At 47.1% G+C, this 122,647-nt stretch overlaps 1 protein-coding gene and 2 long non-coding RNA genes across 5 annotated transcripts; 1 reads left to right on the plus strand and 2 right to left on the minus strand.

Annotated features, from left to right (window-relative positions):
- The first annotated feature begins 11,806 nt into the window (after nucleotides 1-11,806).
- On the plus strand, nucleotides 11,807-83,620 carry PLXNA3 (plexin A3). Of its 3 annotated transcripts, none has more exons than XM_083592491.1 (32): nucleotides 11,807-12,076; nucleotides 19,579-20,817; nucleotides 21,336-21,518; nucleotides 29,320-29,448; nucleotides 30,649-30,749; nucleotides 32,367-32,490; nucleotides 34,595-34,745; nucleotides 36,151-36,250; nucleotides 38,987-39,101; nucleotides 42,334-42,534; nucleotides 54,856-54,952; nucleotides 55,996-56,186; nucleotides 56,695-56,840; nucleotides 58,817-58,937; nucleotides 59,188-59,324; nucleotides 60,257-60,430; nucleotides 62,474-62,567; nucleotides 63,491-63,730; nucleotides 64,560-64,703; nucleotides 65,380-65,614; nucleotides 66,936-67,078; nucleotides 67,901-68,157; nucleotides 68,753-68,819; nucleotides 69,492-69,638; nucleotides 70,796-70,985; nucleotides 71,404-71,507; nucleotides 72,250-72,346; nucleotides 73,608-73,801; nucleotides 77,178-77,347; nucleotides 79,076-79,288; nucleotides 81,057-81,207; nucleotides 82,643-83,620. In XM_083592491.1, the coding sequence occupies exons 2-32, from the start codon at nucleotides 19,636-19,638 to the stop codon at nucleotides 82,736-82,738; spliced, it is 5,694 nt and encodes a 1,897-aa protein (XP_083448617.1). In that variant the 5' UTR covers nucleotides 11,807-12,076; nucleotides 19,579-19,635; the 3' UTR covers nucleotides 82,739-83,620. The 3 variants fall into 3 exon arrangements, with proteins under 3 accessions (XP_083448617.1, XP_083448616.1, XP_083448618.1); XM_083592490.1 differs by lacking the exon at nucleotides 11,807-12,076 and adding an exon at nucleotides 13,407-13,510; XM_083592492.1 differs by lacking the exon at nucleotides 11,807-12,076 and adding an exon at nucleotides 13,407-13,510 and having other exon boundaries at nucleotides 70,796-70,955.
- A 21,791-nt stretch (nucleotides 83,621-105,411) lies between these two features.
- LOC310753184 lies at nucleotides 105,412-107,126 on the minus strand. The gene is made up of 2 exons (XR_014543265.1): nucleotides 107,081-107,126; nucleotides 105,412-105,578 (listed from the first exon to the last, which is right to left on the minus strand). It is a non-coding gene; the product is annotated as an uncharacterized lncRNA (long non-coding RNA).
- A 1,505-nt stretch (nucleotides 107,127-108,631) lies between these two features.
- LOC310752412 lies at nucleotides 108,632-110,658 on the minus strand. Its single transcript, XR_014542944.1, has 2 exons — nucleotides 109,862-110,658; nucleotides 108,632-109,480 (listed from the first exon to the last, which is right to left on the minus strand). It is a non-coding gene; the product is annotated as an uncharacterized lncRNA (long non-coding RNA).
- Nucleotides 110,659-122,647: the final 11,989 nt, after the last annotated feature.

Below are 122,647 nucleotides of genomic sequence, written 5' to 3' on the forward strand. Positions count from 1 at the left end.
TTGACCAACTATCCAAGTCTCTCTTAATCTCTGACCAACATTTTTCATAATTATCTTTAAATAAACTCAGATTTTTTGCTGTTATGTTTACCCCTAGGTATTTAACTTTTTTAACCACATTTAGTTCTGTCTCTTTCTGAAGCTGTTCCAACTCAATATCTGTCATGTTTTTCCCCAGAACTTTAGTTTTTTGCTTATTTAACTTAAATCCTGCCACTCGACCAAAGTTTTGAATCAGTTGTAGTACTCTTTTCAAACTAGACTCCGGCTCCTGTAATGTCAGAACTAGGTCATCTGCAAAAGCTTTAAGTTTATATTGTTTCGCTCCGACCTGAATCCCTTCCACCAACCGGTCCCCCCTAATCATATTCAGGAGCACTTCCAGAACCGAAATAAACAGTAATGGGGAAATCGGGCAGCCTTGTCGTGTACCTTTTTCAATTTTAAACTCTTCTGTAACCACATTGTTAACTATCAGTTTAGCCTTTTGTTCTGAATATATTGCCTCAATCCCGTTCTCAAACCCCCGTCCCACTCCCATTTCTTTTAAGTTCCCCTTCATAAATTTCCAAGAAATGTTGTCAAAGGCTTTCTCCGCGTCTATAAAAATTAAAGCTGCTTTGGTGTTTATGTTTGTTTGTAAAAGTTCCAATATGTCTATAATGTTCCTTGTGTTAGTAAACATATGTCTGCCCGGGAGAAAGCCTGCCTGGTCTTTATGGATTATCTCACTTAAAACTTTCTTAAATCTTCGTGCCAAAACATCTGCAAATATTTTGTAATCCACATTTAAAAGGGAGATGGGACGGTAATTCTTAAGTTGTGTCTTTTCAGTTTCTGACTTTGGAATCAATGTGATAAATGCTTCTTTCCACGATTCAGGCGCCTTCTTCCCCTCCATTATTTCATTACTGACCTCCAACAAAGGTTGTATCAAATAATCCTTCAATGTCTTATAGTAGTTAGAGGTCAGTCCATCTGGCCCTGGTGATTTGCCCTGTTTCAGACTCAGGATGGCCTGTTCAATCTCTTGTTGTGTTATTTTGCCATTTAAAATTGTTCTGTTTTCTTCTGACAGCTTTGCTAATCCATTTCTCTCCAAAAATTGTGTAATCTCTATTTCATCTTGTGGCCCTTGAGTATATAACTTTTTAAAATACCTCTGGAAGCACTTTCTAATCTCTCCCGGGTTCTGAATGTTCCTTCCTTCAACCTCTAAGTTTGTTACTGTATTTAATCTTTGTCTCCTTTTCAACTGCCAAGCTAGCAGTTTCCCACATTTATTTGCCGATTCAAAAGTTTTTTGTTTCATTGTTTTAATCTTCCATTCTATTTCCTGATTTATCAGCTTGGAATATTGCGCCTGATAAAGTTTAATTTCTCTCAGAATCGGTTGGGACTTCGGGTTAGATCTTAACTTCTTCTCCAACTCTTTGATACTTTCCAGAATTTTATCTTTCTTTTCATTTTGCAGTCTTTTCTTTAAGGAATTCTGTTGGATCAAGAACCCTCTCATCACAGCTTTACTTGCATCCCAGATAGTTCTTTTTTCCACCGTAGTGTTCAAATTAATCTCAAAATAGTCCTTTAAGGTTTTTTGGGCCTTCTTTACAATTCTTTGATCTCTAAACAGGCCATCATTCATCTTCCATCTAAAGGAGCCGATTGGGATCAATGTCATATCCATTCTCAAGGCGTTATGGTCGGAGCATGTTTTGGGGCAGATTTCCACCTTCCTCACCTTAGGTGCCAGACTTCTAGTTATCCATATTTGGTCGATTCGTGTCCAAGTCAGTTGAGCTTCAGAAAAGAATGTTCCTTCTCTTCCCAAGGGGTTTCTAACTCTCCAGATGTCAACCCAGTCCATATTGTCAGTCATTTCAAAAAAGGTCTTAGGTAGTCTTCCCTCTTTAGTAATGTTCTGGTTCTGTGACTTATCCATATTTGTTGATACGACCCCATTCATGTCCCCCATCATGATGACGTTGTTGTAATCCAGATAGTCCAGCATGATCTCGTGCAACTTCTTATAAAAATCCGATTTTCCTTCATTTGGAGCATAAATTCCTAATATCAAAATTTTTTCTCCTTGATACTGTATTTCTATTGCGAGGATTCTTCCACTTTCGTCTTTAAAGAGAAATTTTGGTGAAAGGCTCTCTTTTGCATAGATCACTACACCTCTCTTTTTAACTGTATCCGATGATATAAATTCTTGACCAAGCCTTTTATTTATTAACACCTTTCTATGGAGCCTAATCACATGCGTTTCTTGTAAGCATATAATGTCCAATTGTTCCTTTTTTAAAATATGAAAAATTTTAGACCTTTTTTCGGGACTGTTACAGCCATTTATGTTCCAACTCAAAAGCTGCAGAGACATCCTGGATAGATCTGGTTATTCTTTCTGGGGTGGTACCTTGTTCTCCGGTCCTTGAGGATCCGAGGGGGCGGGCTCCCCTGGAGGTTCTGGCGCTGGCAATCCAAGTTGCACAGAATGCCCAATCCATTGGAGAATTAAAGGAGGCTGTAGGTGAAAATCGTAAACTGGCTGAAGATACTAGTCAAAGATTGGAAGAACTTGAGAAAGAAGTAAGACCACTCAGCAAACAAGTTGGAGAACATCAGATTTACTTTTTGATGACAGAACTGCGAAACAGGGAGACCAACTTGAGGATACGGTCAATACCAGAGGTGGAAGAAGATAATCTTATTGAATTTCTAACTAAGGAATTTGCCAAGTTTTGGGAGTTAGAGGAAAAAGACTTTAAAATTGCATCTGCTTTCAGGCTTGGCAGAGTCAGAAGGACAGAGAAGCCCAGAGATTGTTTGATAACATTGAGATCAAAGGAGGAAAGGGATAAGATTTTGGGCCTGCACTACGAAAAGTCACTAGACATCTTGGGCAAGAGAATTGAAATCTACAAGGACATTCCTAAGCAGTTGCTGGACCTTAGATCTAATTACACGGAATTGGCAAGACTGTTGAGAAGCAACGCAATTATCTTTAGGTGGGAGTTTCCACAAGGATTATCCTTTACCTACAGAGGGAGAAAGATCAAAATCAAAACAGTGGAAGATAGAGACAAGTTTTTGGGAGCACACGGAGAAGACCTCCACAAAGGACTTGGATTGACAAGGGAAATTATTTTGTTAATTTTGGAATTAGTGTAACATTAATCAAATATTAGGGAACATGCTGGAAAGGAACTAAACTGGCTTTAGCAGAAAAGATTTAAGGAAATATGAATGAATATGATGTAAATTTTGAAATTTTAAGATTTTTAAGATAAGATAAGGGTAAAAAGATTAAGGTAAATTGAATAACAGATTATATTAAAAGATGGAAGGGCAATGTTGAATTAATTGATAAGATAGATTGGGAAGATTAATAATTTAAATTAAAATTGAGAAACATGGGAATAATTTGCTGAAATAACGAATTAAACTAGAATACAAAAAGGGAGGTGTGAGGAGGTTCAAGAAATAAGCAAATGGAAAGTTGTAAATTTGAGATTTGTATTTTTCTTTTTCCTTTTTTGGTTTTTTCTTTTTATTTTGTGTTGTATTTTTTCTGATTTTTTCTGTTTTGTTTTTGTTTTTGTATTGATGAAATTCTGAATAAATATCATTTAAAAAAAAAAAGAAGAAATGAAACATCATAGCACCATCCTACTATGCATGTCCACTCAGTAGTAAGCAGTATTGTATTCAGGGATCGGGATCTGGTGACCCTCTGGTGTTGCTGGTCTATGGTTCCCATCATCTTTGTCTATGGGCTATGCTGGTTGGGGCTGATGGGAGCTGAAGTCCAGCAACCTCCGGAGGGCCACAGGTTGCCCATCCTTGTACTAACATGCGTAGGATCACACCCTTAAAGGGGATCGGCCAGTTTACTGAGCTGCCTGAGGTTTCTCGGCACCAGAGGTCTTCCTACGATATCAACGCCACATTGGGAGTGTGGGATAGATTGGAGGGAAACCTTGGCTTCCAGGGCCTGACATTTCACGGTTCTCTCTATTTTGAATTTATTCGCCTTTCCAATTGAGGGCTCAGGGGCAAATTGCTTTGGAAATGGGTTGTGAGAGATAAGGCAAAACAATGAAAAAATGACCGGAGAGGAGCAATCTCAGAAAATAGGCAGTAGGCAAATAGATAGAAATGTCACAGATTGATGTTTCTTATGAAGTGGACTCCAGGCCATAAGTGGTTTTCTCGGGTGGGGGTGGGGAGGGGATCTTAATCCTTAAAACACTACAAGAATCTTGGCTGCTTTTGTTGCAATGGATTAACAGGACTACCTTTCTGGAAGCTGCTAGCCTTGTTGCAGTCTATCCGGTTCACCATTTCTCTAAGCTCAAGTTACTAAGCAGGAAAAGGAGATGGGGAACCCATGGCCCTCCAGACATTGCTAGACTGCATCTCCCATCAGCTGCAGTCAGCATGGCCATTGGCCAGGAATGATGGGAGCTGGAGCACAACATCATCTGGGCTAGAGAATCATAGTTTCCTCATTTTTGTCTCACTCCATTTGAGGTAGTTATATTACAGTGGTTCACATACGTTAAAGGTATGGCTCATTACCACAATAACCTTTTGGATTATAAAGATTAGAATAAAAATGTAGCCATGGGAGCAAGATCTGCCCTAGTCACTTGTGCCTTATTTCAGGGAATGGTTCCTTATTTCCTATTAACATTTAGCAACTGTTTCTTGAAATAAGGAACTGGTGGCAAGCCTAGAACAAGCAACAACATCTGGAATACTGCCACAAGTGTTAACGCCTAAATGTAGCACTATAAAGAAAGGATGTAGAAAGTTTTGAACAGCTGTCACCTGTTAAAAAAAAAGATTTATATTGGTGGAAAAGTGACAATATAATATAGAGACAACAACAACAATCACTAACTCTCTATAGAGCTAAACTGCTGATTTTGAAAAACCAGAACAGTCTCTCTCTCTCTCCCTCTGAGAGATGGCGAAACATGTGTTCACATGACTGAATGCTCCTAATAATCATTATTATCATCCTTGTACATGAAAAAGAAACAATAGCTGATGTGGCACTGCTTCTGAGGGATTTGAAATAAAACCACCACAATCCGAGCAGGACTTTAGAGGTTTGGTGCGGCCATGTAGTTGTGGAGCACTTTCCTTACCAGGAAAGACTATGTTTTGTTTTGTTCTTGTTTTTATACAGTGGTACCTCGGGTTACATACGCTTCAGGTTACAGACTCCACTAATCCAGAAATAGTACCTCGAGTTAAGAACTTTGCTTCAGGATGAGAACAGAAATCGTGCTCCGGCGACACGGCAGCAGCAGGAGGCCCGATTAGCTAAAGTGGTGCTTCAGGTTAAGGACAGTTTCATTTTTTTATATATAAATATTTATTAGATTTTCCAATTTTATATAAACACAAAAAGAAAAAGAAAAATATTAAAAACAGATCAATTTCAATAACAATCTTTCAATAACATATTTCTTTGACTTCCTCATACCTCCCCTTCTTGTTTTCTAGTTCAACCTGATAATTCAGCAAATCCTAATCTCTTAACATTCCTTTTAAAATAAACCTTATTTTCATTCCACTTTTTTTTTAAAATAACCACTTAAACAATCTTAATCCCCATTATCTTTATCATAACAGCTAGAGACCACCAAAACTCAAACCAACATCTTTTCAAAGTTCATTAATTTTATAGTATTTCTGTAAATAGTCCTTAAATTTCTTCCAATCTTCTTCTGCTGACTTTTCTCCCTGGTCGCGGATTCTGCCGGTCATTTCTGCCAGTCCCATACAGTCGATCAACTTCATCTGCCATTCTTCCAGAGTGGGTAGATCTTGAGTCTTCCAGTGCTTTGCTATAAGTATTCTTGCTGCCGTTGTAGCATACATAAAAAAAGTTCTGTCCTTCTTTGGCACCAAATGGCCGACTATGCCCAAGAGAAAAGCCTCTGGTTTTTTCAAGAAGGTATACTTAAATACCTTTTTCATTTCATTATAAATCATTTCCCAGAAAGCCTTAATCTTTGGGCACTTCCACCAAAGGTGAAAGAATGTACCTTCAACCTCCTTACATTTCCAGCATTTATTATCAGGCAAGTGATATATTTTTGCAAGCTTGACTGGTGTCATGTACCACCTGTATATCATTTTCATAACATTCTCTCTTAAGGCATTACATGCCGTAAATTTCATACCTGTGGTCCATAACTGTTCCCAGTCAGCAAACATAATGTTGTGTCCAAGATCTTGTGCCCATTTAATCATGGCTGACTTAACCGTTTCATCCTGTGTATTCCATTTCAGCAGCAAGTTGTACATTTTTGACATAATTTTAGTTTTAGGTTCTAGCACTTCTGTTTCTAACTTAGATTTTTCCACCTGGAAGCCAATTTTCCTGTCCAAATTGTAAGCCTCCATTATCTGAAAATAATGAAGCCAGTCTCGGACTTTGTTTTTTAATTTGTCAAAGCTCTGCAGTTTCAATCTATCTCCTTCTTGCTCCAAAATTTCCCAATATTTTGGCCAACTGGCCTCCATATTGAGCTTTTTCTGAGCTTTCGCTTCCATTGGTGACAACCACCTTGGGGTCTTATTTTCCAGTAAATCCTTGTATCTGATCCAGACATTAAACAAAGATCTCCTAACAATATGATTTTTAAATGCTTTGTGAGCTTTAACCTTATCATACCACAAATATGCATGCCATCCAAAAACATTGTTAAAACCTTCTAAATCCAAAATGTCCGTGTTTTCAAGAAGCAGCCAGTCTTTCAACCAGCAGAATGCTGCTGATTCATAGTACAGTCTGAAGTCTGGCAGGGCAAAGCCACCCCTTTCTTTTGCATCAGTTAAAATCTTATATTTTATCCTGGGCTTCTTGCCCTGCCAGACAAATTTAGAGATATCTTTCTGCCACTTCTTCTTTTTTTTCATAAAATATTTATTGAAGTTTTCAAAAGAATTTAAAAAAAAAAAAAACAAAACAAAACACACACACACACACACAAAAAACCAAAACCAAACATATATCTTTCATTAACATTTTTCCTTGACTTCCCCACATCTCCTCTTCTTGTATTCCAATTCAATTTTTAGTTCAACAAGTTCCTATCCCCAAATTTTACCTTATTATATTTAAATCCTTTTGTTTAACCAATTTTGACATAAATCTCAATCTTGATACATCAAATCTTATTCTTAATACCTTTTTCTAAAGTCGACCCCAATTCCATTTCACGATTTCCCCATTTTAATCTAAAATAGCAAAACAGATTATTTACAAAAAAGAATATATTTATACCGCCTTTGGATACCCAAAACCCCACTCCCCACTTTTCCCGGTTTCAATCCCCAACCAATGTCCATCAATCCATCTGGTATCAGCCTGGTGATCTCACATCCGAGGCCCTTAAATCTCTCTCCTTTCCTCTCTGCCGGTTTTTTTGATAGTCCTTTATGTTAAACGCCAGATCTCGGAGAAGCTCTGTCCCCATAAGGTCCATACTTCTTCCTGCCAGGCCACCATATTTAAAATTGTAATCCAAATCTTGTTTTTTACTTCTTTTAAGACCAAATGTCCCAAAAACTCCTGCTTCCACTTTGGTCAAATTTATCTTTCCCTTTAAGTCCATCTTTACAGGCCTCTGGCCTGCCAGGTCTCCATATTTATGATTGTAATCCAAATCTTGTTTTTTGCTTCTTTCTTTAATCCTCTGCTGCATTATAGCTCCTCCTTCCTTTCCCTCTAAGTTGTCATATGTAGCTTCTTCAAATTTCTCAAGTTCCTTTTCTTGTTCAGCTGCAAGAGTTTTTAGTTCAAGGGCACAGTCTTTTTGTTCTGGTACAGAGACTTGAGTCAAGTCCCTTCCAATTTCCACAGGTCTGTTTGCTTTTTCATTCAATATTATGACATTTTTAGCCAAAACAATGCTTTGTTCATGAAGTTTTCCCAGGCTTCGAAATATCTTCTCGAGTGCCGTCTGTATTTTTCCACTTACAGCCATTCTGTAATGTCCCAGAGCCCCCTCTAGGGGAGTGCTGGTTACTTAGTATTCCTTCCAGTTGTAAATCCAAAAGTCCTTTATTTTCCTTGGTTTTCGACAATTTGTTACCTATATGTAACAAATATAACCAGCCGAGGCAATAGAAACAAAGTTCTCTCTCTTTTTTTCCCTCTCAGCTTTGACAGCTAATTTGACAGCTGTCAAAGTCTTTTAAATCTCTCCAACAGGCTCCCTCGCGGATCGCTCCCAGGTCCTGGGGGAGGGGTATCAATCCACTTTCAAAATTAATTCTTATCCTCCAGCACATTCACTTGTACTGCCAAAACGTGAAATTAGTTACTTTTGACTTCCCACGAAGAAAATGTTCTTTTCAACCTTAGTTATCTAGTCCTTGCTTTAAAATGTTTACAAAAGGGGGAGACGGACTTCCTCTTTACGCCTTCCCCGCTCGTGCCGAATCAAAAAAGGGTGATTTTTAATGTCCAATTTCCGTAATACTCACGGGTTGTTACTTTTAGTCCAAATTTCAAAGGAAGAAGTCAGCGCTCTCCAACCATGGCATGCGGCTTCGCTTCGCGGAGACGGGTAGACAGCTCTCAGCTCCGCGCCGCTCACCCCCGGTATGTTCCGGAGCCTTTAAAAAGGCTCCTTTGCAGCGGGGGGGGACGCAAATGGAGCCCGCCGAGCCTTCAGTTCACAGGCTTCCCCGCCTGTGATTTTTTTCGGGTCCCCGCTTCGCCGTAGCGGTAGAACCCTAGCTCCACGAAGCAGATTTCCTCCGGAGATCGGAGGAAATCCGCCATTACAGTTGCTGGCGCTGACCGGAAGTCCTTTCTGCCACTTCTTAAAACAGTCCATCTTGTCCACAATTTGCAATGATTGAAACAAAAATAACATTTTAGGCAATACATTCATTTTTATAGCAGCTATTCGACCCATCAAGGAAAGCTTCAAATCTGACCATATTTCGAGATCTTTTTTCACTTCTGACCAGCATTTCTCATAATTATTTTTAAATAAGTTCCCATTTTTAGATGTCATGTTAATCCCCAGATATTTCACCTTCTTCACCACAGACAGACCTGTTTCATTCTGAAATTTCTCTTTTTCAAACAATGTCATATTTTTCTCTAAAACCTTAGTTTTGGTCTTGTTGGAGGATGGATGGCGGCTAACAGATTGAGGTTGAATCCTGACAAGACAGAAGTACTGTTTTTGGGGGACAGGAGGCGGGCAGGTGTGGAGGATTCCCTGGTCCTGAATGGGGTAACTGTGCCCCTGAAGGACCAGGTGCGCAGCCTGGGAGTCATTTTGGACTCGCAGCTGTCCATGGAGGCACAGGTTAAATCTGTGTCCAGGGCAGCTGTTTACCAGCTCCATCTGGTACGCAGGCTGAGACCCTATCTGCCTGCAGACTGTCTCGCCAGAGTGGTGCATGCTCTGGTTATCTCCCGCTTGGACTACTGCAATGCACTCTACGTGGGGCTACCTTTGAAGGTGACTCGGAAACTACAACTAATCCAGAATGCGGCAGCTAGACTGGTGACTGGGGGCGGCCGCCGAGACCATATAACACCGGTCTTGAAAGACCTACATTGGCTCCCAGTACGTTTCCGAGCACAATTCAAAGTGTTGGTGCTGACCTTTAAAGCCCTAAACGGCCTCGGTCCAGTATACCTGAAGGAGCGTCTCCACCCCCATCATTCTGCCCGGACGCTGAGGTCCAGCGCCGAGGGCCTTCTGGCGGTTCCCTCCTTGCGAGAAGCAAAGCTATAGGGAACCAGGCAGAGGGCCTTCTCGGTAGTGGCGCCCGCCCTGTGGAACGCCCTTCCAGCAGATGTCAAAGCGATAAACAACTACCTGACATTCAGAAGACATCTTAAGGCAGCCCTGTTCAGGGAAGTTTTTAACGTGTGATATTTTATTGTATTTTTGGTTTTTATGGAAGCCGCCCAGAGTGGCTGGGGAGGCCCAGCCAGATGGGCGGGGTATAAATAATAAATTATTATTATTATTATTATTATTATTGTTCAATTTAAATCCTGCCACCTGACCAAATTCCAGGTTAAGGACAGTTTCAGGTTAAGAACGGACCTCCGGAACGAATTAAGTACTTAACCTGAGGTACCACTGTATTGTACTTTTGTGCTTCAAGTAAAGGGCAATATACAAATTTAATAAATGAACAAAATATTGTGAGGTGTGTTTTAGAAGAAATCTGTGAAGCGGGTGAGGATGGAGCAAGGGGTGTGCGCAGAAATAATTCAGGGTGAAAGGTTCCTGCATGGCAGGGGGTTGGAATAGATGACCCTCATGGTCCTTTCCAACTCAGCAATTCTCTGTTTCTTTGATTCTGTGAACCTTTAATATCAGAAGGGCGAAGCCTAGGCTAGAGCCCCCTATGTGCCTTCCATCAATGGAGCCCAGCTGAAGTCTCAAAAGGTACAGCCCAGATCCACGTCTACCATCTCGGAGAGCATTAGGGCTCTGAGAAAGGACCTTCTACCTCAGCTATTAATTGCAGTGAAATTTCAGCTGGGAGCAATATGTACGAGGGGAAAAACAGGCCTCCGCCTATTGATAGTTGGTTTGGAATGAGCTGAAACCTTTTGATCTTGGACAGAATTGCTTCCTAAACCAGGAACATAGCAAGCAACCCTAGATATTAAAACACTGTTTTGAGAGAGAGTTCCCATTTTTGTGGTATATGGAGGATAAAACAAACTTTCAGGGAGGAGAAACAACCCAATTTATGGAGCAATTCATTCTAAGTGTAGGTGGGTGGGAATTACTACTCTGCTATTGTGTGCTTATTTACAGAAGAGCCAGAAGGATTTTTCTTTCTACACATACATTTGCGAATCCCAAGAAACTTGCCATGCAAAAAAAAAACCCCTTTCTCCAGCTGCTCAGGGCTCCATTCTGATTTTTCTCTATTCTTTTGTTTCATCTAAACTTATTTTAGATCAACTAACTTATATAACCAAATCTTGCATAAGGCAATATTTTTTTTAATGTTATACAGTACTTACTCTTTTTCCACCTACCCTGAGTGCTTAACGCCTAAAATATCTGCCTTGCTCCGGATCTGTGTGGGTGGACTGTAGCCATCAAACAAACAAAAAGAGGATGAGGGGCGCACTCTGAATATGGTCAGAGGCACTCTCCCGTCACCACAGGTGCCAACTTCAATGTATTGGGGGGCAAGTAAGCTCCGCCCCATATAATCGATCACATGACACAGTGTTATGTACTGAGTTGAATAGGATCCAAAATGCAGCAGTCTGATTGGTCTGCAGGAGCCACCCAATCCAGGTGGAAGTGAATCCGCAACGTGATTGGCCTACAGGAGAATCCCAGAATTGGCCAATCACGTGGGGACCATTGTGTAAATAATGTATATAAAGCAGACCCTTTGGGGGAACTTCCATTTCTAGCTACCATGAGCTGAATAAAGAGCATGAAATCCACACTCGACTCACAGTATATTTCACACGGTACGCATTATTTGAATGGCAATGTCCATCAACTTTGGGTGGGGGGTCTCAAATATTTTGTTGGGGGGGCCAAAGGGATATCGGCCCCTGGGAGTTGGCCCTCTGCGTTCTAAGGCTGAGCCACACAGACACCTCGGGTTGAAATCCGGTTCTGCTTCGAATGAAGTCTGGCTCCTCCACTCCCGCCCCGTCCGTCTCCCTGATGCGAGACTTCCCCCCCGAGCCCTCCGCTTGCCCGGCCGCCTTGCCCGCCCAGCCCACGTGGACGCGGCCCTTGCCCGGCTCGGTAGCTGCGACGGCGGTGGCATCTGGTTCTCATCACAGGCCTCGGGCGGGTCGAGTTTCCGCGGTTTCTAGGCGCTGGCGGTGCCAGGCAGCGGCAGCATCGCAGGCCGGCCGGCCGCGGCCCCGCTTCGCCTCCCCTCCCTTGGATCCCGGCCCGGGACGAGCCCTTCCCCGCTTCTTCTGAGCCGGGACACTAACTCAGCCCCCGCCCTCGAGCCTGCGCGCTCTGCAGCTCATCCGGAGCGAGCGAATCCTAGACGGAAGGACCCGGCAGAGGAGGAGGTACAAGACCGGACCGAGCCCGGGATATAGTTCGAGAGAGAAGTGGGGGTGCAATGGTTCTAGAGAGCCCGTGCTTCCATCCTGCCCGGCCCCAGGACCCACCCACGCCCCTGTCTCCCCTCTCCCTCCTTGACCCATCCCACCGCCCAGGTCTCTCCATCATCCTCCCGCCACCCAAGGGGGCGTCCATCATCTCTCATCTCCTGGCTCCCGTTGCCATGACAACGTGCCTTGGCTGGTACAGTGGCGGCGGCGGCAACGGCGGCAGCCAAAACAAGGGTGCGGGGAGAGATCGGGGGTCTGGAGCGGGGAAAGGGCACGGGGAGCTGGAGAGGGGGTCTGGGGGCGAGAAGATGGCTAGGACTGGCAGAGCTGTTCTTCGGGGTGTCATTGGGGGGCGAGCTCATTTCCAGGCGTGCAACTGGTGTTTCCCCCGCCCTCCGCTTTTTTTAGGCAAGGGTGGGGGGAGGACAGGAGCCTTAGTCCGGTTTCTCCACTAGGAGGCGCCGTACACACGGCAACGTTGCCTAAGGCCGGGAAGGGGTGTAATTGGGAATTTATAAACGGGGGGGGGGGGGTCAGCCCCTTTGCCCTCCACCCAGCAGGTTTTCGCTTCTTTTCACGAGGTTCTACCCCCCAAAATAAATATGAAAGGAGGCTCGAGGATTCTAGCAGCAGAGAGATGGGGGATTTATTATCCTAGAATCTTCCTTTGCTCGCAAAAGAGCCGTCCTCTTAACTCTTGGCATCTTCTCCGGGGTGGGGGCGGCGGGGGGGGGGGCGCGCGCGTGAAACTATCCCTTGCAAGGAGGAGAGCGAAAGCAGAGGAGGGCGAGAGGGAGCTGCGCACGTGCGCTCCATGCACCGATTGCCTGGCGAGTGTTCACTTTTGCAGCCACTTTCTGCCTCGCGGGCTTCGCAAGCGTTTGCTTCCTTCTCCAGGTTGGGCACTTATTTACAAAAAAACAAACCAAGCCAAGCGGCAGCTCCGCGCGTGCAAGAGCGGGAGCCAGGCGCTTGCCGAACGCCCCTGCTTCTCGCACTGGCCGCCGCCGCCGCCGCCGCTCCCGGGTCTGGATGAATGAGTGCCCGGGCGGTACCATTCCAGGGGCCGGGGGTGCGCGTGCATGGCGACTCCTTGGCGAGGAGGAGAGAGACGGTTCTCCCGCTGCCCTTAGAGGGACGGGGGCTCGCGCAAAGGAAAACCGGGGCGGAGAGGTTTCAGGGACCGGGCAAGGAAGGGTTTGGGGAGGGGGCTCGGGGAGCGCCGCTTTCCCCAAGCCCCATCCCTTCTCTCCCCCCCCCCATGCCTTTAATGGTTCTGGCCGCGTTTAAAGGGCTCCGACCGGCTGGGGCGGGAGCAGACGCTGAGCCAGAGCGGCGGCTGGAGACGGAGGCGAGGGAGGCGGCAGGCGGGGAGCGAACGGCGGGCAGGTACAGCCGGGATCCGCGCAAAGTGCCGAGGGGTTGGGGGGACCCGGAGGTGAGGAAGGGAGGGAGGCATCCCCCCCCACATGGCCGCCCCACTCCCCCTCCATCGCAGCGCCGGGCTGCATCGCTGTCGAGCAACAAGGAACGCAAAGAAAAGGGTGGTTTGGTCCTGCGGGGGGGATGGCGCGGGATCCCCCTCCCTTCAGCGGGGTCTTTGCTAGACGGGGCGGGGGAGCCCCTGCCTGGTTCTGTGCCAGCAGCAGACGCCCCATCTGTTGCCCCCACCCCTCTTTTGTGGTGGCGCTTCTTGCACTGCTGGCCCCCCTCCGCCGGCTCTTCGAAGCCTGCCGTTCAGGGAGGTTCCTCGCTGGTTTTTCTCTCCGGTTTGCGAAAGGGGCTTCCTAGCAAGTAGGCGGCCGTCACAGGAAGGAAGCGGGGCCGGGAGAAGGGGGGAGGCGAAACGAACAGGTAAGGGAATAGGGGCGAGAATGCCAAGTCAGAGAAGACTGGCCGTTTCGAGATGGCACCAGCTGGGTGTGTGTCTGGGTGGAAGAGATCAACTCTTTCCTTCTTCCGCGCCACACAATGATTTGGTTCCTTACCCTGGAAGAGCCCGATCCGGAGTGGAGGAGCCTGGCTAACGCCCATCACACTCCAGCTGGGCTTGACTTGCCTGTGTGTGTGTGTGTATTGGGGGGGGGGGCGTCGCTTAGTAGGTAACAGAGACATCACCTCGCTGGCCCCTGATCTGGCGATTCTATGCGATTTGCCGGATGGACTTGTTTGCATCTGGTTCTTTGCTTTTGTTAAAGCGAAAAACAAAACCCCCCTCCCTTCTCATCATTCCTGGAACCCCCAAAAAATTAGTCATTTGTACTGGAGGAATTTCCAAGCATGTTATCTTAGTGGGGCTGGTGAGGATGCGGATTCTGCTGGAGGGGCCAGAATTCCTCCTGCTATACCTTTATGATGGCTGTTTGGAGTTCAAGGGAGTGGGTTTTGCGAGGAGGGGTCTCCAAGCTCTGGGAATTGGGTCAACTTGATTGATGGTGGTGTGTTCTGGAATGGAAGAGAGGAAGGAGCTCTAGGCTCTCATGTACCTTTAATTGAATGCATTGCTTTTTTAGAAAAAGGAGAAGGGGAAAAAGAGCATTTCCTTATTTTGTTAATCCCCACAAAAGATCTGTGAGTGAAATCCAATTGTTCCCATTTTGCAGAGTGGGAAAACTGAGATTAGGTTTACCCCTAGAGGACCTATGGCTGTGATGTTGTTTTGAACCCTGGTTTCCGAGGCCCAGTGTTGTATTTGATGGACAACTCTGAAATGTGTGTGTAACAGGTTGGTCTCTCTCTCTCTATTGGCAGGAAGATTGGTTGATCCCAGACTGTTCCTCCTACTTGTTCTTCCCTCCCTGGTTGCGGGCGTAATAATGTATTGAGTCTTAGAATGGCTATGGTTGCTGTTCCACCCAGTGCTTCTTCCAGGCCTCTTTCTGGGAGGGGTCTGCTTATAATTCATGCCTGTTAAGGAGGGAAAAGTAGACAAAAAGGCATTGGGGAGGGGGAGAAGCTTGGTATGTGGGATGGGAGATTTCTCTCTCCTTCCTGTGAGGTGGAAGATTGAGAGGCTGAGCATTTGGGTTGGGGGGAGAGGAGGAGGAATGAAATAGCTTGTTGGAGGAGCTATATCAATGAAGAGCGAACCCAGCGGTCTGTGGTTTGCTTGGGTTGCAGAAGGTTGCATTGAATGAAAAGGGGGGGGGTGTATGCACATTGGTTAGGATATTTGGAGCGACAGGCTGAGAGGCTGGTGGGTACTGATGTTATGAGGTGGTCTGCTGTGGGGCCACCATCGTGGGTGGGGCTGATTCAGTCCCTTAGTGTGGTGGGAAGGGACAAGGTGGCAGCGGGAAACCACTGGAAAGTGTGTATCGGCAGCAAGAGAGAGTGTGTAAAGATGTGATTGTATATTATACTTATTTATTGCAGTATAGGGTTTGCATGTTTGTTCCCGTTCAGCTGAAGAATGGGGGGCCAAGGTTGCTGGATGACCCTTGATTTTGGGGGGGGGAATCCCTTCCCACCACACTCAATAAAAACCACAGAAACATAGTTTCTCCATGCCCACATACATCCCTATTTTTAAGTATGCTCTGTGGTCTAAGTAGATGACACTGGGCTTGGCGGACTGGTGATCTAATTGGCCTCCCTCACTCTGTAAGCTAAGGTGGGGGGGCTTGCAGGCTTTGTGTGTGTGTGTGTGTGTGTGTGTGAGCGTGTACTACGGTTCTGTGATCTGCGGACAAGAAGTCCAAAATAGCATGGGAAGTTGGGTAGGGATATTGGGAGGTGTTACTGTGCAATAGGTGTAGATTCGAAGCTGTGTGTCTGCATTATCTCGAGCTACTCTGTTCTCTAGATTAGACTCTATGATAAATTCTGCAAGTCTCTATCAACAAAGAGTCTTGTAGTTCCTTTAAGACTAACAAATTTGTCTTAAAAGCATTGGTCTTTCAGGTGCCACAAGATAATGGTTTTGGCTGCAGAAGACTAGTACTGCTATCCCTGTGGGGAAGTACCATCAAAACAAGGCTATAACATTAAAGTGTAGAGTAGCTCTTTATTTTGCTCCATTTTTTAAACATTATTTTCTTAGGAGAAACTGTGTTTATACCACACCTTAGAATAGTGCTTGGTAGGGCCTCTGGGAAGCAGGTAAAATTGCTTCATCAGCCAGCCTTTGCCCACGGCTACCAGTTTGCCCATTCCTGCTTTAATGAATACTTTAGCCACCAGTTTGTACTTGCAGCCAGTGGTAAAAGGATAGATTTGCATTGCTTGCTAATGGCTGGAGCCATTGAATTTGTAAGCTTGGGGACAGCATGTGTTCATCTGAAGTGTGAAAACTGTGATCTTGCATATGAAGGGCAGGAAGTGACCACAAATGTTTTCAGAGAGCTGTCTTGGGGGTGGCATATTGACAAGTTGGGGAGATGAATAAAAAAAGACCCAGCGAAGCATGGGAGCTTTCTGAAACCTGGATGGTGTGTAACATGCAGCTGAAGGCCTGTAGGCACAAGGGATCTTGTTACTTCGCCTCTTTAAGCTGAATGTGCGAAGCCAGTCTAGTGAAAATCATTGTGTTTGAAGTGATGGGGAAATGTGGTTTATGGCCTACAGTTGGGGGTGGAAGGAAGACTGCTTGGCATACAGAAAGTCCCATGTTCAGTCCTTAGCATCTCCAGGCGGGACTGGGAAAGACTGCCAAACCCTGAAGAGTCTCTGCCAGTCAGTGAAAACAAGGCAGGGCTGGTTGAAGGTTGATCTCTAAAAGGCAGCTCTCTATTTTCCTAGCTCATTCAGACATGCAGAGTATTGCCTTGATTATAGAATCATAGAAGAGTTGGAAGGGACCCAAGGGTCATCTAGTCCAACTGCCTGCAATGCAGGAATATCAGCCAAAGCATCCATGACAGATGGACATCCAACCTCTGCTTAAAAACCTCCAAGGAAGGGGAGCTCACAGCCTCCTGAGGGAGATTGTTCCACTGTCAAACAGCTCTTACTGTCAGAAAGTTTTTCCGTATGTCTAGTCAGAATCTCCTTTCCTGCAACTTGAAGCCATGGTTTCAAGTCCTCCCTTCCAGAGCAGGAGAAAACAAGCTTGTTCCACCCTCCATGTGACAGCCCTTCAGATATTTGAAGATGGCTGTCATATCTCCTCTCTGTCTCCTCTTTTCCAGGCAAAACATATCCAGCTCCTTCAACCGTTCCTCATAAGGCTTGGCTTCTAGACCCTTGATCATCCTAGTTGCCCTTCTCTGCACATGTTCCAGAGTGTGCAGATGGCTCCTTGATGATGGAGCCATCATCTATGAACCAGCCCATAAGGCCCCATTTGAATATGAGGTGAACTGGCAAGAACTTCCCATTGAAGCATTGCACATGCCCAGTAGTCAATTTAATTGGGGCCCTGAGCCATTGCACATCTTCTGTGAACATTCTAGGGATCTGTAGTTGAGGCAGGTTTTGCAGTGGCATGCAGTGGCTGAGGGCCCTATGTAAATGAGACTCCCATGAACATGCAGTGCAGCATGGGCAAGTTCTTTTTGCCTGCCCACATCATTTTTCAGTGGGGCCTCACAGTATTTGTTTGGAGGTGGCACTGTGATGATGTACATAGCAAGGATCAGGGGCTGCAGGCGCCATTGAGAGCCAGTGTCCCAGTCCAAGGAGGTATAAGACACCTATGCAAAACACTCACCAAGGGGAGCTGGGATGATGGTGCGGCCGTGCCCAAAGCAAGCTAAGCTCTCAAGCCCTAAGAATCAGTCCAGGTTCAAAGTATCATTGAAAGGCAAGGTCAAGGTATAGTCCACGGTCAATAGCAAAGGGAATACAAGTCAAGCAAGGCTGGGCACCTAGGTGCAGATTCATGGAGTTAGAGCTGTTTTCTTTCCAGTAACTGGAAGGTTCAAATGGGAGACCTGATATATTCTGGCCTCCTAGACCACACCCTAACCACAGCTGCTGGTGATGAACATAAGATGATAGTGCAGGATCAGGCCAATGGCCCATCTAGTCCAGCACTCTATTCTCAGAATGGCCACTCAGATGTTGGTCAGAAGGTGGCAAGCAGGACCCGTGCAAGAGTGTTCTCTCTTCCTGTGGTTTCCAGCAACTGGGATTCAGAAGCTTCACCTCTTCTCACCTGAAAACCTTTTGAGCAACACAGTCTGTGGACACGTGCTGTGCTATCAGTCTTCAGCCTGAACCTTTTGGTGCTGGCGTTCTGGAGCCCTGAGGAGCATTTTATTCAATGGTCCTCCCCTTGGAGGATCCCTCAGGGCTAGATCCAGATCTGCGGCATGTTGGGTTTGTCCTCTGAGGACTGTGTGTCTGGTACCAGGCCATGGCTAGGCATAATGGAATCCTTTTCAGCCTGAGGGCCAAATTCCCTCATGTGCAGCTTTCCTGGGGCCACATGCCAATGGTGGGCCAAGACAGAAGTGAAAGTGAAGGGGTAAGGCGTGACCTTCATACAGCCGCCATGCAAAAGCCAGAGGTTTCCACACACACACAAACTCCATGTCTCCCTCCACCCTGGCAAGTGAGAGGCATTGCCTCAGTTCAAAGACACATTCTTGTTAGGCAAAGCGCTTGACAATGGTGTAGAGCAGGCCAGGGGTTGTGTGGCCCAGGGGAGGCTTAGAGGGCCACATTTGGCCCCTGGGCCTGAGTCTGCAGCTCCTGCTGTAGATATTGGGATATTTGTGTGGAGAGAATCCTTGGGAATGAGAAGGGAGCCACCTCAGGTTAGTGCCATCTTTGTTCGTTTTGTGTGACAGGTGGCATTGCTGCCTTCAGCTTTTCTTCATTGTTGCAGAGGTGTGTGTGTGTGTGTGTGTGTGTGTGTGTGTGTGTGTGTGCCTGTGCATGTGATGCAAGATGCTGTGTTTGCTTCTCAATTCTGTGGGTGCTGTTTCATGCTGTGCATGGCGGGTGCTAATGAGAAGCTGCAAGGGTGTTGGAAGGAAGAAAACGAGTTCCTTGGCGGCTGTGACTCTTTACTTGGGGTGGCGGCGGGTGGGAAGTGTGGATCTCTAGCCAAGAGGTGCTGTTACGCATTTGCAGCCCCTTTTGGGAGGGGCTCCAGGGAGATTTTCAGATTGGCATTAGTAATTGTAAACCTAATTCCAGAAGACTCCCTTTATTAGCAACCCTCCAAATAAGTGCTGCGTGACCTGGATGCCCAGTCCTTCCTGCATGCCTCCTGGGAGGAGAATTCCATTCAGTGATGGGGGGGATCTTTGCCCCTCCAGATGTTGCTAGACTGCAGCTCCCATCCACCAGCAGGGCCAGGGAGGATGGGAGTGGCATTGTACAGCGAGATCTGGAGGACCACACATGTTCCTCATTCCTGATGTGTAGGATGGCAGCTGATTATACACACAAAAACACACAAACATGTCATTTCTGCTCTGCTGCTGGAGGCTTTGCCTTTTCACTGCACAATGTTGGACTGGTGCTTAACCACCGTTTCCTCTTCTCTTCCCTCCCCCCACTTGCAGGCTGAATGAGCTGCCTGTGTCTGGCCCTGCCTGACCCCAGGCAACTCCCTGGTGATCATGTGGCGGCTGCTGCTTATGGCCACCACTACAGCTGTGGTCCTCCTTTCCTCGCCGCCACCTGTCCTGGGCGTTCTGTCCCCACGCGCCGCCTTCACAGTCTCGGACCTGTCCCTCTCACACCTGGCTGTCCACCATGACACGGGCGAGGTCTACCTTGGGGCCATCAACCGCATCCTCAAGCTCTCAGCCAACCTGACCCAGCTGCGGGCTCACACCACGGGCCCGGTGCCTGACGACCCCCGCTGCTACCCTCCGCCCGGCGTGCGACTCTGCGCTCATCGCCTGGCCCCCGCTGACAACGTCAACAAGCTACTGCTGATCGACTACGCTGGCAGCCGCTTGGTGGCCTGTGGCAGCGTCTGGCAAGGGGTGTGTCAGCTCTTGCGGTTGGATGATTTGGCCAAGCTGGGGGAGCCGCACCAGCGCAAGGAGCATTATCTTTCCGGCGGGCGCGAGCCAGACGCCATGGTTGGTGTGATTGTGGAGCAGCCAAGGGAGCCCAGCCAGTTTTTTGTGGGCACATCCATTGGGGGGCGCTCAGAGTATTTCCCCACTCTCTCCAGCCGCCGCCTGACCCCCGATGCCAGCAGTCCTGAGATGTTCAGCCTGGTCTATCAGGATGAGTTTGTCTCCTCCCAGATCAAAGTACCTTCGGACACACTCTCGCTCTACCCGGCCTTCGATATCTACTACGTTTCTGCATTTGTCTCCGGTGGCTTTGTGTATTTCCTCACCCTGCAGCTGGACACAGCTCAGACCCCGCTGGAGCCAGCGGGAGGCCCAGGTGGTCCGGGCGTGACTGGCGGGGAGCGGTTCTTCTCCTCCAAGATCGTGCGCTTGTGTGCCAATGACACAGAGTTCTACTCTTACGTGGAGTTCCCGCTGGGCTGCTCCAAGGATGGCGTTGAGTACCGCCTTGTGCAGGCTGCGCAGCTGGCCAAGGCAGGCCGCGAGCTGGCCCGGTCGCTAGGCATCGCGGAAGGGCAGGATGTGCTCTACGCCGCCTTTTCGCAAGGCCAGAAGAACCGTGCTGCCCCGCCCCGCGAGAGCCTCCTCTGCCTCTTCACGCTGGATGAGGTCAACCAGCGCATCCGGGAGCGCATCCAGTCTTGCTACCGGGGGGAAGGCCGGCTCTCCCTCCCTTGGCTTCTCAACAAAGAGCTGCCCTGCATCAACACGGTACGATGCTGCGCGATTTGGACTCTCCCGCTACCCTAGTTCCTACTTGCTAGTTTCTGTGTCTCTCCCCCCCCCAAGAATAGGACACCCCCTCCCCAAAATTTTGGTACTTGAGAGATGTTTGGGCCCTTTCTGTCATTCTCTCAACCTCCTTGGTCCCATTTTGCCCCAGAACTCACACGTAACAGCCCAGGAATTCTTGTTTTGGGTCTTGTTAACAAAACCTGTTACATTTCCTCTGAAAATTGAGGCACAAACACACTGTAGGATAGGGGTGAGGAGCCTGTGGCCGCCTGATGTCGCTGAACTACAGTTTGCATCATCTCTGACCGCTGGCTGGGGCTGATGGAGCCCAACATCCTCTGGATGGCCACAGATTCCCCATCTCTGCTCTAGAATATAGGAGTTGCTGGGGAATAGAGTGCCATTGTGTACCCAACTCTAGCTCTGTCGTGCAGGGAAAGGGCACCCAATCCCATTTGATGTTGACTCTCGCCTCCTTGTCTCCCTGTCTCCAGCCCATGCAGATCAATGGGAACTTCTGTGGGCTGGTGCTGAACCAGCCCCTAGGGGGGCTGCAGGTCATTGAAGGGCTCCCGCTGCTGGAGGAGAAGGCTGAGGGGATGGCCAGCGTTGCTGCCTACACCTACCGTGGCCACTCGGTTGTCTTCATTGGAACGCGTGCGGGCAACCTCAAGAAGGTGAGATGTTCTCCTTCGGTGTATGGAAAAGGGGTGAGGAGGGAGAATGTGGGAGGGCAGAAGTGGTTGTCTCCACACGAGTGTGGCTGGATTCCCTGGTTCAGTCCCCGGCATTTCCAGGCAGGGCTGGCAAGGAGCCTATCTGCAATCCTGAAGAGATTCCTCTCAGTGTAGACAACTCTGATTCAGGCAGCTTCCTATGAGACATCATGGTCTTAATCTGAGCTGGGTCTGTGTAAATGAATTAAAATTCCTCAGAAGCCTCCCCTAATCGGGACCATCCTCTCTGGCACAGCTACTGTATTTTTTAGAAGAGTTTTCTGTTACTAGTGGGGGTATGCTATCATTTTACCTTCACCAGGAAAAATAAAAAATGCATTCTCCAACACGGTTTATGTGGCCAGGTCTTCTCCTTTTTTCCAGAACAGAAGGGCACATCTTGTGTAATCTCATTCAGAACTCCTAAGTGTCACTGTTAGAATTTTAAACAAAAGTCAGTGGCAGGCTGTAGAATGTGAGTGATGCATTGGCTGAGACGATATTTTTCTGCGCATTGTGACCACATATTTTGAGTACCTCTGACTATGTGCTGAGTGCCCTGTTCTCATTACTGCAGTCTCCCTCGCTGGGCTCCACACACCTGGGCTGGCAAGGGTGGAGGCAGCTTCCAGGAAATCTTAGGCACCCGCGTGCATTTCTTATTTTTAATTAATTTCACACTTCTGGTATCACATCTTCCACTTGCTGTGCTGAGAGTTGGGCAAGAAAGTGCCAAGAGAATAAAATTAGTTTATGCTAGGAGCGGCATGCTCAGGAATTGGGCCGTGCCCCATGGGATGCCAGGCAACTGTCCCACACCTCTCGCAATTACACTTTGAGGTGGGGAGGGGGTTGCAATGTGGAAACATGTCTGGCAACAGTGGTGGTCACTGGACAGACTTCTATTTCATTGGATTTCTTACTCCTCCTCCTCTCCGTGTCTCATGGCAGGATACAACAATATAAAAATACAATATTAAAACCAGTTAAAACAATTTCCAATCCAAAGAACCTGGTGGGTCCTTCTATTTCAAGTGTCAAAGGTCCAGGTAAATTGCTGGATACTCTCTCCCCCCCCCCAAAAAAAACCAACAACCCATAAGCCTTGACATTCTAGATCTAGCAAAATATTTCAGAGGGGCATCTGAGGAGGCGTGCAATGCCCTTTCTCTTTTATGGAAAACCTCTTCTCTCAACCCAACCCCCCAAGCATTGCCTGCTGTGCAGGGGGGGTGGGAGAGAAGCCGTTGTTACTGGCAGCCCCCACCCTCTGCCATTAGTTGCCACTTTGCAGAGGCTTGTGCCCAACAGACCTGGCGCATTAAATATTAACCGGGCGGCGCATGAGCTGGTGCACCCCTCCTCCGTCTAGCTGGGCGGGGGGGGGGCGGTTTCAAAGTCTGAGAGAGCAGCAGAGCCAGATGGAGATTGTAATTGTGCGCTGTAAAAGAGCTGGAGGGGTCAGGGGAGTGTCCAGGCATTGGGGTCGCAGAGGCTGAAGCTCAGGTAATGTTGCCTGGTGGGGCAGATGCGCCAGGGTTAATCCTCCCCACTTTTTCTGCATGTTCCAACCTGATTTGGTTGCCTTTTGCAGCAAGTGTGTGCGTGGTTGGTGGGAAGGAGATGTTGCTGGCAGATGGGAGGCATGCGATCTAAAGCCATAAATTATCCTCAGTTAGGTTCAGGGTTCCCTTTGTCACCAGGATGTGGCCCCATAATTTACTTAACATCTTCCATCTCTGGAGCATGTGAAGTCATAATGTGTTTCCTAGCTTGTACAGAATGCTTTCCCCTCATCATCTGTCTGCATCCTCTGCATCTGTCCGTCTCTCTCTCTATTTTATGTTATTATTTTCTCCCTTCCTCCCTAAACAGTGCCTTGGTTGTATGTCGGCTTTGGTTTCAGTCTCGCTTTCTTGCTGTGTCTCAGTCCGCACTGGACAATTGGGCTCCTATCTTTCTCGCTCTTTGGGTTACCTACCATTTTAAATTGGCCCAGGGTGGGCCTTTTCGAGGTGCAATGTGGGTGCTTTAGCCTCCTGACTACTCTGATTATGGAGAAAACCCAACCCCAGCTGCCCATTCCAGCTTTCTCTCTGTCCTGTGCTGCCTCCCACCCCCCACCAGCTGTGGGGTCAGTTTTGAAGTGGAAGGGTCCTTGGGAGCGTACTGGGCGTCTGGTCTTTGGGGCTGGTGGCCTGGAATTGAGTTACAGCTTGTTGTGGTGGGGAAGACGGAGAAGAGAAATGCTGTTTAAACTCTTGAACCCCTGGCAGGGGGCATGAAGGGAGGTCACGACCCCCTTCTGTCCCTCATGCAAACGGTGGCGATTCAATTAGGATGGCAGGAGGCAGGGAGGTAGCCCCTCCGTCTGCCTCTCCATTCCCAGATCCCCCTCTGCCGCCTTCAGTACACTAATTGCCTTGTTGCTGTGCAGCCTGGAGCCTCACCCAGGGGTGACCTGCCTGTTCCCCCAGTCAAGTCTGAAAAGGACCATTATCCCGTTCCTTGGGGAAGGGAGGAGGACTCCTATCTGAGTCTCCAGCTCCACAACTGCACTGACCCCCAGGGGCCTGGTTGGTTTGTGGGGGAGGCTCAATGGGGCTTTGTTGGCCAGGATGAAAGCTCCTTTGAGCAATCTCCTGGGGGCAAGTGTGTGTGTGTGTGAGAGAGAGAGAGAGGGGGGGGAATCTTCCCCATTGTAGGTATTTTCTTCAGATGTGGAAAAGAAAGCATCCTTCCGTTCTGCCCCTGGGCTCCACCTTAAGCCCATGAGGCTACCACGTCACTCCAGGGCAGGGGATAGCCAGTGTGGTGCCCGTTTGGTTCTCCCATCAGCCCCTGCCAGCATAGCCACTAGTGAGAGATGATGGGAGTCAAGCAACATCTGGAGGCTTCCTCCACTCTAGAAGATAGTTCCACTCAGTCTCCCACCACTTGTCCTAGGGGCAACTTGTCTCTTTCCCAGACCACACGCAATGGGCGCTTCTAATGGAGTTGTGGATGTGTAGTGTGGTGGCAAATCTTGAGCATTATGAACCTGTGAGGGGGGATTTACTTCCATCTGTTGCCTCTCCACTGCCCACTCTTCTCTCCCCTCCCAAACTTGCCAGATGCCTATGAGGTGATTTTGTAGAGTTTGCATAGGTTCCTAGGACTGTATTCAGTGCCGGATTTACATATAAGCTAAACAAGCTATAGCTTAGGGCCCCACTCTCTTGGGGCCCCCAAAAAATTGAAAGAAGAAAAAAACCCTGGATGTACATTTCCAAAATATAAGATAAAAACAAATAAAATAAAGCCTACATACAGCAACAGTGTTTTGTGTTGCGTAGGCTCCTGTAATGTAAGTCATGGGCCGCGCCTGCTATGCAAAAGGCCCCACTACCTTCAGTAGCTTAAGGCCTCATCAAACCTAAATCCGGCCCTGACTACAGTCTTCCCTTTTTTATTTCATAAATTTTAGGAGAGCTTCGAATAAAGACAATCTATGTTCCCTTCCCTTCTGTTTCTGTGTCTGTTTTGGAAACATAGATGCTTGTGACCCAGTTGTCCTTATTTATTGGGAATCTGGTATTTTATACCAGTTCCTGGCAATTCATTGGTGTGTGTTTTTTTAACATTGTAAATAAGCAGCGGAGTCTCTCAAGTTTCAACCCCCCAGCCCCAGGTCTCTAGGAGCTGTGTTTACACTTCTCTGTGTTTATACATGTGTGCTTCTGCACAGAGGGACACACACAGAGCTGCCGAACCTCTTCCATTCCTCTCTCTCCAGATTATAAATGTTGCTGAATGCGATTAAGGCTGCAATCCTTTGGGGATAGCGTGGGTCTGACTTCTGAGTAAACTTCATTAGGGTTGCTCTGTACATTCTCCTCATTATAGAATAGCAGCAAACAGATCTATTTCATGATTGAACTTTTATTGGGTTTTAGAAGGAGGAAATGGTTCTGCTCAGTTTATTCACACACCGCTTTGGAAGCCAGTGCAGGCCAGGCTATTCATCGAGGTTATTTTTAGACTGCTTTTCAGTCCTGTCAGATTCCCGAAGTACGGATACAATAAAATATGTTAACAATTCAAAATAACATTACAAGGAGGGAGGGAGAGAGTGGTAAGAAGCAGCCCTGCGTGGGATTTACTGGTCAGGGGAAGGGCCACTATCCAAGCCTGGAACATCTTTCAAGACCCAGATAGGTAGGAGAACAATCATGGTGGCTGGGGTAGGGGAAAAGCACCTGGAGTCAACTTCTACCCCCAGAGTTCTTCAGCCATGGATCCCCAGGTGTTGTTGGGCTACAACTCACAACATCCCTGGCCAGTTTAGCCAACAGTCGGGGTGATGGGAGTTGTAGCCCATCAACATCTGGGGACCCAAGGCTGAAGAGCAGTGCTCTGCCCTGTTCCTCCGACCTCTTCTCTTTCCGCTGGGCCTTCTTGATGCTGTCTTTGAATTCTAACAACACTTCACGGGAAATCCAGGTCATAGGTGAATCAGTTATATCTAATGTTTTGCACAGTGTTTCAAAGTTATCGTCGTTTTAAGATCAGTTTGGAAACCATTAATATTGGGCTGGCTTGACCATGGAGCTGCTGGGCAGTTGAGTGGCTCAAGCCATAAAAGGCCACATCCCATTATCAATTTCAGAAGTGTTCTGAAACTCTGAAGGAAGAAGCAGGCATCCTGATGGCTGTGGAACCAATTCTGGCTGTTGCAGAATAACTGAATGTTTTTTCTTTAAAAGAGAGGGGTGTTTTGCCTGTACATCATTCAGTGCAGGTGTGGAGAACCTGTGGCCTGCCAGATATTGTTGGACTCCCGACTCCCCAGTGGTCCAGGATGGTGGGAGATGTCATCTGACAAAATATGGAGGGTCACAGGTTCGCCAACCTGTCCCAAAAGTTCAGAATGCTATTTTAAAAAGTCATACCATTAAATACTGTATGTACTGCAAAGTAACATGTCTTTCCTTTTACCCATTCAAAAATGCAATTGTCAAATAGTTGAGTAACTGTCAAAATTACTGACTTTTGGTGTTTTTTTTAGTAAAGTGGATTTTAAGAAAACATAGTGGAAGCTTTTTGGGACCACTGCAGGGTTGAAGAGAGGGACAACATGCTCTGTCTGCAAAGTGACATTAGGCTCTAGGCCACATTCAAGCTCTGGGGCCATTTTGAAAAGTGCCTTGCAAGTTCCATCTGGGCTCTGTGAGAGAGTATTTCCTGGGTAATTTGCCAAATGCATACTGTACAACTTCCCCTGTGATATGCAGCTAGTAGCTGGAAGTGAAATATTTTTGCACAAAGTAGTCCAAACCAGTGCTAATGGGGGGTTCTGTGCACAGTGGTTAATACAGAAGATTAAATGGATCTGTGCCTTGATCAGAGGAAGCTTGTAAGGAAGGGGTTATTAGATTTATGAAAATTCTCAGGTGTTATGACTCACTTCCAGAAATTGTACTAAGTTCTGCTGTATGACTTTTGAATTTACCAGTAACCATATTAGTAATTCAGATTTTTTTTATTGACTTTATTATTTGAAATATCAAAATAAAACCAATATAGTAGTCACTATTTTAGCTTGCAAAAGCAACAATGTCCCTTGGAAAAACAGCCTAAGACAAAGAAACGGGAACATTAATCACAAACTCCCTTTTGCATGGAAGAAATTTTGATTAACTTCTGCAATTCTCCTCTTGTGTCCAAATCTTATGCCTATTTTTAATTTGCAAAGCCAAGCAGAATGACAAAATTGCAAAGAGCAAGCTTTCATAGAGCAAAATTACTAGTTCGGTAGCAGCACAGCGGTGGCTGATCCTCTGCCCCATCGGAAGCCCTAACTGCTAGCTCTGGTCGGGGCAGCAGGTGGGGGCTGCTTTTAAAAAAGAATGTATTTCCTTTTTCTTTTGCTGCATCAGTTCCAAGCTCACACAGCTGAATGGCTGTGTGAGATCTGGCCCATCAGAGGATGCATGGGGGTTTGGATCCCGCAGATCCAAAACCACTGGTGCCTTGCTCCATTTTGTGGTTCTCTGCTACTGTAGATGGAGAACTGCTGTTGATGGGTGGGCCTCCATAGCAGCAGAGGCCTACAGATTCCAGTGGATGGTTGCTTTCACTTCATCAGGATTAGGATTGCACTATCAATTTTGCTAACAAATAGAAAATGTGTAAAAAAAATAAAATAGTTGAATTGCTTCTCCTTCCCCAGTTCCAAGTCCTATTGCCATTGCTGCTACCACCACCCACCCACATTGTTTCTGTGGGCAAACAGTAGTCACTAGTCCGTCTCAGGGGGTTAGATTTGGCCTTGCATCCTTTGCACTGACCCTCTTCAGCATGACTGACATGCCTATAGAAGATTGAAATACACGTGCTTAAATATATATGCTGCAATATCGTCTTGAAGGTATCCAGCAGTGGATGCACCTTTGGATCTCTTTGCTTTGTCCCTCCCAAATTGCAAACTTAAAAGTACACCACCTCCCTTTAAATAGGTAGAGCTGTTAATCTTTGTATACTCCCAAATGTATAATTCGGTGTGGGGTCTTGTGCATAGCACAGACTGTTAGATTACTGAGAATTTCAGCAGCTATGTAATCCAGACCCTTCAAAAAACATTCTTGTGGTGCCTGATTGCTTTTTCAGTACAAAATTTCTCATAAACTTTATACTTCAGGGCATGTAGCCAACTAGGCGCATTTATTTATTTATTTATTTATTCATCCATCTGTCCATCCGTCCATCCATTCCCTCATTCATTCCCTCCAGTTTTTGCCATTCCAAGCAGCCTGCAAGATAGGTGCTTTACTGAGTCCAAGGTTGCCTGCCACATGTTGCTAGTGGATTTCCTTTGGCGTTAGTGAGGCACACTTTGTGCAGGTATACTACACTGGGAGGGGTGTTTACAAAGATGAAAGCAAATACCATTTTCATTAGACAAATGGGGAACTGTGGATTAGGATAACAATTAGCTCTGGGTTTTTTTTGTTTTTTGTTTTGTTTTTAAACCACTCTTCAAGTGATGAAGGGTGTGCGCCCTTCAGGTGTGTGTGCGTGTGTATACAGACTGAACCTTTGCTGTGATTTTTAATGCATGCAGCCTTCATAACTTTCACAGGAAAATGAATGTCTGTGGTATATGTGCACCAGCACCAGTATACAGCACCTGAAATATGCAGCCGTCTTGGAGATAGTGGTTTATCCAGCCAGTGTATGACTGAAATTTTAACCCAGATGCAGTGCTCTTTTCAGCAGGCTCCATGGAATAAACATTTGACCACCAGGTTTAGGAGATAAACCTGCAAAAGGCTTTTGTCTTCCGGGGGGCGGGGGGCTTCTGAATGTCCTGTACCATAATATTATGCTGCTAATTCCTTCAATCTCATGGTTCACAGTTCCTCCAAGGAAACAATATCCCACTTCTGACACCACATACAAAACGTTTCCTTATCAGCTCTGTAACTCCCCGTGGCACAAAATACTCCACTATATTTGTCTGTTGCCCTTATAACAGATAAAAACGCGAGGTTGAGAGCAAGACTTGTTACAGTGCCACCCAGCGAATCAGAAGAGTGCCAAGCTGCAATCTGAACCCAGCTTCAGGCTTTACCCTACCACACCTTTTCGTTTGCCAACAAAGCCCAGTTTTTCCAAACCCCCTCAAATACTGGATTGTGACCCGAGGAAGCTTGTGGTGGTGAGAAGAGAAGAATACCCTTTAGACTTGGCATAAAGCTGCTCATGCGCTTGCACTCCTCAGGTCCGTGTGGACAACCCCAAGGAGGCCCATCTCTACGAGTCTGTTCCTGTGATGCCTGGGGAGCCGCTGCTGCGCGACATGGTCCTGAGTCCGGACCAGCGCCATCTCTACTTGCTCAGCCAGAGACAGGTCAGCCTCAGGGAGAGGGATGGAGTGGCTTCTGTCGCACTGCAGTTGAGAGGACAGGCCCCTAAGGGGGCCACATTCTCTTGTGGGCAAACTTCCAGGGGCCACGTGACAGTGGTGGGCGGGGCCAGAGGCAAAAGTGGGTGCGGTCAAGGGGGAAAGTGGGGTGGGGCAACAGGCCTGACTTTTACTTTCCTACTACATTTCAAATCACAGGCAAGGAAGAGTGTTCAAAAACAGGGCAGAGGCCCTCAAGGAAGGCATGGAGGGGTGGTGGATGGGTGGGTGGGGAGAGAGAGCGAGAGCTGTAGAGCTGCATAGCTGCATTTGGGCCCTGGTCCTGAGGTTCTCCACCCCTGATCTAACTGGTACTGTTTTTTAAAAAAAATGAGCCGGACCTTATGCTGGAACATGAGGCGATGAGTGCAAGAAGGCTTGTGAATAATTATTTTCCATCAGAGTCATTTCTGAGCAATTACAGCCACCAGCATCCAACACTTCTGGGGTTAGAGAAATGGGTCTTCCCACTTATAAAAGGCACACATCCCAGACACATTTTTTTGCACTCAGTGCTAAGAGCAGGGCAATTTGACTCTGCATATATTTCACTGTGTTTAAAACATGCCTATTAAGAGGAACTAGTTGGTATTTTATCCTTCTAAGAGGGGAGGATTAGTGCATTATTAGGGACAACAGGTGGAAAAGGGGTTTTGAGGGTTTGTGTGGTTCTTGGCAAAACTTTTCTCCGGAGAGACAAGATCCCTAAAGTTGCAAAGAGCCAAAACCTGTTGTTTTGTGGAGGAGGGAGCTGTGAAATTTGACATTTTGAATGGAATCACAATGCTGTTTGTGAGACAGGATCAGATTCTGAGGTTAAGAGTATGATTTCTGCGGAAGAAGCTTGTAGGAGTTGGGGCACATTGTGGGGTTAGGGCTACTGGGAGGATGGGTGCTGTGCAGAGCTGCCAGCTTTCCCCACTCTTTATCAGAGTATTGTGCAGTTTAACAGCAGGCAGAAATTCAACAGGTGCCTTCCCCAGTACCAGAAACCTGCACCTGCTGGATTTTGACTTTGTTGTGGATCTGCTCAAGGCACAGACGCTTTGCTGGAGGCAGCGGTGGAGAGGAATAGCAACCCTGATACCTCGTGATTCTGATGAGGAGAAGGAAGGCCTTGTCTAATTATTTAGCCCTTCCCCTCAGGTGGTCCGGCTCCCCGTGGAAAACTGTGAACAGTACTCGTCTTGTGCTGAGTGCCTGGGCTCCAGAGACCCACACTGTGGCTGGTGCGTCCTGCACAACAGGTGAGAGAATTTCCTGACACGCACTGCCCGCCCCCCGGAAGAAGCCTTGTACAGGCTGGCAGGCGAAGAATCCATGATCCGACACCAGACCCCCTTCCCTCAAAAATGCTGCTTTATTTTCCCACCCGATGTTGGGGGATCAAGTAGGGAGGTGGCAGCCCAGTGTGAGACCCCCTCTCTCCTCCCTCCTGCTGTGGCCTCCCTCCCTCCTCCTCCCCCTTATCTAGGCTCTGCAGGAGCCTTAATCCTATTAAATCTGCCAGCACTGAGCTGACTAGGAGGAAGAGTTAGAGGGGGTTTTGGGGAGGGGGAGAGGGGGAAGCAGAAGAAGATAGCAGCGGTTGTCCCTCCAAGAGAGTGGGAGGTGGTGGGTTTTATTTCCTGCTCTCCTCCACTCCCACAACCCACCACTCAATGTCATATTGAGCAAGGCAGCAGGGGGGAGATCATGGGGTGTCTTCTGAGCCCCCGCCCCCATTGAAAGCAAGCTTGAGTTTCATCCACCCTGCAGCAACAATGCCTCCTGTCTCCCCTGCGTTTTATATCCCCCCACCCTGCAGGAGGAGCTAGAGCGGGGTGTGGGGAGGAGATGGGGCAGAGGGAACCCCACCCTTCCAGCCACGGTTGTGTCTCTGCTAGCAGATGTTTCCCTCCTCTCTTTACCCTCCCTCTTCCCTCCCAATTCCCTATCACTGCCTCAGCACCTGGCGCAGCAACTTGCACCTCCTAGCTTAATATAGAATTATGTGATAATACTTGGAGGGGGGTGAAGAAAGAGTGAGAACGGAGGTGACACCCCCCCACACACACAGTAGTATTGGGTTTGGGGAGTGGAGAGGGAGAGAGAGAAAGAGAAATAAGAAGTAGTGGGAGCTGCTGATTCTCTTAGGACTGCTCCTCCACTCCTGAGCCAATTCTTTCCCCCCACTTGCAATCCTCTGCTCTCTGAATCAGCCATGGAGGGAGTTAGGAGAGGGCAGAAAATTCCTCTTTCCACACTACCCAGCGTGGTCTCTCTCTTCCTTGACTGGCAGTGTGAGGTTTGCTTGCTTGCTCGCTTCACTCTCCCTCCTGCCAACCCTGGTTGGGGAATGGGCAGCATTTCATTCTAGCCTCCCTGAGCCCCTTTGAGAGGAAGGGCGGGATATAAATCTAATAAACAAACAAACAAGCCCTTCCTCAAGGCAGGCATCTCCATCCCCAGCTCCCCAAGCTCCTTTGGTTCCTTCCAGCACTGACAAGCCTAACAAGTCTCCAGGGCCTGGAGCGGAAGCCGTAGCTTCCTCGCCACCCCCCCCCACGCGTGTGCACACCTAACACACCTGAACTGCTGAGCCTTCTCCGGCTTCTGTTTCCACCCCCATCTCCCTTGCCAACTTTTCCCCTGCCAAAAGCTCCTTCCATGTGTGCTGCTTTCTGTTGCCAGATCAGTAGACAGTCTGCTCCGCTGAGTACTTTGATAAGAAGTTCTGTTCCTTTAGTAGCGGGTCCCTGTGAGCTTTCCCCCCCCCACCCACCCCAGTCCCATTGGTGGCAGCAGTGGCCGAAGGCTATGGAGAGGGGCAGAATGCAAGGCAGTGAAAGCATCCTTTGCTTTTCCCTCCTGTTGCTGCTCAGGTGTTGCAGAGAGAGCGAGTGTCCCCGCGCCGCAGAGCCTCACCGTTTCACAGCATCTCTGACTCAGTGTGTGCGGCTGCTTGTTGAGCCCAACAACATCTCGGTGACAGAGCCCAGCATTGTGGTGAGTCTTGTGTACACCCCTTGCGCCCGCCTGGATTTTTGGCTTTCCGTTCTCCTGTGTTTCTTTGGCAAGGAACCTCTTCTGTGTTTGCAAGTGGTGAAGCAGGAAGGTATTGATCCTGCCCCTCTTTCTGAGGAGGGGTCCTTTCCTTAGGCTCTGAATAATATATGCCGCAGTGACACATACCTGAGCTACATCCCGTTTTGATTGCCGTAACCTGCTGTATGTGAGACTCTCTTTGAAAAGTGCTAAGAAACTCCCAGCTGGCCCAAAAAGCTCCAGCTAGATTGTTGACCAGAGCTGGTTAGAGGGAGCAGACCCTTCCTTTGTTCTACAACAGCTCCAGTGCCTACCAGTCTGTTTCCGGACACAATTCAAAGTGCTGGCTAGGACCTGTAAAGCACTTCACAGTTTACGCCCAAGATATCCGAAAGGCCTCATTGCCTCATGAACCTGCCCAGGATTTGAGATCTTTGGGGGAGGCCCTCCTCCTGGTCTTGCCACCCTCACGGGCACGCTTGGTGGGGATGTGGGACGGGACCTTCTGGGTGGTGGCTGCACCCAGACAATTTTGGAACTCCCTCCTTAGAGAAGCTAGACTGGCTCCCTCCTTGTTGTCTTTCATGGGCAGGTGAAGACCTTGTTTCAACAGGCTTTAGAGAACTGATTGCTTTTAATGAGGGGGCTGGTGCTGTACTATTTTTGTTGTGCTTATCTGTATGTTATATAATAGTAATAATAATAATAATAATAATAATAATAATAATAATAATAATAAATTTTCATTTATACCCTGCCCTTCCTGGTTCAGGAAACCAGGCACAGGACGGCTAACAACAAATTTAAAACACTTGATTGATGCAACAAAAAACAGCATAAAATACAGTATAAAATGTGAATAACAATAATTTCAGAATTCAAAAATCAATTTAGGGGGAAAATCCATCCAATAAACATTAGATGATCACCAGGTTTAACACACAGCGCCATCCACGTCCCCTAAGTCTAATTAGAATATAGAAAATTATGTTTCCTGCCTTTTTCTTTTGTGTAGGCAACAGGTTAGGATGTTAATTCTTATGGAACAATGTAAATACTAGGCTCAATTTCCTAGCCTGGAGTTGTACTCGCGACGCCCTTTGAAGACAGTCATCAGACAGTCTGCTGGCAATTGTTTTCTTTTATGACTCACCAACTACGTTGACTATAGAATTATTTGCAAACTGCACCAGTAAACTAGCTTAATTGGTTGAGCCCCACAACTGGTGTGTGGCAAAATTACCACTTTCCTTCATCACCATTCCAAGCTCTGGTACCAGCTGTTCAGGTTTGTACCCAAGACACTCTGTGCTTTATGCCAATTGGGGCCAAGGCCGTGAGGCTGCTGGGACTGCAGAACATGGTATTGGCCATGCAATCCACATTCGTAAGGATCTTAGCTTTATTTTAATTTGTTTAAGAAAGCATGTTTCTAACCCTCATGGTTGTCAAGATATGCTTGAAAGGGCATGACGTGACACCTAGTGGCATCTCAGAAGCCAGGTGAGTCACTGAATAAGGTTTCCAGCAGTCGGAGGGCAGACCTTCAGTGCCCTGCATAGCTTCTTGCTTTGTGCCACCCAACCCAGCTCATAGAAGCAAAACTAATTGTTGCAAAATAGTAACGTTTGCAGAAAGTGTTTTGCAAACTAAGATAATTAGACATGGAAATTTCTTCTTCACCTCTATAATTTATGCATGCTGCAGAGTTATCTTGTGGCATAAAATGTGTCAGGGGGCCTGTAGAGCACGGGTCACCAATGCAACGCAGGCACCCACAGAAGGTTTTCTTGGCACCCAGAAGATCTCTTTCCCCTCCCCTCTCCTGCTGAAATTCAGCTTGAACGAAGCATTCTGTTGTAGCCAATAGAACAGGGGGCAGAATTGATTGCAGTGTGTGCGTGGTGCCCATGCCAGTTTATCCAGTTTGCAAATGTGCTCATGGGCTGAAAAGTGACCCCTAGTGTAGAGAATACACACACGGTGCCCTCCTCCTTCCCTTGGATATAATTCCCAAACATTTTAATCTGTCTAGTGACTGTCCTCTCTTGGGCTGTGTTTCCAGCTTCAGCTTACTGTCCACAATGCCCCAGACCTGACGGCCGGTGTGATCTGCTCCTTTGAGAGCCTTGGAGAGAGCGAGGGGCAACTGCAGGTGGACGGAGGGATCCGATGTCTTTCTCCTACATTGAGGGATGAGCCCCCTGGGGAATATGGTGAGCGCTTGGAGGTGGGGAGGGAAAGTTGAAGCACAGTGATTCTAAGAAACTGAACTGTGAGCTGGGAGGAAGTTTCTAATCTGGATGAACATGCTACCTCGGTTTGTTTTTGTTTTCTAACACATTTTTTTGTTCTCATTTTGTATTTTAATGTTGTGAACTGTCCCATGATCTTTGGATGAAAGGTAGTACAAAAAACTAAATAATAATAATAACAGGTGACTATGGAGTAGCCACTGTCTATCCTAGCCCCCGACTCCCCACCTTTCTCACTGTGATACGCAGTAACACTGACCTGCTTTAAAAGGCACATCCATGCAAGACATTTAAAGCATTCTTTAAAAGGTAAAGGACCCCTGACAGTTAAGTCCAGTCGCAGGCGACTCTGGGGTTGTGGCGCTCCTCTCGCTTTACAGGCTGAGGGAGCAGACAGTTTTTCTGGGTCATGTGGCCAGCATGACTAAGCCGCTTCTGGCGCAACGGAACACCGAAAGCAGAGCAGTGCACGAAAATACCGTTTACCTTCCCACCGGAGCGGTACCTATTTATCTACTTGCACTTTTTGGCGTGCTTTCGAACTGCTAGGTTGGCAGGAGCTGGTACCGAGCAACGGGAGCATACCTCATCGCGGGGATTTGAACCGGTGACCTTCTGATTGGCAAGCCCAAGAGGCTCAGGGTTTAGACCACAGCGCCACCCGCGTTCTTATACCACCTTAATCAGTCATGGCTTCCCCCAAGTTTGCAAAAAAGTGGTGGGAGTTGTTAGGGGACCGTATTCCCTGCAGAGCTACAGCTTCCAGAGTTCCTTGGGAAGAGTGACTGATTGTTAAATCACTCTACAAATTGTAGCTGTGTGAGGGAAATCGGGGTCTCATAAAAGCTCTCAACATCGTTAACGAATCACTGGATTCTTTGGGGGAAGCTATGGCTATTCAGAGTAGTATAAGAGTGCTTTAAATGTATGGTGTGCTTGTGACCACAGTGTCATAATGATTACAATGCTATTTTGAATGTGAAGCACTACAGAATGTGCTGCTGCTGCTAAAATGGAGGAAAGGTTGGGACCCAAACAGCACCTCAGCAAGGGACCCTCTTTAAATCATGAGCTTGCACTCTTGGGCTGAGCTGTCAAGATCACTCAGTACAGACTGGCTACCACTCTGGTGCTTCCTTTCCCATTTGCAGCTGGAGGTGTTCAGAAAATGGTAAATGAACAGAAGTATTCCCTCTCCACCCACATCCAGACACAAACTTTGTAAATCGGATGCTTATGTGTGGAGAGAGCAGCTTCATCTGCTTTCCTAATTTTGAGTGTGTAACTTCAAGTTAATGTAGAATGTGATCTTGCAAACAGATGCTTACTGATCTCTCTCCTTTCCAACCCCCCCCCACCAACTCAGGTGATGTTCGCACTGTTAGACTCCGACTTCTCTCCAAAGAGACTGGGGTTGAATTCGCCAGCACTAATTTTGTCTTCTATGACTGCAGCCTTCTGCGCACGTGAGTTTTGACCCTGGGGCAATAATCTCCCTTCTTCAGACTCCAGACCTGGTCCCAGCTTTGAGCAACTGTCCCCTCGCCCCAAGAAAATGCTCCTTAGTCTTGATTTCTTCCCTTTAGGAAGAGCTCTGATCTGGCAAACTAAAGGCCTATCCAGCCAACATCCTGTTGCCCAAAATGGCCACGCAAACGCTCCCGGGAGCTTAAGTCTTATCTTACCCATAAAGCACCCATGTTGCATTCCTTTTACTAAGGACGTCTATATGACATTACATTTGTGTTGTAAATTGCCCTGTGGTCTTCTGACGAAGTATATAAATTTACTAAATAGTAATAATAATAGTATTCTGCTGGGAGCTGCCCAGACTGGCTGGGGAAACCCAGCCAGATGGGCAGGGTATAAATAAAATACTACTACTACTACTATTACTACTACTAATAATAATCTGTGAACTCCAGCTGGGGAGCCAGGTCCCACGACTTGCATCATGGGCTAATCTAAAATGGGTGACCCAGCCAGATGGGCGGGGTATAAATAATAAATTATTATTATTAAATTATTAACATAATAAGTTTTGATATATTCTGAAAGCCACCCAGAGTGACTGGGGTATTAATAATGATGATGATGATGATGATGATGATGATGATGATGATGATAATTTAAATATATTGTGAATAAATTATCAGTGGATCCCCAAATGCATGTTTGGGTTAAAGGTGGGTCCCGGGTCTGAAAACAAGGAAGAGAACTAATGTAAAGGCTGAGTTGTTACCTTTTCCCTCTTCAGCAAGTGCTCCCCCCCCCCCAGGCTTCCTTCCACCATCTTTTACAGCAGTGTTTCCTAAAGTGGGTGATACCACCCCCTGGGGGGCACTGGAATGTTCTGGGGGGGCGGTAGTAGCCTTGGGTGCATTTGGGGGGCATTGAATAAAAATAAGGGGGTAGAAGCATAAAGAAAGAAGAGAATTTTGGAAAATGATTTGTACATGATGCTTACCGCCAAGTTGGGCACCGTTGCAGAATGGCGACCACGCCTCCCCTGGATCCAGCAGGGTTTTCCCGGGCTTGTCTGAACACTTTTTGGCTTCACCCAGACCCGGGAAGTGGATTGCAGCTATAGTACAAAGGTTTTTAATTGCATTTCCATCATAATATTTAGTGGAACATGGCTTCAGTGTGGTCACAAATCTGTTAACTAAAAAAAGAAACTGACTGCAAATAGCTAATCATGGTAATTTGAGAATGCTGCTGACAAAAATAGAGTCCAACATTAATAAATTGATAGCAGTGCACCAGGTTCAGCCTTCTCATTACTATTATTTTTAATATTATTCGTAATTTTCATATTATCCTTCGTTATCTAATTTTTGTGTGTGTAATGCAAATGTTACTATGGTTGATTTTAATAAATTTATAATTACAGACTTCAAGGTGTCTTACTTACAACATCTTTTTTACTATGTTGTAGGACGCAGGTAGAAATATAGATACATAAAAGAACGCACATTTGTTACTGCATCTTTCTGTTTCTTCTGTTAAAGAAGATAGATTTCCAGGGGAACTCCGAGCAATTTTTTCAATGAAAAGGATGGCGGTAGGCCAGATAAGTTTGGGAATCTCTGATTTACAGAGCGTCACCAGAGTACAGTGGACGCTCAGGTTGGGAACGCGATACATGGGGGATGCACATTTGCAACCCTCAGTGTCCGCAACCCGCAGCACTGTGTCTGCGCACGCGCAGGTTGCGATTCGGCACTTCTGCACATGCGCAAAGCGCGATTTAGTGCTTCTGCGCAAGCGCCAAAACCCAGAAGTAACCCGTTCCGGTACTTCCGGGTTTCGGCAGTCTGTAACCTGAAAAAATGCAATCTGAAGCTTCTGTAACCCGAGGTATGACTGTACATGATGCTGAACACAATAACATCAGTATGTACGCACACACTCTCACACACAGCCCCAAAGAGAGCCAATTCAGAATATTTCTGCAGGTGAGAGGCAGGAACACTTTCTAGGCTTTAGTCTCAGAACTCCTCTTGAATTGGGGCATCTGAACCAATGCAAAGGATGTCTGAGCATGTGCAGAGTGCTTTCCCTTTTACCAGGACCCATAAGCAGCTCTATTTGCAGCAGGGGTTTGGTGGTGGTGGGTGGGCTCTTTTCAGGCCAGAGGGTGAGAGCAGCTGGGCGAGTCGGGGCCTTGTTCGCCTCTTGTATTTAGAAACAAAGCGCTGAAGGTGCCTGTGCAGCCGCACTCGATCTGCCGCCTTGCTTGTCCGTTCTCATGGCTTGGCACACGCTTCCTTCCTTCCTTGTTTCCTCACCCCCACCCCCCATTTTAAAATAGGAAGTCACATACAATCTCTTGTTTAATTTTGAAGAAGCGCTTTCCCCTCTCGGTTCTGGGGCACCCAGCCTTATTCACCGCCAAGTCCATTTGTGGCAATGGCTTCAGTCAACATTTGCCCCCCGGGCTTGTCTCTGCAGCAAGCAGATGGCTTTGGCAGGACTTTGGGAGCTGATTCAATCAGGGTCCCTCCCTCCTCCCCTCCTTTCCCATGAACTCCATATCCTCAAGCCGAACAATGGCAACAGGGAATAAAAGGTCCAGGAAAGAAGGGGGTGGGTGGCTTTTGTGGGACAGGGTACGTGTGGGTGTACACCTGTTGTTGTTCTTGCTTCTTCTTCTGCTGCTGTTTCCCTTTATTGACTTTTTATTTCCATTCTTCCTGCAGATGCTTGTCGTGTGTGAGCAGCCACTACCCTTGCCACTGGTGTAAATATAGACACACTTGCACCCACAATGTGGCCAAGTGCTTCTTCCTAGAAGGGCGAGTCAACACCACAGAGGTGAGAGCAGTCCTGGCAGTGTAAGGTGTTCTTTACTCCCTCTTGCCCCGCTGCACCTTGTGGGAATGCCTGCCAGGCCCTGGAGAGAACCTCCAGGCTTCATTCAGGGATACCAATACGCCACCCACCCCAAACTATGCCCCCTCTTACCCTCCCCACTCAATGTAGTCCCCTGAAACCTCCCCTTTGCTTGCTGGAGAAATCCATAGGAGTTTGTATGGTGGGTCTGAAGCTTCCTCAATAATAATAATAATAATAATAATAATAATAATAATAATAATATAAAATACCGTAATACATCAAACATTAAAAGCTTCCCTAAACAGGGCTGCCTTCAGATGTCTTCTAAAAGTCTGGTAGTTGTTGTTCTCTTTGACATCTGGTGGGAGGGTGTTCCATAGGGAGGGTGCCACTACCGAGAAGGCCCTCTGCTTGGTTCCCTGTAACTTGGCTTCTCGCAGTGAGGGAACTGCCAGAAGGCCCTCGGAGCTGGACCTCAGTGTCCAGGTAGAATGATGGGGGTGGAGACACTCCTTCAGACATACTCAAGACTCAATTTGATAGGCAGGGACTTCTCCCTTCCCATACCTGCTGCCTGAGGGATTAGGAGGGGAGGGGAGGTCTCCTCACATGTGGCTTCAACCCGGAATATCACCTGCTTTCCTTGTCCTCTTGAGGGTTCTGTGTTTCTGCACAATAGCAGAAATGGCTGCAAGACAATTGATGCTTTGCTTTAAACGTATGGTCATGTATGGAATGCAGGCAGAGTTTTGCATACATTACATAACCACCCAGCTCACCCAACAACGTTGTAATATTTTGGAGTTTTGCAGAATTCAGAGTGTATTGCTTGGGGTGGTGCAGGTGGAAAAAAGGAGGAATAAGAGTTGTGACGCGGGTGGTGCTGTGGGTTAAACCACAGAGCCTAGTACTTGCCGATCAGAAGGTTGGCGGTTCGAATCCCCACGACGGGGTAAGCTCCCGTTGCTCGGTCCCTGCTTCTGCCAACCTAGCAGTTTGAAAGCATGTCAAAGTGCAAGTAGATAAATAGGTACCGCTCCGGTGGGAAGGTAAACAGCGTTTCCGTGCGCTGCTCTGGTTCACCAGAAGTGACTTAGTCATGCTGGCCACATGACCCGGAAGCTGTACTCCGGCTCCCTTGGCCAATAAAGCGAGATGAGCGTCGCAACCCCAGAGTCAGCCATGACTGGACTTAATGGTCAGGGGTACCTTTACCTTTACCTTTGAGGTGGGACAGAAAGGTAAAGGTATCCTTTTACCTGACCGCTGAATGCTCCCCCAGCAAGACAACATATCTTCAGATGACATGAGCTCTAGAAATTTTATTTGAAATGTGAACCGAGAAAAAAAAAAAAAAAAAAAGAAATGTGAACCGAGAACTGAGATTTGTGGAAGTCTAGATTGTCTTTAGGCTGTTTCCTGTGTTGTAGCATGCAAGCGAAGAGCTGTTCTTCCTTGGACGTTTTAAAGCAGACATTGGATGGCTACCTGTCACGGATGCTTTAGCTGGGGTTGGACTAGATGACCATTGGGTCCCTTCTAATTCTATGATTCTGCCGTGGGATCTTTGGTACAAATGTACATTTCCACAGACCAGGGAATCCCAAGCAGTCAGAGGAAAGTCAGCAGGTGGCAGATCGACGGCATTGGCAGCTGATAATAGCACTAAAGTGCCTGTGCTGGGGCGGGGGTCTGGATCAATGCTGGTGGGGGGCAGGAAGGACCAGGGTATTTGCTGGGAGTGGGGCCAGTCGCTCATAATCAATCGTCTGGCCCAGGCGGCGGGATCGATAGACCTAGAGACGCCCGGGGCTCTTTGTGGGTAGGTAATTGATAGCAGCTCCCTTTGAGGGGCCAGCGTTCGGGTTGCGGTCGGATGTGGTGGCTGGAGCTGGGAGTGGCCTGGACAGCAATCTCAGAGGCTCTGGGAAGCAGAGCATTCAGTGTAACAGTTGGGGTTGAATTAGCACTGGCAAAACGGGTGTGCGCTCGGGAGGACCTGTGTGTGTGTGCGTGTGCTGCACACTAGAATCGAGCGAGAGAGCGGGGAGGGAACTTAGTGCTTTGCTCTTCTCTGCTGGCCCTGCCTTTTGTCTTGACCCCATTGTCTTGGGTCTGGACAGGAAGTTGCACCCAGGGCTTGATTGTTCTCCAGGTCAGGACCACATTTCCTCTATTGCTTCCTGGCGTCACTGCCCCCCCCCAACCTCCCTGCTAGCCATGTAAACAGAGCAGCACGCCTCCCCCCACCTTTCCTTTGGTACCAAGGAGCAATTAACTAGACTCTGGTTTCCATGGCAACTCAGAGCGCCCAGCAGGCTCTTTCATCTCCATCTTTCTCCCGAGGCTGCCCCAGGCAAGAGGAGGAGGTGGAAGCCAGACTCCTGGGTTTTATCCTGTGCTCAGGACAGGGGTCTCTGGGGGTGGGAAAGGTCATGTTTTTGGGGTGGGGGGAGAAAGAGCCTCAGTTCTTGTGGTGGAAAGGGTTGTGTGTGGAGCCAAGGTTGCGCCCCCTAGTAATACTTGGGAATCAGTGGAATGGTAAGCCAGTGGGCTTACTTGTAAGTAAGCCTGCCGGGAGCAGGCGGGGGGGGGGAGCTACTTCTCTCCCTCCCACACGCCCCAGTCTCTCATGTCTGCTGTTTCAAATGTACACTGGTTATAATTTAGACCAGGGGTCAACAAGGCTTACTGGTCATGGGCTGGATCACTCCAGTGGAGATACTCTGTGGGCTGGGCCGGCACAGCGTGGCACCGGAAATCACATCTGCGCATGTCTGCGATGCCAGAAATTTTGCACCTGCACAGAAGCGATTTTTGGCGTCTGGGCATGCACAGAAGCAATTTTCGGCACCGCGGACATGCGCAGACGCGATTTCCAGCATTTGGGCATGTGTAGAAGTGATTTCTGATGCTGCGGAAGAGTCCCCGCGCTGTGATGTGCTGGTTTAGCGCAGCACTGGGGGACTCACTGAGCGGGCGGCTCAGTTTGGAGGCAGCGCATGAGCCGGTTAAGCGACCCTCATGGGCCGCTTCCAGCCCATGGGCCTTAGGTTGCCGACCTCTGATTTAGACCCATATATCTCCTTTGCTTTCAGTCCTGCACTGGGAATGTTCAAAAGTGCATGGAAACAGTACAAGAAGTTGTGTGTGTGTCAGTCAATGTGTCATTTTTAATACCCCATGCAAATGCCTTGCCTCTCTCCTGTAGGGCTGCCCTGAGCTGCTTCCTGGTGGTGAGATACTGATCCCAGTGGGAGTGTTGCAACCCATTACCCTGCGTGCCAAGAACCTTCCTCAGCCTCAGTCAGGACAGAAGAACTACGAGTGCGTCCTGGGCATCCAAGGCCGGCAGCAGAGAGTCCCAGCCGTGCGCTTCAATTCAAGCAGTGTGCAGTGCCAGAACACCTCGGTGAGGCAGCCGCACATTTTACGCCTGTATTTTGAATACCTCTTTCCCATGTTCCGCAGCATTCTGCAGCCGCGAAGGCTGGAAACATTGGAATGGAAAAAGGGGATTCAGTGTCTTGCTGTTCTGGGGCTGCCACCGGTTTTTCTTCCCCGTGCTTCACTTCCCCTGCTTCTTAACAGTTGTAAAATGCCTCCTTCTGCATCTGTGGCACAATCTGCACACATGTTTTAAGGGCAAGGACCAGAACCCATCCCAACTGATGATGTTCCAGTGGTTGGAGTGTTGGGTTCAAGCCTTTGCTGTTGACTTGTTTTGACACACCATCAAATGGCTAACTTTCTTGGCCTCAGTTGTCTGTTCGTATAATGGTAATAAAGGTAAAGGGACCCCTGACCATTAGATCCAGTCGCGGATGACACTGGGGTTGCGGCGTTCATCTCGCTTTATTGGCCGAGGGAGCCGGCATACTGGGTCATGTGGCCAGCATGACTAAGCTGCTTCTGGCAAACCAGAGCAACGCACAGAAACACCGTTTACCTTCCCGCAGGAGCAGTACCTATTTATCTACTTGCACATCGTGCTTTTCAAACTGCTAGGTTGGTAATAGTAGCCTAATTAACAGTATTGCACTCCTGTAATGATGAATAAGGTGCAAAACACAAAGCGTTCTGTACACTGAGCGTTAGATTGCTTACATTTTTGCATATGAGCTTTAGCACGCTCCCAAAGTATAAAAAGCATCCCTCTTTTTTTAAAAGCTTTTTTTAAAAAAAGACAGTAACTCTCTCTTTTGTGAACCCCCATACCATCCCTGACCATTGGCTATGTTGGCAGGAGATGAAGAGAGTTGGAGTCCAACAACATCTGGAGAGCCACAGGCTCACCATCCTGCTCTTGCCCCGTGAGTAGAGTTGCCCAAACCCATGTATGTTCAGTGAGGTAGGAAGGTTTGCCAGTGAAACCAAATCAGGGTGAACTCCCAACAAAATTTAGCAAAATGGGCTGCAAGCAGAACTGCAGTTTAGGGTGAGTAGCTAGAGAGATGCATGTTGGGTCAAAATAAATAAATAAAATATAACCACATAAATGATGATGGACTAAAGTGACTGTGAGTATCTAGGAAAGAGATTTAAAATCACAGTGGGAAAATGTACTTAATACTTCAATGTAGCGTACAGAAATAGTGGAAAGGGGGAAGGCTAATTCCATGTTAAGAACTGGCAAAGGGACTGAAAATAAGTCTGCAACTACTGTAGTATACTGTGTGGAGTTATCACTCCATCTGAAAAAGGACATCACACATCTGGAAAAGGTTGAGAAAGGACAACTAAAACATTAACTTGACTGAAGCACAAAGCTAAAGGGGATTTACAGAAGAGCTTTATAAAGCTAACTATAAAGCATATGGATAGTGAGATTTCCCTTTTCGCTCTCAAATAATTTTAGAACCCAGTGAAATTCAGGGCATTGTCAGCATTTGAGCAGTATTAGTTGTTGGTCCATTTTCCCTTCTTTGAATTAAACTGTAGTAGTTCATACCTGCACTTACTTGAGTTTGTATATTGAGAAGCAACTTTAGTCTTTCCTATTCATACCTGTAGGTGTTCTCATTTTTGGTGTTTGTCTCTGCCTTCTAATTTCTTGATTCTATTAGGCCAATTAACTACCATCAGGGCATGTACATAGATAGCTGCAGGTATGCTGCTGCTGCTGCTGCTGTTGTTGTTTAAATCCCCAGCAAGAATTCTCAGTGAACACTTCTGTTGTACTCTGGGCTTTATTTTGAAAATCTGAGGGATCAAAAGAAATAGCCTTAGCCCCGTGTGTGTGTGTGTGTGTGTGTGTGTGTGTGGCTGCTTTGTCCTCTGTTCAAGAGTGCACTGAAAGTAGTTACAAGCACAGCTGGAAAACACGCAAAAACATTGAGGCAGCAGTAGGCATGGAAAGGGGAACAGAAAATGATTATTGATCCACCCACCCAAAACATCAGAAGGAATAATCTGCAACCCAAGTGAAGCAGTTTGGAGCCCAGTTTCCCCCAACTTGCCAGATTTTCCCTTATTGAGTAAGCCCAAATTTTACAGGTGGAAGGCATTGAGAATGACACTATCTGAGGGTAATGTCAACTGGACTACACAGATTAAATGGCAGCCCAAACAGCTGCAAGAGCATATTATGCCCTTAGAGTGTAGAAAGTGGGGGTGGGGGTGAGTGAGGGAGACTGTTTCCTCCTCCTCTGTAATACTGGAATTCAGGGTAATCCAATGAAATAGATGGACAGTAAATTCAGGACAAACAGAAGGAATTGCTTCTTTGTGTAATGCATAATTAACTTGTGGAATTTGCTGCCATACGATGTGGTGATAGCAGTTACGTTAAGATGGCTTTGAAAGGGGATTAGGGAGATTTATCCTCCATGAATTTATCAATGGCCACTGAATGACAGTTGCTGGGAGCAACTGCGCAGGAGGGCTATTACTTCCACGCTCTGCTTGTAAGCTTCCCATAAGTTGTACCACTGTGGGGATGACGGTGCTGGGCTAAATCAAGATGCTGGACCTTTAGTCTAATCCAGCAGGGCTTTTGCCTCTTGAGTGCCGGGTGCTTGACGCAAGCGAAAGGGGAGAACCCTTGCTTTCAATGCCTAATGAGCTGCTGCCCTCATGGAGTGCCTTTGAACTCCCAGAGGCATCTGGCGGATTGGCTGGCTGGCTGGCCACTGTTGAGTAGTTCCTGTGTTGTGAGATTTGGAAGTGTAAATCTAAATGAATAATGATTTGAACTAGCTATACTAAAAGAGTGAAGAGAAGCATGCAGATTTATCCTCCAACAATCCTTAGCTTTGTAGGACCCACTTCCAGAGCTGGCCAGAGTCAGGCCCACCACCCTCACCTTTGCTTCCTAATCAAAACTGGCTGTGTTTATGTGGGGCATCCACTGGAAGCTCCATCGAGGTTTCCCTCTGCTGTTTATAACATAATACTGCACTCTGTAATCCTTTCCCCGTGGCTATTATTAACAAAGGTTGGTTCTCCCCCCCACACACACATTGGACCATTTGTCTTCCACAAAAATTAGGAGTGGAATATTGGCAAATTTGGGTGAGTGGGCAAATTGGAAGAACTTTCCCAATGGGTGTGGGCTTACCCTATAGATGATGAGTCCCATATTACAAAAGAGACATTGCCGGGCTGGGCTTCTGAGGGCAGGACAGCTATTGGTTGAAGCAGCAGCAAAGCTTAAACAAAAAAACAAATTCTTGGCCACTTCATGCTTATGATAAACCCATCCAGCTGAAAGTTCTGGATTTTTACCTGTCCCAAAGATTAATGCCATCTTTGGGGTAATGTGTGTGTCTGTGTTTTGCCCCAACACCCTGAAAGTATCAAAACCATCTGGGCTATTAATGATTTCGGTCTGCAAACAGGGTCAAGAGAATTCTGGCTGCTGTGCAATGGAAACAGGGCGAGCATCCTCCTTTTTTCAGTGCTTCTCCTTGGGGTCCAGCTACTCCTCTTTTTCCCCCTAGCTGCTGCCCCTTGCCTATCCAAGACCACCCAGGTTCCCATATCAACATGCCCTTGAGTCTGAGATTGCTGAAATTAAATGCTTAAAGCTGACCCACGGAGAAGGAGCTGTCATCTAAGACTTGATCTAAGACTATACTCCGTCTGCCCTCTTTGCCTGCCTTTTTATTTGGCATTCTTTCAGGGGGTGGCTCTGCTAGTCAGTTTCCTCCTCCTCAGACTCAGTTTTGCCCTTGTAGAACTCGGCAGGGAAGATGATGGTGCCAAACTAGAATGAGCTGGCTCTGTCTGTCATTGGCGCTATCTCCACCCACTGTTGGTATCCCTGGCTTCTACCCTACTAGTCTCGGTGGGCACAGACCACCACAGGTTCTACCTGTTGGAAGTAGTATGCTTCTGAATACCAGTTCCTGGGAGAGAACTGTTGCACTCAGGTTCTGCAATCAGGCTTTCCATAGGCATCTGGTTGGCCCTTGTGAGAATGGGATGTTGGACTAGATGGGCTATTGGCTGTCAAGGCTCTTACATTCTTACAAAGGACCAGCCTGGCTTGCATTTCCAATCCAGATGAGGCAAGCCAGGTTAGCTCATCTCAATTATGTCCTCCTAGAATCTCGTTTCAGTATCAAAAGGAGGTCAGATAGGAGGATTTATTGTAGTCTATAAGAGTTCCATCTTCCTCTCCAGGTTCATGTATTGCAGAGCCTTCATTCTGTTTGTTGGGTAGTTGGGACACAACAAAGGTTCTATTAGTGTACTTGACCACTCAGCTTGCTGCCTGATATTTGCCTTGCCTGATTTGAAGGAGGTAGTCTTGGACTTTTAGTGATGAGGCTCAGGACCTTATGGCAACCATGAGAACCACCAGGCTATTCCCAGAATGTTTTGTACCCAATTCATTTGATATTCTTCATGTGATGTTCTTTGTTGAGGGTGAATTGATAGCGGTCCTCGGGTTGAGGGATTTCTTGGCTGTTTCCCAGCCTTGGGCAGATCACTACCTGGTGGTGACTCCAGTCCTCTGCAAGAGTGGAGTGAGAATGGGGGCAAGGAGGTTGGGCCAACTCCAAAAGCTGATGAATCCAAGCAGTTTCATGACAGCCCTTCTCCTGGAATACAGAGGAGGTTGGGGTGATGAAGCAATAGGGATGCTCGCTGGAATGTGAGTGGAGAGGAACTTGGAATGAGACTGAGCAAATCCAGGCTACAGCTCATTTTAGAGGCTCCCTCGTGGCAGCGATGGCAGCAAACAAAAACTAATTTTCTGCTACTGTTGTATCTCTGCTGAGCCATTCAGCAGAGCCAGTGTTGAGTGGACAGAAATCTTCTGCATTTAGGTCCCCAGGGTGATTGTAATGAACCCTTGGTAGCCTGTTGAGATTTATCTGCCAAGCACTTCACCAGTAAAAATTGCTCTCATCTTCTCCAACTTAGATGACACTTTAGATCCAGTGTAAGTGCTAGAAGTTGGGCTTTTAGATTGGAATTTCTAGCGACAGACAGACAGACAGACAAAAAACAATCATCTTATAATCAGGGATTTTTTGGTATGTGTTTGTGGGAAAGATCTCCCCCTTCCTCTGCTCTCCTATTGGGTTGCTTCTGTGGGGTTTGGCATTTTCTCCTGCTGGTGACTTCTGTTTCTATTAATATTGGCATTTGGCAGGAAACTACCTCACTTCTGCACATTTCATTGTCGTGAGATTAGGCTGTCATGTATTTTTTTGGTGAGGTTTTACAGTCTTCTTCGCGGTGACTCATACATTTCTGCTGTAGCTGCTGAGGTAGCATTTTCAGCCTGAGGAACGGTGATCAAACTGAGAGGGCTTATATGTGTTTTGCATTTGGGGTTAGGTTCTGATCCCTGTGGTGCTTTGCAGTAAAGGGAACATGGGCTGGTTTGGTGCCAGGCGTTGAGTACTGTTGGGAAACTGACTTTTATCTGATCCGCAGACACTTTTGGGTCGCGGCCGCGGCGGGATGGTGGTGGTAGTATATGTGCACAGAGAATTACAGGAGGATAGCTTTGATTTGAAGGTTCATCAGAGTCTGATACCAGCATCTGCACAAGGATTCCTCTTGCACTAGAAGACTTGCCCTCTGTCCCCCTATGCAGACCCAGTACCCTGCCCAAATCTGTTCCAGAGGGTTGGAAGAGATTTAGGGGCTGCTTGTGGGGGGAGGATCGGGAGAATGTTTGGTTGTGAAAGGAGCTGACAGAACAAAAATTTAGTGCTCTGTTGGGTTTCAACCCGGTCTCCAATTTGGATAAAAAATCACAGATAATAATTATAGGTGGTCTTCAAACCATTTGGAATTCATGATTGCCTGGTTCAGACATTGGGTCCTACAATGCACACCTTTGCATGGAGCTATGCCCAAACCCGAGGGCATGTGCATGATGTATGAATGATATTTTTGCCTTATGCATACATTTAAAGAGCATGTATGGGCAAAAAGGTGTATGGAGGTGGCATGAAACTGTGAGCAGCCCCCCACATGGCTCTGTGGCCACTGGGGTCTGCCTCCATGTCCACCACCAGCCTTCCCATGTGGCGCAGGAAAGACCGGTGGATGATTCTTTGAATGTTTGGTTGAACATGTGGGGAGGATTACAGTGGTACCTCAGGTTACAGACGCTTCAGGTTACAGACTCCGCTAACCCAGAAATAGTACCTCAGGTTAAGAACTTTGCTTCAGGATGAGAACAGAAATCGTGCGACAGCAGCACAGCAGCAGCGGGAGGCCCCATTAGCTAAAGTGGTCTTCAGGTTAAGAACAGTTTCAGGTTAAGAATGGACCTCCGGAATGAATTAAGTACGTAACCCAGGGTACCGCTATATTGTTGTTTGTATATTCAGGTGAATGTGTGACTAGTCCCCAATGCTGAGAAGTTTGGGGTAGACTCAGTGGGGATGCTGAGGGTTAGGCTAGCAGGTGCAGTCGTGCACCCCTGTTTATGCCGGCAAAATGGAGCTCTTGTCTCCAAATTGTGGCCTTGGTTTTTGAAGGTCCCCCCACCTCGGGACATGGTGAACTGAGATACGAATCTGTCAGAGCTTTCCCAAAGCCAGGTCCACAAGCCAAAATTACTTCTGTAGGAATGGTGAGAATCTACCTATAATGGTTGTAAGTTGGGAACCACCTTCCTTTCCCTCCCCACCCCTTTACAACTCTCCCCCAAAACTGTAGCATGCTAACTGTATCAGTACGTGGCTTGGCTTGCTTGTCTGAGCTAACTTAAGCTATTTGCTCTGCAGGCACCTCACAGAGCTTCACCTGCTCTCAGTATTGGGGTACCATGGAAGTCTGAGGCAGGTAGTGAATGGATGTCCTTCCTTTTGGCTCATTTCAGGGCAGCAAGTCTAGGAGTGATTAATGGTGTTTTTGGGTGCTGCTTGGCAGCAAAGGCTTTATCTTCCTTCCCACCTTCCCCTCCACTTAATTAACACTGTTGCATTTCTATAAGTTAAGTGGTATGGAAACACTGACGGAATGGAATGAAGGATTCCACGTTGCTTTTTTTTTTTAATAAGGATTAAAGAGTCTCTTCTTTTGGCTGGGGCAGAAATAAACAGCAGGACTTACTGAAGATCTGTGTTGGCACTTGTTCTGTTTACTTTTAACATGCATTAATGATGTGAGAGAGGATGGACCGACTCTAAAGAGGCTCAAATGTTCTGCAGGCGATGCAGAATAATTCCAGCTGGCAAAGAAGGCTGCAGAGATGTGTCAAAAATAAAAATAAAAGTAAACCAGGTGGCTGAGGAACAAGATGTCTGAGAACACAGAGGGCTGATATAGCAGCAAAGTTATATATGTGATGCAGGGAATATTTTATTTTTCTACATCTGTGGCCCTAGTCAACAAGTTACTTCAACTACAGTGGTACCTTGGGTTACATACGCTTCAGGTTACAGACGCTTCAGGTTACAGACTCCGCTAACACAGAAATATTACCTCAGGTTAAGAACTTTGCTTCAGGATGAGAAATGCAGAAGTGCAGCGGCAGCAGGAGGCCCCATTAGCTAAAGTGATGCTTCAGGTTAAGAACAGTTTCAGGTTAAGAACAGACCTCCAGAACAAATTAAGTTCTTAACCCGAGGTACCACTGTACTTGGAGAAAAGACTGGGGAGCGACACTTGTTGCCATTGCCTCCATGCCTCCCTCTTACCTCAGGACAGGCAGTTGTGGGGGCTGCATATGGTGCAAGGGATGCCCCCACCTTCGGACTCCTAATGTTCATTTATTTTATTAAACAAGATTTATATACCACTTATATCATCAGCAACAACAAAAAACCATGAGTGGTGCACATAAAGCAATATGGAATTTACATAAGAAAATACCAATAAAATCAACCCTCCGACAAACAAATAGGCATACGATTGATCAAAATATAAATAAAATTTTAAAGTTATAAAACAAGTGCCTGGGTATTGTTGTTTTATTTAGGTGTGTGCTTGTTAGTTTAAAACTAATGTTTTCCCACTGGGGAAAGGAGATTGTTCTCAGGAAAATTATCAACATGCTGTAGGTGCCAAAAACTGCCGGAGAATCCTGAGGAAGGGATAAAAAGTATTATGAACACAGTGAAGCAGCCAGAACTTGAATACTGTGCATTTTGCATCCTGGGCAATGTCTGTCAAGCTATTCCCTTGCCGAACTGCATACCGTATTTTTTTGTGTATAAGACACCCCCATGTATAAGACAACTCCTGTTTTGTTTTTTTTTAACCCCAAATTAAGAAATCAATATTTTAAACTAGGGTTGCCAAAACCATGCTTGGCTAGCTGTTGAGACCGGCTGCAGCAGCAGCAGCAGTGCTTTGGTTGATGGTGGGTTTTGCTGCAAATTGTTGTTTCCTCCTCCGCCTCCTCTTCCTCCTCCTCCTGCTGCCGCCCGTGGTTTAAATGGTGGAGCTGAGCGCCTTGCTGCTGCCGAATAAACAGTGACAGCTACTGGACAAGCCCCGCCTTAAGCTCGCAGGGCCCTGCCGCCAGGGGAGCTTGGCCTGAGCCAGCTGGGCTCCTCTCACTCGCCATGTCCGGGGATGGTCAGTGGCGGCGGAAAGTTCTTGAGCTTTTTTGGGTGACCGCCCTGAAAGTTGTTAAGCTTTCTTTGTCCAAGCTGGCAAACTGCAACCCCAATCGCCCCACCGAATGCGCACTCCAGCCAGCCCAAGCCAAAACCCCCATTCGTGTATAAGACGACCTCCAATGCTTTTCTAAATTTTTAAGCAACAAAATATAATCTTATACATGGAAAAATACGGTAGTTTTACAGCACCCAGTCGGGCAAAGCAGTTGCTTTAGCTTTGTTTTACTTTCAGTTCAGATTGTTAGCAGCGCGTCCAGACAGGACCTGGGAAAACCACTGCTTTGATTCTTAAAAGTTTTCATCCCTTCGTTGCTGGGTCTTTGTAGGATTACAATACAGCCTGTGGAGTTCTGGCCAGCACATCTTAGAAAGGACTTTTTGGCTTTCTGATGTGATCAAAGCAAGCCCCATCTTCCCCTTCCCAAGTCAGGAAAAGAACCATTTGCCCTCCCCAGTCCTCATCACTCCTCTGCTAGGCAGGGAGATGGTTTGGCTGATGGAGCTCAACACCTCGACAAGAAACTGTTAAAACTGTAAAAAAATAACATTTATGGAAATTCTGAAGCTATGGGGGTAAATATGGAGGGGGGCTGGAAAAAATTGGGGGAAATGTGTTATGTATAACATAGTTTACTATAGAATTATCATGCCTGGAATATGAGAAGCTTAGTTGATTCAGACAATGAATTTTGGGTTTTTGCAAGACCCCATGAATCCCGAGTTTGAGGGTCTATTACAGTGGTACCTTGGGTTAAGTACTTAATTCATTCCGGAGGTCTGTTCTTAACCTGAAACTGTTCTTAACCTGAAGCACCTCTTTAGCTAATGGGGCCTCCTGCTGCTGCCGCACCGCCGGAGCCCGATTTCTGTTCTTATCCTGAAGCAAAGTTCTTAACTTGAAGCACTATTTCTGGCTTAGTGGAGTGTGTAACCTGAAGCGTATGTAACCTGAAGCATATGTAACCTGATGTACCACTGTACTCCGTTTATGGAGTGCTGCAAAACACAGGGTTTTTGCTGCAAAACTTTTGCCAAACAGTGGCACCAGTTTGGAGTAAATCTGACAACAATGGGTTTTGGTGTGACCCCTGGGTTTGAGGGTCTTTTGCTCCATTTGTGGGGCGCTGCAAAACATTGCCAAACTGATTTGGAGTGAATCGGGTGACGTTGGCTTTTTGGGTGACCCTTTGACCCCTGGGTTTGATGTATCAGTTTCTCAATTTGTGGGGCACTTCAAAAAGCGGGGGGGGGGGGTTGTTGCAAAACGACTGCAAAAACTATGGCACCAGTTTCAAGGGGGTCCCATATTTTGGGATTTTTAGTTAACGAAGCTTGGCAGCAAACCTTTGTTGCTCTATACCAGGCATAGGCAACCTCAGCCCTCCAGATGTTTAGGGACTACAATTCCCATCATCCCTGACCACTGGTCCTGTTAGCTAGAGATGATGAGAATTGTAGTCGCAAAACATCTGGAGGGCCGAGTTTGCCTATGCCTGCTCTATACTTTCTCCCACTCCAATCCTTTGGGAGGATAGAAACAGAGCCACCAAGTACGCCAACAAGAGGAGGGCCACAAGAAAAGAAGGAATTAAATCCTCCTCCTCTCTCTTGTGATAATGGCAGTGGCCTCCAAGAAACAGAAATGTGTCTGGCTCTTGCATTTCAGGGTCGTACTCTCAGTGTACAGCTCAGCAATTGCTTATCCTCAGTGTACAGAAATTGTAATGATCTGATACTGTACATAGTCTTATGTAAAAGCATTTCTGTTATACACTTCTAGAAATCATTTGGGGATATTAAATGCATGAACACCTTTGCTTAAACATTGTTTTTATCATTTTAAAAGAAAACAAAGGCTTTGGGGGGGGAATTGAGGACCTGCCCCTCCCAAATTCCCCGTTCCTCCCACTAGGGCTTTCATACCTCTAGACCAGGGCTCAGCAACCTAAGGCCCATGGGCAACAGGCATCCCACGGGGGTCATTTAACTGGCCCACAAGCTGCCCCCGAACCGAGCTGCCCGCTCGACGAGTCCCCGTGCGCTGTGCTAAGCTGGCACGGCGCGGGGACTCACTTCCGCAGCACCAGAAATCGCGTCTGCGCATGCTCAGATGCCAGAAATTGTGTCTGCGCAGACACCAGAAATTGCGGCTGTGCGCGTTCATGCACGCATGCGCAATCCGGCCCACAGGGGGATTTCTGCTGGAGTGAACCAGCTCAGGTGAGGTAAACCTTGCCGACCCCTGCTCTAGGCTTTACAGATGTTTTTGGACTCCCAACTAACATCATCCCCAGCCAGCGTGACAACATCTGGAGGGACCTACAGGTCCTGCTCTAAACAAGGTTTCCTGGTTTGTGCCTGTAGGTTCTGTGTATGCGTGCAATATAAATATATAATATGGGGATTATAGAAAAGCTTCTGCTTCTTTTGGGAGCTGTCGATAAATCCCTACAGAGGCCAACTCACATGCTGAGAACCCAGGAAGTGCTAACAGTGCAAGAAGTGGGGTTATGATCCAGATTCGGTAGATTAGCAAGTACCGTATTTTTCGCTCTATAACACGCACCTGACCATAACACACATGTAGTTTTTAGAGGAGGAAAATCCGTAGGCATGCCACCCGTAGGCATTCCCTCCATAACACGCACAGACATTTCCCCTTACTTTTTAGGAGGAAAAAAGTGAGTGTTATGGTGCAAAAAATACGGTAGGTCCTTTCCACCTAGGGTGACTGTTTACTCAACGCCAACAAAGAGGGTAAAGAAGGACACAGACCTAAATAAAATGTGCAAATATTAAAATGATCACTACAGTTTAAATAGAACTACAATGCATGTCTCCATACTGGGGAAGATGATTGCTGGGTTGACCTGTGTGCTTGCTCAGTGTGCTGTCCAGATGCTCGCTGTTGATGGGCAACTTCAAGGCCATTCCTCTCTAAGTCCAGTTTAAAGATGCATATGAAGGGAGATTTCATCTAGGTCTTTGTCCTTAAACAGAACTCAGAGCAGGCAGCCCTTCAGACAGAGGACTACCCTCTGTAAGGCAGGGTGTGTTGCTGCTGCCCTAGTCTGAAAGTTGAGCCTTAAGGGGGATTGCCAAGCTCTTAAGTACAGCTCATGCTTCCTAGGTGACAAGGCAGTTGGGTGTCCTGTCTGATTCTGGGGAGGTTCCCTCTTTTAGGTTTTCCCAATGTGTATTTCTGAATAGGGATTCCCATCACTACAGTCATACTTTGTAGGAATGGGAGAGAGATTTGATACTGTTTGCATTTCAATGAGAAACTCCCTGATTTGCACTTCTCAAACCAATGTACAGACCAACACACAAATATCCTTTGAACTTTACCCTTCTCCAAAGTTTGTGCTGCCATTCCCTAGCAACCAGTGTGTGTGAAAATGCATATATTAGGAAAAGTTTGCATTAAAGAACAACATATAAAAATGGGGGAATTGCTTTTTTAAAATGGGTCTATTTGTCAAAACTGCATACAAAAATGTATATTTTAGGAGAATTTCACCCTAACATGTTGACAAATTTTCATGATGGTTCATTTTTAAATGCAAATTATTGTTGCAGAAATGTGGAAAACCCAATTTAAGATTGGGAAAATGAGAAACGGAAATTGACAGGTGAATCAATTCCTGGTATTTTGCCCTCTCATACATTTGTGACCCATCTCTTTCCCACAGTACTGGTATGACAGTGATGACCTGGGGGAACTGCCGCTGGATTTTGATGTCATTTGGGATGGAGACTTCGCCATTGACAAGCCACCAGGGTTCAAAGGTATGAGCCCTAGATGCAGAGTGCACATTTATGCTAATGGGGGTGCCTTAGGTCTGATTTCTCATGAATCACTTTCCAGTTTTCTAAAATGAACATTTTGTTACGGAGAGACCTTACAAAGTGATAGTAGGAATGCAGTACACCAAGGCACATTAGTGCCGTTCCAAAACTTTTTGCAGCCTGAAGAACAGAAATGCCCCTTCTCAACCAGTGGCGGAGGAAGCCTCTTGGGCACCTGTGGCGATGCGCCCAGGGGTGGGGCAAACCGCCCATAGGGGCAGGGTGAACTGCGCCACATGGCACCCATGGGGGCTAAGGACGGGGTGCACTGCGCAGCACCCATAGGGATGGACAGAGGCAGAGCTAGTGGCAGTGTGCGTCCCAGGGATGACACCCAGGGCGGACCGCCCCCACCTTGCTCCGCCTCTGTTCTCAACACCCACCTACCAGCACTGCTAAGGCCAACACTTTTTTTTTTTTACTACACTCTTCAATCACCAATTTCCTGCCTTCATCTGTCACTCCTTCCCTACTTCCAGTGCTGCCTAAAAGAAGTGACTTAACCCTGATGTATGTATGGTAGAGCCATCTCTGGAAGATAGAGAAGCTGCCTTAAACTGTACCCAACTGTTGGTCCATCTACCTTAGTTTTGGCCACACTTCCTGCTAGAATCTTCCCAGGGTCTTAGACTGGACATATTTGCTGGCCTATCTGGACCTGCTGGGGATTTAAACCTGGGACTTTACTCATACAGAGCAGATGCTGTACCCCTGAGCTTCAGCCCTGCATCTTGGTTGACCCTGGTGTGATAATTTCTAGCCCGGGTGCATTCAAAGACGCAGTTGCATCAAGAAGCTAACCTACTAAAATGTTTATGGTGATTCTGCCATGTTAAGCAAGGCCGCTGAATCTTGGCCCACACGGCATGGTTTAGATTGCCAGCATAGGTGGAGGGATCTTTGAGGGAGGTGGCAATCTGGTGCATTGAGAAGAGAGGAAGTTCCTTTCATTTCATCTCCATGTTGTTCTTCCCTCTCCCCAGCTCTGTTGTACAAGTGTTCAGCCCAGCGCTCCAGCTGCGGGCTCTGCCTCAAGTCAGACCCGCGCTATGAGTGTGGTTGGTGTGTTCCAGAACGCCGTTGTCTCTTGCGCCCTCACTGCCCTGCTTCCCGGCAGAATTGGGTGCCACCTGGACGGCGGGGGGCCCGCTGCACCCACCCCCGCATCACCCAGGTAAGAAAAACTGCTTAGCGGTTCTTTTAAAGGTAAAGGGACCCCTGACCATTAGGTCCAGTCGTGGCCAACTCTGGGGTTGCAGCACTCATGTTGCAGCACTCATCTCGCTTTATTGGCTGAGGGAGACGGAGTACAGCTTCTGGGTCATGTGGCCAGCATGACTAAGCCGCTTCTGGCGAACCAGAGCAGCACACGGAAACGCCGTTTACCTTCCCGCCGGAGTGGTACCTATTTATCTACTTGCACTTTGACGTGCTTTGAAACTGCTAGGTTGGCAGGAGCAGGGACTGAGCAACGGGAGCTCACCCCGTCACGGGGATTCGAACCGCTGACCTTCTGATTGGCAAGTCCTAGGCTCTGTGGTTTAACCCACAGCGCCACCCACGTTCTCTTACTGTGGTGCTTTTTCCTTCTTTTTTGGAACCCCTGCAAACCTCGCTGGGTTCCCTCCCCCCAATGAGCAGCCTTCCTTTCTCTTCCCCTCCCACCCCCAATCTCTCTGCAGGTGTTGCCATTGACTGGCCCCAAGGAAGGTGGGACACGAGTGACAGTTTGGGGAGAGAACCTGGGGCTTCATTTCTTCGAGGTGGGGGTCCGTGTGGCAGGCGTGCGCTGCACTTCTCTCTCTGCTGAATACATCAGCGCTGAGAGGTTGGTGAGGGTTTTCTGAAAACACTGGGTGCTGGTGGAGGAGGAGCCTGCGGGGTGCTGTCAAGGGAAGGTATAGAACAGGGAATTTGGGTAGGAGCAAAACTGCAAAAACAACTGTGTGGTTCATGTTCTCTCACTTAACACCACCTCTTGGACCTGGTGGTGCATTTAATGGCAGAACTCTGTGAATGCAGCTCCTTCACTCCTCCCTTTGTACTTACACCAGGAAGTCCACAGTTAACCAGAGTATCCCTTTTTCCCAGAATGGAAGAAACTCTGATCAGCAGCTTTGGAACAAGCCCAGGATCATAAAGTACAATTTATGGCAGAGTGCCTTTTAGTTATAGCACTTGGTTCTCGTGCATTTGTGAGCCAGGGCTTCCAGGCAGGTTTGTCATATTAACTAAAAACAAAATAATATCTAAGAAGGGAGGCTGCAGGGTTGCAAAATCGGAAGAATGAAAAGGAGCCAATACAGTGAGCTAAAGAGCACACAGTTGTACTTGATGAAGCTATCATTTTAATCTTCACACTTTCTGATCAGACCAGAAAGATTTATGTTGCAAGAAAGGACAATAAATTAGTCTTTTCCTCCCCCCACGTCCCCCAGTGTCATCCCGGCATGTTCCACTCATTTGAATTTAGACATGTTTGTCTAAATGTTTCCCTCTTAAACTCCAGAAACAAGGTTCCCATGCCCAGATTCTCTCACTTTGGTAAAACTGGTCTAAACTACCAATAATGGGTTTTCTTGGGGGTTAGCCACGCTTAACTTTTGCTCTGCTTTTTCCAGGCACCGGGAAAGAGCTCTGTGTTTAAGCTTTATTTCCCACTTTCCCTACGAAAATCCGCGCTTTAGCATTCAGTTTGGCTTTTTCATGGATTGCCGTTTGCTCCAGGGTTTTCATGGGGAAAGATCCAGAGCAAAAAAAAAGGAGGGGGACTTGGACACAAAACTTTAAAGTGTGGACCATGCCTGGAAAGAGGGGGGCAAAGGGGAAAGTGTACATAAGCACTTAGGTAGGCCAAAGTGGACTTTGATATTTCAATAGCACATGGATGGGTAACTTTTTCAGTCTTAACAGGTGGGAGACTCAGATCCGCCATGATCATGAATTTATTGCTTCCTCTGTGCGTCTTGTTTGGGCGGGGCGGTGGGTGGAAGGTGCCTTCGCAATGCAAAACAAAATGGCGTCCCTAGTCCCTTATTGCAGAAACTTCTGAGTTTTCCTTATACAGTGGAACCTCGGGTTACGGTGGGGAGCCCCGCCACAACCCGAAAACGACGCAACCCAAAGTGTCGTGTCGTGTCTGCACACGTACGCAGCACAGTTTAGTGCTTCTGCGCATGCACAGACGCGATTTATCGCAACTGCGCGTGCGCGAATGGCGCGAACCCGGAAGTAATCCGTTCCAGTACTTCCGGGTTTGCGCCAGTTGCAAGCTGAAGGTGACGTAAGCCAGAGGCAACGTCACCCGAGGCTCCACTGTATTTTGTGCTGAGAAGGATGTTGGTGCTGCCTTGATTGAGGTGAAAAGATAGGCCAGGCCAAAAGTATTCATTGGGCAGCTAGGAGCGATGCCAGGAAAATTTAGAGGATTTCATTGAAGGCCTCTCTGACCAAGGCTAATGCTGCTGACCTAACAGGCACTCCTGAGGAAATGAGGAGTCATCCCCTCCCCAGGGAAGAGCACTGACTAGACTGAAAGGTTTACCAGGCAAACGTCATTCTGTTCAAGGAGTGTTTCTTGCAAGGCCTTAACAAACCTGCAGTCCGGGGCAAGACAAAGAGAGCTGAGCTGTGCAAAAATAAATTATGACAAGGGGCATTGTGGAATGAAGAATTAGAAGCAAGTGATGGCCTTGTGAAGGAAAGGGATGTGGTGGACTTAATGGGGCGGCAGGGATTGGTGTGGTGGCGATGGGATGGGGAGGAAGCCATATTCTTCTGACAAATCATCCTTTCTCCCCTCAGGCTGGTATGCGAACTGGAGCCATCGCTTTTGCCTGACCCTCCCCCCGGGCCTGTGGAGCTGTGCGTAGGCGATTGCAGTGCTGACTACCGGACCCAGTCTGATACTCCCTTCACTTTTGTGGTAATCAGGGTGGGGGTTAGGGCTCAATAGGCATATTTAGCTTATATGATAAGCAATGAAGTTCATGGTAGAAGTCTTGCTTGTAAACTGTGGGCGGGTTTATCTGTGGGAAGGGGTGTTTTCTGAGCCCCAGACCCAAAAAGTAGTCTGGTTCTGGAAGGGGTGTCCACGTTAATCAGCTTGAGGGAAGGGGGAGACTGTTTGTGAAGTGTAACTTCATTATTGATTTCTACCTGTTTTCCTCATGTAGACCCCCAGTTTTCATGGGGTATACCCAGAACGAGGTCCTGCCTCAGGCGGGACGAAAATCAGCCTCCTGGGAACGCATCTGGATGCTGGGAGCAATGTCAGTGTTGTGATCCGGGGAGCCCCATGTCAGCTGATAAGGTATTGTTTGGGGTGCCATTCATGTTTCAGTGGAGTTGGCTGGGAACTCTTGGACAGGCTCGCTATTAAATTGGGTTTGGGTGGGGGAAGGAATTGGGTGGAATTCAGCATCGCGCTGAGGTGAATGTCCATTCAAGACAAGCATTGCAGCAGGCGGAATCCCCCCATCTCCTCCCCCAAGCTCTGTTCTGGGAGTTGACCTGAAATCCCCTCCACGACTTTTTTTTTGGGGGGGGAGAGGGTGGGCGCAAGTGGAGGAGATGAGGGGAAAGCTCCGCTGGGCAAGCAGAAGCCCTTGAGCTGAAAGGACTCTTTAGGTCAGTGGTTACCAATTGGTAGTCTGCAGACCCCAGAGGTCTGTTTCACCCATGCAGGGGGTCCCTGGCACCATGGGCAAGGGCGCAAAACTGCCTAGAAAGCACTGGACAAGTGGAAATCTGCTTGGCCCCATGCTTTCTAGGCACAGGACAAGCACAAGTCTGGATGATCCCTAGGCCTGTTTATTTTTTGCATAGCTGCTCCTTGTTATGTAGAAGCTATGAACCGAGAGTCAGCATGGTGCAGCAGGCAGAGTATCCAGCCAGAATTGAGGAGGGCCAGGTTCAAATCCCCACTCAGCCATGAAGCTCCTCGACCCTGTTAACTGCCTTTCAGTGTAATCTACCTCAGAATAGAATAGGGTGGGGGGGGGGAGAATCAGGTGTGCTGCCCTAGAACAGGATAAAAACGAAATAAGTCCATGGCCTGAGACGTAAGGTGGCACAGAGGAGGGAAGCTCTGTGTTTATGTTGGACTGTGCAACGTGGGTGGAGGGAAAGTGGAAGGTGTTGAATGATGGGGTGCAGAGGAAGCATAATTTTTGAGGTCAGATTATTTGTGAGGAGGCTGTGTTTGTTTCTTTAGGGGCAATAACTCAGTTTCCCTCTCCCAAGGCGTAGCGCAGGGGAGATTGTCTGCCTGTCTCCCCCCTCAGCCCTAGGCCCAGGCCTCGCTGAGCTCAGCCTTCGCATTGACCGTGCTAACATCAGCACCAACGGCACAGTCTCCTTCCGCTACAGCCCTGACCCGGTTGTCACAGGGATAGAGCCTGCCTGGAGCATTGCCAAGTAAGTGATGAGCCTGTGACAGCTCTAAGCTTCTTTACTAAGCATCTCTCATTCCCACAGGACGGTGCCCAGGCCCCAAATCGGTAGATGGGAGTAACTGAGGAAATAAGGCTCTCTCCCCTGCTTCCTCGTGACTGCTGCTTAGTGGGGAGGGCCAGGATGCTTCCCCACCCTCTCATGACTCAGAGAGGAAAATTGGGGGCTGCCCTCCATCCATCACATTTAAAAAGTTTTACTTTAGACAATTCTGCTTTGTCTCGTTTATTCAATCTGTCTCCCATCTCAGTGTTTCTCAAACTATGGTCCCCAGCTGTTGTTGAACTACAACTCCCATCATCCCTAGCTAGCAGGACCAGTGGTCAGGGATGATGGGAGTTGTAGTCCAACTACAGCTGGGAACCTATGTTTGACAACAGCAGTCTCATCTTCTAGGCCAGCAATTTGTTTAGATTCCAATAGATAGATAGATATTTAGAGACACACCTTATCCTATTCCAAGGACAATATTGCATATACAGGCATCCCTCCACTAGGGCTGGGTGATACCTGGTTTTCAGCATTGTGATATATCACCAGCTAAACACCACAATTTAGTGATATATCATGATTTTCGAAACTTGGAACTATGTAGGGGGGTGAAGATTGGGTGAAGAAGCAGTCTGTGGAGATCATGCAGGTTGGGGGGTGCAGATCGGGTGTGTGGCTGGGCAAAGGAACATGGAGATTCGTTGGCCAGTGAGCAAAGAAGCATGGAGATCAGGCTTGCAGGAAGCAAGTCACACCTGCAGAAGGGAGTAAGGAAGGAATGAGGCTTGAAGAACACAGTGTAATGTGGTGGGGTGTTTTGTTTTTTTACTTCGTGGTGTCTGCGAGGGAAGTCAGCGACTCAGCCTCAGTGGCTTCATGAAACCATTCTTTCTCCCAGCTGTTTCCAGGCAAATCCACATCAGACACTCACACAAACTGTGATTCATGATGCATTGCCATGTCAATTGTTTTTAGACAGTTATCGTGATGTGATCTAGAAACCAATATTGGACGATATATCAATATATCGCCCTGCCCTACCCCCTACATACACATGATTGAGTCACACACAACCATGTATATGTGTGGTGCTGGGAATTAAATAGATAGATTCAAACCAGGAAATGGCAGGAGAGAGCTGGAGAGTTATCATGAGAAGACCCTCCTAGTAGCCCAAAGAAGACGTCAGTGAGGGCGGAGGAAGCCCCAAAGAGACCAGAGGCACAGTGGGGCTTTGTTTAAGCTACTCAGCCTCCCTGCCTAATAGCTGACGCATGGGGTAGCACAGCAGCCGCTGCAGCTGCCACTTACCCAGGCATCTTCCCAGCTGGTCCCAGGGCTTCAATTCTAGCTGGAGAAAGTTGTGGGGAGAGAGAGCTGGAGAGCAGGAACAAACAGGTGTTTCAAGGCTTTTTAGAGGGTGCTCCTCACTCACGCAATATTCACTTACATGGGGGGGGCAGAACTTAACCACCACATAAGTGGGGGGACGCCTGTACTAAAAAATTATATTCCTGTACTATAGACATATCTTCCAAATTAAAAAGCATGGAGAGGGCAGTGGGGTTAAGCTGAAGAGAGATACTGATTTATTAGTATATATGTATGCATGTTTTTAATTTTACAAACTGTATATTTTTTGGGGGGGGGTCAAAGGGACCTCAGCCCCTAGGAGTTGACTTCTATGCTCAAGGCTAATGGTAAACACTGGGGAAATCGAATTTTGGAAAGGGAGGGGGAGCACGCATAGGGAGTGCACAAGCTTTGATCCTGTGTGAACTTCCCGTGGCTTATTTGCATAGGACAGCATCCTAGTCTTCTCCATGCAACTGTATCCCTGGTCTCCTTGCCATTGCCGCATGCCTGGTGGGTGCCATTATGAGAATGGGGTCTTACCAAAGTCATTAATTTCCCTATCTTTGGCAAGGTCTTCTCTTTATCATCTGCTCCACCACAGTGTTTGTGGGCTGAATCCATTTACCTCCCCCTCTGTCTTTTCTTACCCTCACCCTACAGTGGTAGTACCAGTCTCACAGTGAGTGGGACCCACCTGCTGACAATCCAGGAACCCCGTGTTCGAGCTGCCTATGGGGGAATAGAAACCATCAATGTGAGTCTTCTGTGGAGTGGGCTAAACTGATGCAGATTGAGTGTGCTGCAAAAAAGAGGCAATTGACAGACATAGAGGAGATAGGGAGGGAGAGAGATGGGATTTGCACCATCAGGTTTGCTCTAAGAAACAATATACCGCTAACCCATACTGTGTATCAACCAGTACTATCACTTGGCTTAAAACATGTTTGTTGATCTACAGATCAGTCCTCCATACCCAGGAGTTCAAGAGCAGAATGTCCATTGCACCTGTAGTTCTTAACTTCAAACTTTTGCCAGGTTTTCACTTCCGCTTTTAAACTGTCCATCTTTTGTGCATTAAATTTGTGTGATTGTAGCTGGCTAGCCGCCAAGTGTGTAAAGCTGTGATTGCATAAGTTGAATGCACACAAGTTGCGAGTTGACTGTATATAAACTCACTGCACATTCTCCCTCCACCGTCTGAGAGAAGGTCTGTAGCTTAAGGAACTATTCAGACATATGATCTCCCACTTTCATTCTGGATGGTGAAGTTCAGAAGGAAACTCCATCATGTGATATATATTTTCTTAATCATGTATTTCCACTCCCAAGACTCTGTAAGTAAAAACCATAAAATGTAAACCATAAAATTGTAAGTAAAACCATGAAATGGTTCTTAAACATATCTGTCTCTGTCTTGAATCCAAGATAAAGATTAGGAGGCCCAAAGCATTCTGGGAGGGAGGGAATAGTCCTCCCTTCCAAGCCCTTAAAAGGCAACATACTTTTTGAGAGCTAATTGTGAAAGCCAAGACTCTGCATGTCAGAAGTAAGGACTGCTGGTCTTTGAGACAGCAGAGTAGGTATGCGCGGTTGGGTGTTGAAGGTCAGAAGCCAAGTGTAGCGGATTATTCTTTGTTCCCCCTCAGTTGTGGGGTGTCTGTTTTTCCTTCCTTGCAGAGTTGCCAGGTGCTGAATGACTCGGTGATGTTGTGCAAAGCCCCTGGCATCATACCTGGGGAGGAGGCCCTGCCCCTTGCAGGCGCTCACCCTGACGAGTTTGGCTTCCTCTTGGATGATGTGGCAGCCGCACGTACCTTGAACCGCTCCGCCTTTACCTACTACCCTGACCCCAGCTTTGAGCCGTTTGGTCCCAGCGGCATCCTGGAGATTAAGCCTGGATCCCATGTAGTCCTCAAGGTACTGAAGCAGTTTGTGTCAGGGCTTTTCAAACGTTAATGGTTGAAACCCTCAAGCCAATCAAATGATAGCCTGCTCAAAGCCTGCTGAAAGAGAAAACCATGACAGAATTATTTTCTCCAACATGATGTGGCTTTTTACCTTTTGGTTAGAGATAAGCATTCCAAAAAAGAAAGGAGTGCCTATTTTATGGTTGTGGCATTCAAATACAGTGGTACCTCGGGTTAAGTACTTAATTTGTTCTGGAGGTCCGTTATTAACCTGAAACTGTTCTTAACCTGAAGCACCACTTTAGCTAATGGGGCCTCCCGCTGCTGCTGCGCCGCCAGAGCACAATTTCTGTTCTCATCCTGAAGCTCTTAACCCGAGGTACTATTTCTGGGTTAGCGGAGTCTGTAACCTGAAGCGTATGTAACCCGAGGTACCACTGTACAGAATTCGATCAGAAATTGAGAATTTAGTTTTCTTTCATATATATTTTAAAAACTTTTTTCTAGACCTTATGACAGCAAAGTAGGTGTGAGTAAATATAGGCCTTGTTTGGTGAAATCTGGTTGAGGTGGTCTGAGGAGGATTCCCAATGATTAAGGAATTTAGTTTTAGATCCTTGCCTTTCTCCATGGATAAGAGAAATATACAATTCTGTACTGGCTGCAGAGAATGAATGTGCTTTTTGGTGCTATGTTGAATGGACTTTGTGCAGAGTGGGTACCCAATTTGCACTTTGAGAGTCCTGGGCTTGGACTCAAGAGACTCTTCTCCAAGCCTAGATTCAGGATCCTGTGACAGAATGCTCCCATATCTTCACTCATATTCCTGTGTCTTTCAGGGCAGGAACCTGATCCCAGCAGTATCGGGCAGCGCACGACTCAACTATACAGTACTAATTGGCGGAGAGCCCTGCATCCTGACTGTCTCAGAGACCCAACTGCTGTGTGACTCACCAAGCCAAACCGGGGAACAGCCAGTTACGGTACACCTATCATTGGAAGTCAGGGAGGGAAGGGGGGATGTGGAGCAGATGGGACCAGTCTGCCCATTCCAGGGAGAACTGCCAATGCTATGGACATGTAAGGGGTTGTCCAGTGAGTGATTTGTCCTGGTGATGTGACATAGTAGTATGCATGTGTTAGCCTGAGGAATGTCATCCCCGCCCCTCCCCGGCAAGTGTAGGTACACAGCTGGTGGGTAGACCTGCCCATCCTGCCCAACCATGCGGACCAACTAAAAGAAAAAAAATGCAGAACAGAGCACGCCATACATCTGGGCTGAAGAGTGTGGGATATGCTAGGGTTCTCTCACCAAACAGTACTTACCCCAAACCTGGATTTTGGCATCTAGGAATTCTCCTTTATTTCCCCTTGCCACCAACAAAGAGGTCAACAGTGTTCCAAGAACAAGTCCTGATGTCCAAAAAGATATGCCCTATGTGCATTTGAGGGCTGTTCCCCTGAGCTAAGCTGCTGGACCTCGTTGTTTTCAGAGACGGCACATATCCTGAACAGCAGATGCCAGTTAGTTAAATGTACAAAGGGATGGGAGAGCTGTTGTCTTAATGATGGTGGACTGTATTAATAGGCCCTTGGCGTGATCCAGCGGGGTGCTTCTCCTGTGTGACCTGGCTTAATCTCTTACTCTTCTTTTTGTAGATCCTGGTGGGGGGTCTCTCGTTCTCCCCTGGGACCTTACACATTTACCCTGAGACAGCCCTGCCTTTGCCGGCTCTTGTTGGGTTAGGTGCAGGAGGAAGTCTGCTTCTGGGCGCTATCATCGGGGTGCTGGTGGCCTACAAGCGGAAGACTCGGGATGCTGACCGTACTCTGAAGCGGTTGCAGCTGCAGATGGACAACTTGGAGTCTCGCGTGGCCCTGGAGTGCAAGGAAGGTATTTAGGGGGCTGGGAAATAAAGGGACGTGAATGTAGGGGCAGCAACATTGCCTTTTGGGCCCAAGGTTGGTAGTTGTTGCTGGAACATGTTAATGTAATCTTCAGCATCTCCTCTCTTAGGAAGCGACTGATGCCAATGTAGGTCTTTGGGCGCAAAGGTGCCTTCTCTAGTTGTTATCTGTAGCCTCCAACATGGAGTGCGGAAGTCCAGCTCCCTCTGGGCACTATGTATGCATCAGGGCTGGTTCCCAGGGTATGGAATAGTTCCTTTTGTAGATTGGAAAGATGTGCAGCCATTATGGGCTCCATATTCTTTTCACAGCAAATAGTTTGTGGCAGTCACCAGCTCCTGTAATACTGCGACAAGGCCGGCCCTACCATTCAGCAGAGTGGGATGGCTGCATCAGACAGCTAATTCTGGGTGTCATGAAGGGACAGGAAACCAGGAGTTATTGAAGGTATTTCTGATAGTATCTCCACTCGCAAGGAGAGATGCTTGTGGGATTTTCTGTCTCATTTGCCAGAATAACTTGGCCAGCTTTAAGCTGGCCATGATTGGGGGTGGGATTTGCCGTTCTGCTTCATGTAGCAAAATGTATTTGGTTTATAGGTAGCAAAAGTCTTTGGTTGTCAGTTTATCCCACAACCATCCCTATTTTGTTCCCATTTTGTGAAATAGTTGAGTGTTGGGAGTTTTCTGTTAACGTATTAATTCACAGAAGATTTGTTTAGGTTTCAGCCCCTCCTTGGGTGTCTCGAAATTAAATCTCTGGTGTTTCTCTGGGGGTGGCTGGGCAAGAAGGGCAGAGAAGGTCCACCTAAACTCTAGATGGCAAAGACATGGGCATAGGCACAAAATGCCAAGGTACCACTCCCGCCCCCCCATTTTCCCACTACTGCACACCATGACTATCTGTCCCAATAGACACACATTCCCTGCCTTAGAAAACAGTTTAGAACAAAGAGCAGAAAGAGAAGAACCTTCAGCAATAAGAGTGCAGTCATCTTAGGCAGTAATTTCTGGTGTAAATATGTGTCAAAAATCCACAAAAGCATTCCTTTGTGTGAAATGTTGAGAAGGTTGTGCTTGATACAGCTTGGTGGGCTCAGAGAAAAGGCACTTGCCATGAATGGTCCTTAATGAGAAATGTGGCAGCTTCTGGAGAACCCTAGGAACCCAGGTGTCTTTAAATTCTTTGGCTCCCTTAGGTTTCAAAAACCTAGGGGTGGTTTTTTTTGGGGGGGGGGAATTATAGTGGAGAAGGTTGCCCGTTATGCATGGTCTCCAACACTTTTGACCATCTTCCACCTTCTTCAGCTTTTGCTGAGCTGCAGACAGACATTAACGAGCTGACAAACAACATGGATGGTGTGAAGATCCCTTTCCTGGACTATCGGACGTATGCAAGGCGTGTGCTTTTTCCAGGGGTGGATGAGCACCCAGCGCTGCAGGAGACCAGTGTAAGTTGCAATGCAGGGGGAGAGACAGGGACCTGGCAAAGGTTTTTGCCTTACAGGTGGCAGAAAAGGGAGATCAGAAGCTGGTGTTTCATGATCTCCATATGACACAAACCAAGTCATGGAGGAACCACCAAGTCCATGGTGGTGGGGTTCTTGCATGTTGAAGTCTTGGCCTTCTAGCTTTTGGGTGCAGGTCAGTCCCCTGCCCCACTTTGGTATTTCCTCCATTGAGGTACATGTTCTTGAACTACTTGTTTGGCCTCGCTTAGACAAATTAATGGAGGATAGGCTATCAATGGCTACTAACCATAATGTCTATGTCCTGCCTTATCAATCGGAAGCAGGTGTGCCTCTGTAGATGGGTTCCTGGGAATCAGTCACAAGTGGGCAGAGTGCAGTTGCACTCGGGTCATGCCTCTGGCCTTCCTTATAGGCACATGGTTGGCCATTGTGAGACCAGGACGCTGTACTATAATGAGGCCTTTGGCCTCATCCAGCAAGGGTCTTCTGCCTGTCAGCCCCCAAAGACACCTATCTCATTGCTGTTGGAAACAAGAAACTGGTCTAGGTGGGTCCTTGCTCTGATCTAGCAGCAAAGGATGTTCCTATTCTTTTAATGCTCTTATGCAGAAGAGACAAGAGTCAATAGTGCAGATGACAACATTCCTCTCTCAGTGGCCATCTTGTGAGCAGCAGCATCTCAAAGACCTGTGCGAAGTTTCAGGACCCTCCATGGGAATGTTTTTAATGTGCATGACCATTTTCCAGGTGTCCTGGCTAGCTCAAGCGGTGTGTTTCTCTCGCTTCTCTTGCCCTCCACAGACGCCACCGAGCACAGAGAAAGGCCTCCGCCTCTTCGGGCAGCTGCTGCACACGCGGCCCTTCCTGTTGACCTTCATCCACACCCTGGAGGGACAGCGTGGCTTCTCCATGCGGGACCGGGGGGCTGTTGCTTCCCTGACTATGGTGGCTCTGCAGGGCAGGCTGGACTATGCTACTGGTGTGCTGAAGCAGCTGCTGGCAGACCTCATTGAAAAGAACCTGCAGAACCGTGCGCACCCCAAGCTCTTGCTCCGCCGGTGAGAGGCTTTCTTTGCTCCTCCCCACCACTTAATGCCATAAGCCTTTAACCCTCACATTGCCACCAAACAAGTGCCATAACACCCTCAATTGCTCCCCATCTTCTAAACAAGAGATTGCCAGACCCCGTTAAGGCTGGGAACCACATATCAGCATCGTGCTGGTACAGTCAGCTACATTTGCCCCTCTGCAGCACTTCCACACAGAGCTGCTATGGGTCCTCAGCCCCTGCTAGCTCTGCCATGTTCCACCTCTTAACATGCAAACTTCTGTGCTGCTCCCTGCTGTATTTCTCCCCATCTTTCCAGTCTGGTGGACTGAACTGATGCTGTGTGTCTCTTCCTTCCCTCCAAATGTCCCTGTATTTCCAGGGGCTGGGGGCAGCAGCATCCCATTTGTTGGAGTGAACAATGTTGGGGCAGAGGAAGTAGGGAGGTCAAGTTTCTAGTCCCTGTGACATGGCAAAAGGGTTCCCAGATTTATGCGTATTTCTCTTCACAGCTGTGTGTGTGTGTGTGGGCACTGAGGATTCCCTCCACCTCCCACATGTGGGGAACTCAGCTGTCTGTGCTCTCTCTTTTTCTGTTTTTCCAGGACGGAGTCTGTAGCTGAGAAGATGTTGACAAATTGGTTTACTTTCCTGTTGCACAGGTTCCTCAAGGTGAGTGCATGCAAGCGAAAGAGAGGGGGCGGGCAGGGGGAGAGAGAGAGAAGTGAGAGAGATGGAACGGGGCCTCTGACATCTGGGTCCTGGCCCTTATTCTGGCAGAGAGCAGGAATCTAAAGGGGGCTGAGGGAAACTAGAGGCCAAAGATCCAGAATTTTCTACCCATGGTTTTTGTCCTGGGGATAGGGAGTTGGGAATGAGAGTTATGTGGTTAGGGAAGGAAATGTTTTGCATGCATCAGCTTCCATGTCCAATCTCTAGGATCTGTAGTTTGAAAAATGACCAGGTAGCAGGGGATGGCAGCAGTGGCTAGTCCATTAGGCCAAGCAATTCGCATCCCTACCACCTTGGTTGGCCCTGCTGCCTGCCCTCCTTACATACAACCGGTCGAGGAGTGTGTGGCCCTGCCTGCCGCCTCCTTATTCAGCAGGGAGGAGGAATGGGAGTGAGGAGGAACTCAAATGTGTTGGCTCTGCCTCTCACTGGCTGTGGTTGCGTCTGCCACTGCCTATGCCTACTGCTGGGCTCCATGCCTTCTGGGTGATGGAGAGCACCTTTCTCTGCCAGAGGCCCTGATGCCAAAGTAGATGGATAATAATCTGACCTGGGATACGGGATCTTCCTATGTTCCTTGCCTATGAACCTCTCTCTTCTTCCCCACCCCAGGAATGTGCTGGGGAGCCGCTGTTTATGCTATTCTGTGCCATCAAGCAGCAGATGGAAAAAGGACCCATAGATTCCATCACAGGCGAGGCTCGCTACTCGCTGAGCGAGGACAAGCTCATTCGCCAGCAAATAGATTACAAGACCTTGGTGAGGATGCTGGTGGCTGTGCTACGCCTCTTCGTAGTCTGGGGAGAGAACAGTTTAGTTTGCTCTGTGAAGGGGGGGCGGGTTGCTGTTGCGTAGGCCAGTCTGGCTTGCAGTCTTGGTGGTTTAGATGACTCCAGGCCACCAGATTTGAAGATAAGCAGTGGCCTAACATTTTAATAGGGATGTGGGTGGCGCTGTGGGTTAAACCACAGAGCCTAGGGCTTGCCGATCAGAAGGTCAGTGGTTCGAATCCCCACGACGGGGTGAGCTCCCATTGCTCAGTCCCTGCTCCTGCCAACCTAGCAGTTCGAAAGCACGTCAAAGTGCAAGTAGATAAATAGGTAGCACTCCAGCGGGAAGGTAAACGGCATTTCCATGCGCTGCTCTGATTCGCCAGAAGTGGCTTAGTCATGCTGGCCACATGACCCGGAAGCTGTACACTGGCTCCCTCAGCCAATAAAGCAAGATGAGCGCCGCAACCCTAGAGTCAGTCACAACTGGACCTAATGGTCAGGGGTCCCCTTTACCTAACATTTTAATGGTAGGAGACATAACTTTATGGGGCTGACCTACTTAAGCCTCAAATGGGGCTGCCTTAAAGGAAAAAGGGAATGGAATGGAAGTACCAGAAAGTTCCATAGAACTGGGGAGAGGAACAGGGAAGGGTGAGATTAGCCCAGCTATGCCAAACGCTGCTGTCTGCCTGTGTGGTGCATGCTGGACTTTGGCTAAGGTGAGGCACTAGGTTCTGCTTACAGGCAGCTGGGGGTGGGGGCAAAACAGGGGTCCATTCCAACGTTACAGTTCTATGTAGGAATAAAAGTTTGGTTTGTTTGTTTTTTACTTTCGGCTGACCACGAAAAGAATTGGCCTTCCCCTGTTTCCATCCTGGCGTAGATTAGGCAACCTGTTCTTGGACCTCCATGTTAGTTTGGCAATAAAAAGGTTTTCAAAATGTCTCCAAGTTCATACATTGGACTGACCCTAAATACAGCAATGCTGGAACTGCAGTTGCTCACAAATGGTAGTTGGGGATGTGAGGAATGACCAGAGCTGAAAAATGTTCTAGGTATGACCCTGGGTGCATGTAACTAGGGATGCATGAGCCTTGAAACTCTGACGACTGCAACGTTAACAGGTTTTTTCTCTGCTTCTAGACTCTGTTATGTACCCCCCCTGAGCCCCCTGGGGGTCCTGCCGTGCCTGTCAAGGTATTAAACTGTGACTCAGTGACGCAAGTGAAGGAGAAGCTGCTGGACGCTGTGTACCGTGGGGTGCCCTATTCCCAACGCCCACGTGCCGAAGACATGGAGCTGGGTATGAAGGCAGGAACGTGGGAGAAAGCAGGTGGGGCTGGGAGCCTGGACTGGACACCTTGGTTATTAGCCACTGGGCTTAGGCTAGGGGTGGAGAACCTTGGTTCCAGCATATGCTCTTCGACTGTAGGTCCCGTTATCCCTAACCACAGGCCATGCTGACTGGCTCTGATGGGAATTTCAGTAACAACAACATCTGGAGGGCCACAGGCTCCCCACCCCTGGCTTGTTGTTGTTGTTTAGTCGTTTAGTCGTGTTCGACTCTTCGTGACCCCATGGACCAGAGCACGCCAGGCACTCCTGTCTTCCACTGCCTCCCGCAGTTTGGTCAAACTCATGCTGATAGCTTCAAGAACACCTCTGGCTTAAGTTGTATTAAAATAGGGGGGAGCCTGGGAGGGATAATACCAAGCCAGCTCTCTCCTCATTGACCTTCTTTTTCACCCCAGAATGGTGTCAAGGCAGTGGGGGGCGAACCATTCTGCAGGATGAGGATGCCACAAGCAAGATTGAAGGAGACTGGAAACGGCTCAATACACTTGGGCATTATCAGGTAACCGGTTTCCCTTCCACCCAGCTCAGGGCCAGATGAACTACCCTGGATTGCTAATATGCTTACCATAGCCTGGGGGAAATGGGAAAACGTGGTAGAGTTTGGGAGCAAGCAGCTTCTGAGCAGTACAAGGTGTGAGGGCTGTTCTGTATTCCTTAGGAATATTTCCGGCAGGAATCAGGAAATAAATAATGCTTTGCACACCATAGAAGATTTGAGGAGTGGAATAGAGCAGGTTGCGAGGGGGGTGGCAGAGGGGGCTGTGCATGTGAGTGTCTTGACCAAGCAAAGAACACTGGATTACCTCAAGAATACAACTCAAGGAGTCATACTCCGTACTGTTTGGAAGCTTCAGTGACAAACTATTCTGGGGGATTATCCTAGCTCTCTTCTTGTGTGCTGAGGTAGAAAGAAGCTGATTGTAGCATAATGGCTTAAGACTTCAAGGCAGGAAGATCCCTGTTCAAATCTCGTCTCCATCATGAATTCACTATGTTGGCCACTTAAGCCAAGCCACTGTTCTCTCAGGTTCACAAACACATATGCTTGCACACACTCCCATATAATAATAATATTGGCCTACTTTCCAAGGCTGTTACTAAGATAATGCAGGCAAAATGCATTGAAAATTGTAGATGTGGTATTATTATTATTATTATGTCAATTTTTGTTCTCTCCCGCCCCCCTTTTAACCCCACCTTTACCTGTCCCACCCCTGCCATCCCTGCCGTTCAATGTGCAGGTAGCAGATGGCTCTGCAGTGGCGCTGGTTCCTAGGCAGGCATCGGGCTACAATATCGCCAGCTCTTTCACTTTCACCCACTCGCTGAGCCGCTATGGTAAGGAATGACACGTCCTCCTCAACACTCCCCATTCCCTCTAATGCTTGGCTGCACTAAGTGACCAATGGCTCCTGCCTTCTCTCTTTGACAAGGTAACACAATGTTGTGCAAAGTTATGCTGCCTTTTTTGGGTGGTGGTGGAGTCAAATTCAGCTCCCCCCCCCCCCATTGCCACTAAAGTTTGAGAGGATGAAAATGCATCTTCCATCCTTCTGTACACTCTACACAAGAATCTTCAACCTCCTGCCCCGCCCCACCCTCCCCAAATTAATTCTGTTCTCAGACAATCCATATTTTGGATTCAGTCTATATACGCTAATTTATGCAAATTTACATGCTTCTTCCATTTTTCATAATTTCTCATTGTTAGCCATGGGTTTAGTCACTGCCCTCAACCACTGGAACTCTTATTCAGCTGCACTTGCTCAATATAATTATTATTAAAAGCTGATGCTGAATTCTGCACATTGTGCTGCCTGTGTTGTGCTTCCTCTTCATTCCTGCTGAATCACAGCACGTGCACAGGTCCACGAAGCTGGAATTAATGCACACAGGGGTGCTGTGTCCTTGGCCTTGTTCTCAGAGTCCATAGAGCTGGTCACAGCTCTTTCCTGACCTGTTGGCTCTTTTGCAATGCCATCTGTCAGTGTTTCACCTGAGCCCTCCTGAGCCGAGAATGCAACCTTGTGCGGGCAGGATTTTTCTGTTGTCCATCTATGTGACCTGGTTCCCTGCTGTATACAGTGTGAACTGGAGCGTAAGAAGATTTGTCCTTCACAAGTGAAGTGTCCTTTCTTGCTGTGTGACACAGCAAGCCCCTGGCCTTTTGTGGCTTGCCCTATTATCACCTAAGCCAGGTGGCCTTTCAAGGAGGGCTATTGCCACGTCCAAACTTCTTATCCCTAAGCTTTCTTCCAGCACCACCCTGGCCTGGCTGTAATTATGTTTGCTATTCCAAGCCTGGAATGCATGTAATTTACTGCCACTCCCACTCTGTGGCTTTGTGGTTGGAGGGGAACGGGGAGTGGTTCACTTGGCCTATGGAGGCTGGTGGTTTTGGTATTACCAGTGCCTGCTTGGGTGCAGGCACTCTTCAAGGCTGAATAAATACAAACCTGTCCTTCAGGTGAGCTTCTGGTGTAGAGCAAAGATTGAAAAGAGGTGCATGGAACCCAGGCTCTTGAGGGTTGGTCTTGAGGGCTGACATGGGCAAAGCTCATAAGAGGTTCTTGCTCTCCCCCCCCCCCATCTTCCACAGAGAGTTTGCTCCGCACCTCTAGCAGTCCAGAGAGCTTGCGCTCACGAGCCCCCATCCTCACTCCGGATCAAGATTCAGGTACCCGTCTCTGGCATTTAGTCAAGAACCACGAGCATCTTGGAGACCCTAAGGAAGGGGAACGAGGGAGCAAGATGGTGTCTGAGATCTACCTCACGAGGCTCCTTGCCACCAAGGTATGTCAGGAAAGGAACTGGATCACTGAAATGGGGGATTGGCTAGTTTTAAAAGCTCCTTGCCCCAAATCAGGCAGGCAGAAGATTCTGCACCAATCTGTAAATCAATCCATGGCAGACATTTTCCCTTGAAAACTGCCAGGGAAATTTTTTTTTTTTTGTGTTTAACCTAAAAGTGACTTCCTGTTCCTGTTTTTGTTTTAAAAGAACCTCATTGCTGCTTGCCCTCATTGCAGCTCTCCCTGATATCCTTTTTAACAATTGAAGAATTACCACTCTATTTTCCTCTGCCTTGTTGGTATTTTCTCTTTGGTAGATGAAATGCATTGAGCTTCTTCTTCCAACCTTTCATTATATAATCTACAGATCTCTGTAGTTCTAGTCTTCAACAAAGCCCTATTGGAGCGGGCCCAGGTTAAGAGTGAGGCAAGAGGGGGCACGTGCTCCAGGCAGCAGGTACAGGGGGCCCATGAAACAGGATCCAAAACAGCCATCCGGGCACTTGCTTGGCGAGTCCTTGCATTCCAACCATCCATCTTTTCCAATAAGTAAAGCATAGCCAGGAATGCAAGGAGTCACTGAATGTGTGCTTGAGGGGCAGCTGTTCTATGGCCAGTTGTAGCTTACCCACCACTTCTAGGAGGAGGAGGCTGGCTGTGAAAGGGCTGCCTCCTTGCTCACCCCAGGAAGAGAAAGGTGAAGAGCCCAGCGGCAGTGGGATGACACAAGGAGAGTTGTGTCCCGTTGTCCCTCCCTGGTTGCTCCTTGCTTTCCTCTTCCTGGGGCAGACAAGGAGGGCAGACCTTTCTACAGCAGCCTGCAGAAAACGGCAGTGCAGACTTTTGCCTCCTAGGGCAAATTCTGTAGATCCCACACGGTCTTGGGAGAGACATTTCCCCACAGTCCTCTTCACGTTTCTGTCCTTGTTTAGTTTGGAAAAGGACTGTAGCTTAGTGGCACCGCCTCTGCTTTGCATACAAAAGGTCCCAGGTCCAGTCCCCACTGGCATCTCCACGTCTGCCTGGGAGACCCCTGCCTGAAACCCTGGAGAGCTGCTGCCAGTTAGTGTAAACAATACTGAGCTAGATGGATCCGTAGTCTGACTCTGCACAAGGCAGCTTCCTGTGTTCCAACAGTGGTCAACCCTTCACAGAGGTGGCCTGAACTCGTCTCCTGGGGCAGGGCATGCTTTGAACCGCAGCCTGTCTGGATTGCAGGGGTGTGATCATTGGTGCCTCTGGCCTGGGCCTCGTGGCAAACTCGCTGCAGCTTCCAGTGTCTCCCAACTGACATCTAAGTACAGCGCAGATACTTTATGGACATGGCATGTGATGCCACTGTCACCAAAACAGTGACAGTGAGGAAGGAATGCAGAGAATGTGTCATTTGGGGTCTGAATTGTGCGAGATTGTTTGTGTAATGTGATGTGCGTAGGCATGTGATTTTTGTTTGTATTCTACCATTCTGCTCATTCTATTTAATCATGTTACTTTAATCCAGTATTTGACTGTAATACATTTAGTAGCATTTTGTGGTGCTGCTCTGGTGTAGTGGCTAAGAGTGTGATATTGTTGTGATTAAATTTCATTGCTCTGGTTTCCTTTGAAAAGGGAGTGGGGTGTTGATCTTTTCATGGTAATAAGAAACACTAAACCAGGAGATCCTCAGTTCAAATCTTGTCTCCACCATGAATTTATTTAATGGTGTAAGGTAAGTCACTATCCTCACATCTGCAAAATGGGGATATGTTGTTACAACTTTGGAGTTATTACAGGGATTATTGAGATAAAGTACAAATACAAATACAAATGCCAGTTGTAATTTAATGAACACGATTTATAGACCAAATATAAATATTTGCAGTTCAAAGCATATAATTATCAAAATTTCTAAGTGGTAATAATATTACCATTGTGTACAGGTTCCTTTTTAAACTGGCGATCAGTACCCTCTTATTTATCATAAAAACAAACAGTGCCTAAGATTTCCATAAGTTGTACCTATGTTAAAAGATAAGAGAGTCGCTGGCTGCAGGCTCACAATTGAATAGATACAAAAGGAAAAGGAATGAGGAGGGAAGAGAAAAGCGCTGGAGCAGCTGCTTCTTCATTGGCCAATGGATGGGGCCAAGTTATCTCCCCTTCGTCATGATGTTTTTCCTGGGAGCCAGAAGGTGCAACCTCCAAGTGCCCCTTGTGTTCCCCTGGCTTGTGTTAGAGGGCAGAGGGGGCCTCCCTTCAGCTCTGCAGGTCTGCTTGCTTAATTCTTATTTTTAAAAATATTTTCATTCAGGTTTTGTTACAGATTACAACAAAAAATATTACTCAGAATGAAGAACAGAAAGAGGCAAATAATAATCTCCCCCTAGCAATGACTGCCTCTCAGCAGTACATCATCTGCTTACATTATAATAATAGTTGCATTGCACAGTCTTTCAAATACAGGCAGCGACCATTTTAGGCGCATCTACACAGGGCCGGATTTAGTTTGATGAGGCCCTAAACTACTGAAGGCAGTGGGGCCCTTTATATGTCCAGCTGTCCTTTGTCAACAACAAATTGTCATTTTTTTTGTGTTGAATATATGCTATATGGTAATTTATGGACCTAATAGGTAGCTAAAGCCATTTGCCACTGTTGCTGTATTTAGGTTTTATTTTATTTGTTTTTTTATCTTCTATTTTGGAAATGTACATCCAGGAGTTTTTTTCTTCTAATTTTTTTGGGGGGCCCCAAGAGAGTGGGGCCTTAAGCTACAGCTTGTTTAGCTTATACGCAAATCCAGCACTGCATCTACATGGCACGCGATTGATGAGGTGTGGGCCTTTTTGGACCCGGAAGAGGGAAGAACGGGGGTGGAGGGGGGGGACAGAATGGGGCAGGGCGGATGGGGCTCGGCACATGGGAGCTGGGAACAGAACCCTGGCGCAAAATGGTCATCGCCTGTATCTCTTAAGGCTTATCCATTCTGCAAATGAGATTGGTGTCAATTGAATGGTCCCCTCAGGAGAAGCGGCAACCCTTTAAACTTGTGTAAAACTGGCCTACAGTGAAGTGTAGATGTGCCCTTATTTGAGACTGTGTCCCAAATCAAGAATACTATGGCAGAGATGATTTGGAAGGCTACTGCAATAGGAGAGTTCAAGAAAATCAGGGACAGTGTCTGGAGCAGAATAGTGAGGGAAACAAAAGGGATTGGACGTGCTTGTGAATATTATGCATACAAATGCAAGATGGAAGGGTGATGCTGTTTTCCGTGGAAGTGCTGCCGCTGGAAGATCTCCAAATGTTGGCAGATGTTCTCTCCATCCATCCATCCATCCATCCATCCATCCCAAAATATGTTTTCCAGAAATTTTTCTCTTCTGCTTCTTCAGGGCACATTGCAGAAGTTTGTAGACGACCTGTTTGAGACTGTGTTCAGCACAGCACACCGGGCCAGTGCACTCCCCCTGCCCATCAAATACATGTTTGACTTCCTGGACGAGCAGGCAGAGCGAAGGCAGATTGGGGACCCTGACGTGCGACATACCTGGAAAAGTAACTGGTGAGACCTTTGGCTTTGGCCCTTTGGCCACCGGCCAGTACCCTAAAGTAATAAATCTTCTTCTTTGGTGATCACTTGTAGCCGAGTAAGATTGTCTTCCATGAATATGGTCTCAACAGTGAGTCCGTAAGTGACTGTGGAGGCCCATTCTGGATCTGCATGTCCTTCCATAGTGGGGACATAGGTTTCTGAGCAGGCGTCGATCATGTTGAGGATTTGCCAAGTGTGCCTTCCTCTTAGATCATTTTTCTTTTTCTTCCTGAGTTCGTGCTTCTTCAAAGTCCATGACACCTTTGGCAGAGGCTATTCTCCAGTTGGAGCCCTCGCTGGCCAGTGTTTCCCACTTGTTGGTAATGGTAGGGAGCCGGGAGCCAATGTGCCTATCCTGGCTGTGGGTAACTGACAGATGGGGAAAGATTTTTTAGCCCTAAGGAATCTTTGCAGAGCTACTACCAGGTTGGCTTTGTGTATTTTTCTTCTCCTCACCCTGGTTTTTCCCCTCCAGATGCTGTGCTTGGGACTTGGGGCTCCTTGCCTTTGGGCTCTGCTCTCGGCCAGCCTTCAGCCATTCATTTTTCCAGGCTCTGTCCTACCCTACCTTGATTGAACAAATCTTTAGGAAGAAATTTTCGCCCCAAGGAACCCAGTGCTCATGACCCCTAAGTGTTTGATGCCAGCCAACTCTTCCCCACCTCCCATGACCCCAAGGACTTTGCTAATCCTCCATTCCTCTACTTCAGGGATTGTCAGGGACTGGCAGGACACTGATGAGTGTGCACCAAGGGAACGGGGGCTGGAGTGGGGCTCAGTGGTTTGTGGAGACCTGTACCAGCCAGGAGGCAAGAATCAGAGGTAGGGGAAGCTTCAGAGCTGGAGGAAGAGGCAGGCCAGGCAAGTGAAGGGCCGAGTGCTTTCCCACCCTCTCCTGCACCACCATCTCCTAGAACCAGAAGATAATTTAAGCAGCAAAGGAAGTTTCCATGCAGACGTAGTCTCCAGCCACGTTTGTGCAGCCTGTCAGGGGAAGGTACATAAATGGGTGGAGGGGGAATGGTCCCCCATTGCTGCAACTGCTCCCTGGAGCACGGACCTGGGAAAAGCTGCCTAGATGCTAAATTGGTGTGCATATTTATTCTACAGAGCTGTAGAAATGACTCTGTTACCATTGACAACAAAGAGTTAACTCTCTGGCATGTGCATTCCTTTGGCTGGGGAGCACCCTTGACCGGGATGGAGGGAGGCCATGATGACTCTCAGCTATGGGATGTCACCTTTGTGGAGTACAGTCTGGCAAACAAGGAAGTGCTGTCTACAGGAAACGGGCTGTAGGAGTCCTTTAAAGGGGCAGTATCCAGTTCGCTTGCTCCATTTGCACAAGAATAACAGAGGAGCGCCCCTGCCCCCTACACTCTCCCAAATCTGCTCCAGAGGTTTGAGGAAACCCCTAGACCAATTTGGATCTAGTGGTGAATGTTCTGTTGTGCAAGCAGAAATCCTTTCACTGACATGAGCTTTCACGTAGCACTACTCAGGATACAGCCCATTGGCTTTGATCTCTGTGTTTTCCCAGCGTATCAAAACAAACAAATGAAAAACCCTCAACAAAACATGAGTATTGAGCTTCAACCTCTGTAATTTCCTCACCACCACTGCCCTATCCCTATCTAACCCTTTGCCTCTCATGTGTGTCTTTTGAAGCGTCATCTTTCTTCCTTTCTTCCACTGCAGCCTGCCCTTGAGGTTTTGGGTGAACGTCATCAAGAACCCACAATTTGTTTTTGATATCCACAAAAGCAGCATTACAGATGCTTGCCTCTCTGTGGTGGCCCAGACCTTCATGGACTCGTGCTCCACCTCTGAGCACCGCCTGGGCAAGGATTCTCCCTCAACAAAGCTGCTCTATGCCAAGGACATCCCTGTCTACAAAGGCTGGGTGGAAAGGTGAGCTGCAGAGAGGGGTCATGTCAAGTTGTGTTGCCTCTACAACTGGCAGAGGTGGGATTGACCTCAGCACATCATCCCACGACATTATAATGTTGGTAGCTCTTTACTGTACGAGGATAACAAGATCCTGCCTGAAACTTGGTTCCTTGAATGAGGGCCATCCTCAAACAGGTTGGGAAAAGGAATGCTGTGGCTTTCCACGAGTTCAGGACAGTCAAGAAGGGCAGGAGTCTTTGAGGGTGGGGAGACTCTGTTACTTTGGCCTCTCTTAGCATCTTTGGAAAGGAGGAGTCACCACTGCTGCTGTTCCACACACAGAAGCGGCATGGTGGATGGGGCAGAGCTGCTGCGCTGGCTTCCTGAAGGTGGGTTGCTGTTGCTTACCAGTGAGGGAGAGAGGTGGGGGCAGAGGGCAGTGTGGCGCAAAAGCACTGGCAGAATCAATTCAGCCCTCCTACCAGTGAGTTTGCACCAGACTGATTTCCACACTGCCTCCCTCGGTAAACAACAGTAGTCTGCAGTGAAGCTAGCGTAGTGAGTCTGCCGCTTCTGTCTCTAAACTGATCTCCCTAATCTATTGCGTGTCTCCTTAAAGCACCAGCTGATTCATCTTGACTGGCAAAGGAGGGTGCTCCTGGAGGAAGCAAGGACCTGTTCATCTAAGGCAGGTGCAGGCAACCTCTAGATCAGGGGTAGGCAACCTAAAGCCCGGAGGCCGGATGCGGCCCAATCGCCATCTAAATCTGGCCCACAGACGGTCTGGGAATCAGTGTGTTTTTACATGAGTAGAATGTGTGCTTTTATTTAAAATGCATCTCTGGGTTATTTGTGGGGCATAGGAATTCATTCATATTTCCCCCCAAAATATAGTCTGGCCCACCACATGGTCTGAGGGTCGGTGGACCGGCCCACGGCTGAAAAAGGTTGCTGACCCCTGCTCTAGACTGAGTCTTGGCCCGCAAGCACATTTCCCCCAAATCATTTCACCAGGATGTGTTTCTAATCACCTGCTAGCAAATCCTTTTAGCTGGAGGTGCCTGGAATTAAACCTGTGCCCTTCTGTGTGAAAAGCACATACGCTCTGCTGCAGAGCTACGGCTTCTCCCAAGCCAGAGTTTGACCTCCACACATGGGTTCCTTCAGTGTTGAAGTGAACACAGCTCACGCTTTGAAGGTTATCTGTTGCACCATATAAGCCATGATAAAACGGGGGTTATGTAGTTGTCAATGCCTCCACGCAGTCAGTATTCAGCCTAAGAGGTTCAAATACGTACCAAAACTTTTAAGTTTGCACAGTTAAAGTGGATCAAAGGGCTCAGTCATCCTGGTGCAACAAATACAATTCTAACAAAAAACCCAAACATTTTTTGCCATTTGGAAAGTGCCAGGGAAACGCAAATATTCAAGAAAGAACCAATTCTCAATAATCACTAGATGTAGCCTCGTCACCATGTAAGCTTTGTGCAAGCAAATCAGGATGAATGCTCAGTAAATACCTCCCTTGGCTCCTACAGAAGGATATAAAACTAAAAGTGGGATATAAAACTAATTAATTAATTAGGTCATCTGGATGAGCCATATGGCTCTGTATTCAACGTGGCAAAATCTGGAGCCTTCATTTATAGCTTCCATTCATAGAAGGGACTGCAGTGCAATAAACATGCACATTTATTCACTTTGGTTTGTGTGGAAACCCTCTGCTGACGTGGGAGTGTTGATCAATCTTCTCTCCAAGGAATCCAAAAGCTATGCATATGTTTACCAGGTACTATCGGGATATCACCAAGATGGCTTCCATCAGTGACCAAGACATGGATGCCTATCTAGTGGAGCAATCACGGCAGCACGCAGGCGAATTTAACACGCTGGGTGCACTGGGGGAGCTCTACAGCTACGTGGGGAGGTACCGTGATGAGGTGAGGCTCCACCCCAACTCTTTCCTTCCTATTTGGTTTTTTCCCCTCTCTCTCTCACGCACACCACAAGTTTCTCACATTGTTTTCAACCTGTTATTCAGCTATGCTATAAATTGATGAGGATAGAGCCTAATTTGGACCCTACTGCAGATCCTCTGTAATTAAATGGCTCATGGGGAGGAATTTAAGGTACCATAATAAGTTAAGGCACCACCGTCTACTGCCTCATTGGTTATCCTGTACCCTTCTGTTTAGCCCTTGACACTCTCCTAAGAACACCCTACATCTCAATAGCCAGGGGGTAGTGTGTGAGAGAGGTAGGGAACCTGTACATCCTCCAGATGTAGCTGGACTCCACCTCCCATCAGACCCGGTCAGCATGGCCAACGGTTCCAGAAGACTGGAGTTGGAATCCAACAACATCTGGAGAGGCCACGGGTTTCCCACACCTGGCTTAGGACTCCAGAGAAGGTAGAATGACAAATGGAGACCTCTGCTCCATGCTTATCCCTCTCACCTACACATTTCCCCCATTTGGAGCTTTCACGCCATAAATCTGTCCCTTACCTAGCATACTGGAGAAAACAGGGATCCCCTGCTGCCACCACCAAGAACTGAAGGCATTTTGAAGGCTGCTTGTGTGTCTTCCGGCTTTTTATTTCAGAAACCAGAAGTGGCAGTGGGCTGGGCAAAAGAACCGTGTCTCTCTGAAAGTGCATTATGACACTCTTTAAAACATGGGTCGCCAACCTTTTTGAGCCACTAAGCACATTTGGAATTCCGAGCTGCTGTTGGGGGTGGCACAACAAAACATGGCAGCCGCATAGGAAAAAGAAAGAACCACAAAATATCATGGGCATGCCCTCCCATCAGTGGGGAAAAGTTGGTCACCACTGCACTCACTCATAGAGACAAGCTCTTCACCCCTCTCCTCTGTTTGGAGTGGATGGATGGCTGTTCAATCCTGGCATCCCACAAAATGTGTCCATGTTAAAGGGGACACATTCCAAGGTGAGAGACTGAGCACATGCTCACAGGAACTGAGCAGGAAGAGCAAACACTCTGGTGCAGTGCAGTGTTTAGATTTACCAGCCCTACCTAGAGATGCCAAGAACTGAACCTCAGACCTTCTGCATGCAGGCCAGATGCTCTAGCCGTAGCTCTTCCCATGGGATCGCCGTCAGCAAGCTCCGATTTAAAACTATTGCCTGACTCCACGTGACAGGACAGACCCCATAAGCCTTTCTCTTTGTCTCCTGCCCCTTTCCCAGTTTTACCAGGTACTTCTCCATCCTAGGGCCCATCTCTTATTCCCGTTTTGCTCCTGGAAGTTTGGGGCTTAGTCCCTCCTGACCTTTTTTTTTCACCTTTCTCTTTCCTTTCCTTTATTCCGGACCCTCATGTTTTCCCAACCCATGGCCTGTCCACCCATCAGATCCTGACAGCGCTGGAACGTGATGCCGCCTGCCGAAAACACAAATTGAGGCTGAAGCTTGAACAAGTCATCACTCTCGTTTCTGGAAATAGCTGAGAGTGATGGGGGGGAGGGAGAGTGGGCAGGGGGGGCACGCATCCAGGATAGACGTATCAGAAAAAAGGACTCTACCTCCAGCCTTGACTTGTGGCCCCCCAAGGGTGACAGACTTGACATTTTTAACCTCCCTGTCGACAAGAGACGTGTGACCTCTTGCCCTGTAAGGCTGAAATCCTGGGGTTTCAGAAAGAGGCCGTGTTGCCCACCCCCTCCCTACCTTCAGCCCGGAAGCAATAACCAGCACCCTTTCCTCAGCATCTGAATTGGGAGGAGCAACTCAGAGTGAACAATAAGGTTGGGGTGCAGCCAGATAATGCCCCCCTCAAGCTGGCAGCTAAATGGAGACCCCTCACCCCAAATGTTTGTGGACCCTCCCCTTAATCATCCAGACCATTCCCTAGTCCCCCACTCCTTGTTGGTAGCTGGTGGAATTTGCCCTTGTTCTGTTTTTTTTTTGGTAACCATGGCAATCAGATATTTTTAATCCTTACCTGACAAACCCCCCACCCTCTCACCCCCACCCCACCTGTTGTGCCCTCTCCGGGTGCAGTGCCTTACTCATTAATTTATTATTGCATCTCGTTAAGATTATTGGCTGTAAATGATTCCATTCCCTGGGTGTAGAGATTTCAGTGTAAAAAGTCCTCCATTCCTCCCTGCCCCATCCGCATCCTTCGAGTCTGTGTAAATATTTGCACTGCAGCCTGGAGGGAATCTGTCCCCCACTCCTCCCCAAAAATAAAAGAAAACTACACTTTTAAATCCCCCACTGGGGTTAAGGAGCTGGGGTGGGGGAAATGTCCCTGCAGGTGCATGGGCTTTTTATTGGTTCATTTTATAATTAATTTTTCTTTTGCTAAATAAAAGCGTGGAAAAATGTTCCTCTTGTTGTCATGTGGGGATCGGCAAGGTGTGTGTGTGGGGTGTCCCAAGAGAAGAATCCTGGGTAAGTGGGCAAACACTTGCATTTCACTTTGATACAAGGATAGTTTGGTCTTTGCAGCACCCATATGGCAGTCCTCTGTCCATCTGTCTACAGAACCAATCCCTCTGATCAATATTTGTTTCTCTTTTGAATTGCACCCCAAGCTCAGGCTAATGCTGGCTCTTTTTTCACGTGAAATAAATTGTGTGTGTTGGTGTTGTATTTTAACAGTCAGGTTGTTGGTATTCCAGCAGATATATCAGCCCACTTCATATTTTTTAGTTTCTTTCAGGAGCCACACCTTTTACCCAGCAGTCTTGTTTGCTGTTGAAAAACACTTCAGTACATGCCACAAACGTATGCGCACATCCTTAAATACCTGTGTGCGTGATTTTGTTGTACAATTGGGATTCTTGGGCATGTGTACACGGTTCTTAGGAAGGCAAATGTGATATTCACACATACGTTTGCTACAAGAAAAGTACCTTGACAAATTAAGACAAATGTAGAATCATAGATAGCGGAAGGCCATTTTTTTCCACAGTCAATCAAAAGTTTAAAAACTCTATTACTCCTCCATAGAACTGTAGAGTTGGAAGGGATACCAAGGGTCATCTAGTCCAGCCCCCTGTCCCTGTTCTCCCCCAATCCCAGCTGACTGTAAGCAGCAACTAGTGCCCTACCTTAGTCAAAGTTCAGCATTCACCACACAAGTAGACAGCAGTCCTCGCCATAGCTAGGCTAATCTCACTTGTTCCTCTCCCCAGTTCTATGGAACTTGGTGCAACTTCTATTCCATTGCCTGCTTCCATTAAAGGTCAGCCCCATAAGATTAGGTTTCCAGTTGTAAAATTGTTAGGCTGCTGCTTCTCTCTTCAAATCTGGTGGCCCTGAGTCTTCTAAACCTGCTGATTCACCAGCAGTCCTGAAAATATCAAGTATGAAAGCAGCCCAGGACTTTCTAGCATCAGTATATTGCAGTCTTGGTTGCACACATTGGTGTTCCTGCCTTGTAGTCCTTTTCCACTCTGAGCAGATGCTCAGAACTCTTCCCACGCCCATTCAGTTTCCACTGAATTAAACATTGTGGAAACACTTTAGTTGTACTGGGGCCACTTCTGGACTAATTTGTAGTAAACTAATAACCCTTTGTTTTCAATTGTCTGGGCATAAACATCTCATTGAGCCAACGTGTTGTACATAGCCTCCATGCCATTTGACCAAATGCGGCTCATCCTGCGTGCACCTGCTCCTTGTACTGTGGCCGGGTCTCCTTCAATTCATCTAGGAGGAGGATTGGGTGCCCAAACCAAAGAGCATTCTTATATGAACCTGATGGCTAGTGAGGAGAGAATGCAGTGGCAACAGAGCAAGGTTTGGCAAAAACAGCTGCTACTAGCTATAGTTCGCCTTAGCTGGAGCACCACATAAGTACAACAGCCCACACTTTATTTCTTCTTAACCCAAGGCTGGGGATTTCACTGTGCATCCCAGCATTGAAGATCCAAAGATCTGGGGCAGCTGTAAAGTTGTAGCTTCTGTGAGAAAAATGCAGAACAAAGCTATGGGCTTGTTTTTATAGATGAAGTGCTGGACAAAGGGGGTTGCCTTCCCACACACTAATGACCAGACAAGCAGATGTTCCATTTTTTTCATACAGCACTCTAGAAATATTCTGGATTCTGGGGCAAAACCCAGCCGCACTCCGCCCCAAGAAATGGCTGAAGGGGGAGAGAAACTTCACTGCTGCTTATTTTTTCTAATAAGGAAAAAAAGACAAAAGCGAATTATGTGTCCATTCTGCCCTCCCTGCCTGTCAGCTAGCAATTTCACTTGCACAAGAAGCTTATTCTGCAACACCCACCCCCTCTGCTTCCATATTTGCAATTATGCAGATTAAAATCTCCACTTTATTCCAACTTTTATACATAGAAAACTGTGGCTGGGGAAGGGTGAACCAGGTCTTCCACTCTTCTCTGAGCATTTTGACTTTGGGCTCGTCCACGCTTCCTCCTGTGCCATGCCTAGAAAACATGGGTATCCGAGCGGTTTCCCCCTTGATCTGTTCCTTTCCAAGGGAAAACCTCCTCTTTAGCATGTAGTCTGAAACAAATAGTAATCTGGAGGAAACCTGACTATGCTCTAAACAGCAGTCCCCCCTCCCCTGGGGAAAGCAGCGGGGCAAGAGGAAGAGGGGATAAGCCCCGTGTGCCTAGATGTGGGTTAAACTGCATAGAAGAGGAGCAACTGACCTGCATTAAGCTGGAGTGCACCTTTTTTTAAGGTGCTCATTTCGAAGTAGGTTTGGTCCTCTGGAGTTGTGAGCAGTCATCATCCTCCTTCCTCTTAGGGAGGGAGGGAGTTGTTCTTGTGGCCTTGAGATTTCCCCCACCCTTCAGACTCTGGTGTTTAGGAAAGGACCCAGGGGCCGGAGCGAAGAATGCATTGTGGGCTCCCCAGGCATTTGTGGCTGTCTGATGGTGGGGAGAGGACCGTGTGTGTCTTGTGTGCCTGTGTGTGTGTTTTGATGTGGGAGTGAGGCAAACCAGCAGCGCCTGGGAGGGGAGGCAGCAGTAAGATAAAAGGAAAGTTTTGGTGGCAGCTTTATGAATAAGTCATGGCTGCATCAGGGGCCTTCATTAGCTGCAGCTCCGGGGGCTGAGTAGCTGTGGGGAGGAGGGGGCCTTGTTTTGTGCCTCCTAAGCATCAATATGACTTACCGAGCTGGGGAGTTTTTTAACTGCCAGAATAAGCTAGGGAAGGGGGGAGGAGAAGGGATGTAGGTCAAAAAATGTCTGCATGACTGTGATGTAGGGCAGCCTGATCCACCCCAGGGGCTGATGGGAGTTGTGGTACGAAACATCACGAGGGCCACAGGTTAGGGAAGGCTAATACAGTGGTACCTCAGGCTAAGAACTTAATTCGTTCCGGAGGTCCGCTCTTAACCTGAAGCTGTTTTTAACCTGAGATACCACTTTAGCTAATTCGGCCTCCCACTGCCACACGATTTCTGTTCTCATCCTGAAGCAAAGTTCTTAACCCAAGGTACTATTTCTGGGTTAGCGGAGTCTGTAACCTGAAGCGTCTGTAACCCGAGGTACCACTGTACAGTCATAGCTCATGTTATGTTTGCTTCAGGTTGCACGTATTCAGGTTGCGTCCCGCGGCGACCCGGAAGTACCAGAAAGGGTTACTTCTGGGTTTCACCGCTCGCGCATGCGCAGATGCGCAAAATGACATCACGTGCATGCGCAGAAGTGGCAAATCGTGACCTGCGCACGCGCAGATGCAGGTTGCATTCTTTTCAGGTTGTGAACGGGCCTCCGGAATGGATCCCGTTCGCAACCAGGGGTACCACTGTACAGAGAAAGCACCTTCTTAAATGTTTGCTACAAGTGTCCCTATTTTCCAGGGACAGTCCTGGATTTACAGAAGCCGTCCTGGTTTCTGATTTGATCCTGGAATGTCCCGCTTTTCCTTAGAACGTCCCTGTTTTCGTCAGAGAAATGTTGGAGAGTATGAAGTTATGTGACACCCCCCCCCCCCGAGCCGAGGAGCTAAATAACTATACACCCTTTAGAAGACATTTGAAGGCAGCCCTGCATAGGGAGGTTTTTAAATGTTTCGTGTTATTATGATTTTATATATGTTGGAAGCCACCTACATAAAAATCTTACGTAGGACATTCCTATTTTCATTGGAGAAATGTTGGAGGGTGTGCACAATGCCTGCTCTTTTATTGAGCATTTGCCCTGATTTTAATTGTGGTGATGGGAGTTGTCTTCCTGTCAGTCCATCATCATCCCACACTTTTTAGTGAATTTTAAAAAGCGGATCCGTTTGCAATAGAGTACTTTAATGCACTTTAATTATACACAGCTACACTTCCAATACAGGATGGAAATCCTGCCCACAAAACAGTGACAGTCTGGAGTTGACAGATAACTCAGAGTCCATTGGTACCTATTTACTAGGGGTTGTTCCATTTTTGAAAGTACTTTTTCTTTGTAAACCACTGCTCTCTGTCTTCTCTTTGCCAACTTCCCTTTTTAGTTTATACACATTTTCGTGAAGCTTCCCATTCTCCAGATTTCGGCCCCTTCCTCTGAGACACTCTGATTCAGCTCTAGTGCATAAAGGCATGTGTATAGGAACATGCACGGGCAGTCATAGAGTTCCCATAGCACAGTGGCAAAAGGTTACTAGTTTAACTTCGCCATGCACACTGCCTGATCGCTCCCTCTTCACTCCCCTCAAACCCCAGCATGATTGGGAGAATCAGACCAGGGAAGTGCAATTAAGCATCACTTCCTGTTATCTCCAAACTTGGGGTCATTGTTTGTCATTTCCTAACATGACGGGATCTGTAATCTAACAGCAAACTCTGGTTTTGAGGCTGTGGCTAGTGATCATGACTTGATAGGGAGCCACAAACTATGATTCCATCTTCAGGTGCAACAGGAAGCCAAGCTTAACAGTTGCATACTGGTCTGTTTCTCCTGCCCCTGCCAAGGGATGAACAATTTGGGCAGTGTTGACCAGCACCATGTTCGTTCCTGATAAACTCTAGTCAGCTGGGAATCTTGGGGCTAAGAAGTCCTACTAACTAGCGGGAGCTAGTGCAAGGACCTGCTAGAACAGTGGGCTTCCCTCCTCTCCTGTGAACGCCACCCCCATAAAAATTGGTTCAGGAAAACCCCAGAACAGTGCAGGGGGGGGATATGAGATGCTTGTGCTGATGGAACAATGGCCATACGGCTACGCTGAATTTCTCCCGCCTTAATAATTATGAACATGATCGGTGTGTGCCCGAGTTTGCCACTTCAGATTGTGCAGCTGCCAAGGTTCATTGTCAACTGTTAACTTGCTGAGGGATATAAATTCTAATTATTTCGTTCTTTTTATTCAAGGCAATGCAATATGGCACTTGCCTTTACCCATAGGAGTTGGAGAGCCCCCTCAGCAGTGTCTTTTAGGGCGGATGGGGCACCTCAGCTAGTAAGGATCCTTGGTGGAAGAACAGAAGTGCACTAGTGGAACCTAAAAATTAATGCACTGGTTTACTGCATAAGCTTTCATGGACTTCATTGAATGCAGTTGAGAGGCGTATATATATACACACGTGTGCAATGGGGTGGAGGAGGGAAAGCAGAAGCCAGAATTGGAAGTAGTCTATCACAATTCAAGTAGAGCTTAAATGTATGCAAAGTCAGCACAGTCACCTTTCACAAGAGCAATAATCTGTGTATTTTGTTTATTTTAACTGTTAACTGGTGGAGGCTGTAGAAACTTGTATATATGACTTGTAAAGTATTGCCCTGTCATCTGTAATAGGTACCAAGGTAAGGAAGCTTGATTTTAGCCGGGTGCAACAGAGCAGAGGTTCATGCAGGTGGTCTGTGGCGTCTCTGCATTTGTGCTTAGAGATGAGAGATGGCACATCCATCACATTAAATATTCATTTTGATTTTAATTGTATTTTTATTGCATCTTTTTATTTCTCGGATTGTATTTTACTGTATTACAGCTTGCATTCTCTGAAATTCAAATTGTAATATGATATACAAGAAATAAAAGAAGTGATAAAAGTATAATTAAGGATCAAATAGCATCATGCATGGTGCATTACAATTGCTACAGCTGGAAGAAAAATCATAATGTAGATCCGCCAAGACCCTCAGCAATTTTCAAGTGCTCTGTAGTGGGAGGGAGGGAAAGTTTGGGAACAACTGTAATAGGAGTTTAAGGAGCAGACCTTAAAAGGGAACACCATCAGCACATAGCAGAGGTGTAGTGGTTAGAGTGTTGGACTGGAACCTGGGAGATGGGGGTTTGAATCACCACTTGGCCATGATGTTCACTGGGAGACCTTGGGCCAGTCACAGTGTCTCAGCCTAACCTCCCTCTCAGGGCTGTTGTGAGGATAAAATAGTGATGGGGGAAGAACTGTGAGCTCCTTTGAGGAAAGGCTAGGGTATAAATACAATGAATAATAAATGATATAGCAAAGTTAAAGTCTTCACACAGGCTGAGAAGCTATTGCCCCTTCTGCTGAATCTACCGGTAGTTCTCTCAAGCATTCTACTGCTCCTACGCTTTTTGCCAATGGCCAGGCCAAAACAGGGCTAGTGGATGGTTGGGGCTGCATCCTCACTGCAGCACAACTGATGGCTTAGCAGGGATGTAAGATGCTCCTAGTTGGCAGCAGCGCTGATCTTATTGTCTAGTAGTCACTCAGCCATGGGCAGAGGGCAGTAATTGGGGTCTCCCCACCCCCACCCAGGAAAAAAAAAAGGCTAAGCGAAGAAGGGAGTGTCTGGTGGTTCTTACCCTGGGGCTTTCAAAAAGAAAGGGGGTGGGGAGGAGAGCTGTAAATGCCACATCTACATCCCCAGCTAATTCAATCTGGATCCATCAGCCTTGACAGCACAGCCCACAAAGGGCCACTCAGGGAAATGAAATGCCCGGTCCCATTAAACTCGCTTCTCTGACAGGCAGCAGCTGAATCCTGCTGTCGAGCGGCAAGTGTGCCCTTCCCATTGCAATGCCTCTCCCCACATCTTATCCATGCCCCCCACATGTATCTTGGCCTCTTCACAGCTCTTTTCTTGCTTTCTTGCTTAAGGTCTCTTTGTCTGCCTGTCTCTCTCTCCATGCACCCCCCTGGCTGCCCCATCATCCATGATATATAATCTTCAGAGCAGGGGAAATTTAAATTCTTCTGCTTTCTTTCTCATTCCCAGCCCATCACTGACAGGCCCTCTCCTCCCGTCTCTCTGCAGCTCCACCCCTGCCACCCTCAAGATGATCCCTTATTATGGGCAAGAAGCCTTTCTGCCTTTAATCCCATGGGAGCTGTCTAAATCCGGACCCTTTGAAGTTATTTTCTACGCAGTTGGTGAAGCCTCCTGCCTTGTGGCAGCAGAGCAAATCTGCACCTTAGGTAGAGGTCACTGCTGAGCTCTGGGACCTGGTTCCCCCAGCCAGTCTGGCCTTGGAGAGAGTGCCCCTACACACAGGCAAAGTATTCTTCCTCCTCTGCTCAGTAACTACAGCTAGCCTATGTTATGGATTAAGGGGCAAGCCATAAACCTTTCTTACTAGAACATAACCTATGTTGCATGGTGAATGTAAGGAACTGTTAATGCCATGCCCTTTTAACATTTCCACAGACAAAAAGAGGGGCCATAGGAAGGATCAATGTCTGGTCTATACCCAGAGATGGAGGAGCAAGGCGATTCAGGCTGCATTTAAAGGCAAATTTACCCATATTTGCACTTTCTGAAACCATGAAAGAATTGAAAAACAGCCGTCCTTCACAATTCACATTCACCCTATGTACACTTACCCAGCCAAGTTAAGAAAATGCATATCCTAGGGCACAGTTTGCATTAAAAATGCATATATTTAGTGAAAGTAACTTATGCAGATGCAACAAAATAAAAAAATTCCTTCCAGTAGCACCTTAGAGACTAACTAAGTTTGTTATTGGTATGAGCTTTCGTGTGCATGCACACTTCTTCAGATATGCAGATGCATCATATTAGGCAAAACAGCATACAAAAATGTGCACATATGGATAAATTTGCCCTAAAATGCTGATGAACTTTCATGCAGACTTAAAAAAATAATAATCACAGGCTGGCACGGAAATGCAAAGGGTGGAAAAATGAGAAAATGAACAAAATTGCAATGTACAGACTTGCCCATGCTTGCTAGTACCCCCTGCCCCAACACACCTAATACACAATCCTTACATGTTATTGAGGCCTCCCCTGCCTGCTTTGTGTTAAACTGACCCCAAGAAACACCCTGAGATTTTTTTTTAGGTCATTATAATAGGCTTTAATCACAATGGGTTTGTTTACAGTGCAGCTGCAACTCCAAACACATTCACATTTTCTTCTGGATCTGTACTCTCCCAAGGCACACAAAAAGCAAAAGAAGCCATGTTGATTCACAGGAAAAAAATCTAAACTAGATCTTTATGGCAGAAGGATTTATTTACTTTCTTTCTGTTTATGTCTCTTTCAAAGAGACCTACGTGGTTTCCCCCCTTCCTTTGTACTTCAGCTTCACAACAACCCTGCAAGATGGGCTAGGCCCAGGGGGGTACTGACCCAGGGTCACCCAGTGAGCCTCATGGCTAAGTAGGGATTTGAACCCTGGCCTCCCAATCTGGCACTCCACTCCACTGGTTCTCTGCTGGGTGGAAGGAAGGCGCATAGCTGTCAACTTTCAGATTTGAAAATAAGGGATCAGCAGCCTCAACTGTCCCAGGGATAGTCTACGGGATATCTAACAATCCGGGATAGCAGCGGGAGGCAGCGGGAAAAGGTGCTGGAATAAGGGAATTTCCCTCAAAAAAGGGGAAGGTTGACAGCTATGGGAAGGCGGCTGTGCAGTGGCATTTTCCGATTCCATCCCTGAGTTTTTGCATATGATTTATATGTGCCACAGTTGGGAAGGGTCTTCCTAACTAGCCACTTGGAATTTAACTAGGCCAGCCCAACATTTCCATCCCAAATGTTATGTTACAGGTGATTTGCCAAAGAGCAATATTTGTGAAAACGGGGATTGAGGATTTGGTAATAATTGGGAGTCCCATCTCCCAGGTGTGCCACACTGTGTAGTACCAACAAACCGTACTCTTTGGCAATTGTTTTATGTAGGTTGTGGGGAGAGGAAGGTGAGGGAATCCCACCGCTGACTCCATCCATTAACCTTGTGTCAGCTGCTTGCCCACAGAGGGGGATGAATAATGAATAATCAAGCAGAGCAGGCAGTGGCCAGAGGCTTCTTTGTGTGTGTGCCTCCGTTTCTGCTGCTTCCATCTGCCAGGGTCATGTGAGGGTGGAGAGATGGAAGGGGATGAACATGCTCACACTAGACCCCAAGAATCCAAGACGCAATACATGGTACGAGAAAGCTGAACATGGGCTTGCAAACATCATCATCAGTTTCAGCGCTATTTTTCTAGAAAAAGAGGTGCTGAAACTCACTGTCAACCCTTCCCTTGTTCTCCTATAATGGCAGTGTCACCCACCTGGAAAAAGGCCTGATCAGCTTCATTAATACCTTCTTGTATTGGTTTTAATGGGACTTAGTAAGGATTACTTTAGCTGGATTCGGGGCCTAATGTAAGGTGCTTAGGGTTGGGGGTGGTTTAAGTACAGAAGATCCCTCAGCAACATGGAGAGTGAGGAATCTGTCATCTGGGCTACCTGTTCCAGTCACTGTCTGTGTCCGCCCCACCCATATGCTGACAGTCTAAAAAGCCCAGACAGAATAAATTTGTATTTGATGGAAGAGAGTTCTCTTCTGGACATTGTAGGGCAGTGGGCGCCTGTGGGAAAGCCAGATTCAAAACTCTCTGAATGCTGATCTGCATGTTTAGAGAATCTGACTCTTCCTTTTTGGTAGAGAGTCCCCAAAACTTTACCATCCCACTAAGAACATGGCTGAACCCAGAAGCTATTGAAAGGCTGTTGTGATGTCACCAACCAGTAGACCAATCCTTTCCCTTTACTCTCCCCTATTTGCATACAGTGGTACCCCGGATTACATACGCTTCAGGTTACAGACTCCGCTAACCCAGAAATAGTACCTCGGGTTAAGAACTTTGCTTCAGGATGAGAACAGAAATTGTGCTCCGGCGGTGTGGCAGCAGCAGGAGGCCCCATTAGCTAAAGTGGTGCTTCAGGTTAAGAATAGTTTCAGGTTAAGAACAGACCTCCAGAATGAATTAAGTACTTAAGCCGAGGTACCACTGTATTTGAAATTCCAAGCTCTAACTAGCAAATGCAACAGATTTCAAATATTACCATTATTTGGAGGAAATACTGCACATTAATAAGGATACCCCAATTGGGAGCGGTGTCTTCATACATTTTCACACTAAAAGGGTACTTAATCTTTTGACTTCTTTTTGTGTAAAAATAGTTAAATTGTAATAGAAAATAGGAGGCAGCCATTTTAAAACTGGACATGTGTTCTTTAGTGAGTGTAAAACAAACAGCCAGTCTGCCCAAAGGAGGTTTTACCTCTCTCTTAAAAGCTGCCTGGATTCAGCATAAGCAGGAAGGGAGCTTTGGTCATTTTGGGCTGTAGCACAGGGAGCCCTCTCCTCCTCAGCCCTAGGCCATGTGGTAACTTGAAAACAGAACAGAGCTCCTGTAAAAATTGAGAAAGAGAAATTGGGGCTGCCATCCAGCTGGGATTTTGCAGGTCTGACCAAATTGTTGACCTACTTTTCATGCTATCTGAATCGGAGGAGGGTGTAATCGCCAAATAAATTTCGCTGGACCTATTTGGGCTCTTGGAAGGGTTGCATGAGCATGCGCACCCATAGGCGAAGGCACACTGTCGTACCCCCCAAGTACCCCTCCAGCCTTCAGGAGCTTAGGCCTGCATACAGAAAAATCTGCAGGAAGGTTATTTACTCCCACTCCTGAACGTACCTGCAGGGATCGATTCCTTTAGGGGTCAGAGCCTGAGGAGGTGCAGACAACAGAATAATGGCATGGGGGGGTGCCAAGGAAGGCGTAATGGTTGGTGGGTTCAGTTCCTATGACTTGGGTTGCTTTAACCCCCTAACATTGCAGAATATGCTTCTCCCACATCACCAGTAGTGGGGGGGGGGGCGCGTTGCTGTGCGGTTACAACATTTCCCGAACTGCCACGATGTGTGATTCATGCCATCACCAGTCACTGGTGTCCATTAGTGGCTGGCAGCGCCACATAACATTTTTATCAAGAGCAGAGTGCCGGGCGGGGGGAGCATCAATCCTACCCAGGGCCTGTCACAGCCACCCTTCCTCTCCCCTCCGCAAGTTGGTGATTTCACCCGCCAGCCGCCGCTAATGGCCTCGTAAATGAAATTTTATTGTTTCTGTCTCAAAAAAGTCCAGAGAGAAAAAGAGCCAAGATATAAATCCTGAGGAGGGGGAGGGGGGCAATGATCTCAGAAAAAAGTCTGAGGGGGGCGGGGGGGGGGAGGAAGGGAAAGGTTCTCTCTCCCACCCTTTCAGACATAGCTCATTTGAGGAGAGGGGATTAAGGACCCCTCCCCAGTTCAGCAAGGGGACAGAAGTCTCGTTTCTGGGAGAGGAATGGGTTAAAGTGGGCCAGAGTAGAAACCTCGCTGCTAGAAGAAATTTCTTTTCTGTGCAAAGCACAGGAGGCTCTCAAAATCAACCCCAAATGGAGGCAGCCTGATTTTGCGACAGGCTCCAACCAATGGAGCAGCGATCCAAACCCCAAAGAGGCTCAGATTACTACAGACGCAGCTAAAAAACCCAACAAGCCAGTCTTCGCAACCCATTGGGAAATGCACATCTAAGCCAGCAAGAGGCTTGGCAGCGCTAACTGCTCCCAGGCCCAGCCTGGGATGATCAAGCAGTTCCCTACAGTGAGATGGGTGAAACAAAGGCAAAACCCTCTTGCCTGATGTTAATAAAAGGAAAAGGAAAGGTGGCTGTGAGCAGGGAAGGAGAAACCCAGATGGCCAAAAAGTCAGATGGAAACCATTTCCAGAGAGAGAAAATGTCATGATTTCTGATTGATTGGTGCCAACCAAATAAATGATGTGACTCCGGGGTCCCTGGTTCAATACCCTATTGACTATACTGCACTCACTTCCCTCCCTGTGGCTGCGCCTCCGTTTCCTTGGCTATTTCTCTTCTCTGCCATTCTGTACATCCCCTCCCCTGACCTCCCCTCTCCTGTCTATCTTGCATATGTCACTTTTTGCAGCTGCAACTCAACCATTTCCTTCCCCGGGAAGGAGAATCTGTCTAGTGAGGGTCACTTTCTCCTCTTCAACCCAGGCCAAGGACAAAGGGGCGAGGGAAGAGGGCAGGTGTGGGAGCTGCGAAAGGGCAGCTGTGGGTGCCCACTGTCTGAAACAGTGTTGAACACAACACCACTTACAAGGAAATTGGAAAGTGCCTTTAACGGCCTTGCATCTTCTCTCACCTGCAGTGGCAGAGACTAAGACAGAACTTGAGCTGTGGAGCAGGAATGGGGAACATGCAGCCCTCCTGATGTTGCTGGACTACCACTCCCATCATCCTTCACCATTGGGCGTGCTGGCTGAGGCTGATGGGAGTTGGAGTTCCAACAACGGCTTGAGTGCTCCAGGCTCCCCACTCCTGCCCATAGCTGTCAATGTTTCCCCTTTTTAAACGGAAATTCCCTTATTCCGAATAGGATTCCTCGCAAGAAAAGGGAAAAGTTGACAGCTATATGAGTCCTGCCTTAGAGGGAAGCAGGTGGTAGAAGCCGTATTGGAAGAGGCCAATGGGGCCGCTTAAGGCTGCAGCTCGTGGGAAGCTGCCACACCATTTGAAACAGCTTAACTCCTGGCAGTTGTTGGGGCAGCCCAAGCAGGTGACTGTGGGATTTAATGGGATGAGAGGAGGGCAGGAAGTGCTTTTTGGAATGGTGCAGTGGGGTGTTTAATTTTTTGGCCCTTGCCTGTGGGCAGAGGGAACATTCAGAGGTTTGCTTGAGGCAACAAAACATCTTGGACCAGCACTGGAAGGAAAAACGATTTACAGCACAATCCCAGCCACGTCTATTGAATTCACTGGGGTTTGCTCTCACATTAGTGGTAGTTTGCCCCTCACAGTTATAATTTCCAGGAACCTTTAACAAACTACAGTGCCCAGAATTCTTTGATAGGGAAATGTGCTTCGAATGCGCTTTAAATGTATAGTGCAGACGCAGTCTGTGTCTGGGAGGAGAAGGCTCAGGGGCCCCAATTCACGTGCTGTACAGTGGAAGAGGACTGAGTGGTGAGGAGAACCACTGTGTGACCAGGAGCTGTGGAAGTCAGAGATCAGATGAAGCTCATGTGCTGATTTGAAACAACCAGACAACTCTTTGACTTCAGGCATCTTGTGGAAGGATGGGAAACCAAAGGCCTTTCTGGATGTTGCTGGGCTATATTCTCTCTGGGTGATTCCAGGCAGTTGTGTTTATGAGTGAGGCTCAATCACATACTGGCAAATTCAGGCTGTGCAAAAATAACCTCTCCACAACACATCCCCAGCCAGGTCAGCCTTTTTGCAATAAGGAAAGTGATGGGGAAATGCACTGGGCAGTGTGGGATAACACTTGCTTAACGCAATATCATGTAACCTCCCCACAAACAAATTGTGTGTTGAATGTGTGTTGAATGAGAGTTAATATCCCCTAACCGCATCACAAAGTTTGTGCAAACAAATTAGGATAAAAGTTTGATAAACAGGTCTGGAAGTTTCCTCTGACCATTGGCCAGGCTGGCCGGGGCTGATGGGAGTTCCAGGGTGCCTTTGAGGGAAAAGGTTTAACGGGGCCTGGGAAAGGGGCCTTTTGTAGGGGCTGTTGCATTTTAATTTAATTTTTTTGCTTTTTGTTTAATTCACATTAGGGTCTGCCCAAATTTTCTCTCCTGAGGATGATGTCATATTAAAACATTATTTTTAATTTATTAATTATTGCTGCTTTTTGTGCACAAAATCCCCCAAAGTAGTCCTCAAAAGTTAACATACAAAATGAAGCAAAATACCAATTACTAACAAGTTGCATGGCAGAGAGATTAGATGAAGCTACAAGTACTGAAAAGATTTTTAAAACAACACAGCAGAAACCCAACATGAGAGGGGAGAAGAAACAAATGCAGTTGTCATCATGTTGCTGCACACATGTGTTATTGCTCTGACTGGCGCTGGGTGCGTCTCTCTTCCTTTTCACACTTTCCCATCTGCAACTGCACATGACCTTTCCACGCACACCCCACTTCACAGCGCATCTTGGATACATCTGCCGTACTGTTTCCTTAGTCTGCTGCCATCAGACTGAAGGTCTAGCCATCCCAGAGAACCGTACCCTGGCTGATACCGTGTGGATGCAGTTTTGCTCTCACGCCATAACAGTCTGTCACAAGCTATTGTACGATTGGAGGAGTAATGCCCAGAGAGTACGGATGTTATGAGATTACAGACCATCACTTAGCTGCAGCAAGTGTTTGCCCAGGTTTGGCAAAATGCGGCAGAATTCAGAAAACAAAGAAATTACAGTGGTGCCCTGCAAGACGAATGCCTCGCTAAACGAAAAACCCGCAAGACGAAAGGGTTTTCCGATTTTTAGCGGCTTCGCAAGACGAATTTCCCTATGGGCTTGCTTCGCAAGACGAAAGCCCATAGGGAAATCTCCGGGGACAGCGGGGAAGCGCAGCGCGCCTTCTCCTCTGTTCCCGGACCTGTCCAGAAGGCTTGCGGTGGGAGGTCCGGGAACAGAGGAGAAGGCGCGCAGCGCTTCTCCTCTGTTCCCGGACCTGTCTTGAAGACTTGCGGTGGGAGGAAGGTTTTCCTCCCCACCGCCAACATTCAGAAGGCTGTTCTGAAGGCTGGCGGTGGGAAGAAAAGCCCTTCTCCCCCGCCAGCCTTCAGGTCTGAAGGCGGTCTCCATAGGAACGCATTAATTGATTTTCAATGCATTCCTATGGGAAACTGTGCTTTGCAAGACGAAAAACTCGCAAGAAGAAAAAACTTGCGGAACGAATTAATTTCGTCTTGTGAGGCACCACTGTATTTGGGAATATTTCTTCACTCTCAACAGGTCCGGCTACCATCAGGCAGTGTGAGGTGGATGGATGCCTCAGGTGGTAGACTTGGGGTTTCATGAAAGAACGGCAAATGAAGAGGTTCTTTAATGTTGTTGCATTTTTGCTCCCAGGGAGAGGCACTTGTGGGTTTCACACAGACCTAATATATGAAGCATCCCTGATGGAATGAGCATCCACAAAAGGGCCATAGCCCTTTAGTGCTGGATCTGATCCAGGGCTGATTCCAGGTTTCAGGATGCTGGGCCTAGGTCCGATCCAGCACCCTAGCAAATTTAGCCACTAGCGATGACGTGTGGCCACAGGAGCACGCTTGACCTGCACTCGGTGGTTGAAAGCTGCCATTTAATTTTTCCCATAGTGCTCCAGAGTGATGATACATTGGAGGCATTGTGGGTTATCAAAATGGTGGCTCCTGGAGGGGGTGAAATACAGTGGCAGAGCTACGGGGTGGGCACATGTTATGGGCCCAACACCTACCTGAGGGTGCTGCATGCTGGCGCCAAACCCTTTTGACTGGGCTCCCAGGATTCGCTCCAGGAAACGAAAGCTTGGATTCTGCAGCCAAAGCTTTCAAGCAACTCTTGATTCTCAGCCCAAATTCTAAATGACCTTGTGCGGTAAGAAGTCTTGTTGATTTGCCAGTGAAACCTGCCACTAACCCCCAGTTCCACCACGGCTGCCACTGCCGCTCGCCTGCTTCCTGCTTCATTAGGCGTCACCTTGTGGGCTTCCAGCAGCATTAATAAAGCCTTTAACATTGTTAATTGCTTCCTCGTCTGAGAAGAGGCTTGGGGGCAGCAGCCAGAGCGAAGCGAGCGCCTGTTAATAATGCTGCTCAGAACTTGTTGCCTGTGCTGTAGCTCAAGGCTTTCCAAACTCGGTGTCCTGTCGGCTGCAGGGTGTAGGTGTGTTGTGCATACACTCCTCCCAGGGCTGGAAGGAGGTTAGTTTAACCTCTGGTTTGCTAGTTAAACTGAATTACTGTTTCGCAAAATGATGCATGTCTAAAAAGTGTGTCAGCAACATGAAAAGTTTGGAAAGGTGGTGGTTTTTTTTTAATGTAATAGAATATGTAATACGTAATTTTCTTTTTCCTATTTCCTATTACTTTCAGGGTTTTTTGTTTTGTTTTCTTCTTGTGTTGAAATGTATCTGAATTTCCGGGTTCTTTGGAGTCCAAATCTGGGAAGGGGAAGCAGGATACAGTAGGTTAAGCCAAGAAAATGTTCTTGCAGGCTTCACGCTCACAGTCAACACACGCTCACCTTAAGTCACAGCCGCACATGCAACACCTTCGAATGGTATTGCCTGGTGTTTTTTAATGGAGGAATAATTTCTGAAGAAACATATTCCACACAGGAGACCTGTTCGTACCTTTTGCTTTAGTTCAGCTGGAATAACTACTACTTTATTTTTCAACCACCAACACAGGTTAGAATCCCCATAATAATACAGTGGTACCTCAGGTTACATACGCTTCAGGTTACATACGCTTCAAGTTACATACGCTTCAGGTTACAGACTCCGCTAACCCAGAAACATTACCGCGGGTTAAGAACTTTGCTTCAGGATGAGAACAGAAATCGTGCTCCGGCGGTGCGGCGGCAGCAGGAGGCCCCATTAGCTAAAGTGGTGCTTCAGGTTAAGAACAGTTTCAGGTTAAGAACAGACCTCCGGAACGAATTAAGTACTTAACCCGAGGTACCATTGTAATCCCTTTCAGCAAACACTGAAAGGATTGACTCTGCAATAAAAGGAGTTGCTTTGCATGTGTGCATGTGTGCATGTGAACATGTATGTGCTTGTTAAAGGAGACAGGCATAATTTTCAGCCCCCTTAAGGCCGCGCACCCACCCCATCTAGGGAGAGAGCACGCTTCTGGCTAGCACCACTGACATGGTGGAATACTTCTGGGCTCTTGCAGTAGCAGTCTGGGCTCTCAAATTTCAGCAGCACTCGGTGTAACGTCAAAATTTGGCACGCCCCCACTTCTCAGGCTCCGTTCTACAGCATTGTTGTGATGCCCCCTGAAGTATGGAAACTAAGAAGCTCTTATGCTGGGTCAAACTGTTACTTCATCTAGCGCAGAATTATCTACACTGATTGGCAGCAACGCTGCAGGGGACATTCCCAGCCCCACTTGGGAGACGGAAACTGGACATTCTGCATGCAAAGCAGCTGTTCTGCCACAGAGCCACAGCCCTTCCTCTGTGAAGTGGCACAGTCCAGAATTCTAGTGCCTCAGTCGAACACTGCACCCTGGGAGAGATGACTTCGTAACTCAAGTTGTACGGCTGCAGGTTGCAGAAGCTGGGGTGCAATATGTGGCGTGCACTGTGCTAATTTTCTACTTGCAGGGAGATTTTTTTTAAAAAGTAAGGAAGTGCTCAAAAATATTGTTCTCCTCCCCTCCTCAGCTGCAGCTTCTCCAAGAGTCGTTTTTATTGTGCATTCATGATTATTTGATCCTGCTTTGAATACTGTTTTCACCTACAAAAGTTCCAGTTTCTTTTCCGTTCCGTGTGTGTTCCCCAGCTTCCCGCTGAAATCTTTGCAACTTTTCATAGCACAAAAGTTCCAAGGTTTTGTGTTGCTTTCTTGCACTCACTCCTGTGCCCCTCTGGCTGGCAATCATGCAGTAATGTTGGGGAAGCATCAAAGAACAGCTAATATAGCAAAATGATGTGTGGATGCTCCAGTATAAATCTGCCACCAATGCGTTATTACTGAGTCGCAATACACCCGCACACCCTGCTGGAGCAGCACCAGTCTGGAGGGGCCTGGGTGTGGTCTTCAAGGAGCCCCGAGCGGCATTTAACACTCATTTAAAGCCAGTCAAGAACTAGGCCTCAGACAGCCATACTCCACTGAGCCTGCCTGTGTCTGCCTGTAAATCTTTAGCCCACACACACACACACACACACACACACACCCTCTGCCTCTGGGTGGAGAGAAAGCAAGATTATAATGCGAATCGGATAGAAGTTCAGAGCAGCCTCATAAAGATTAATTACGATCAGGGGGCTTTTAGCACATTAATCGCGTACGGAAGTGGCATTGTATGCCAACTGCATCCTCAGACCGGGGAGAGCTTGGAAAGGGAGGGGGCACAGTAGAGATGCCTAGGCTCCATCTTCTGAGCCAGAAAGATTTCTGTGGCATCACCGGAGGCGCAGGGGTGGAATGCAGAGCCAGCTAGGATGCATGGGTTCAATGCATGGACGTAGCCGGCGGGGCAGCCCCCCAATCAATAAAAATACATAGCTAACTAAGGTTCTGCCCCCCTCAAACAAAAGTCCTCCCCCCAAAATAAACCCCAAAATCCTGGCTATGCCCGTGGTTCAATTCCCCTGCTTTGGGAGATCTGAAAATAATCAGCAAAAGGTAGAAATGCCATCAACAAATCAGCTCTCCCAGGCAAAAGTCTTCTCCACTGAAACAAACCAAAGGTTCTGGACTGCAGGTTGGCAGTGCAGTTCCTCAGAACGAGGCCAGGTAGCTGAGATCACTCTCTGGACCCTGTTTTTTCCTTTTATTTCTTTTTCCCCATGTGCTGGAGTGTGTGAGGTGCATCAGTAAGAAGAATCAGGGGCCAAGGTGGGGAGAAGGGTGTTTGCATCTTCTCTGCTCCCATCTTTCTCCCATCTTTGCAGCCAGGACTCCGGGGTTCTTTGCCAAGCCGGGGGTGGGGGTGGAAGGCAATTCAGTGGCCTAGCAGAAGAAAGGGGCTAGCAGTTCGATTCCTCCCCACCACCAGATCCTCAAATCCACAATCAGAGATCTCAGCCTGAGGAAATGGGTTGCAGATGATGTCTGGAGGACGCTGGGCGCCCCTTCTCCTGCTTCCACAGACATGTGCTCCCTGACCATCTGCCCCGGCCTCCCCTCATCCCCGGGGGGTAATAAAGAGCCACTCAGGGTGAGGTTTTGCAGAGCCCAGATGTGATTGATTCCTCCCCCTTTAAAATAAAAAATGGGGGGGGGGGGGAGAAAAGCTAGCCATCGCAAAGAAGAGAGCGTTCATGGTTCCCCAGAGGCGCACAAGAGCTTCAGCAGCTGCTTAGACCTGGGGGTGATGATGGGATGGAGTGGGAATCGCCTTCTGTACTGATGCAGAAATGCAGCTGTTTCTGGGGAAGGACCAGCGAGAAGAGAAGCTGGCAGCCACTCGCCGGAGCAGCAAAGGCCAGCGCCAGATGCGGGGCGGGTGCAAGAGGCCAGCGGGCAAAGAAATGTGCGCCTAAAGAGGAATTCTCGCCGGAATGATCTCTCCGTCTCCTTTAAAAGGGGGCTTTGGAAGCTTGCAAACACCAGATAGGCTTAGGATTTAAATATGTAACGATAGGAATTAAGATGTTTAAAGCTAAATTAGAAAGAATGAAAGATGTTAAGTGATCAAGTTAATTTTTAGAGAAAATTGATTTTGCAAAAACTGTTAAAATGATATACAATGAAACTCAACCAGGGGGGTTTGAGGAAGTCACTTAACAATGTTATTAAGATTGGTTTAATTACGGCACAACTAGGATGTATGTTTGTTTGTCTTAAAAATTCTTGGAAAATTAATTTGAAAATTTGAAAAAAATAAATAAATAAAAGGGGGCTTTGGAGAGCCGAGGCGAAGCGGCCAAGGGCGGGGGAAGGGCGCCATCTGGTGGCGGGCTTGCTGCACTCGCGCCGAGCCGAGCTGATCTTCTGCTTCCCCGACAGGCGTCTTGCTCCCTTTCATCTGTCGCTGGAGAACCATCGTGCAGCCGCCTTGCCCTCCCTGGCACGCTCCTTTTATAGTAAGGGAGAAGTCGGATCTTCCAGCCCCAATTCTAATCCCTTTCTGGACCCCCGACCCCCGCACCCCACTTCCAGGAACCGCGGCGCGGCCAGAGATGGGGATAATTAATGGAGGCGCAAAGGCAATGAATGGAAAATGCCTTTCCCCCCCCCCCCAAGCCTCACATCTAGCAATGCCAGGATCCAGAGAAATAAACAAGGGGGAGGGGGAAAGCGAGGGAGTTTCATTGGCTCACCAAAAATGAAGGGAAAAGAGGGGGGCAAGAGCCTATAATTGGCACCTCTGAGAGACCCGGTGCGGGATGATTCACACGGCTGGAATCCTGATATCTCTGCAACGAAACCTTTTTAGGAATGGGCCAAAGGGAGCTGTGCGCGGTGGCGGGAGGCCAAAGGGAGGGGAGAGGAGGCGGGTCCGGGGAGGGCGATCTCGCAGACAACCCAGATCAGCCAACTTCCCTCCGCCCTTCAAAAAATGCCATCATCGCCCCATTCCGACGGATGGGGCTGATGTCATCTCAGACCACGCTTAGCATCTTGAAGGCAAATAAAAATGCTAGACGACCCAAGAATGCGGCTTCCTTTACTGCCTTTGATTTTAGCTTCCCTCCCACAAGGTGGGTCACTCTGGGCCATGTTGTCCGTTTATTTCCCTGTTTTTCTAAGCCCAGGGAGAAAGTGGAAGCTGGTCCACTGGGGCTAAGAGGGTTCTGCCCCCCAAACTCTGCCAGTCACCACCTGCCTGCCTGATTTATGGCCTCCTTATGGCCAGTCCAGGATCTCTCCTGCCAGTCTAGGCACATGAGCAAGTTGGTAAAGAGACTCATGTACATTCAGTTATCTGGGTCCCAAGTCTTTTAAGGTTTATGTGTCAATTTTAACCCCTTGAATTGGGGCCAGGCACACAAAGGCAACCAGTGCAAGGCTATCAAGTCTGGTGCTGTATTATAATTTGGGACCTGACAGTTACATTCTGCACTAGTAATTTCAGAAACAGTCTTCAAGGATCACCCCACTTACAGCGCATGGCAATAATCCCACTCTGGAGGTTACCAGAGCATGGATAACTGGGCAAGACTATCCTGGTTCAGGAACAGCAATGGCTGGCGAGAAGCGCTCTTGGGTCTTTTTACACAAGCACAAAGCCAGGTTTCAGCATGTGTGCCTTCAAGAGGGAGCTGCAAGCTACAAGTGTAACTTACGACAAGTGCCAAACAGAAATCCAACAGGTGAAGCTTTCACCAGAATGCAAAGGTGGTGACCGAGGTGGGGATGTTTTGCTTTCTGTTTAAAAGTAGGAGCCCTGCCAGAAAGAAAGAAAGAAAAAAGGCAAATCTTCCTAAATAAATAGGACTTCAAGGCCATGCCATCCGTTTTGGCTCTTCAGCCACTTGGCCCCCTCGTCTTCCTCACTGCCAGCTATTAGCTGCTTTCCCCCCGGTGGCAAGAGAGACAGAGAGATGTAGCAATGGGGATGGGGAACCTGTGTCTCTTCAGGTGCTGCAAGGACTACAACTCCCATTAGCCCTGACCCTCGGCCATGCTGGATGGGGCTGAAGAGAACTGGAGTCCAGCAACACCTGGAGAGCCTGAGGTTGTCCATGGCTGATGTAGGAGAGAACACAGAATCATAGAATCATAGAGTTGGAAGAGACCACAAGGGCCATCGAGTCCAATCCCCTGCCAAGCAGGAAACACCATCAGAGCATTCCTGACATATGGTTGTCAAGCCTCTGCTTAAAGACCTCCAAAGAAGGAGACTCCACCACACTCCTTGGCAGCAAATTCCACTGTCGAACAGCTCTTACTGTCAGGAAGTTCTTCCTAATGTTTAGGTGGAATCTTCTTTCTTGTAGTTTGGATCCATTGCTCCGTGTCCGCTTCTCTGGAGCAGCAGAAAACAACCTTTCTCCCTCCTCTATGTGACATCCTTTTATATATTTGAACATGGCTATCATATCATGGAACAGAACGGAACAGAACAGAACGGAAGAAGAGAAGCATAGATCTGTCAGCTTCATTTAACTCCAAAGTCACAATTTATAAACTCACAAGCCTCAGAGCACTGCCTTCTTGACAAATTTGACGAAAAAGAATTGATGGTTTTCCTGTTTCTATTTCTAGAAAACAGATGGCTTTCCCTTTTCTAAACAATGAACATCAGCATCTGTCTTTTTGTTAGAATTTTCTCTCTTATGACATCATCTCAGTTCAGGAGCCTCAAAAAGAAAAACCCCACCCCAAAACACTATGGTTAAGATTTTGCTTGTGTTTGTGTAATTGATTAATCAATATGGTGAGCCGGCTCAAATATATTTAATCAGTTAACACATGCAGACTATAAAGTAAAGTACACTGGATAATTTATTAGAGCACCAGATTCTATGTACTTTGTCTTATATCAAGGCAGTCCCAGGCTTGCCTGCTTCTCAGCACCCAAAATCTATCAATGTTCAAGAGTATGTCCAGAACACAAAGCAACATCTTGGCTCTAAGGATGGCATGTTCAGCGCCTCCTCTGACATCATGGGCAAGTCCAGAATCCAGCCAAGACTATTGGGAATCTTCCTGTTGCAACCATCAATCAAGCCACAGGAGGCCCAAACAGGTCCATAGTTTCCACCACCAAGCAGAGATGCTCCAGGAAGGAGCTGATGGACACACGCAGAATCCGGGCTTCATCTGCTCTCCATCGACTGCAAAATAATAAAAAATATATATTTTCTGCAGAATGGAACATAAAACGTCAACACTTGCACTACACTTAAGAGTCCAATGAACATGCCACTCCTTCTGCCAATATTCTTATTATCCTCCTCCTCCTCCTCCTCCATATAGTATCATCAGCTTGTATAGCACTTTACAGAAAATACGAGGGGATAGATCTCTGCCCTGACAGGCTTACAGTTTAAAATTTGGCACAGCAGAGGAAGGAGAGGGACGTGGGGGCAGGCGAAGGAGGCAATGATTTGGCTGACAAGTGCTGAGGTTTAGTTAGAGGCCTGGCTGCTGCCTCTAACTAAATCTCCTGGTAGACGGCTGTGTTGACCCTGGACTTAATGAAGCACAGTGGACCAACATCAGCTGATGACATGGCTCCCCAAATCAACACAGACTGTGGAAACGTCACACTGGACTTCAAGCATCTGGCATTGTATGCCTCCCCATTCTTCCTGCAGACTCTGGGTCCTTGGTTTCCAAATGAGATGCAAAAGCTGCTCTGATCAGAAAAGAGATTTGGGGAGACATGTCATCAGCTGGTGTTGGTCCACTGTGCTTCATTAAGTCCAGGGTCAACACAGCCGCCTACCAGGAGATTTTGGAGCACTTTGTGCTTCCTTCCACAGATGAGCTTTATGGGGATGCTGACTTCATTTTCCAGCAGGACTTTGGCAACTGCCCACACTGCCAAAAGTACCAAAACCTGGTTCAATGCCCATGGGATTACTGTGCTTGATTGGCCAGCAAACTCGCCTGGCCTGAACCCCATAGAGAATCTATGGGGCATTGCCAAGAGAAAGATGAGAGACATGAGACTGAGCAATGCAGAAGAGCTGAAGGCTGCTGTTGAAGCATCCTGATCTTCCATCCTCAGCATTGCCACAGGCTGATAGCACTCATGCCATGCCGCATTGAGGCAGTAATTGATGCAAAAGGGGCCCAAACCAAGTACTGAGTACATATGCATGCTTCTACTTCTCAGAAGTCCAATATTGCTCTATTTGCAATCTTTGTTTTGCTGATTTCATTTAATATTCTAATTTTCTGAGATTGTTAATTTGGGGTTTTCATCAGCTGTAAGCAATAATCATCACAATTATAACAAATAAAGGCTTGACATATCTCACTTCGCATGTCATGAGTCTATCTCATATATTAGTTTCACCTTTTCAGTTTCAATAAATGAACTTTTCCACGACATTCTAATGTCCAAGAGTATCCGACACCAAAGAGTTCGCCGCTGGCTCCAGAACACAAAGCAACATCTTGGCTCTAAAGATGGCATGTTCAGCACCTCCTCTGACATCAGTAGCCCATGGGCAAGTCAAGACACACGAAGAATCCGGGCTTCATCTGCTCTCCATCAACTGCAAAAAAATATATATATATACAATTCCAGAGAAATGTTTTTGGAACACAGCTGTTCTTACTGACCTGACTTCTGCAGGTAGAGCTGGCTTCCCCTGAGTGTGGTGGGCTCTTGGACAGAACTGTGAAGAGATCAAGCGGGGGGAAATGGAGAAGCCAGCCCAAAAGGATTGTACTGAAAAAGGTCACTGAATTGTGGAGTGTGAAGTTCACTTGCCGTTAAGTTTCCTGAAGGCTTGCAAAATTCTATTTCTTGTGTCACTGAGATGCACCTGGAAGAGACTAGGGTCTTCAGCAGCCCTCCCCTCCAGACACAGGAGCAAAAACAGCCGGTTACCTAAAGCAGCGCAGTCAAGACACAGGTGTCTCTCAATCCTGCACTCCAGATGATCACTTGATGCATCAAGAGCTCTGACACTGCCTCTTACTTGTCAATGGAGCAGATGTGCTTCCGGCATCGGTAGCTCTGTGAGGTCTGTAAAAATAAGATCTGGAACAAAACAAGGCTGGCTGTCCCACCCAAACATGTACCTTATTGTGTGGTGATGGAACAGGAAAGGTCCTCTGCTGCAGTGGTGTCCCAACAAGAGAAGTCCCTCCAGGTAGAAGCATGCAGAGCGACAGCATTCGGCTTTTGAGTTCGCAGCTCTTCTGAAAAAGGGATCGAATAACCAACATTGCTCAATACAAGCTCTTTGGAATATTTAGTTTTCATATTTGATGGATGATTCCATTTAGAGCCTACCTTTTCTCCAACAGGCTCAGGGTGCTTGCATGGTCCCCCTCACTGCGACCTGAAAGAATCTTTGTACAAAGAGTTGCAGGCAGAACACAACAGAGATTTTCTCCTCAGCCAAGTACAAGATACTCACCTAGTTGACCTTCAGCCAGAAGACACACAACTGTATTGCTGGTATACTTACGATGGAGCATTTAGAGATTACTTGTTAGTTATTAGTGCCTATCGCCACCTCTGATAATTCAAAAGTCTTTTTTAATAGAAGCTACGATTGCAGTTGAAGGTATTTAAGTATTTTAGTATTTGATGGAAACCCAGCAACTATCAACCCTATCATGCAAGTTTTCACCAAAAGCCAGTAATATCATTTGGGTCAGATTCAATTTCGAATAAAGTTGCAGCATTTATGGATCATGTTCCCTGTATTCAACAGACATCCCTGTACCCCAGGCAAAGAAAATTGGGAGCTACATGCCTCCTTTATCTACAGGATTTAAGGGTACAGACGTCTATTCCAAAATGTTTCACAAATGTGGGTTATTATGATTTTGTGTGGCCCTCTCTGGTCATTAGTGGAACAATCAGCCACCCCCTTATGTATGAGTAAAAATGGCCAGAGAGTCAGGATTCATAAGATTTCAAATATTTTCTCAGTCATTTCAGCCTTACCATTAGCAGACAACATTTTCTGCCCTTTATGTACAGGAAAAAATGGTCACAGCTCATCCTTCCTAATTGTGAATATGTTTGTGCTTAAACGCTTGCTGGACTTTTTTTGCTTAAAAATGGCCGGCAAAATGGTGAAAACCTCTACTCACTCCAAGGCCTCTACCAGGCCGCCTCTACCAATGCCATCAGTAGATTCACCCTCAAAATGCCTTATTTGCTTTTTCACACTGAAATCAGCAAGGCAACTGTTACAGACAAAAGAAGCAGTTTGATGCAGCAGCTTTTAAAATGGGTATTCTAAATGGGTATTCTACCTTAGGAACAGAATTACTGGCGAGGATGCAAAATGCTGGCATGTTTGGAACCTTTTGGATTTATACACATCTGAAGGAACAAAAACTCAACAATATTTTGGTGACCCTCTTCTGCAGTAAATACAATTTGTTTGGCTTCATATGCCAAATGCCACCACTTTTAAGCAGCTGCTCAAGAGGGTTTGTTATTCTACTCCTTGGAAGCCACAATATACATAAAATTAAATTCTGCCCATTGGCAAAGGAGCTTATCTATAGTCCCCAAGAAGCTACCACAAAATGGCTGCAAATCATTTTTGTCAACAAGGCAATCTGAGCTAAAATGACATTAAATGGAACTCTGTTGTCTTCTGCGCCTCTGCTTTGCTCCTTATCACATGCACAGCTTTCTTTCCCCCTGGATCCCCCTGGATCCCGTTAGATCCCCCTACCCTTCTCACTTCTAAGTCTTACCTGTCTTAAAATCTTACCTGTCTTGGTTTTTCCAACTTCTGGAGCGAGGTTCTGGAGCGAGTGGTCGCAGACCAGATCCAGGTGCCCTTGGAAGAAGCTGGTTTTCTGGGTCCATTTCCATCAGGATTTAGGCCTTGGTCGCCCTGCACCTCTGTCGAGAGACAAGGGAAGGCGCTCAGTGACCCCCAGTGCCCTCCATCAGCTTCGGCTGGTGGCCCAGTTGCGCCCCTCTCTGGACAGGGATAGCCTGACTCCTGCTGTCTCTGCTCTGGGAACCCCTTCTTGGGTCCTTCTTTCTGTTTTGATTTTGTACATTTGATATTTTATGTGAGCCGCCCTTAGACCTTCGGGTATAGGGCGGCATAGAAATTCAATAAATAGTAACAACAGTAATGATAATAATCACTTTGGCAACAGAAACGCCAGCCTTCTTTTTATGAAATGGCTTCTCCAGTTGCCTTTTAAAATAAAAGCCTTCTATTTTCTGCAATTATTCTTCACTCTGCTTAAAGCAGACTTCAGATCCACCTACCCTTTCCTCTGCTCCCTTGTACATCCAAAGACTTGTTGGGCGAAAGGAAAATAAACTTGATTTTGCCCCTCACGTTCCTTCATGTGTCTTAGTTTTCCCTTGGCTTTTCTAGTCATCAGGTGTATCTGCTTTTCTTGATTCTCTTTAAAATCTTCATATTGGTGTTTTTTATGAGGTTTCAGTTTAAATTTTTCTTGGCTAAGCTTTCTTTTGGGGGCTTTCTCAAAGTCTAGCATCTGTCCAGAATTTACTCTCCCTGTTTACTATGATTAATTCTTTGTTGGTCTTCTTGTTTTCTTTCAGTTTCCTTTAAATTTAAAATGTAACCTCTTTTTAGGGAGTTACTGAATCTATTTAGCTTCTGTCTGTCTGTCTATCTTTCTGTCATCTACAAGCAACATTTTAAACTGCCAACTCTGGAGATCACAAGGGAAAATTTGTTGTATCTCTTTTTAAAGTTGTAAATAACAACTTCAGCTCTGACCAGTGAGAGATTTAAAACCAGTATTATAGCCAGGGACAGTCTCACTCCCTAGACTCTGGCTCGCTCCTTCCACCACCTGTCAGTCATAAGGGCACATAAAATAGTCCCTTGGTGCATTAATACAGTGGATACAAATGGGTTTGTTTTCAACATGGGATCACTATGCATGGGTGAGAAATTAGTGCCGGCCCCTCTCCCTAATAACAGGGTTGCTGGGGGGCCAACTTGAATAAAATATGGGGGGCGGGCGGTAAGCGGTAAGCCCTGCCCTACATAGTCACATGACATGGCACACACAATTAAATGGCAATGGCCATCAGCTTGGGGGGGTTTCCAGCCCCCTTAAATATTTTTTGGGGGGCTTAAGAGGAGTTAGCTCCTAAGCTAGGGTATGTCTCGTTCCTGGATCAATGTCTTTGCTTGCTTGGCTATTTGTAGAATGTGCTGTGCCTTTTCCCCTTCATGGATCACTGCCTTGCCGTGGCGAAGGGGCTTGAAGAACTCAGAGAAGCTATGAACTACGCCGAGCAGGGCACACAAGATGAACAGGTCATAGTGGAGAGTTTTGACCAAACGTGATCCACCTGGAGGAGGAACCGGCAAGCCACTCCAGTATCCTTGCCAAGAAAACTCCATGGACAAAGACAACAGGCATATAAAAGTTATGACGCTGGAAGATGAGCCCCTCAGGTCGGAAGGCGTCCAACATGCTACTGGGGAAGAGCGGAGGGCAAGTACAAGTAGATCCAGAGCTGATGAAGCGGCTGGGCCAAAGCCGAAAGGACGCTCAGTTGCGGATATGCCTGGAAGCGAAAGGAAAGTCCAATGCTGTAAAGAAAAATATTGCATAGGAACCTGGAATGTAAGAACCATGAACCTAGGTAAGTTGGAGGTGGTCAAAAATGAGATGGCAAGAATAAATATTGACATCCTGGGCATCAGTGAACTAAAATGGACGGGAATGGGCGAATTCAGTTCGGATGACCATCACATCTACTACTGTGGGCAAGAAACCCGTAAAAGAAATGGAGTGGCCCTCATAGTCAACAAAAGAGTGGCGAAAGCTGTACTGGGATGCAATCTCAAAAAATGATAGAATGATCTCGATACGAATCCAAGGCAGACCTTTTAACATCACAGTAATCCAAGTTTATGCACCAACCACTGGTGCTGAAGAAACTGAAATAGACCAATTTTATGAAGACTTACAAGACCTTATAGAAGTGACACCAAAGAAGGATGTTCTTCTCATTATAGGGGATTGGAATGCTAAAGTAGGGAATCAAGAGATAAAAGGAACAACTGGCAAGTTTGGCCTTGGAGATCAAAACGAAGCAGGGCAAAGGCTAATAGAGTTCTGTCAAGAGAACAAGCTGGTCATCACAAACACGCTTTTCCAACAACACAAGAGACGTCTCTACACATGGACATCACCAGATGGGCAGTATCGAAATCAGATTGATTATATTCTCTGCAGCCAAAGATGGAGAAGCTCTATACAGTCAGCAAAAACAAGACCTGGAGCTGACTGTGGCTCAGATCATCAGCTTCTTATAGCAAAATTCAAGCTTAAACTGAAGAAAGTAGGAAAAACCACTGGGCCGGTAAGATACAATCTAAGTCAAATCCCTTATGAATACACAGTGGAAGTGAGGAACAGGTTTAAGGATTTAGATTTGCTGGACAGAGTGCCTGAAGAACTATGGATGGAGGCTCGTAACATTGTACAGGAGGCAGCAACGAAAACCATCCCAATGAAAAGGAAATGCAAGAAAGCAAAGTGGCTGTCCAACGAGGCCTTACAAATAGCGGAGGAGAGAAGGCAAGCAAAATGCGAGGGAGATAGTGAAAGATACAGGAAATTGAATGCAGAATTCCAAAGAATAGCAAGGAGAGACAAGAAGGCCTTCTTAAACGAGCAGTGCAAACAAATAGAGGAAAACAACAGAATGGGAAGAACCAGAGATCTGTTCAAGAAAATTGGAGATATGAAAGGAACATTTCGTACAAAGATTACCATAATAAAGGACAAAAGTGGTAAGGACCTAACAGAAGCAGAAGACATCAAGAAGAGGTGGCAAGAATACACAGAGGAATTATACCAGAAAGATATGGATGTCTCGTACACCCCAGGTAGTGTGGTTGCTGACCTTGAGCCAGACATCCTGGAAAGTGAAGTCAAATGGGCCTTAGAAAGCACTGCAAATAACAAGGCCAGTGGTAGTGATGGTATTCCAGCTGAACTATTTAAAATTTTAAAAGATGATGCTGTTAAGGTGCTACACTCAATATGCCAGCAAATTTGGAAAACTCAGCAGTGGCCAGAAGATTGGAGAAGAACAGTTTACATCCCAATCCCAAAGAAGGGCAGTGCCAAAGAATGCTCCAACTACCGCACAATTGCACTCATTTCACACGCTAGCAAGGTTATGCTTAAAATTCTACAAGGAAGGCTCAAACAGTATGTGGATCGAGAACTCCCAGAAGTGCAAGCTGGATTTAGAAGAGGCAGAAGAACCAGAGACCAAATTGCAAACATGCGCTGGATTATGGAGAAAGCTAGAGAGTTCCAGAAAGACATCTACTTCTGCTTCATTGACTATGCAAAAGCCTTTGACTGTGTCGACCACAGCAAACTATGGCAAGTTCTTAAAGAAATGGGAGTGCCTGATCACCTCACCTGTCTCCTGAGAAATCTCTATGTGGGACAAGAAGCTACAGTTAGAACTGGATATGGAACAACTGATTGGTTCAAAATTGGGAAAGGCGTACGACAAGGCTGTATTTTGTCTCCCTGCTTATTTAATTTATACGCAGAATACATCATGCGAAAGGCTGGGCTGGATGAATCCCAAGCTGGAATTAAGATTGCCGGAAGAAATATCAACAACCTCAGATATGCAGATGACACAACCTTGATGGCAGAAAGTGAGGAGGAATTAAAGAACCTTTTAATGAGGGTGAAAGAGGAGAGTGCAAAATATGGTCTGAAGCTCAACATCAAAAAAACGAAGATCATGGCCACTGGTCCCATCACCTCCTGGCAAATAGAAGGGGAAGAAATGGAGGCAGTGAGAGATTTTACTTTCTTGGGCTCCATGATCACTGCAGATGGTGACAGCAGCCACGAAATTAAAAGACGCCTGCTTCTTGGGAGAAGGGCAATGACAGGCCTAGACAGCATCTTGAGAAGTAGAGACGTCACCTTGCCAACAAAGGTCCGTATAGTTAAAGCCATGGTTTTCCCAGTAGTGATGTATGGAAGTGAGAGCTGGACCATAAAGAAGGCTGATCGCCGAAGAATTGATGCTTTTGAATTATGGTGCTGGAGAAGACTCTTGAGAGTCCCATGGACTGCAAGAAGATCAAATGCATCCATTCTTAATGAAATCAGCCCTGAGTGCTCACTGGAAGGACAGATCGTGAAGCTGAGGCTCCAGTACTTTGGCCACCTCATGAGAAGAGAAGACTCCCTGGAGAAGACACTGATGCTGGGAAAGATGGAGGGCACAAGGAGAAGGGGGCGACAGAGGATGAGATGGTTGGATAGTGTTTTCGAGGTTACCAGCATGAGTTTGACTAAACTGCGGGAGGTAGTGGAGGACAGAGGTGCCTGGCGTGCTCTGGTCCATGGGGTCACGAAGAGTCGGACACGACTAAATGACTAAACAACAACAACAACTGTGCCTTTTAATGACATTTTGCCCAAGTTTTGCACTGATCTGAACATTAAAGATTTTGGTAAACACTGCAGCCTGAGTTTGAATTCTTCTTTGAGTGACAGCCAGGAAACTCTCCTCCACAGGGTGCTTTTTGGGAGGTTCTCCTTGGGGGAGGGGCCCCAGGGCCCCCAAAAGGGATAGCCTATCGCTTTAAGAAAATGCTAAGAAACTGTTAAAGCTATCTACCTCTCTCTCTCTCTCTCTCTCTCTCTCTCCAAGCAACATTTAAAATTGTCTACTATTGAGATCACAAGTGAAAATTTGTTGCATCTCTTTTTAAAGTTGTAAATAACAACTTCAGCTCTGACCAGTGAGAGGGCTAAAACCAGTATTATTGCCAGGGAGAGTCCGCTTGGGCGCCTGGGGCGCAAGCTGCCTATAGGGGCAGGTGAGGGAAGGGGCGAGGTGTCCATAGGGGCAGGGTGAGGGTGGGGCAAGCCATCCATGGGGCAGGGCGCATTGTGGGGCCTCCAGAGTCTGTCTGCCTCCTCCCACTCAGTCACCCTTCAGCTGGGGGGGGGGGGGGAGGCAGCAGGCAAAGTGTTTGGGCAGTGCAGAGCCTTGGGCCCACTGCAGGCCCCATGGTGAGTGCCGTCCGGCAATTTGTCAGCCCCCTCAGTGGGGACACCTGGGGCGGCCCCACACCTACCGCACCACCCTTCCTCCACCCCTGGTTGCAGGTGGTGTGGCTGGGGGTTCGGGGGGGAACTGCCCCCCTAATCAAGTAAATAAAAAAAATACTTAACTGACCAATTGTGTCGCAGGTAACTCAGTTCTGCCCCCCACCCCCGGTTGCTGTGTGTCCTCTTTTTCCAGGACACATCCTCTTTTTCAGGGGTAGCATTCTAAAAAATTGCCAAAATGTCTCTGGCTATACTTTCTGGATGAGTCCTAGACAAGACTGATGATTGAAGACTTGCTTACCCCATCTTTTCTCATCTTCTGCCCCCCCCAGCAATATATCACAGCTTCTATAGCCTACATATAGTAGGCGTATTTAAAATGAGAATCTTCACGGCGTCCTCTTTTCTGCTCTTCAAAATATGGCAACTCTAATTTCCCCCCCACAAAAAAAATAAATCCTGGCTACACCCATGGCAGGTGGTCATAGCGAGAGTGCCAATTTGTTGATATAATCAATGAACTATTACCATGTACTCAGAAATTTATCCTTATTACCCTGCCCATTTATCATCTCATTGCTGTGTTGATTCAAACTCCCAGATTGTGCCATTTCCCATACCTGGGTAAAACCAAGATCGTAAAGTGAGGGCCTCCCCCCATTTCCCACCTGACAGCTATTTCCATTCTGGCAGTGGCTGTCAAAAAAGAGACCATGGTCAAAGATGGAATATTGGGGTTCAGATCCCCCCAAAAACCAAAAAATGTGAGCCACGGGTCCCTGTTTATAAGCAATTATGATGGAGATTTCAGTATTTATTTATTTAGCTAGCCAAAATGGTACACAAGTGTTTTTGCACCATTTTGTTCCCCACCGGGATGGGGCTTTACAAACCATTGGAGCAATGGAGAGACAAGTAATCAGTCATTTTTGTTTCCTCTTTCACCAGAATGAAAAGGTGGCGACAGAGGTGGGGATGTTTTGCTTGCTGTTTAAAAGTAGGAGCCCTGCCAGAAAGAAAGAAAAAAGGCAAATCTTGCTATATAAATGGGACTTCAAGGCCACGCCATCCGTTTTGGCTCCTCTGCCACTTGGCTCCCTCCTCTTCCTCACTGCCAGCTATTAGCTGCTTTCCCCCTGGTGGCAAGAGAGACAGACGCAGCAATGGGGACGAGGAACCTGTGTCTCTCCAAGTGCTGCAAGGACTACAACTCCCATTATCCCTGACCCTTGGCCATGCTGGATGGGGCTGAAGAGAACTGGAGTCCAGCAACACCTGGAGAAACACTATGATTAAGATTTTGCTTGTGTTTGTGTAATTGATTAATCAATATGGTGAGCTGGCTCAAATATATTTAATCAGTTAACACATGCAGACTAAAATGTAAAGTACACTGATAGTTTATTAGAGAACCAGATTCTATGTACTTTGTCTTATATCAAGGCAGTCCCAGGCTTGCCTGCTTCTCAGCACACAAAATCTATCAATGTCCAAGAGTATCCAAGAGCAAAGAGTTCCCCGCTGGCTCCAAAACACAAAGCAACATCTTGGCTCTAAGGATGGCATGTTCAGTGCCTCCTCTGACATCAGTAGTCCATGGGCAAGTCCAGAGTCCAGCCAAGACTATGGGGAATCTTCCTGTTGCAACCATCTATCAAGCCACAGGAGGCCCAAACAGGTCCATGGTTTCCACCACCAAGCAGAGATGCTCCAGGAAGGAGCTGATGGACACACGCAGAATCCGGGCTTCATCTGCTCTCCATCGACTGCAAAGTAATAAAATATATATATTTTGTGCAGACTGGAACATAAAACGTCAACACTTGCACCACACTTCACAGTCCAATGAACATGCCACTCCTTCTGCCTATATCCTCATTCTATTCCAGTCCTTGAGCTTCCCTTTTACTCTCGGGCAGACACTAGGCACCTGGTCCAATACATTTGGATGCCAGAAAATATACTGTTCCACTTAATTAATTTATTCTTATCATACCACCACCTGAATGCAAAGTACTCAACAGAGAGGAAGGGAGGAATTATTCTTATTATCCTCCTCCTCCTCTATATAGTATCATCAGCTTGTATAGCACTTTATATAAAATACGAGGGGATAGATCTCTGCCCTGACAGGCTTACAGTTTAAAATTTGACACAACAGAGGAAGGAGAGGGACGTGGGGGCAGGCAAAGGAGGCGATGATTTGACTGACAAGTGCTGAGGTTTAGTTAGAGGCTTGGCTGCTGCAGTGTCCCTGCTCCAAGGGCTTCATGGGAAAGGTGATGGCAAGCTATGCTCCCGAGTTTTGCTTTTGTGTTTATTGTTCTTCTGCGGAAAAACCCCAACCCTCCACGTTGTTGTTGTTGTTTAGTCGTTTAGTTGTGTCCAACTCTTCGTGACCCCATGGCCCAGAGCACGCCAGGCACTCCTGTCTTCCACTGCCTCCCACAGTCTGCAGAGGCTCAGGGCAGAGAGGCAGAGGGAACTAAGTTCCTGCAGGAGGAGTGCTCGCCTCCAGGCCAGGAGAGGCGAGTCACCAGAGGACCGGGGCCGCCCTATGCATCAGGGCAGATAATAGCCGGCCAGCCTCAGTCCCAAGTTGCGGGAGCAACATTGTTGGTTGCTAGTTCCTGTCTGAGCTTCTGACCCGCCCTGGATCCCTGCTTGCAAGCCTGTTCCTGACTTCACCCGACTTCCTGCCCTGCACCCAGCTTCAGCTACTACAGACTGCCTCCACGTCGCACCTTTGACCACGGACCGGACTTGGACCTCGCCTCTCGGGTAACCCAGGGGACCAGCACAGTAAGTCAATGAGGAGCAGTCTGGGACTTGCGTGTCGTGTGACCTTATCTTCAGGAAGGGGAGATTGAAAGGGGAGATGTACGGTGTGGTTTATTTTATATGAATATTTGAAAACGCTATGTTTGTCAGTGCAAACATGGGAATCAGGGGTCTCCAATGTGGTACCCATGGGCCCGCTGAGAACTTTCCTGAAGTCCACCGCGTGTTTTCAGAAAGTGGACAGGACAGGATCAGTGGTGAATTGTGCCCAGCATGACTTCAGATTGGTCACAGTACATTTGATTGGCTGCAGGGCCGTACTAAGTGTGACCCCTACCCCGGGGGCCACCTCAGGGTGTGTGCGACAAGATGGCCCGCTGCCTCCCCCCAGCTGTAGAGCGGCCGAGGGCGCACGGTCAGTACAGTTGCCGTGCGTGCAAGCAAACAATTCTCTGGTATCGGCTATTTCATGTGTACTTACCTGAAACCATTAGATAGAGTGTACACAATAAAAAGCATTACTGGCCCTTTAAATAAAGGCAGCCAAAGAATAACGAGAAAACTGCACTATCACATCTAGTGAATGAATAGACCTGGTGCTTTGAATTGTCTCTTTAAATGACCTGTCAAGCTCCAACCAATGAATGTTAGCAAACGGCACCAACTAGAGTATGTAACACTGGTAAAGGTAAAGATACCCCTGACCATTAGGTCCAGTCGCGGACGACTCTGGGGTTGCAGCGCTCATCTCGCTCTATAGGCCGAGGGAGCCGGCGTACAGCTTCCGGGTCATGTAGCCAGCATGACTAAGCCGCTTCTGGCGAACCAGAGCAGCGCATGGAAACGCCGTTTACCTTCCTGCCGGAGCGGTACCTATTTATCTACTTGCACTTTGACGTGTTTTCGAACTGCTAGGTTGGCAGGAGCAGGGACCGAGCAATGGGAGCTCACCCTGTTATGGGGATTCAAACCACCAACCTTCTGATTGGCAAGTCCTAGGCTCTCTGGTTTAACCCACAGCGCCACAGCCAAATGTAATGTATCCACTTCAGTGACAGCCTGAAGTATCTGAAGTGTGCATGCACACGAAAGCTCTTACCAATAACAAACTTAGTTGGTCTCTAAGAACACAGCTGTAACTAGGCTCTATGAATGCATGTATCCTCCCAGGCAGTTAGAATGTTACAGTGTGAAAGTTCATGTATAAGTCACTGTATAATAAAAACTGTACAAGACACTTTAGGAATCCACTAGAAAACAGCTGTTCTTTCCATGAGTCCTGTTCTGTACAGGGAAAGGTAGGCCTAAAGGGTGACTCAAGAGAGCCATTTACCAGGAAGCATAGAGTCAGTAGGCAAATGGCCTCACCGAAGGGAAACACCCAAGTGCCAGACAGATCACAAAGATGGGCAACCCTGAAATGGATTTGGACTCCAGGGGACAAAAGAATTGTGAGGAACTTGACCAGAGGGGTCGGGAACTGTAAATAGTTTTAGTGTCTTGTGTTCACAGGTGTCAGGAGATGGGGAAAGGGTGGGAAAAGACAGCTGTCTGCTACCCAGGTACTGTCCCATACCTCCCCTTGTGGGATGCATCAGTGATGTAGCAATGATGAAATATTGGAGGAGGGACTGGGAATTTGGGGAACTAGTAAAAGTGGGGGGCACCTTCTGTTCCAGACTCGTCTCGCTGCCAGAGGAGTGCGGACCCTGCTATAGCAGTTGCTTTTACAGTAAAGGTCAGACTTCTTTCCTATACAATTTGCCTTGGTAGTGCCTGTTTCTTTAATCTCTGACTGCAGGGAATCCTCTTTACCTAGCGGGCTCACAGAGTCCCCCAAGGACCTGGAGCTGCGTGGTCCATGTTTTTCTAAAAAAAAATATTTTATGCAACAAGCTATCACAATTATGTAGAGTGGAGGACTTTTCACAATGATTTTATACTGCAGGAAAACCACTCCTTTTACAGTGGAAGAAGCCCTTCATATTCTATCTCATCCTGATTATCAGAAGATTGTAAATGATCCAGTGCATCACCATGCAAGCCTATTGGTGATGATGTCTTTCTGTATTCATTCAAAGGTTCTCCTCAGAAAAGAAATGATTGGCGCTGTGATCAATATTGCTGGATCAACTGTGGTGTCTGACTGGCTGAGAATTAATCCGAAGCTGAGGAAATTTCACCATAAAATCAAAACTTGTTCAAGTCCCGACAACTTCATAAGGCACAGTTATAGACTGCTAGAGCCTTCTTGTGAAATGGTTCTGATACACTATATTGGAAATGAGAGGGAATTCCATGCACTTCCTCATGGTGACAGAAAGAGAAATTTGCTAAGACCACATGTACGGACAATGCCTTCAGTAATAGGAAAGATTTCAGATACAAGTGCTAAGCCTTCAGAAATCTATAAAGACCTTTGTAATGACCCTGTAACCAGCTCAGCTCATATACCTGTAGCTCAGCCACAAAACCTGGAGCAGGTAAGAAACAAACTTTTAAAAAAAATATTTTTAATTGATTTTTCCATGTATACTTCTTCTAACAATATATCTTTAATAATATTTCGTATTTCCACCCTCCTCCCCTGGACTTCCCTCATACGCCTATTTTGCTTTATTTCCATATTGTTCACCCTGCATGTTGTTTCCCCAAAATTTCACAGAATGCATATTATCTTACTTTTTGCTGCATACAATTGTGATCGTTTTCTCAAACCCTGCCAAGGAGTCCATTTCTTTATGTTGCCTCTTCATATATGTTGAAAATGGTCCCCCTTCTCTTTTAAAGTCTTTGTTGTCCTTTTCATGTAGTTTATCTGATAGTTTTGCAAGTTCTCCATTTTCCATAAGTTTCCCTTGTCATTGTTCTTTCGTTGGTATTTCTTCTGTCCTCCAAGTTTGTGCTAATATAATTATTGCCACTGTTGCTGCATACATAATTTCTGATTTTCTTTTTTTATATCTTGATCTACAATTTATAGGAGTAATTCTTCTGGTTTCTTAGCAAAAGTCTTTTTAAACATTTTTTTCCAAATTCATTATATATCAGACAAGGTTGCTTATTATCACTATCGACTGAAATAAAAATAACATCTTTGATAATGCATTCATCTTTATTGCTGCTATCCTTCCCATCAAGGAGAGGTTCATTCTCTTCCAAATTTCCAAATCTATCTTCATCTCATTCCAAACTTTCTCATACTTGTCTTTATATAAAATTAAATCAAGCCAAATTCCTAAATATTTGACTTTTTAATTAATTTAATTAATTTTTGTAATCTCCTACAGTGATCCATGCAACGGTCACCTCCAGGCTTGACTACTGTAATTCTCTCTACATGGGGCTGCCCTTGAAACTGTCCCATAAACTCCAGTGGGTGCAGAATGCTGCAGCGAGGCTCCTCACGGGGTCCCTGCCATGGGAGCATATTCACCCAGTGCTTTACCAGTTGCACTGGCTCCCGGTGGAGTATAGGGTCAGGTTTAAGGTGCTGATCTTGACCTTTAAAGCCCTTTGTGGCTTAGGGCCCTCGTATCTATGGGACCGCCTCTCCTAGTATGCCCCGCAGAGGACCTTAAGGTCCATGAATAAGGTCCATGAATAGTTTAGAGGACCTGGGCCCTAAGGAAGTCAGACTATCCTCCACCAGGGCCAGGGCCTTTTCAGTGATGGCTCCGACCTGGTGGAATGCTCTGTCCCATGAGACTAGGGCCCTTCGGGATTTAACCTCCTTCCGTCAGAGCTATTCCGCCTGGCCTTTAATTTTAATTCAGCCTGATCGTTTATGTCCCTTCCCTTCCCTTCTCTTCCCTCCCCCTCCCCTTTTATGAAGATCACCCGCTCTGAGACCCCACAGCTAATTCTCCCCTGGCCTCCTCACCGGCCCAAGTAGGACCAGTTCAGCCAGCTAGCCCTGGGGGTTATCCAATGCTTATTTCCCCAAACTGATTTTTGAATTTTGAATTTTATTGTTATTCATGTTTTTATACTGTATTTTATGCTGCTTTTATAATTAAGTGTTTTAAATTTGTTGTTAGCTGCCCTGAGCCCGGTTTTTGAATAAAAAAATATTATTATCATTATTTTCTCCAGTTCCGTCATTTTTTTGGTTAGTATTTTTGTCTTTCCTTTATTTAATTTAAATCCTCCCACTCGCCCAAACTTATATTTTCTCACAAGCTTTAGGGAGACATAGTTTTGTTTCCTCAACTGCAATTACCAAGTCAACAGCAAATGCTTTCAACTTAAATTCATTTCCCCCCATTCTTATTCCCACAATCTGTTTGTCTGCTCTTATGTTTCTGTTCAAAACCTTCAGGACCAGAATGAATAATAAAGGTGATAACAGACATCCTTGTCTCATTCCTTTTTCCAATTTGGAATTCATTCGTTATCACCTGGTTAATAATTAGTTTTGCACATTTTTCTGTGTACACAGCTTGTATCCCTTTTATAAACTTTTCTCCATATTCCATTTCTTCCATCACTTTCCTTATAAAGTCCAAAGACACATTATCAAAAGCTTTTTCCACATCTATAAACATCATTGCTGCTTTTTTCTCATTTCTTACTTCTAAATACTCTATTACATTTAAAATATTTCTTATATTATCTTTCATCTGCCTACCTGGAAGCAATCCTGCTTGGTCTGGGTGTATTTAAACATTTAAGACCTTTTTCAATCTATTAGCTAAAACGTTAGCAAATATCTTGTAATCATTGTTCAAAAATGAAATAGTTTTTGACCAAGGTCAAATCTGTATCTTGTTTTGGAATCAAGGTAATATAAGCTTGCTTCCATGTTTCTGGAATTTCCCCTTTTGTTAATATTTCATTCATTATATCTTCCATTGGATTTACAAGGTGTTCTTTAAATTTTTTATTGTACTTTGCTGATAATCCATCCATTCCTGGTGATTTGCCCACTTTTATTTGCCTTATTGCCCTGGAGATTTCTTGGTCTGTGACTTGTGTATTTAAGAAACTCTTCTTGTTTTATCTTTGGCAGATTACTCTTTTTTATATATTCCTGTATGTTGATTGCCTTTTCATTTCCTCTTTTGTATAAATTTTGAAAATATTTTTAAAAGGCTTCCCTTATTTCTTTTGTTTTATCTAGAAATTTCCCATTGGAATGAATTTTACCTATATATATAATTCATCTGTTGATTTC

This window comes from Podarcis filfolensis (assembly GCF_964270895.1).
Source record: "Podarcis filfolensis genome assembly, chromosome: 17".
Lineage (NCBI taxonomy): Eukaryota > Metazoa > Chordata > Lepidosauria > Squamata > Lacertidae > Podarcis > Podarcis filfolensis.

Coding starts and splice junctions, on each gene's coding strand:
- PLXNA3 (XM_083592491.1), top strand. CDS start 19,636: ATGTGGCGGCTGCTGCTTATGGCCACCACTACAGCTGTGGTCCTCCTT. Junction 67,079..67,900: donor CAGCGCTGCAGGAGACCAGT/GTAAGTTGCAAT, acceptor TGCCCTCCACAG/ACGCCACCGAGCACAGAGAA. Junction 77,348..79,075: donor CATACCTGGAAAAGTAACTG/GTGAGACCTTTG, acceptor CTTCCACTGCAG/CCTGCCCTTGAGGTTTTGGG.